This window comes from Barbus barbus, assembly GCF_936440315.1.
Source record: "Barbus barbus genome assembly, chromosome: 1".
Taxonomy (NCBI): Eukaryota; Metazoa; Chordata; class Actinopteri; order Cypriniformes; family Cyprinidae; genus Barbus; species Barbus barbus.
This window is the reverse complement of record NC_136729.1, coordinates 10,917,608-11,052,500: the sequence shown is the minus strand read 5'-3', so window position 1 is coordinate 11,052,500 and position 134,893 is coordinate 10,917,608. Positions and strand designations below refer to the sequence as shown.

Genomic DNA, 134,893 nt, shown 5'->3' with positions numbered 1-134,893 from the left:
TGCAGTGCCGCTGTCATTATTTTTCTCTGTGGGAAATAACACTGATTAGAGATGATGTCTCATATGCCACTGTAACTGCAAAGCATAAAACTTCAATGGCTGGAAACTCTTCCATCATCGTGTCCCTCATTACACTGTCATCAGACAGGCGGCAAATACCGTGAAATGCAGTGCTTCAGTTCCTGGAGATAAACTGTCTTCACAGACTATGAATCTATTAAGATCTATGGAAATATGCACTCAGCAAGAGCACCTTCATTATCGACAGCACTGTCTCCTCCACCCCTTCAATATCACGACCATCTGTTTATGAGACCAGAGTGAACACAAGCGTTTTTTGCTTTTTTTTGAAAAAATAAACTGTGAATCAAAAACACCACACAATAGGAGGCAATATTTCAAACTTAATGGGAAAGTTAGAGGACAACTGAAAAGAAATGAAAACATACTTAAAATTATCTGAATGCCATGGCATTAGATACAACATATCAAACGTGGCTTCTGCAAACAAATGGTATATGGCCTTTTCTCAGAATTAACAATTACCTTTAAAGTTCACCCAAAAATGAAAATTTTATGAAAATGTACTCACCTCCACGTCATCAAAGATGTAGATGAGTTTATTTCTTTAGAAATGGATTCTTGGCAGTGAATGGGTACCTTGTGGATTGTTGTGATGTTTTATCAGCTTGAGTTTGGATTCTCATTTTGACGCACCCATTCACTGCAGAGGATCCATTGGTGAGAAAGTGATGTAATGCTAAATTTCTCCAAATCTGTTCTGAAGAAGAACCAAACTCATCTACATTCTCAGATGGCCTTAAAGTGGCCTCTCAAGCTCTGTCAGGTTGGATGGGGACATATGCATATTTTTCGGTTTCTCCAGAAATGTTTGATTGGGTATAAGTCCAGGCTGTGGCTGGACCACTTAAGGACATTCACAGAGTTGTCTATAAGCCACTCTTGCTGTGTGCTTATAGGTTCTGAATGCTCTGGACTAGATTTTCATCTCAATATTTTAGTACTTTGAACTTTTATTCTACTCTGACGAGTCCCTCCGTCACTGCCACTGAAAAACAGCCCCACAGCATGAGGCTGCTAACCAGCGCACTTTACTTTTGGGATGGTACACTGCACGTGATAAGCAGAGCTGGTTTCCTTCAAACATGATGAGGTTCATCAGACCAGCGAATCTTCTTTCTCACAGTCTGAGGATCCTTTAGGTGCTTTTATGCTATTTCTAAGTGTGTTTTCATGTGTCTTCCCTGAGGAGAGGATTGAGTCTGGCCACACCGCCATAAAGCCCAGATCATTGGGTGTTGCAGTGATGTTTGTTCTTCTGTAGGTTTCTCTTATGTCCACATATGATCATGGAGCTCTACTAGAGTGACCATCAAGTTCTTGGTCACCACTCTAACCAATGCCCTTCTCCATCAATTGCTCAGTTTGGCCAGGAGGCCAGATATAATATTTTCTTCTGCTGCAAAATCCTCACTTATTATAAACATGTTGTTAAAGAACTAAAAAAAACTTTTTAGTTTTAGTTACTTATTCTTATTTGTAAGTCGCTTTGGACAAAAGCGTCTGCTAAATGACAAAAGTAAAAAGTAAAGAGTGTAAAGACCATCAACTCTACCGTGCGACTCCACCGGGCAGGGACACTGGCAAGGGATAGAAGTATCGCTTTTTATTTGAGTTTTTTCATTTATATGTTTATTATTGAAATGTTGTTATATGCATGTGTCAATTTTATTTAATTTCTTTATTTTCTTAAATATGTGGGTAAATAGTATTTATAGAGTTGTAACTTTTAATTTTAGTTACTTTTTCTTATTTGTAAGTCGCTTTGGACAAAAACGTCTGCTAAATGACAAAAGTAAAACTAAAGTAAAAGTAAAGACTTTCACATTAAGTGCTCTTCTGCAAAAGTATATAAAAAAATAACTCGAAGTTTATTTACCAGACGCCTGTGAGTTTAACAATTGTAATGTCCTTCACAGCTGAGCGGATCCTCTCTGAAGTCAGACCTCCACCCTAGAGACACGTTTGCTGAAAGGTCAATGCAGGACAACCCTTCAGCCTTCACTGCCTCCTTCTACAACCACTGCATGAACCGTTCAATCAATAAGGTCCTTCCTTGCAAAGAGTTTCGAGAAAATTGCATACAAAGTGCAGACTAACTCCAAAGTGCAGAAACTCAATATTGAGTAAAAGTGAAGGTAATTCTAAAACGCTCTCAAACGGTTACTGCAGAAAAATATAATTAGTCAGTTTGCATGAAACCTTGCGTTTAGCCTCTGCTTCCCTTGGAATGCATCTATAAAGTTATAATAATCTGATTACAAATGAGAGACTGAGACCAAGAAAGCAAGAAAATGTAAGATATGACCAGATGGTGTATAAACCTGGTGAAAGACATTTGGTGCTGAATTCCTGTTTTGAATAGTTTTACTGTTAAAGTGATCAAGAGGTTTCTAAGATGGCTGCATTAGATGAATTTTCTGAAAAATCATTCCTTTCTGGGTCTTATTAATTTTCCAATATATACCAATGAAAGAACTGAAGGATTGTGACAAGTAATCCTGTCATATGCCCAGCACTTTTTACAATAAGGGCCAGGTGTGATATTTACATACATGAAATGACATGCATTCTCGTGTGATGAATAGCATCACAAAAAAGAATATGAATGCGCCAAATGCCCCTTTCTGTGCAATTATCAGAAATGTATTCATTGCTGCCAAAATGTTGAATAATGCATCTGACAATTTCACCACTTACAGCATTTTGCCATATAGTCCAAACGTGCTGCGATTTCCAAAGCGATTTATATAATGCAACTTACGTTAAGCATGCAAAACATGGGCAAAGAAATGCTCTGCATCTCGGACCAAAATAAAGATGCGCTTCGTCCACGACAATACCTATTTGTGCACGCTTTCTAAAAATACATCTCGTTCAGTAAAACTGTGTTGTTGCTTTGAGCAAACTTTGAAAAAAATGGTCAAAAACTCCTCAAAATTGGATCAGAAATAACCAAGCACATATCTAGGGACCAGAATATAATAGGCCCTGTCCCCAATGCCTCCTCAGAGTCCACATTATGGTGACGTAATGCTACATTTACAAATAATAGTCCATTGTGAAAGCAAATTGTGAAGAACATCAAGTACACTATTTAGGACAGTTCCATAGGCACAGGTTCTTTTGACTTCAACTACCTAGCAACAAAACCAATGTGCAATCACTACTCTTCTACCTGAACAAAGACAAACAAATGAAAACTTACCAAATAAATCCACTGAAGCCAGAAAACCTTGATGTTTGTTCATCTATCCAAATTAATCATTACCAGTTCCTTCCCTGCAGGGCACCTGCAGAGTTTTCTTCACCCAACAGGTCGATATTCAAGATTCAAGATTTTTTATTCGTCACATACACAATTACACAGAGTATAACCAGCAGTGAAATGTAAGTCAGGTCCGCTCCAAGGACAGTGCAATTATAAAGTATACAAATATTTAGAAAAATAAAAGTAGAAAAAAATAAAAGAATAAAATCAAATCAAATAAAAAGATAAAAAATGAGTATGTCAGTATGTTGTTGACTTAAATAGTAATATAAGAGGAATGTGCAAAAGAATGTGCAAAAAAAGTTGTACAGGGTATTTAAATAGCAGCAATATGAGGTAGAAAAAAATTATGAATAGCTTATTGATATAGTGATATATACATGGAGTCAAGTGATGTCATACTCATAACACAGAGTTAGAGTTTAGGAGCCTGATGGCCTGGGGGGAAGAAGCTCCTCCTAAGTCTCTCAGTCTTTGCCATCAGGCTACGGAAGCGCTTACCAGATGGTAGCAAAGTGAATAGATGGTTACCAGGGTGATTTGAGTCCTTGATGATTTTGACAGCTCTACTTTTGTAGTGTTTGAGGTAGATGTCCTGCAGAGAGGGGAGAGCAGACCCTGAGATGCGCTCAGCTAAGCACAGAACTCTCTGTAGTGCTTTGCAGTCCTGATTTGAGCTGTTTCCATACCACACTGAGATGCACTGAGTCAATACACTTTCTATGGTCCCTGAATAGAAAGTTTTCAGGATTGCTGGTGAGACCCTGAATTTCCTCAGCTGTCGCAGGTGGTACAGTCTTTGCCTGGCTTTCTTAACCTGTGTTTGGATGTGTGTAGTCCAAGTCAGGTTCTCGGAGATGTTTACACCGAGGTACTTGAAGCTCACCCTCTCCACAGGGGTCCCACTGATCATAAGAGGACTGTAGGGCCGCTGCTGTTTCTTCCTAAAGTCCATGATCAGCTCTTTAGTTTTGCTCACATTCAGAGAGAGACAGTTGTCCTGGCACCATGATGTGAGTCTCTCTACCTCATCCAAGTAAGCGGTCTCATTGTTGTTGGAGATGTTATCTCTCAAGATGGCGCCGAGCATGGCTGCTGTGGTGTGGAACGCTCCCGTACTTTTGTTTTTGTTTGTTTGTTCTGTGTTTAGTCATTCTCCTACTGTCAGTTTTACCAGAGACGAACTACTGGACATAAGGCAACACACACCGGACAATTTTTTTCCGGTTTTTGATTATTCAGACGCTTTGTTGGATGTTTTGGTCGGAGGGGCAGCGGTCCTAGTCAAACGCGCGCTCAGACGGAAAAGAGGGAAGCGCGCCGGCGCGCTGGTTAAACTCCGCGAACGCGGTTTCCGAACTGCGCTCCCAAGCATTCATCTAGCGAATCTCTGATCCCTTCCTAACAAAATGGATGAACTACTTCTCACCCACACAAATAAGGACTTTTCAAACTCTGCTGCATTGTGCTTCACTGAAACCTGGAAAACATCCCGGATAACATGCTTCATTTGCCGGGATATCAGCTGTTCAGATCAGACCGCATCACGGAGCTAACGGGGAAAACGAGAGGTGGTGGACTATGTTTCTACATAAATGAAGGTTGGTGTTCAGATGTAACAACTCTGAAGAAGATGTGTTCTCCTAATTTGGAGGCCTTCTTCATAAACTGTAAGCCGTTCTATTCGCCCCGAGAGTTTTCCTCCTTCATTCTCGTGAATGTGTACGTGCCTCCGGACGCGTGCGTGAGCGCCGCGATGCAACAGCTGGCTGAACAAATATCTGAAACAGAGCAAAGGTACCCGGACTCTTTTTTAATCATTCTTGGAGATTTTAATAAAGCAAATCTCTCCCGCGAACTGCCAAAATACAGACAGCACGTTACATGTCCCACCAGAGACAGTAATATATTGGATCATTGTTACACAATAATTAAGGATGCATATCACTCTGTCCCACGGGCAGCTCTGGGGCTCTCTGATCACTGTTTGGTTCATCTCATACCGACCTATAGGCAAAAACTCAAATCTTCTAAGCCAGTATTAAGAACTGTTAAAAGATGGACTAATGAAGCAGAGCAAGATTTAAAAGCTTGTTTTGACCTCACTGATTGGACTGTTTTTGAAGCCGCTGCCACCGATCTTGATGAACTCACAGAGACTGTAACATCATATATCAGTTTCTGTGAGGATATATGCATCCCCACCAGGACATTCTTATCATTCAATAATGATAAACCGTGGTTTACTGGGAAACTCAAACAGCTTCGTCAGGCCAAAGAGGACGCTTACAGAAGTGGGGATAAAATCTTGTATAACCAGGCCAGGAACAGACTAACAAAGGAGATCAGAGTGGCTAAAAAGAACTACTCTGAGAAGTTGAAAAAAGAACTTTCAGCCAACGATCCAGCGTCGGTATGGACTGGTCTGAGGAACATCATGTACAAGTCACCACCCCCACAGTCTGCAGAGAATCAACAACTGGCTGACGATCTCAATGTGTTTTACTGCAGATTTGAAAAGGCCAGACTGACACCCAGCACCCGCTCTGATCTGCACTTCACACATTCACCTTCCCCCCCTGCAACCCCCCTTACTCCCTCCCCCACCATTCTACCTGCGTTTAAAGTCTGTGTAGAGGATGTGAACCGGGTCTTCAGAAAACAGAAATCTAGGAAAGCTTCAGGACCAGACGGTATTTCACCTGCCTGTCTAAAAGTCTGTGCTGACCAATTGGCCCCCATCTTTACACAAATCTTCAACAGATCTCTGGAGCTGTGTGAAGTTCCCCGCTGCTTCAAACGCTCCACCATCATTCCCGTCCCCAAAAAGCCCAAAATCACTGGACTTAATGACTACAGACCTGTCGCACTCACGTCTGTGGTCATGAAGTCACTTGAGAGACTGGTCCTGGCCTACCTGAAGGACAACACTAGACCCTTGCTGGATCCTCTTCAGTTTGCCTATAGAGCAAACAGGTCTGTGGATGACGCTGTCAATATGGGACTGCATTACATCCTGCAACACCTCGACAAACCTGGGAATTATGCAAGGATCTTATTTGTGGACTTCAGCTCGGCCTTCAATACCATCATACCTGACCTTCTCTCAGACAAACTGAGACAGCTCTCTGTGCCCTCCTCCATCTGTCAGTGGATCACCAGCTTCCTGACAGACAGGCAGCAACTAGTGAGGCTGGGCAAACTCACATCCAGGACTCTCACCATCAGCACTGGCGCCCCTCAGGGTTGCGTTCTCTCCCCACTGCTCTTCTCCCTCTACACGAATGACTGCACATCAAAGGACCCCTCTGTCAAGCTCCTGAAGTTTGCGGACGACACTACAGTCATAGGCCTCATCAAGGACGGTGACGAGTCTGCTTACAGACAGGAAGTTGAGCAGCTGGCTGTCTGGTGCAGTCTTAACAACCTGGAGCTGAACACGCTCAAAACTGTGGAGATGATAGTGGACTTCAGGAGAAACCCCACTGCTCTCCCCCCACTCACCATCATGAACAGCACTGTGACTTCAGTAGAGTCATTCAGATTCCTGGGCACCACCATCTCTCAGGACCTGAAGTGGGACAATCACATTGACTCTATTGCGAAAAAGGCCCAGCAGAGGCTGTATTTCCTCCGCCAGCTAAGGAAGTTCAACCTGCCTCAGGAGCTGCTGAAACAGTTCTACTCTGCAATCATCGAGTCTGTCCTATGTTCTTCTATAACTGTTTGGTTTGGTTCAGCTACCAAAACAGACATCAGAAGACTACAACGGACAGTTAGGACTGCTGAGAGAATTATCGGTGCCCCTCTGCCCACCCTCCAAGAACTTTACACCTCCAGAATGAGGAAAAGGGCTAAGAAAGTCACTCTGGACCCCTCACACCCAGCTCACTCTCTCTTTGTACTGTTGCCCTCTGGCCGGCGCTACAGATCACTGAGCACCAGAACAGCCAGACACAAGAACAGTTTTTTCCCCCAGGCCGTATCCCACCTGAACAACACATAACACACCCCGGTACTGTACATCTGTAAATAACCCATCAAACCTTCATCTGTACATAGGACACATGCACATTCACAGTTCTGTCTATGGTCAAGTCTCTTTTCTGTATATTTTTATTTTTATTACTATTGTTATTCTTAATTATTGTATATTCTCTTCATTAGTGTTCTTTATCACCTTAATTATATGTTGTCTGCACTATGTTTGTACTTTCTGTACTGGTAGCTCATAACACCAAGACAAATTCATTGTGTGTGCAAACACACTTGGCAATAAAGCTCTTTCTGATTCTGATTCTGAGATGAGGCCCAGAACCACAGTATCATCAGCGAATTTGATAATAGATGTGGAGCTGTGAGAGGATAAGCAGTCATGCGTGTAGAGAGAGTAGAGCAGGGGACTCAACTTTCACCACTTGAGGTCTGTCGGTGAGGAAGTCTTGAATCCAGTCACAGAGTGAGGAGTTTAGGCCAAGGTCTGTGAGTTTAGAAGCCAGCTTGATGGGGACTAGTGTTGAAAGCTGAGCTATAGTCAATGAATAGCAGCCTTACATATTTCCCATTGTTGCTGTCCATGTGTGTGAGGGAAGAGTGGAGGACGTGAGAGATGGCATCGTCAGTGGATCTATTGGGGCGATAGGCAAACTGAAGAGGGTCCAAAGTAACAGGTATGGAGGAGCAAATGTGGCTCTTTACAAGTCTCTCAAAAACCTTCATGACTATAGATGTGAGGGCAACTGGGCGACAGTCATTCAGGCAAGAGGGTTTATTGTTCTTTGGCACAGGGATAATGACAGATTTTTTAAATGAGGTGGGAACCACGGCGGTAGCAAGGGACTCATTGAAGATGGAAGTGAACAAACCAGCGAGCTGATCAGCGCAGGACCTCAGAACAGGCACAGATGGTCCTCAGTCCCTGCCACATCCGTCGAGAGTCATTGAGCTGGAAATGAGACTCAATTCTCTCTCTGTATCGGTGTTTGGCGGCTCTTATTGCGCATCGGAGAGCATAGCACGATGCTTTGTACTCGCTCATATTCCCGGTCAGAAGAGCCTCATTGTAAGCGGCAGTGCGTGTGTTAACCGCAGCACGCATTGTTCTGTCCACCCACGGTTTCTGATTGGAGAATGTCCTTATAGTTATTGTTTCTGTAGCTTGCTCGGTTAGCGTGTTTACAAAGCTTAATGCTATATCCGTGAACTCGCTGACGTCAGAACTCCTCACCCGGAACATGTCCCAGTCAACGTCATCAAGAGCCGACTGTAGCATAGCTTCTGATTGGGAGGACCAGCGCGTCACTACTCTCTGCACCGGAGGATCCTGAACGAGCCTTTGTTTATATTCCGGTGTGAGGAAAATGGTCCGATTTGCCAAAAGCCGGTAGTGAGCGGGCTTTGTAGACATTCTTGAACTGAGTGTAGCAATGATCCAGTGTATTTGGTCCTCTAGTTGGACAGGATACATGTTGATGAATGTTCGGCATGACCTGCCTGAGGCTAGCTTTGTTAAAGTCTCCCACGATGATAAAGGCAGCGTCAGGATGTTTGTTAATGTAGCCGCTGAGCACATCGTGAAGCTTAGACAAAGCCAAGCCAAAGCCAAGTCTGCCTGTGGTGGAATGTACACAGCAGTAACAATGATCGATGAAAACTCCCGGGGCAGATAAAATGGGCGACAAGTAATGGAAAGATGTTCCAGATGAGGCGAGCAGGAACGCGACAGAATGGAGATATTCCTGGGATCACACCAATTCTTGTTAATCATGAAACACACTCCTCCACCCCTGGATTTACCGGCCTCTGCTGTTCTGTCCATCCGAAAAACAGAGAAGTTATCACTTGGCATTACAGCAGTGTCCGGGACCGAGGACGAAAGCCATGTTTCAGACAAACAAAGGATATTACAGTCCCTTATGTCCCGTTGGAAACTAAAGTAAAGTAAAAAAGTAAAGTCGTGACGTATTGTCAAGTGTGGTGAACCATACTCGAAATTGGTGCTCTGCGTTTAACCCATCCAAGTGCACACACACAGCAGTGAGTAGTGAACAAATACACACACACCGTGAACACACACCCGGAGCAGTGGGCAGCCATTTATGCTGCGGCGCCCGGGGAGCAGTTGGGGGTTCGGTGTCTTGCTCAAGGGCACCTCAGTCGTGGTATTGAGGGTGGAGAGAGCGCTGGACATTCACTCCCCCCACCTACAATCCCTGCCGGCCGGGGACTCGAACCCGCAACCTTTCGATTACGAGTCCAAATCAAAACCATTAGGCCACGACTTCCCCTAATCCTGGCTCTAAGATCGTCCATCTTATTCTCCAAGGATTGGACATTTGCGAGCAGAATGCTCGGAAGAGGAGGACTGTGAGCCCTTTTCCTGAGTCTGTCTCGAATCCCAGTGCGTTTCCCACGGTGTTTCTTGATCCGTCGCCTTGGGGGGGGGGTTATTGTTTATCTCCGCGTTCCGAAGAATCTCCAGTGACCACGATGGATTTGTGGATAAAGTGTCCTGGAACAGGTTAGTGTAGCGGTTTCCAATGTACAAAAGTGTTTCTTTGTTATAGGTAATCAGTGCCAACGTGAAATGTGTAAAAAGAAAGTAAAAGGAAGTAAAAAAGTAAATAAAAGCAAAATCTAAGCGGAGCGATTACTGCGATAACAAACACTGCGTTCTTCGGTTCATTTGCTTGCATTGATATTTCATGTCAACAATGCGCTCTCCCCAGGTTAAATCAAGCATGGAAAAAGCAAAAACAGCTTTACTCATCAATATAAGCACCAACTTTCATTTGTATTTTATTAATATTTGACAAAGCTTTTATGAGAATTCATGCAATAGATGGAGTTTTACTTTTAATTAATGCAGTTTTCACAGCTCTCCATTCAAAAGCTTGGACCAAGCTTTAGAAAAAGACGCATACTCAAAAGAGATTGAAAAGAGACTGACAAAAAGACAGCAAAGCATAATAGTGCTTTGACATACATAACAGTCAAACCATGGAAAATATGTCTTTGTTGCAAAAGACCAGACTGGGTTGGATCCATTTGCAGTTTTTATTAAGAATGGTCAAATGGGCAGAGTAAATCACCAGCAAACTTCGAGAAATAGGCAGAAGGTCAAGGCAGGCAGCGATAATCAAGAGTCCAGTAAACAAATCCAAGTCGAGGCAGGCAGAGAACAATCAGCAACGTTAAACAGTCCAAGGGTCGAGAGGTACAAAACAATCACGGGTAAATAACGCTCAGAAATGACTAGGGCTGGGTATCGAGTTCGATACTTTTTAGGCACCGACCGAATTGCCTCGATACCACAGAGTATCGAAAAACGTCTTGTCGTTCGGTACCAAATTTCGATACCTAAAGGGTTAATCTCATCACCGTCAGTGAGCCAATAATCCTGCAGCACTAGGTGTTTGACTAGAAGCGGCAACGCGCAGATTGATCAGTGTTTGACCTCCGCGAGAGCGTTTCTAAAGCGCACGAAGCAGCCCGCTCTTTAAATCGCGCGGTTTGTTTATTATACACAGACTGAAGCACGCGTGACGCTCGCGGTCATTTCAGCGTCTGCCGCCTCACTAAATGAGGACATAAATACATAAACAACATCTGCTCTGAAAGTCACTTCGTGAGCATTTTACCGTTTGATTTGAGTAAAACTAGCGTCATATCATATACACACAGAACTGTAAAGGTATTCCCGGAAACCCGTCAAAATAAAAGTTCGGATTAACTTGGAAGACAGCGGACAGTACATACTGCTACTACTAGGCTACTATTAAATTTATTAAAACTTTTTTTTTTTTTTTAGTAATGATCACATAACAGTTATTCCATGTTTTAATAGTAACCCCCCTTTGTTTGCCAAAATAAATAAACTTTGATTTTCAATAATTTAAAGATAAATTAAATTAATGTTTTATGTCTTCATTTGAAAACCAGATACATAACACAGAATTTCTGAGGAAAAATAAAACCTTTCATTAGGCTATTTTAAGAATAAATTTAAATAAACCAAGTTGTTTTTATGCATTCAAATAATTGGACATACTACACCAGAATTTAATAATAATAAAACATATGGTGAAAGAAAATAAAACACCCACTTATGAAAGTGGATGAAGATTTTGAAGATTTTTGAAGTCTTTAACAACCTAGAAATGATGATTCTGTCTGAGCTGTGTTTTAAAATGAACACGCACTAATGTAAACGTAGCCTAACAGATGTGTAAACTGAAAACTACATGAACTTTATTAAAATTATTTATGTATTGTGTTGGATATATTTAGTTCCTTTGTGCAGTGGCTCAGGAGATGAGGCTTTGAGTCTGTATAAATATCAACAAGCTAAAAAAAATAGTTTTTTGAGATAATGTAATCTTATTAAAACTGATATCGAAAAAAGTATCGTTCAGGAACCGGTATCGAACTCAAGGTATCGGTATCGATATCGAAAAGTTTTGAACGATACCCAGCCCTAGAAATGACAGCCGGGGCAAATCAAGACTTCGCAGTGTGCTGTGTGTGAATGGCTTATATGTGTGTGTGTGTAAATGAGGTGCAGGTGTGGAGTGCAATCAGTCCCAGGTATGAGGCATGATGGGAAATGGAGTTCATGAGGTATTCGGGCGACGGCTCCCTCTGGTCAAAAGTTTTGGGGCAGTTTATTAAGAAATGAATTCATTCAGCTATGATGCATTAAATTGATACAATTACAATGAAATACAGCCTTTTATAATATTACAAAAATATTTATAGTTCTTTTTAAACTTTCTAGTAGAAACCAAAATGTATCATGGTTTCTACAAAATAAACTAAGCAGAACAAATGTTTTAAACACTTCAATAAAATCCAATTCATCATCCTATTATAATGAGTTCTGAAGGACTCTGAAGACTGGATTAATGATGCTGAAAATTCAGCTGTCATCACAGGAATAAACTAAGATATATTACAATAGAAACATTACTTTTAAAATTGTAATAGTATTACCGTTTTTACTGTATTTTTGTGATCAAATAAATGCATCTCTTGTGAGCATAAGAGACATTAAATTATACTCTTACCAACCCCATTTTCAGATGTTGAGTAAACCTGTATGAAGCAAATTACTCATCACAGATGAGGCAACATAAATTTAGTGTTAACTGTTATCCATACACCCACTTGTGAAGAATGCCAGGCCTGCATAGAATAATTCTATAAATCCAACCTTCAAAACATGACACATTCACATTCAAACAAATCTAAAAGAGGGAGGCAAATAGAGACATGCCTTGACATCTCTCCTGACATCAATGCTACTGTCAGTCTCCAAGTGTTTTGGCCCAGTTATGTCAACGCTCAAAAAATGTCAGAAGATGAGCTGTCACTTGTACTGAAATGAAAAAACATTAGGGTGGAACAGGAAAGAATTTTTAATACAAACATATCAAATATATGCCTAAATGTAAAATTGTTATTATAACATCTCTCCCTGGTGGTCAAACACTGGTAACACAATTCTGAACAAAAGAAAATAAACGGCGCTTAAATTATATTTTGTAGACACAAATTCAGTTTCTACATAGCAAACCTATTTCTGAGCCTCCATTATTAAAATATCACTTAAAGCTGAAGTGTTCAACTTCTACAATGGCAACAAACTTTCTGGCATCCAAGTTTAACATGCAAGTCAACATAAATCATTCAGGGTCGATTTACCCTTAAAATGTGCACACACTAATGCTTTAAAAACACTGCATTTGCCTGAGTTATCCATCAGCTTTAGACTCAACCAACCAGTTTCAAGCAGGATTACCTGTTTGTCCAAAGAACTGCAGAAGAGTTTTGAGAAACCATTATGTCTGATGGTGCAGAAATTACGCACATCACCATCTGAAAAGAACAGAACACAAAACACAAAAACAGAACACAACTCCAAGTGAGGTGTTTAAAAACCTTTAATTTACAAACGGCAGACTTTTGCAGAGTGGATTAAAAGACCCCCAGAAAGATTGTCATAAAACTTTTTCCATCAGTGAATTACAGAAAATTGCATTGCACATTTGTCAAAAACAACTAGCATGCACATTATTCTCTGAATCACCAAAATAGATTTCATTACAAAATATAGCTCTCAGTATAAACATCAGACTTGTTTGTAATGAACAACCAGTCTATACAATTCATCGGTGTAGAGTTTCTCAAATACTTAAAATTTTTAAGATGATGTTTCAATGAGCTAAATCAGCGCTCAGCTACTTTTCACATTTGCAAAAATAGATTTGAACGTCTATTGCTCCTCCTTACTGTAAATATGACGTTCAAAGCATCTAAAACTCAACCCCTGGTGCAAATGTTTTGCTTGCAAACAACCAGATAAAAAAAGAACACTGTGAACTCAAGCAGGGGATGAAAGACATGTCTAAGGAAAAAAAAAAACAGAAGTCGAAACTCTTTTGTAAAATAAAAGAATGCAGTGACTTCACAAATTAAGAAATTGAGAATGAGAATATGGGACTGTGACAACTAAAAAGCTCCTAACACATTCACTACAAACATTCTCCAACTAAAAGTTACACCAGTCATCAATCACAGCACTGTCCTCGCCAGAGCACCTGTGCATTCAGCTAAACCCTAAACAAATCAAGATTCAACATGGCATCCAATCCAAACATCCCATAGTGCAGCTCAAATCTAGAACAATGAGTGAATTTCCAAAGATGCGCAAAAAAAGAAAAAATAAATTTACCTTCTTCCACAGGTTCTTTGCGTATCAGGGTATAATTTAATTATCTAATAACAGGATTAAATATGCAAAGCAATATGGATAAAGTTTCTTAATAAACAAGGGGGTGACTGCTTCTTAATCAAGACAACAATGAAAAGACACAAACACAAATATGGTCCTCTGGCACCCTCTGTTGACCACAACCTAAAAGCAACTAAACTAAAGCAGCATTCCGTGTAGCCGGTCACAGTTAAACAGTGCTTGCATACAGCATCCTCCTTGGGTAAATGCATCAGTACAGTCATATACACTATGGCACACTTGAGACAAGTAAACCAGATCCCTGTAGTAATTTGGACAAGTTGCGATAAATTCCTACTATAACTTTGGCTGTTCAAAGTGATGTTATAGATATCACTGTTTTCTTTGTAGCGAGCCAAATAAGAAATTATTTTGGGAACAAATAAAAGAAACACCCAAAACAAGAAGATGGAAGCACTAGATGGAAATCCCTGATTTGATCCTGTTTGTGAGACTATTGCTTAAAAGGTTTACTTTGGATGGTCTCTCAAAACACAGAAAAGACTACAAATAACCCTATGATACACACATAATAAATGTGAGGGCAAGCCATGCCAATATATTAATCAACAAATTACAAGCAATAAAGTAAATGATATGTCTATATATACTCTCTATACACTCTGCTTTCACAATTAATGAGAACTGAAACCAAATACAACAAAACAACATTAAAAACCACACTTGCTAAAGGGACAGTTCACACAAAATGTAAAAAATTTACTTGCACTCATTTCTTTCTTTCTTTCTTGGAACACACGCGAAATGTTATGCATTTTAGGATGAGCATAATATATGCATAGTCAAATCACACAAATTAGTGGAATATAGCACTTAAGTCATACAGACTACAATACATTTTAGAATTTAGCTTCCGTTCACCGTTCATTATATGGAAAAAAGCAGCATGAACATTCTGTCTAATATCTCCTTTTGTGGTTTTTAGAAGTAATGACATAAGAGTGGGTAAATGATGGCAGAGATTTAATTTTTTGGGTCAACTATTCCTAGAAGCTGTTAGGAGTTGTATTTGGTGTGTTTCTATATCAATCATCATTCAAATGTCACCAGTGTAGCAGCATGCAGATCAGTGGTATGAGTTTTCACTAACACTCCATGGTGAAGGAACCTGCATAAAAATTCATGAGGCCGTTACTATGTCGTTTTTAATATATAAAAGGTTTATAATAAGCTTAGCACTTAGATTTAGACCGTAAAACATATCGGTCAAAGAACACAAAGTGTAATTCTGATATAGGTAGTTTCAATGTTGTTGCAGGTGGTTTATGACTATAAGACACTAGTCATAAAAAGAAAGTGTTGGAATTTCCACCATTACTAAAGCAGAAGTCTAGAATTGAACTCAACATCCCCCAGTGCTACCATACTACATTTACAAGATTCCTATGCTGATGTAAAAAAAGAATGTCTTTAGCTCTGCATTAAATACAAATGAAATACCATTGGTCAAAATCTATTAATGAATATCCACTATACAATATAAACAGTAATTGGCGTTTCCTCTTTTCTAATTAGCAAACAGCCAAGGCAAGACTGATCAATGCTTTAAAAAGACCTCATATTTGAAATGCATGAGGCCACAATTCTATTTAGACCAACACATTAAGCTGTGTGTTCAGGCCAGGGCAATTAAACTTCTGATACACACTCACTACATTTTATTACTCTTATAGGTCTGTCTATTGCTCCAAAAGCGTACCTAAAGACATTTTTTTAAAATTTAAGATGACTTGATGACCTACCGACTTGAGTGACATGATATTTAGACAATAAAAATCAAGAGTAAAACAAAATAAGTCTGTAAAAATGAATGTCGTCTTCAAGTAAGGGCACCAGAGCAAACAAGGTACAAAATTCTAATATCACAACAAAAAATAGGGAATCTGGCATTTTAGCAATGCCCGTTTCAGCATACAAATCCTCCTAGGAAACCCGTAATAGTGTTTAATCTTTATCCCCAGCACCAATCTCATGATAAACACTGAAATATTGTCATATAAACATGCAAACGCACATAATTAACTTGTCTTCATCAAACATAGGCCTGTAGCTGAAATCACTTGATAATGCAACGTCGGCTGAATGGTGAAAAGAACGGCCAGTGCAACCTGAGGATGTTTTGCATCCACGGAGTTCTTCCACACACCACCTCACAGAGGCTGTGAATTTTCATACCTGTTCTCCTGCAGTTCCTCGCTCTCCTGGTGAAACCAGCAGCAAAACAGCCATTCCTTTTCAAATGGCTGGAGAGAAGGAATGGATGAAATGCGGGATGGAGGTATGGATGGATCAGGAGCAGATGGATCCAGGTGTGGAGGTCAGGGTGCAGACGGGTGTGGGAAAACCGTAGAAGAACGGGTCGGTCATGGGGAAGATGAGGAGGAAGAAGAGAACGACCCCCAGCATGTAGAAGGAGAGAATCGTGAGGCGGTGCGGGTGGTCCAGGGCCGTGCTGAGAGCTGGAAAACCCATGTAGTTGCAGAAGGAGTGGCAAAGCACAGGACCCACCAAATGACCTACAGACACATACACAGGAAGAGATAGTTGCAGTTATTTCTTTGTATGCCGTTACAGTTTGTTTGCTACAAATCTAGTTGAATCAGAACTACAATGAACATAGTCTCTGAGAGTTTCAGGTCTGTCAGTACAATTTCCTGCTCACATTTCAGAACAAAAGACAAAAAAAATAAGAAATGTATTTTACACAAAGAAATCAAAGAATTTTTGTTGAATTGTGATATTTTCATGAGTTCAGCTTAATTCCCTCCCTAATTATCATTACTGTCTGCAATACAGACTAAAAATAACTCAAAAATCCCACAGACTTACATTTAACGTAAAGCTTTTAAAATGACTAAGAACTTAATCTTCAAACATCAAGCTTTTCAAACTACTTCAACCTTTGTTGTTAAGCTTTAAGCAAACATCTAGTTTGTTTGAATTATGAATCATAATTATATATCGACACAATGATATTTTTAATAAAAGTCACAAAGGCAAAAGCACAAATACTGTTCAATACAAAAAATACAATACAATTTAAATATTATTTTGTGCATTGCAGTCATGAGCCAGATTTCTTTTTTTTTTTGCATTACGGAAATATGAACTGAGAAGTCAGTGTGCTCAATTGTCAAGAAAATAGTCACAATACAAAAATTATCTTAGTGGTTACTATTAATATTTTTAAAGCAAAACTTTTTTATTTTAGAATTTTTTAGTCCTCTTGTGGAGTAGTGTATGCATCAGTAGTATTAAAGATAATAGGATACACCTGTCCTGATGAATATAAAGGCTGTATAAGCTCCAAATACTGCAGTGTAGGAGAACTGGAACACTGAAAAATACACAAACAAACAAAGACATGAGTAATTATGTGTCACAGGCGGCACTCCTCACACTAAAGATGACAGTAAACTAATGACTCGATTACCTGCAGAGAGGAAAATCCCTGAGACAGTGCCCTGTCTGAATCGCAGGAGCTCAATTACATGGTGAAAATGAGCTGCAGTCACATGCAAACAGAGAGAGAGAGAGATAGAGAGAGAGAAGAAAAGGTTACCACAACAATAATGGTCTACAAAGCAATGCAAATTAAATTAAAACGGTCTTTCCTGAGCAAGTCAGTGATCAGTCATTCAAACACATCAATACAGAGGGGATATTTTGTGTCAAATAAGACTTGAGTAGGTTGATTTCCAGCTATTTTCAGAGAACCGCATGAAATACTTGGGTTACCAATTACCAGATATCTAGGTAGTGCCAAGTATCAACAATTACCCTGGAGAGTATCCCAAGAGTTCTTTCAAATCTGTTTTTAATATTTGCTTTAATACAAACAAGATGGCGCCGTGCATGGCAGTCATTGTTCTTGGCTCTCCAGTTGTTTTAGTGTTTTTGTTCGTTTTTCCTGTTTTTTGTTTGTCTAACACGATCAGTTTCCCAAGGAAGAACTGCTGGACATTCGGCAGAACACACCACAAAATCTCCAACCGGTTTTCGATTATTCGGATGTTTTGCTGAACATTGTAGTCGGCGGAGCTGCAACGCCCTTTAGACGCTTTAGGAGACTCAGACGGGGGAAGAGAGCCAGCGCGCTCGTGAATTGACAGCGTGAATTTCGAACGGCGTTGTCTAGCATCCATCTGGCGAATCTCCGCTCTCTACCCAACAAAACGGACGAACTCCTTCTGCTTTCCCGGTTTAACAAGGACTTTTCTAACTCTGCTGCTCTGTGTTTCACGGAAACCTGGCTGAACGACACCATTCCAGACAGCGCGTTACATCTGCCTAATTTCACGCTGATCAGAGCAGATCGCAACGCGGAATCAACGGGGAAATCGCACGGCGGCGGGACATGCTTCTACATCAATGAGAGGTGGTGTACAGATGTAACTGTGTTAAAGGTCCCATGGCATGAAAATTTCACTTTATGAGGTTTTTTAACATTAATATGAGTTCCCCTCGCCTGACTATGGTCCCCCAGTGGCTAGAAATGGCGATAGGTGTAAACCGAGCCCTGGGTATCCTGCTTCGCCTTTAAAAAAATGAAAGCTCAGATGGCCCGATCTGGAATCTTCCCCTTATGTCATACGGGGAAAGGTTACCTCCCCTTTCTCTGCTTTGCCCGCCCATGAGAAAATGAGCTACGACTATATAAGGTTTTTTTTATTTATTTATTTTTTTAAGTCACTAGGTTTGTTAGTATGTACCCGTTATGGGAAAAAAGCCGCCAAAAGGGTCTGAAAGTTACTAAATATTGTTCTAAAGTCGCGCTCGTGTGTGTGTGTGTGTGAGACGCGGGAGCTGATGGCAGCGGGTGGTGGATATTGTTGCGGTCCGCCCAGGTAAAGTCTATGTGTGTGAAACACTGACCGTATCCAGACACAATATTTTAACCTAACCATTCGGAGACGTCCTGCTGTAGCCGCTGAGTTGCAACTTCTTCATCCGGTGCTTCTCCATCTGGATGAGATTCTGGGTCAAACTGAAAAGCTTGAAGGACTGCGTGTCTACGAGCCATTGCGATACATCCACTGTCAACATTAGCGCATGGTACCGTGGCAGCAAGCTGCAGGACACACACGCACCCTCCACCTTGCCCCGCCTCTCTCCTCATCATTAGCATTTAAAGCTACAGACACAGAAATGGCTTGTCCTAAGGAAAGCCCATTTTGGGACTGGCTCGTAGTGACAAATTCTGCACCAGGGCTGAATTTCGGGAACGAGACTTCAGATACAGTACTAGGGACCACTAAGGCCTATATAAAAGCATCCAAAAAACAGCATGTCATGGGACCTTTAAAGAAGATGTGCTGTTCAGATCTAGAAACGTTTTTCATCAACTGTAAACCTTTCTATTCGCAGCGGGAGTTCTACATTCCACCGCAAGCGCACATGAGCTCAGCTTTACTGAAACTCGCTGATATGATCACAGACACAGAACAACAACACCCAGAATCAGTTTAAATCATTCTAGGGGACTTTAATAAAGCAAATCTCTCCCGCGAACTGCCAAAATACAGACAGCACATCACATGTCCCACCAGAGACAGTAATATATTGGATCACGGTTACACGGCGATAAAGGACGCATATCACTCTGTTCCACGGGCAGCTTTAGGACTCTCTGATCACTGTTTGTTCCATCTTATTCAAACCTACAGGCAGAAACTTAAATCTGTTAAACCTGTATTAAGGACTGTAAAGAGATGGACTAATGAAACAGAGCGGGTTTTACAAGCCTGTCTCAACCTTACTGATTGGAGTGTTTTTGAAGCTGATGATGATCTGGACGAGCTCACAGAGACTGTAACATCTTATATCAGTTTCTGTGAGGATATGTGCATTCCTACCAGGACTCATCTAACTTATAACAACGACAAACCGTGGTTCACTGCAAAACTTAGACAGCTCCGCCAAAGAAGATGCTTACAGGAATGGGGACAGAGTCTTGTATAAACAGGCCAAATACACACTTGAAAAGGAGATCAGAGTGGCAAAGAGGAATTATTCCGATAAGCTAAGGATCCAATTCTCATCCAGTGACACGGCTTCAGAGTGGAAAGGTCTGAAAGACATCACCAATTACAAGACACCATCCACCAGCATTGTGGAGAATCAACAACTGGCAGACAATCTTAAAGAGCTCTACTGCAGGTTTGAAAAAACACCATTCACACCACCTGCAACCCCCCTCTCCCCCACACCTGAACTGCAGATAAGTGAAGATGACGTGCGCCAGGTCTTCAAAAAGAACAAGAGAAGGAAGGCCCCAGGCCCAGACAGTGTGACACCAGCCTGTCTGAAATCCTGTGCTGACCAGCTGGCCCCCATCTTCACACAGATCTTCAACAGATCACTGGAGCTGTGCAAAGTCCCCTCATGCTTCAAACACTCCACCATCATCCCCGTCCCAAAGAAACTCAAGATAACAGGACTTAACGACTACAGACCTGTGGCTCTAACATCTGTGGTCATGAAGTCATTTGAAAAACTGGTTTTGGCTTATCTGAAGGATATCGCTGGACCCTTACTGGACCCCTTGCAGTTTGCCTACAGAGCAAACAGGTCTGTGGATGATGCAGTCAACATGGGACTGCATTACACACTGCAACACCTGGACAGACCAGGGACTTATGGGAGGATCCTGTTTGTGGACTTCAGCTCGGCCTTTAACACTATCATTCCAGACCTCCTCCTGCCCAAACTAACTCAACTTTCCGTGCCCACCTCTGTCTGTCAGTGGATCAACAGCTTCCTGACAGACAGGCAGCAGCTATTGAGGCTGGGAAAATACACATCCAGCACCCACACCATCAGCACTGGAGCTCCTCAGGGCTGCGTTCTCTCCCCACTGCTCTTCTCCCTCTACACGAACGACTGCACCTCTAAAGACCCCTCTGTCAAGCTCCTGAAACTTGCAGACGACACCACACTGATTGGCCTCATTCAGGACGGTGACGAGTCTGCTTACAGACAGGAGGTTAAGGAGCTGGCTGTCTGGTGCAGTCTTAACAACCTGGAGCTCAACACACTCAAAACTGTGGAGATGATTGTGGACTTCAGGAGAAAACCCCATGCACTCCCCCCACTCATCATCATGAACAGCACTGTGACTGCAGTGGAGTCATTTGGGTTCCTGGGCACCACTATTTCTCAGGACCTGAAGTGGGACATTCACATTGACTATTATGAAAAAGGCCCAGCAGAGGTTGTACTTCCTTCGCCAGCTGAGGAAGTCCCGCCACAGGACTTGCTGAAACAATTCTACTCTGCCATCACTGAATCCATCCTCTGCACTTCAATAACTGTCTTGTTCAGCTCAGCTACCAAATCTGGCCTCAGAAGACTACAGAGGGTAGTCCGGACTGCTGAGCGAATCATTGGTACAACCCTCCCCGCTCTCCAAGAACTGTACTTATTTAGAGTGGCCAAAAGGACTGGTAATATCACTCTGGACCCCTCACATCCAGCACACTCCCTCTTTGAACCGTTACCGCCTGATTGATGCTACAGAGCTCTGTGTACCAGAACAACCAGACACAGAAACAGTTTCTTCCCTCAGGCAATCCATCTCATGAACACTTGCACTCTTAACATACATGAAACACACAACACTTTCATACTTTTTTTATTTAGATTTTACACACATAATTACATTTCAAATTTTCACCTAACATACCTGTACATACCGAATTGTCTATTTTGTATATTGTGTTTGTGCTATTTGGCACATTGTCCATTTTTGTATATTTGTCCATTTATTTTTATTTTTTATTTTTATTATCTGTATCCTGTCCTGTTGCTGTCATTCTGTCGCACTGTGGAGCTACTGTCACTAAAACAAATTCCTCGTATGCGCAAACATACCTGGCAATAAAGCTCATTCTGATTCTGATATTTGCTATTATCAAAGTAACCTTTATTACATTAGCTGCCATGAAATTAAAATTCAATCTATCTAGTAAATGCATGTTATAGATGTTATTGTGAATGATTCATCCATGCATGCATGTATAAAATGTTTAATCAAAATGTCATAACTCAACCTTTTAGGAAAAGTTACGTATATGGAAGAAAATATCTATCACTACTACCATTTCATCGCAACTTTGAATTAGATTGGAAGACAGCAGAAAAGTGTTCTTAAATACGAACAATCCACAGAATTATTATTCAATGAAACCGAATGTATACGGCAATACTTTTTCATCTTTTGGATGACTGCGATCTTTACACGCCACCACAGGGTGTGAAGGGGAGACAGAACCAGGTGGAGAACGACCAGCCAGGACAAAACGAGGAGCTCGTTCCTAAATGAGGGACTAAATCTATAGCATGGACACACGTTTTTAAGCACTGCAGTTTTAAAACAACCGATTTTAAGCCATTGAAACACAAACAACAGAGCTATATGCGTGCGCCATTTCTGTTTCTGTGTGAGAGGAGCGCACTTTTTTTACCACTTTATAGGCTTTGAATGATTACATAAACACACTTATATGCGTCAGAAATCCCCGTCTTTGCATGTATCCTCATAAACACAGTGATTTAGGTCTTAAGAGAGAGTAAACGGCTGAAAAAGAAAGCGCATATGTAACTATAGCTATATTGGATCCGGACTTCGGTCTTAAAGGGGAAGCTGTCCAATATTCATCCTGTCTGCCATTCATATTAATCAAACAGTGAGAGAAAATCTCTTACTGCTCGACTAAATAATTTTTGTAACTTTAATAAGAAGAAAATAAAAAATAACAGCCTAATAATGATATATTATATATATATATATATATATAGACCCTTTTTCTGTTAGTAAACATTGTGACGTTTTTCTGTGGGCGGAGCTTAGCTGGAGGCAGAAAGATTCCACTGACCGCTTCACTAACGCTAGATATGAAGTTTGTTAGCTTGTTTTTTAACAATAACTGGAGAAAATCCGATTTCACCCATATGTATGGTCACGCACTGTCCAGGACCGCGATTGTTATTTGAAAAGGTTAACTTTAATGGACGAAACCAAATCGGCCGGCCGCCGACCCGCACACGCTTTTCCTCGAAGCATGGACGATCTGACCGGATTCCCTCCGGTTGACTGACTCACATCTAACCTGTGTAGTTAAGACAGACTCACAGTGTCTATCTAGTCATGAAGATGTATTTTCAATTTCAGCAGGCAACTATTTTTACAGAAACATTATTATTCCAACTTCCAAGCCACAATTACTCATAACAATACAATTACAAATGATTAAGCTTATAAGTTTGTTGTTTTACACACATGCACACAGACATTATTTCATACACAACATAATCGTGAGATGCATAAGAAATCTATAGACACACTCATAACAACAAAAGACAATACTTTATTGAACCTTTTCTGACAAGAAGTGTGCGTTGCAAACGCGAGCATTTTGACGGTCGTTTCTGTCCAGTCCTCTGGTTTTATCGCGTTTTAATCACAGTCGTCCGTTTTTGTCTGGCAGTGGCAGCAGGTAAGCGATAAAATTTCAAATCAGAGCCTTTACTATGTCGATTCTGGCACCCAACATCACAACAAGACTATATTTAAAGCTCCTTATGTTGCTAAATCTGCGCTGGTTTGAATGGGCCGCCTCCTTGTTTTGCCTCCAGCTTGTGCTGTGACGTAATCGTGACGTCGACTCAAAAAGGGTCTATATATATATATATATATATAAGGGATGTGCAGCAGAGCCATTATTTGTATCTGTGACAATCTCAAAATTATTTATATCTGTATTCGGATGGATCCGGAAGTGGGCGTGGCTTAAACTGGAAGTCCTTCAAATTACGTGAAAATACTATTTTAAATGCAAATCTGTTCGATTCGTAGTTTTCATTTAACAAATATGCCTTGTATAACTAAAGAAATTATTATTTTTATTATAATTATAACTTTGCAAATATTTTCAGTTTAAAACTACAGAAAATGTTGATCAAAAAAGAAAAATAACTTTATTCTCCTTGTTTTCCAGTGAAACTGTGTACAAATTTGTCAAGAGACAAGCATCCACAATCTTAAATAAGAGCATTAGTAGAAAAAAAATAAATGGAAAGAAAGTGTTCAGTACTCATAGCAGAATGACAATAAAGCTCGCTTGAACTTGAAGTAACTTGGAGATCATGTATTGCTGGAGTCTGTGATCATTTACGAGTATTTTATCAACAGAGCACAACAAATCATTTGGACCCTCCAAAAGCCTTGATCAAACCTCGCTTTTCTTTGTCTTGTATAATTAAATGTAATGCCATTCACAAAAAAAGGCTAATGTAATGCGTTTTTACAGTTGGATTTCGAAAAGGTTTGAAGTTAGGACCGTTTTTAGGATATTTTTGTGAGTTAGTTGATATAACTCCAGACAAAGCTCTGATTTCTGAGAGACGCGCATAGACCCCAACACGGCTATTGATTTGCGCTCATTTTATTCATATAGGCTAGTTTACACTCATTCACTTTACATATCCAGGCCCATAGCCAGCTATGAGGTCCAGACCTCCGTAAATGTTTCATGTTCAAAAATAAAATTTGAAAACATGAAAAATTATTTAAAATCATGTCGCTGAATAAATTCATGCGGCTGACTTGCAGCAGCTGAGTGAACGAGCTTGGCGCAAATGCAGTCTCCGCTCCGCTCCGCCATGTTGCCAGATCTAGTTATTAGCGTCGCTGGACTTGTTTTAATACTAAATGTAACAGAGTTAATAAAGTAATTAGGGCATTAATAAACTGGGAAGTTGAAGGTTGAGATTAGAGATTCTGTATCCTACATGTGATTGTGTCTGCCGAATATTTTTTTAGTTTTGAAGCCATTATCTGTGCCTTTCCGAATAAGGTATTCGGCTTAAGGCACATCCCTAATAAATATATATATATATATATATTACAAAATGTTTGTAGCATTTCTTATTTACAGTAGTTTTTGTCCTTTTGCTTGCAATTAGTTTCTTATCCTCATTTCATCACTGTGTATTTATCTTCAGTGAGCTTGTTTGTTTTTTTCACTTTTTAGCTTTGTATTTGTTTGATATTGACATTGGTGACAATGATTATGAAAATTCTATGGTATCAAAGATTTTAATATCACAAAAACCTTTTAAAAAGAAAAAAATTATTATATTGTGATGTATACCGTTATCGTGATTTTGGTCATATCGCCCACCCCTACTAACAAGACTATATTTTTGTTCTTTAGAATAACATGCACTGATGAATAGTTAACATTAAGATGTGTATCAGGAATGCAAATAGTCCATTTTGATTTCTTGTTGACTTCAAAGACTTAATTTAAAGAAGCAGGATGGAGTAAAAACAAATAATTTATGCATTTACCCCAACCTGTATCTAAGCAAATGGCACGTCACCACTCACCAACACCAAAGAAGAGTGGACATGTGAAGATAGCGGTGGAGGGGCCTGCACAGGGTACTAGCATGGGAAGCATGCATGCCCGAAAAACCAACTCCTCTGTCAATGGTGCCACAACCTGGTTCCTCAGCCAGCGCATGTCACTCAGACACAGCGACCAGAAGCAAGGGTCTGTAAAGACATAACAGACCATCACATTTACAACAACACTGACACTGAAGCCAATCTGATTCTTTTACAGCAACAAAGATCAATCTAGCTGATATATTTGGCATAATATGAAAATACAGATTCACCTCCCAAATTATTTGCCTAACTCTTATTGTTGCCTATAATAATTTAGCATAATGACAGCTCACTAACAGATTATTTAAATCCCAAAATAGCTTTGTAATTAGAAGGATTCACTGGAGAAATCACTAGAAGTGGAAAATGCTGCTTACCGACTACAACTTTCATCCCATCAATGAAACCCCAGGGGCAATCCATGGCTAGCTGGATCAGAGGACCCAGAAACAGCACCTGACAGAAAACAGAGTAATAAAATAATCAAATATAACACACAAAAACGTGCCAGATAAGCTGCCCAATAGAAAGACTCTTCTACAATCTGAAGTTTCTCAGAATATCAAATTTTGATAATGTGTTGCTTTAGGTTGAAGATAAACATTGTTTGTTTTCCATTATCTAAAAAAAAAAAAACCACCAAATACATATTTTTTCATTCACTAACCATGGTCAATAGCAGCGGTTGAATGATAGCAGGAATAAGACCCTCCAACCGGATCCCCATAAGGGCCAGTAATGAGGGGCCAGGCTATAGGACAAACAAATTTGAGTAAGTCTGGTGTTTCTCCATCAAATAAGGCTAAACACATTGGCAAACACAAATTGCAAAATGCTTCACAACAAAACTGTATGATGCAGTGAGATCTTGAACAACGTATCAAATAGAGCATGGTAAACACATACAGCAAACAACAGTAAGGACTAGACGTGTGTTGCAGTAAACTAACCTGGATGCCTGTGAAATCTTTCCATGCCCACACAAACACTGGAGACAGAGCGGATACAACCAGTACACTGGTGAAGCGCCTCTTTATCACTGCAGGATGATCCCTGTTAGTGCAAACAACCACACAAACAAACAATCATTGTTAAATGCATCATACAGTATTAAGTTTGCATCTTGCCACCAGTTTGTTACATTAAATAAGACAAATATATAAACAATGGGGGGGAGGTCAGGTCAGACAGGCTGACACTAGGGCTGCTAAAACAAAATATGAATAATGAATACAAATTATAAAATAAATAAATAAAATCCATAATATTTTGTCCTGATTGTTTACTTTAAGATGATTTATTATCGGGTTTTTTTTTTAGGATTTAATTATTAGTTTTTCATCAACTTACTAATATTTCTTGCACTTCATGTTGCTGATGTCAAAGAATGGAAACATTTTGTGCTGAAAAATAGTTCCAAACGCACCATTTGATCAACAGTTCGATTTGAAAAGCATTTTAAAACATTTGATTCGAATAGTATTTTATATTTTTTAATATTCCACTCAAGCAATGCCGGACGTTCGTCTCAAGCAGCATTAGAACATTCGACTCAAACGATATTTTACATTTTTAAAACAATACATTTAGTTCAGCATTCGCTTGAAACAATGTTTCTTCGAACATTAGATTTAAACAATATACTGTAAGCGTCGAATCTGTCGTTACAACGCTGTCTAGGTAGGGAGCTCACTGGGTTTTGTGACACAGCCAAAGACTATGAAAAATACCTTGGTAAATCGCTTTTCCAAACGTATAAACTTCCAACATAGGAGCACGCAAGCAGTAGACAGGAGAGAATTGACACCCAGCAAAGTCCATCAGGAACAGACGCCACATTAGCATAGAGTTGACCTAAATGAACACTTGCCATCAAATCATCGTCGTCGTTCATGGCGAGACCGACAGGGGCTAAAAACCACTAGACGCGCTAAAAAAAACTGCAGGTATAGGTGACACATTAAACACCACACAGGTAATTTTGTTTTCGTCCTAGATAAGTGTGTAGGTCCACAATGGAGGTACTCTGAAAAAGCTGAGAGGAGACTGTTTTGGCGCCACAGAATGACGCCATCAACGTGAGACGGTCCTGACACCGGCCCATATTTCCATTCACAGCTCATGACGTGTGTTGAATGGGGAGAATTTATGAAACACACGCTCTAACCATTACAATATGGTTGCATCTTATGGATACAATAAGTTCTCCCCACTGTGCAATAAATTGTATTTATAGCCTATTTATTTAACATATCCAACCCCATTTCTTATTTCCAATTCCTTGTTTAGACAGACAGACAGACAGACAGGCAGGCAGGCAGTAGATAGATAGATTTATATATTATCTATCTATCTATCTATCTATCTATCTATCTATCTATCTATCTATCTATCTATCTATCTATCTATCTATCCCGCATATCCATTGAACCATGCCTATTGCAGGCTTTTCATCTTAATTATTCATTAAAAGCACAAAATAATTTATGAAAAACTCTAAAATGTAACATCACACTATTAACGTTTTTTTGTATAGCTATTGATTGATGATGAAAATAATTTTCGAATTGGACAGAATTCACAATTATTTGAGATGTTTTGAACTCGGTGTTTGAAACCAACCAACCAAACCACAGCCACAGAATATATATATATTTGTGTGTTGATACACTTTTGATTCTTATAGCCCTTGTGACAAGTGGTCTCCCTAGCTATATATTTCCTGATTTCCATAAAGACTGAACTCGGGGTTAACAAGTGGCATGTATTTGCTATTTTATTTTGTTGTGAAAATATGATTAATTTCCTACAGTTGTGGAGTTTTATAAAACTGGCTGATTAGGTTAACCAGCACGCGCATCATCACGCAGATGGTCGTCTTAATTGAGAGGTGTTGATGAAAGTAACACTGCATATATTAGCGTACAGGTGTACAAGTGACTGATTCCACAGGTGTATTCCACAGACGGCCAGATCCCTCGCTCGAGCGTATATAACAGCAGTGGTGTGGTGCCAAGTTCATCCCCGCGAACACCACACTGAGACGAAATTACGAAACCTACGCTTAGCTCATGAATATTAATCAGGCGGAGAAATCCTCTAAAGGCCAAGCCTGGTTTCTGAATTTTAATAACCGATTCCTGACGTTGCGCTTTTACTGTCCAATGGCAAAGGCTTGGCTCGTGAATATTAATAAGCCCACTACCATATTAGGATTAGTACCTTGACATCCGGGGGCGGGGCTTACGCGTGTCGTGCACCCTGACCAACCGCAGAGGCGCATGACGTGGGCAAGGGCAAAACCCGTTCTCGACGGCGGAGAGCTGCGAGCGAGAGATGGGCGTGACAACGGAGTGTCAGGACTAGACAGAAAACACTCTTCTCCTGGATTAAGATCCGCGCTGTCTTCCGTGTAACTGATGACAACGGAGTGTGGCAATGCAAACCACACGACGTGATGCGTGTGCCATCCAGTTTAACACCGCGAGCGATGAATTAACAGCACGACGCACTATTTTAAGACCACACGGGGATTGACAAACCAAGGATATTCAAGGCAGGGGTCTGTAACATCATCAGGTGCGTATTTGGATAGGTTTTGCATGGCGTTCTTCTTCACCGAAATATTATCATATGCAATGTAGATGCGTGTGTTCTTCTTCTGGTTACTTATTTTCTGTGCAAATCATTTGTAATTTAGATTTTTTGCTAAATTTATCAAATTTATTTATGTGTAATAAATGAAATTATTAATTAATTAATTTTCCGTGAAATCCCTTGTGTAGCTTACTTCCCAGGCCTCATAGGCAGCGTGAGATTGCTTAGTATAAATAAGAGTATCGCAATTATATTGTTCCAGTGGGATACAATTGCAGTGATGATTCTGGTGAATACCAAATAGGTCAGGTTTTGGTATGATAACGTTATGCAATATGTCCATATGTAATGTGCATTTTGAACTGTCTTTATGGGAATGATACAAGTGTGACACTTACATCATGCTGACGATTTATAAATCAACTGTTAAAAAGTGTTGCTTGACTTTCATATTTCATTTATAGTAAACGTCTCGCGTGCGTGCGTGCGTGTATTTCCTGGGGGAATCGGTATTGTATGATTATGTCGCAAAATTCGAATTAGACCTCGAATTATAGAATTCGGATTTTAGAATTCGAATCTTTGCACTCAGCTGTTTTGTTGTTACTGAGACGCAATCCGCTGCAATCTGTCGTCTGAGAGCACGAGCTGGTCCACGGGTCATGCTGGCTCGAGTAAATGAGCAGAATACGAGCAATGCCATTACATAATCTTGCTTATAATGTTAGTTTCTGATATGTACAATAATCTCGGACGTTCATAGAACAGATCGTGAAAAAGGGACTTTCACAGGGCCTATTGTAAACCTAAATTGCTCAACAGTGTGAAGTTACATCACAAAATGTTGAGTGAACATTTTTTTTTATTTAGTTTATTATTTCTAAAATTAATTATTTGGATAGTTTGTTAACTAAGTTTTTCAAAATGAAGTTTTTCTTAATTGCTGAGCTAGTCCTGCTATCGTGTTTACAACTTGTTTGAATAACTACTAAATTAAAAAAGCATTAGTAACACATCAAATATGCACACCCTATATGATTTAAAAAACAATGAATAATAATCATGAATGGTTACAGTATGTTTGTCTTATAAACATTTAGTATTTGTTCATGTTGAGGTGAATGATCAATCTGAAGACTATCTTTCCATTTACTTGTCGTTAATTAATATATGTATTAAGAAAAGAGGCTGTGATTTAGATGTCTCCTTTGACTGCATGTGATGATGTGTATATGGATTGGGAGTAGTCATGCAGCAGCAAAAATAGAAGTCTTAATAATTATTTTGATTTTCTGTAAATATCTTTAAAACAATATACTGCAAGTTTACTGGAGAAGGATAATGACCCAAGAGGTTTCATTAAAATCTATGCATAATATATTTTGCTTGTCAAGGAAATCTATCTCGTTTTTTAGGAAAACAAGACAGTGATTAAGAAAATGATTGTTTTGCATTGTGAACAACGTCTGAGAGGAGGAATTTCTCAATTGTCTTTATATTAAGAGGGATGATTGTTCTTGTTGAACAAAACATAACATCATTTTAAAAACCAGTTCTGTCTTATTACTTATTAATGTCTTACAACAAGAAAAATATTTAAGTAAAAAAAATAATGCTTATTGGCAGATTCTCAGACGAACGAGGATTTATATTTAGAGAATGAGATGTTACTGAGGTTGAGAGTGCAATTTAGTTTTACATTATCTAAATTAGCTTGTGTTGTGGAATAATTACATGTCAGTTTATTGTGCACTGCTAATGTTTTTTTATAATAGTTTGAGTAATGCCATTATGCTTGAAGTTTACACATTTATAAATATTCCTGGTCATTCATCTTATTTATTTCTTCATTGCCGTGGTTTTCTTTATGTTCTGCATAGTATTTCCCCTTGTCAGTGTTAATTCAGGGTTCATTCTTGATCTGCATGCTGAAAAAACTTCATAATTATTTATTAAATCGAATTATAAACAAAATGTCTTTGCGATGTCACATAGGTGACCCTTATACTGGTTTGCTGACATGCATCTGTGAATGCTGATGTGCTGTTAAAACAGGAAGAGTGTGAATGATAGAGCTCTTGCGGAGGTCACTATCAAGTTTCACAATCACGATACCTCTAACAGGGAGACCATGTCAACGTGTTCTCGCACTTTCTCTCATTCCCTGCCTTTGCTGGCTGCAGCTCTTTCCACTGCTTGCCCAGACAGGAGCAGCGGGGTCAGACAGCACTGTAGGACACTCACTCCATCATGAGTCGTGCACACACACACACACACCTGCTGCAGACCACAGCTTCACTGCACACTGCAACAGACAACTGCCATGACGGCCATTCAACAAGCTGCAGCTGACTACAGACTTACACTGACAGAGATAATGACATTAAACGGTACAGTGAGCAACACTGTTATAGATGGTGTTTTTGCATTAATTATGCAATATGCACCATTGTTGCACTGTTTCAGACCGCAGTCTATGGCAGACCTTAGCTATACTCCGCTCACCAGAACAGATAGATGGTGTTATCCTGTTAAAAGAGAATATAATAGACAACATGATGCTAATGTAGAACATAGTGTACTGGTTACAAGAAATTTGCATCCTGGTTTAGTGAAAAAATATTACATTAATTTAGCCTAATGATTTACAAGGCAACAATCAACAGATTTGTAAAGTACTAAAAGATAGAAAATGCATTGCTTTTGTTAATGTTTTTAAAAGAAACACTTCTATTTAGCAATGATGCATTAAATTGATCAAAGGTGAAAGTAAAAACATTTATAAAGTTACAAAATATTTCTATTTTAACAACAACAACAACAAATGTTTCTTGAGGAGAAAATCAATATTTTAGAAGGATCATTTGACACTGAAGAGTGGAGTTTTGCTACCACAGGAGTAAACTACATTTGAAAATATATTTAAATAGAAAACAGTTATGTTAAAATCTATTATTATTTCACTATGCTACAGTTTTCACTGCATTTATGATTAAATAAATACAGCCTGGGTGGGCATTAAAGACTATTTAGCAGAAGTACAGATATAAAACAATGACCAGCAGTAACTCTGCAGACATTTTAAACAATATCTAATAGTTATTCCAAACTATAGCTAATACATAAGTAAATGTTAACATACAATGAGTCAGTCATTATTGCAAAATAAAAGATTGATGTGCTCAGAATGTACAAAAAGGAGTTTTGCAATAATAACATACTGACTGTAAACTAAGAAAATGTTAACCTAAAAATGTGTTTTATGTCGTAACATCTAAATGAATGATTTTATTAAAAGTCAAAATTATTATTTAACATCACTGACTCAACCTAAATACACAAGGTTACACAACAAACTTAAAGGATTAGCTCAGGTAAAAACAATTCCTTAAACTGAAAATGACAGGTTACCACTTTTTGCTGCTTTCCAAATATAGCCTACATAAAATCTTAATTTATGTTAAAACAATTTTATTACATGAGAAGAGAGATGGCTGAGAAACATCACACTAGCTGTGTAGGCAATTGCTTGTTATACAAATATATTTAACTTCAGATTGCTGCCATTGACCAGTCAGAAGCAAGTATTCCAGAGAGCCATGCAATCATAAACAATAACAGACCATTGTAGACACTATGAATACATAATAGTATATGATTGAATTTATGAGATGCCATCACTTTGAGCTGACTCCAGCTGACAATACAAACTACATTCTGCTACCAATACAAATTCACTTTGCTACAGGATGCCAAATGTGTGAAAGCATAACACCAATACTATTGTTTGCAGATAGAACAACAATGCAAACAGAAATTTTGCAGCCGTACGAGCATTCAAGATGTGCATTGCACAAAAATGCAGCTCTGACAAAACTGCGAAATAGCTAATGATCTGCTGAAAAGCAGATATAGATTTTGAAGAATTAAGTTTGGCAAGGCTGGACTCGAGTAAAGCCTCATAAGTTATTCGTGAGATCATTTCCTCGTGTGTGTATATTTAGAACCCACTTCATCTGGCTCCTGATAGAGATGGATGAGGAAGACTCGCTCTCTGTCTACCCCGCTCACACTTATACGCTCGGTCTCTCGCGCCGCACTCGCTCACCCTGCTGCAGAGGCAGCAGAGAGGATTGTGGGAATGAGGAGAGAAGGTGATGGGAGATGATAGAGTAACCAGGGAGGACATAAAATCAGAGAGAGGACGTGGTGATCCGAGAAGTGGAGATGATGGGAATAAAGAGGAAGATATTAGAGGTACCTACACTGTGGGACTCAAGTCTTTTAATAAAGGCACCAGAAGCCAATGAATTATTGATAAGCTGCCCAATAATGTGTGGAGAACACACTCTTAAAAATAAAGGTGCTTCAAAAGGTTCTTCAAGCGATGCCATAGAAGAACCATTTTTGGTTCCACAAAGAACCATTCAGTCAAAGGTTCTTTAAAGAACCATCTCTTCCTTACCTTTTTATAATCTGAAGAACCTTCTTTCACCACAAAGAACCTTTTGTGAAACATAAAGGTTCTTCAGATGTTAAAAGATTCTGTATGGAACCATTTAGACGAAAACTTTCTTCTATGGCATCATGAAGCACCTTTATTTTTGAAGGGGTCATAGGATGCCCATTTTCCACAAATTGATATGATTCTTTAGGGTCTTAATGAAAAGTCTATAACATACTTTGGTTAAAATTTCTCAATGGTAGTGTACCCTGTCAAAATCAGCTCTGTTTTGAGCATGCCATTTTTTTAGTCCATGTTGCTTTAAATGCTAATGAGCTTTGCTGATCCGCCCCTCTCTTCCTTGAGGTGACAAGCAGTACTGTTTACTTTAGCAGCGAAACTGGCTACCTAGCACATTATTAGGAAAGGCGATTTGCAAAGATTCTTAAAAAACCGTTATACTCACTTCAAAACAAAATTCACGTTAATCTTCTGCGTCTTCAGCGGCTCAGATGTCGGGAGTAAATGACGACTGCTTTATTCATTATTATATCCAACAACAAAACACCTCAATCACTTAATGGGAGACATCTTGTCTTCCCCTGCAACGGAGTGACACAGCTCACAGTTCACTCAGGGCGGGTCTAAGGTTAGACAAATATTATACAATAAGCCACTATACACTAATGGTGCTTTTCCACTGCATGGTACGACACTGCTCTGCACGGTTCAGAACGGCACGGTACGGCTCGGCTCGGTTTGCGTTTCCACTGCAGTTTAGTAACATTACATGTCACATTTTGGTAACGTATGGTTCGCTTGGAACCTCGGCCGGGGTGGTACTAAAAAAAGTACCAGGTACTGTACCCAATGGAAAACCCCCCAAAAGTGAGCTGTACTGAACCATACCGTGCCATACCATGCAGTGGAACAGCGCCATAAGGCTGTAGTGTCTAGAAAGATCTCAGTCCATGATGTGCTTCTTGTCCTCACCACCCCTCCATATTTCTGCATTCCTGTTGATCTTCCTTTCCCATATCGCTCTCATTCCCTCGTTCCTCCCCCAGGTTGTGGGCTGATTAGAAAGTGTGTGGCACAAAGCAGGCAATCCATCACCTTGCCAAATCTCAGCACACACACACACACACACACTCTTCGTAACAGTGCTTGTTCATCCCTAGTAATCTTCTGATATCTACAATCTGCTGTTTTGTTAACACTCTATATGTATTACACCTCTACATACCCTTCTCCATCCTGCTGGCCCTCCCTGCTCCTCTCATCTCCCCTCCTCTCTTAATTTCCCTCCCTCTCCTTACTCAGCCTCCAGTCCACCTCTCACCATTGCACACCCACAGTCATGCAGTGCTATAATAGCGCAGCGATTGGCTTATCTGAGCTGTCCATCATCTCTAAACCAGTCAGCTTCCTGTGGGTTTGCACTCGGTTCAGATTAATTTGCTGCATAAGGGAGCCTGGAAGAAGTAAATCGAGATATAACCAGTTGCTGCTAATGTTTTTGCACTACAAAGGTTTTACATATATTTTTTAACATTGTGTTAAATGGCTGCCCACTGCATCAGGGTGTGTGTGTGTGTGTGTGTGTGTGTGTGTGTGTGTTTGTTCACTACTCACTGCTGTCTGTGTGCACTTGGATGGGTTAAATGCAGAGCACAAATGGGTCATCATACTTGGCCACATGTCACGTCCTTTCCTTTAATTAAGTTGCAAAATTTCAGAATATGCAAGATGCTTATAATTTTAAAGTCACTCAGTGTGTTTAGTGAACTGTAGAGGAAGATTCGATTCATAACAGATCATAACAGATATTTTCCACAAGACAAAATAATAGAAATTAGAAATATATATATTAGATAGAAAGGTATACGTAACTGAAATAAAATTAAATATACATATTGGATGAAAAGTAAGTTAAGTATTAAATTACTAAAACTAAAATAAAAATAAATTAAATCTAAACAGTACAGTAACCAGGGATAAATAATAAGTGTTATAATAGTATGTACATAATACTGAAATAACACATCATAGAGGATGGATGGATGGACATATAGACAGAATACTAGAAAGAATGATAGAAGATAGACGGATGATCTGATGGACAGACAGAGGTACACAGAGAGGCAGGAGAGAGACAGACAGACAGATAGATAGATAGACAGACAGATAGATAGATTTTCCCCTAAATAACACACATTAAGTACTCTGACAGTCAGTATCGAATCTTTGAAATGCCACTGCTGTGACTGTGTTCCATTAAGTCTGTATGAAAAACAACAATGAAGTCCTTTCCATTGGAGCACTTGACTGCGTGTTTGCAGAGAGTTTGTTATTCTCCTGGGATTGGTTAAATCTCCTGTTCTCGACAGGTTGTCAATTGATGGTTGGCTGCTTGTTGATTTCAAAACACTGCAGAGACAGCCACACTCTCTCAGGCTGTTCTCACAGGATCAGCTGTTATATAAATACATAACAGCTGATCTGTGATACGTCTCTTATTGTTTTTACAGGTGGAGTAACCGCTGGGGGGGGTTGGGATACAGATAAGAATCATACTGCTTTTCCATTTCCTTTCCCTGTAGCACTTATTAAATAAAGTTATCATTTCACTGTGAGAAAACAAGTAAATGTGCTGATCAACAATATCAAGCTCACATTCTTCCTCTCACTCTCTCTCTTATAGCTGTGAGTCGTTTTTCTGGATATGGTTTTGGAAGGGAGCTCCGAAGCTCTTTGCCCTCCTCCGTCCCTGGAGCTGCGTCCATCGTGCAACAAGAACCAGCCGTCTCCTCCTCTGGGCTCAGGATCTCAGTCCCATGATGCTCTCTGCCCTGAGGACAAGGAGCCCATCAAGTATGGGGAGCTGATTGTACTTGGGTAAGAATACGTCCAACCCTGAGGGAATAATATTAATATTAAAAGGATGAAATTAAGGTTAAGATCCTTACATTTCTATAGTTCAGATTAACTATTTATTTCATAATAGCACAACAGAATTTACAGAATAGTTCACAAAAACTTCATATATATTTACACTCACCGGTCACAAATTGCTAACCAGCCAATCACATGGCAGCAACTCAATGCATTTAGGCATCTAGATGTGGTGAAGATGACTTGCTGAAGTTCAAACCGAGCATCAGAATGGGGAAGAAAGGGGATTTAAGTGACTTTGAACGTGGAATGGTTGTTGGTGCCAGACGGGCTGGTCTGAGTATTTCAAAAACTGCTGATCTACTGGGAATCTCTAGGGTTTACAGAGAATGGTCAGAAAAAAAAATATCCAGTGGTCGGCAGTTGTGTGGACGAAAATGCCTTGTTGATGTCAGAGGTCAGAGGAGAATGGGCAGACTGGTTAGAGATGATAGAAAGGCAACAGTAACTCAAATAGCCACTCGTTACAACCAAGATATCCAGAATACCATATCTGAACGCACAACACGTCAAACTCTGAAGCAGATGGGCTACAGCAGCAGAAGACTACACTGGGTGTCGCTCCTGCCAGCTAAGAACAGGAAACGGAGGCTACAATTCGCATAGGCTCACCAAAATTGGACAATAGAAGATTGGAAAAACATTGCCTGGTGTGATGAGTCTCGATTTCTGCTGCGACATTCAGACGGTAAGGTCAGAATTTGGTGTAAAGAACATGAAAGCATGGATCCATCCTGCCTTGTCTCAATGGTTCAGGCTGGTGGTGATGGTGTAATGGTGTGGGGAATATTTTCTTGGCACACTTTGGGCCCCTTAGTACCAACTGAGTATCGTTTAAATGCCACAGCCTACCTGAGTATTGTTGCTGACCATGTCCATCCCTTTATGACTACAGTGTACCCATCTTCTGATGGCTACTTCCAGCAGGATAATGCACCATGTCACAAAGCTCAAATCATCTCAGACTGGTTTCTTGAACATGACAATGAGTTCACTTTACTCAAATGGCCTCCACAGTCACTAGATCTCAATCCAATAGAGCACCTTTGGGATGTGGTGGAACAGGAGATTCGCATCATGGATGTGCAGCCGACAAATCTGCAGCAAATGCGTGATACTATCATGTCAATATGGACCAAAATCTCTGAGGAATGTTTCCAACAACGTGTTGAATCTATGCCACGAAGAATTAAGGCAGTTCTGAAAGCAAAAGGGGGTCCAACTTGGTACTAGCAAGGTACCTAATAAAGTGGCCAGTATGTGTGTGTGTGTGTGTGTGTGTGTGTTTATGTGGTTTATGAGGACACAAATTTGTATAATGACATGGGTATGACAGAGGTATTACAATATGAAGGTGGTTTATGAGGACACTGCCTATGTCCCCGTAATTCAAAAGGCTTAAAAAACATACTAAATGGTGTTTTTTTGAAAATCTAAAAATGCACAAAGTCTCCTGTGAGGGCTAAGTTTAGGTGTAGGGTTGGTGTAGGGCAATAGCACACACAGTTTGTTCAGTATAAAAACCATTACGCCTATGGAGAGTCCCCATAAACCACAAAAACCAACATGTGTGTGTAATATATATATATATTACACATACACACACACACACACACACACACACACACACACATATATATATATATATATATATATGTGTGTGTGTGTATATATACAAATAAAAATAAATACAAATACATTTCTATACAGTAAATATAGGAAAAAAAAAAGATAATATAGGAAAAAAAATACAATTTAAAATGTTTTTTCTATTTTAATATATTTTAAAATATAATTTATTTTTGTGATACAAAGGTGCATTTTCACTCTAGTCTTCAGTGTCACATGATCCTTCAGAAATCATTCTAGTATACTGATGCTCAAGAAACCTCTTATTATCACTATTATCAGTGTTGAAAATAAATGTGCTGCTATTTTTGTATTAAGTATCTTTGCAAAAAAGTCAGTAAAGAGATTGTGCATTTTAATATTTATTGCACTTTGTTAGTAGTACAGCCACAATGTATTATTTAAAAAGAATTAATAACCAATCATTATTACATCATGATCTGTAAAGCCAGTAAACTTTGTAACTTTGATGATATGCACAAGGATAAGGGACAAAAAGTGGTTTAGATAATTCACATACTACCATTTTTTAATTTAAGTGCTTTACCAAAAATACAAAACTCTCTGGAATGTCTTGCCTTAGACTTCCACTGTAAGTGCATTAAAATCCTAATCAATATTATTAATATTATGCCAAAAATGTTAATAAAGCTTGTATTAAGCCTAGAACATTCATGGTTGCAAAGAAAGGAAATCATAAAATTAAAAGAGATGTCACAAATTATTAAGTATTTAATGGATTGAATCTGAACATATTTAGTTATGAATAAACAAAACCTTTGACATCAGCAGCACTGAGTTTATCATCATTCAGCTTTAACTGTTCCTACACACAATGGTACACATTGGAACTGTAAGATATTGTCTCCGACTCGTAAAAACCCATTTATCTAAATTACAGCTCCTCCACTCAGCCAGCGTTTTACTGAATGCAGGAGTTCACTGGGAGTTCAAGGGTAAAATTACCCTCAAATAAATAACACTTCAAAGAACATCTTTTCTTGTAGATGAATGAATACCACGTCATCTGGGCCAATTGGCTCCCCTGGTGTACCTGCGGCTGGTTTTCCTGACTTATCATTAGATTTCAGCTGCAAAACACTTCATTTGACTGCCAACAAAGATGTCATTCAAATCACACAGTCATGGAGCAGAGCAGAGCGATGAGTGTTTCCAGTGCCAGGAGGGGAAGAGGGCTTAACCCTTGAAGTGGAAAAGAGAAAGCACATAATGGTGTTTGTGTCATTCACAAAAGTGTTCATTTCTTTTTGCATTTCGCACTACTATTAAAGAATAAAATCACATATATGTTAAATATAATAATGTCTTATGTTAACTAAATCTTTTTTTGCTTTGTCAACAGATTCAATTCTCATTAAAGGCTTACAAAAAAAATTCCATTCTTATTAATATATTTACTGTATTTTTAGGTCAACAGTAAATGCTGTTCTTTTAAGCTTTCTATATATCAAAGAATCCTTAAAAAAATATCACATTTTCACATAATACGCAGCACAACTGTTTTCAGCATTGATGATAATAAATGTTAACTTGAGCACCAAATTAGAATGATATTTGAATGATCATGGTACACTGATTAATTGGTGGCTTAAAATTACATCAGACTATACCCAAAAACACAAACATAATATGAGAACTTGCATTTGCACAGACAATTAAGTGAATTAGTCTGTGACACATTGATATTATTGTGTTATTTTGCACATTATCAGCAATTAAAAAGATGTTTTGGTGACTAAAGGCCGGATTTACTGAACAGGGCAAATTAGCGTAAGACTACAATCCCACAAAAGTGGCAATGGAAGTGGAAAATTCAATGGGTGATCTACTGTGCGCAAAATTAATCTTCACAGACACAGCCAGATGATTTCCATAACGAACAATGCAATCTATAAATCTTTGCAAATTAGTGCACAGTCACAAACAAACTGAACTCATGATAACAACACAGGCTCACGACTTGGGTTACGACTTGCTTTTTTGGGTGTAAAATAATGGTAATACCAGTAAACAGACTACTGCAAACCCTAGCAAATCACCTTGCATGATTCATTTAAATACTCTCCTCCCATAAATCTTTGCTTCTGAAAGGGAAACACCTGCAAATGCATATGCAATAGGTTTAGCCGCAGAAATAACATTCCACGCCTTTAAATCACTATTTTTCACTGCATGTTTTTAGTAAATCCTGACAGTAGTTCTTTAATGCCAAAAAAGGTTTTATGTTGGCACAAGCTGTTAGTAAATCTAGCTCAAAGTATTCTAGTTCAGAGTAAAATAGACAAAAATTAACTAATTTAAAGGACGTTTTCCTCACTACATGCTACAACTGAAATAAAAAACGGTAAAAATTAAGACTGCCTCACAGTGAGATGAAAGGAGATAGAGAGAGCTCATTTAAGTGTCTGGACTATTGATCGTTGTCTAGATGAATTATAAGATGGCTTCGCCTCCTCATTGACAGGCTCTGAGAGGCCTGCATCAGCCATTTTATGGACGGCTCATGACTCCTGTCATAGTATCGACAGAGAGATAGATTAATGCCATTTAATTATTTTTAAGTACACACCAATGCTCTTAAGTGAAAACAAGTATTGCCTAGTTTTTGTCATCCCCAAGACAATAGTCTGTGCTCAATCTGTCAGCTCTATCAAAATCAGTCAGCGGGTGAGGTGCTGCTTCTAAATTAAGCACAGAATGTGTTTATGATTAATTCATTCTTTATTGTTCAAAGCATTCACTAAGCTCAGATTGGACAGTTGTGGTTTTGTTACACGCAGGCATAATGGTTCGCTGGCTAGCGGGGACAAGGGCCGCAGGAGAAGTCGGCTGGCCCTTTACAAACGGCCCAAAGCCAACGGCGTCAAACCTGATGTCATCCACAACGTCTCCACGCCTCTGGTGTCTAAGGTGACAGCATTTGCTTAAATTCCTTACAATTTCCATGTCTAGTTGAAAATATAAACGCTAATGTCTTAATGCTAATGCTTGATAGGACCAGATACATTCTCTAAACCATTTTTTTTCATGGCTTCCAAAAGATGTGAAATCTGTTCCAACATAAGTGTCCTCTTAACCCACCCACTAAATTCTGCAAGAGTCGTTGCATAACATCGCAGAGTGTTTTGCCAATCTATTGCATAAGGTTAGGGAACCTGAAAGTACTTTATGTTCCTCTGACTTGTTAAGTAAGGGATGAATGATGCAACAAAGGCTATTAATCAAAGAGGTGTGTGTGTGTGTGTGTGTTTGCAGGCCCTAAGCAACAAAAGCCAGCACAGCATATCCTACACACTGTCACGGAGTCATTCTGTTATAGTGGAATATACACATGACCCCAACACCGACATGTTTCAGGTGAGCAAAGCATCATATAGAAGTAGAGAGGATTCATTCATTTAAATGCCTGTTTAAATCTTATTGAGTTCATTAAACATGCAAATGAATTTAAATTTATTTAGTATCCTGTCTTAAGGCCCAGATATACTTCAAACCAAGTTCGTTTTCGTTCTTCGTTTGGGGGCAAAAAGAACTTCGAAAAGGCTGAGCGATGGTATACTGTTTTCGAACATTCTGCACCCCCGTATAATGTAAACATGTGTCGCGATGCTCACGCGTCTGCCCTAAACACAACAGATGGTGTATCTAGGCCGTTTATTAAACTGGATAAATTATTACATGTTTTTATATTTTATGCGCTGTCACAATTTGATAAAAACAAAGCTTTATTATTGTATGTTCTTTTGCCATTTCATTTATTGTATCCCTTTAAATTCGCTTATTGAAAGAACCACAGCAGCAGCACCAGTATGGTGTGACATTTATTCGTATTTGGTACTTGTTACCTTATATGTTTACTCTTTCATTTCATTCTTTTCGTGGCTTTGGAAAACTTGCATCTGACGTTTCTCTACATCGCTTTTTGCATAACTCCGGGTCGTCGACACCAAGCTTCGTTGCAATTTCTTTCTAGGAATTAAATGCTTTCTCTGAAACTTTAAAGTCTCTCCGCAAGCGATCGTACAGGTGCGAATATATTTGTGACAGTTCTTCGACACAGTGTATTATGTGTCTTCCTCGACACAGGTGGGAAGTTGTGGCCTAATGGTTAGAGAGTCAGACTCGTAATCCAAAGGTTGCGGGTTCGAGTCTCGGGCCGGCAGGGATTGAAGGTGGGGGGAGTGAATGTCCAGCGCTCTCTCCACCCTCAATACCACGACTGAGGTGCCCTTGAGCAAGGCACCGAACCCCCAACTGCTCCCTGGGCGCCGCAGCATAAATGGCTGCCCACTGCTCCGGGTGTGTGTTCACGGTGTGTGTGTGTGTGTGTGTTCACTGCTGTGTGTGTGTACACGTTTGATGGGTTAAATGCAGAGCACAAATTCCGAGTATGGGTCACCATACTTGGCAGTATGTCACTTCACTTATGTTGCTAGTGACTTGGATATGTTGTTCTCCTGCCTGATCTTTGTTGAATGATGTGAAAATTGCGCGTCAAAGAAGGTGGAGCTCCAGAACCCACCCACCGATTGCGTAATCGCCACGGACCAATGGTAGCTCAAGGTGTTTAGGAGCCAAAACGAACTTCCCCAGAAAGTTCGCTTTGGTGAGCTGTTTCGAACTGCCAAAACAAAGTCAAAACGAACTTTGTTTCAGCCTGATTTTGTTCGAAATGATGTCATATCAGTTCGTTCTTCGATTTCCTTTGAAGTATATCGGAGCCTTTAGTGGTTAATGTCTTTACCTATATTTTTTGGCCTCAATTATGTAAAATATATGATAATTTCACCAACAAATGAATATTTTGTCATTTACTCATCCTCATGCCATTCTAAACCTAAATAACTTTCTTTCTTCCTTCCTTGAAACACAAAAGAAGACATTTTTCGCATTAGTTAGTAATGCATCAGTGATAACAATAAGCTGGTAATTTATGGCTAATACAATAAGTGGTTGATATTAAAATTATACATTAGTATGTCTTTAAATAAATAACTATATAAATAAATAACAAACCTCCCCAAAACAATCAATATTTATTTAGGCATCAAAACATTATAGAGCATGAAAGATGGATATTAATAAATGAGATTTGCTGAATATTATGTTTAACTTTGTTACTGAATTATTAGCAGTAATAAATATTACATTTAAGTAAGCATTATGATGGCTAAAGTATCAGTAATCAAAGTTTAAAAATAGGTGTGAAATATGAAATGAGCATGCACTATTAAATAAAATATTGATTGATACCAATAAATACCAAAAAAGAAAAAAAAAAGATTATAGTCAATATGGTATAAACACTACCATTCAAAAGTTTAGGGTTAGTATAAATCTCTCCCCAAGTCTGCATTTATTTAATCAAAAATACAATAAAAACAGTAATATTGTAAAATATTATGTATTTAAATATTTTACAATGTAATTTACAATGCTGTTGAAAATCTTAAACAGCTTTTTAGCATTCTTTGGTGAATAGAAAGTTGAAAAGAACCACATTTATTTGAAATAGTAATATTTTGCAATATTATAAATGTCACTTTTGATCAATTTAATGTATCATTTCTGAATAAACATTTTAACATCTTTCAAAACAAAAAAACCTACTGACTCCAAACTTTTGAACAGTACTGTATGTACTGTACATCCATGGAATTACAGTGAGAAACCAGTACATATTAAAAACATATTTTGTTTGTTTTCATGGAAGAATGAAAGTCATATGGGTTTAAAACGACATGAGGAGGCGTAATTAATAAAAACGATCACTTTTGACTGAACTTATCCTTGAATATCTCACTTACTCTGGTTGTTAATGTGTCTTTAGATCGGCCGTTCCACAGAGAGCATGATAGACTTTGTGGTGACAGACACAGCAAGCAGCGGCAGTGGAGGACAGGGGCAGGGGGGCGCAAATGGAGAGGGAGGACAGTCGGCCCAGAGCACCATCTCCCGCTACGCTTGCCGCATCATGTGTGAGCGTAGTGCTCCCTACACAGCACGAATATATGCAGCGGGCTTTGACTCTTCCAAAAACATCTTCCTCGGGGTGAGTCATAACAGGCTATTGAGTCACAGCCGCGTTTACTAATGCAGAATCTTTGCCAAAGTACAGAAGAAGACAACACAGCGCAATAGGATTATTTACACTGACATCAAAAAATCAACACAGTAAAAGGGGACACATTATTTTCGTTAAAGTTTGTTTGTGTTGCCTTAACAGGCAAAAAGAATCATACAAAATTTCAGCCTACTGGTTTGTTTATTGGATATTGTTTGTTGTGAATTAGGGAAAGATGAACAAGTTTGAGGAATGTCATGAGCCAGATTTGAACTTGCATTGCCCAATAAGCACCAAGGCTTTACTCCCTAACGTGCAGTAACACTGTATGCAGCGGCTCCATTCTAAATAGGTGGATTTAATTATATAAAAAAACCAGAATCTAATTAGATTTTTACATTTTCTTTCCTGTGAAGAAGTTACAGATACTGTAAAACAGATATAAAACCTGGGAATATCAATAAAAAAAAGTTAATATATTAAATAGAATTCAATAAAATGAATAAGAAGAGGAATTATTAATAATTGAGCACCATTAATAATTAAGCACAAAATCAGCATATTGATATAATGATTTCTGAAGGATCATGTGACACTGAAGACTGGACTAATATCTGCTAAAAATTCAGCTTTGCCATCACATGAATAAATTACATTTGAAAATATATTTGAATAGAAAACACTTACGTTAAATTGTAATAATATTTACAGTATTATTAAAAAAATTCAGTATTATTATTTTACTGTAGTTTTCAAATGTAGATCAAATATATACAGCCTTGGTGAGCATAAGAGACTTCTTTGATAAAACATTTAAAAAATACACTTTTACACAAAATACACTTTTAACATTTTGATTTGTAGACCTGGAAAGTTATGGAAATAAGTAAATATCTTAAGAAGTTATTGAAAAATCATGGACATTTCTGTAGTGAATATACATTTTTCTAGTTTTCAGTCTGTTCAGAGACATGTTTGATTGCTTTGAAAAGTATAGCAACCTCTCCTCAGCAGGCATGATTTGAATATCATTGCTGTTTACAGTACAAATAGCGTTTGATGAGTTACTTAGTGTAAAGGGTTTGCTTATACAAGTTTGTTGCCTTGGCAAACACCACTAATTATTTACAGTAGATCTATATTTACAACATTAATAAATACAGTGTAGCTCACTCTGACATGAGCTATGCAAAATATTTTCAGGGGGACAAAGGTTTTGCTTGTTCATTCAGAAGCAAAAAGTGAATGCAGATAAGACCATCCATCATTCAATGAAACGAGAACATAAAATATGTTGAACTAGAGATGCATATCATTCATAACAAACAGCAGGCACATTACAGAGCTTTAATCTTCGTGCTGTCACCGACTGAGATGCTTAAGATCAAAATGACTCATTTCACATCGCTACTCACATTTCATGCGCTTGATTAAATTATCAACAGTTTCAAATCATGTGCATTTAACTTAGTTCACTCAAAAATTTTAATTCTATAATTATTTACTTACCTTCATGTTGTTCTAAATTTTTATGACAGTCTTTTTCTTTGCAGAACTTTTTTTTGTCCATAATATTAATAGTCTAATGTGTTTTTGAGTCCACTGACATTCACTGTATGGAAATGAGGGTGAGTAAATGGTGACAGTTTTCATTTTTGCGTGAACTATCCCTTTAATTGTTGAAGAGATATGGATTTCTGCCCCTTTCATACACTAAGTAATGGAAGTAGACTTTGAATGGAACACTACTATTTGTATTCTTTTATTCCAAACCTTATTATATAATAACTTTAATATTTGCTTTGACCTTGACAGTAGCTTACTCAATAGTGGAGATCTATGCTTCTCAAAAAAACACAGACACCTGGAGGACAGTAATGGTCCAGTAGCTGGCAGTGATGCATGACAAATCAACACACGGCTACGGCCTCATACAAATGTCCTTGACAGGCTCTCTGCCCACTGCTTCTCTGTGGAGTTGGAAAGAGAACGAGAGAGAGAGAATGGATACTGTATTCTAGTTGGGTAGAAATATTTTAGACTCCCACTGTATAATGCAGCTCCAAGTAGTAGGTGTGTTGTGTAAGAGCTAGTAGCTATAAACGGAAAATCCTACAGTGTCTGCCTGTGCATTATAATCCTCTAAGCTCAGTTAGTCAGTGATTTATTATATAACACACTACATACGTGTACATTAAAAGAGAACCGATATGAATCTGACAGTAAGCCACGTCACATTTTGATTTTGCTTTGAGTTCTTGATACTGTAGAGATTAGTAAAATCCTCTTGATGTGCTTGATTTCCAGGAGCGAGCTGCTAAATGGAGGACCTCAGATGGTTTGATGGATGGACTAACAACCAATGGGGTGCTGGTGATGCACCCAGCAGGGGAGTTTGTATCTGAACCCGCTCCAGGGGTGTGGAGGGAGATCTCGGTATGTGGGAATGTTTTTGCTCTCCGAGAGACACGGTCCGCCCAGCAGAGAGGAAAACTGGTGAGAATTTGCTTTAATCTCAGTAATGAACCGCCAGGAAAAATGTTTTAAAGGTACACTGCAGAATTCTGGCTTCTCTATGGACATCTGCAGTTGAAACACAAAATTGCTAATTTCTTCACTGGCCGCATCGCACAGGAAATTGAATTTAGTGAATTATATTTCACAGAAGTTCAACACAGATAGTGTTCTACCACCATGGTTGAGAAAAGTGAATTCATTAAATATGATCAAATATACTACTGTTCAAAAGTTGTGGGTCAGAAAGTTTTTTTTAAAGAATTTTTTATTTAGCAGGGAAGCATAAAATTGATCAACAGTGGCAATAAAGATGTTTATAATATTATAAAACATTTGTTTCAAATAAATGCTGTTTTTTCTTTTTTATATTCATGAAAAAATATATCATGGCTTCCACAAAAATATTAAGCAGCACAACTGCACAAATGATTCCATTTTTTTGGAATCTTTTCCATCACATGAATAAATTACATATATTAAAATGGAAAAACTGGTTTCATTGTAATAATATTTCAAAATATTACTGTTTTTGCTGTATTTTTAATCACATCAATGTAAATAACTTTTCTTTTTTTTTTAAAGGGCCAAAAAAAGTCTTGACAAAATTTGCTTTTCTAGTTAAGTCAGTCAACTTATTATAGTTCTACTTTTTTTCATTAAAAAAAAATCAGACTGCAGCATTCACTACCTAAATTCAAATGCAAAAACAAAAAAATTATAATTTGAATTTTAACATTTTCGATTAAGATCTATTAAATTTAAGAAATTTATTTGACTAGCAGTGTCTGAAATAACATGTGACTTTATCATCTGCTAAGTGGCACAAATTGTGAAATTAGTTGGATATTATGGCAAGTTTCAGGCTTAAAAGGTCAGTTCACCCACAAATGTAATTTCTGTCATTATTTATTCACCTTCATATCAATCCAAACCTACAAGACTTTCTATTTTCTGTGGAACCCAACAGAAGACATATTGCAGAATGTCCTGAGTGATTTCATGTGTGTCTTTTACCTGATAGGTAGAGAACGAGTCAAACATGCTGCAGGATGGCTCTCTCATCGACCTCTGCGGGGCCACTCTGCTTTGGCGGACCCCTCGTGGTCTTCGTCACACCCCGACTCTCAAACAACTCGAGTCTCTACGCCAGGAACTAAACGCCGCCCGTCCCCAGTGTCCCGTGGGTTTCAACACACTTGCCTTTCCCAGCCTGGCACAGCGTGCCACCATCGACAAGAAACAGCCCTGGGTCTATATGAACTGTGGCCATGTGCACGGCTACCACAATTGGGGGTTTCGTAAAGAGAAAGTGGGATCGTCTGCTGTGGCCATAACCGGGGGTGGAGGCACAGCTCCGGCTACCACAGGAGATCGAGAGTGTCCCATGTGCAGAGGAGTGGGCCCCTACGTGCCCCTCTGGCTCGGGTGCGAAGGGGGCCTGTATCTGGACGCGGGGCCCCCCACACATGCGTTCTGCCCCTGCGGTCACGTGTGCTCGGAAAAGACTGTGCAAGGCTGGAGTCAGATCCCACTGCCGCACGGAACGCATGCCTTCCACGCTGCTTGTCCTTTCTGTGGAACGTGGCTGACTGGAGAACAAGGCCACATCAAACTCATCTTCCAAGGGCCCGTCGACTGAGAGGAACAGCTGCCGTGTGGAAAGTGTGATGTTGAGACTGAATAACAGAAACGGAGAGACTTTATTAAAAAGGACACAAAATTAAGAGCTTGTGAATAAGGCAAGGATGACGTAAAAAGGGAATATACTTTGCTATGTGATGCTGAATGTGTAAATAAAAGTGATGAAATAAAAGTTGAAAACATGAGCGTTGTGTGTAAGAAGAAGCGAATGGAAATTGCATACATTTGCATTTGTAAGATATTCATGCAAGGCCTTCATTTACATGTGTAATGTTGACAAAACAACTGCAGTCAGCTTTCGACAATGGAGTAAAATGCATTTGAGTCACATTTCACCACTAAAGCGCAGAAAAAAATTAAACTTTTTGCATTGTGTATTTAAAAAATTAGATAAAGCACATTTTCTCTTTAATTCTTCATTACCATAATGAGTCCAGACATTTAAATGAACTCATTATTCTCACTAAGAATTTTGGTTAAAGGCCCGTTCACACCAAGAAGCATAGTAGCATCCACACCAATGGACAATACAGTCTACCGCTTCAGCAGGATGCATTCTGATTGGCTGCCGATGTTTTATTGTTCAGCTGAGAAAAAAAATAAAGTTTTTAAAGTGATTCCAACAATATCTTTATAGCTGTGGTGTGGATTCTGCTATTATTCTAAATTTAGAAACATTTTTAAAACTATATCTGTATCGTTAACATTAAAGTTATTCTTGGTGTGAATGTAATTGTCCTTATTGCAATAGGCCTACAATTGTTTTTTAACAATTTAAAACTGGGGGGGAAAAAATCAAGAAAAAACAAAAAGGCGACAACTATCTATCTCTTATAAAAAACTATAATGATATTTTCATGAGAATGGGGGGAATTTTCTTGTAAAATAATCCTAGAAAATAGGCATATCCCTGTTTCTTTCTTTTGATTTTAGTGTGAAATTTGACCGGACGTGTATTTGACAGTGAGATTCACCTAATCAGCAATGCAAAATTCTGTGCTAGAGAAAATATTGAAAAGCAAAAAGACGAAGATGAAATTATCAACCAGCTCTCAGACAGAAAAACAACAAGAGTTTAAATTTAGCATCCACATGCGTGCGTGAACTACACAGGAATGCTCAGATCTCTTTACATTTTCAGGGTCTCAGTTTAGTGATTCTGATGAGCTGGCACAATGAGAAATTAGAGAGAGATGCTGCATCCGCTCTTATCTCCTCTTCTCTCTCTATCTCAGGGGAGTCTGAGCAGAACGGTACGATCCTGCATACTGACTGCAGCTACTCTGACTGGCTATAAATATCTCAAGGTCATTGGCTCAGCTCTACTACACATGCACGCACCTCCAAATATGTCTGTTTGGAGACAAAAACAAGCACATGAGATATATTAAATCAACAGGTCAAATATGGTATCAAATGGTTTCTATTAATGGTGTTTATAGTCAGTAATCTGATAAGAGAAAGAGTAAAAGAAAACAGATAAAGGCATATATTGCTTCAGACAGTACTACTGGACAGTCACTGATTTTCATACAAAATGTACATCAATGTATTACCCCACCATATCCTTAATGTAAAATATGCATTATCATTTGTTAGGATGCTAACGGCACTAGGTGCAGACCAATAGGCACATTTGGAAAAGGAGGATTCATGTGACCTTCACTCTGCTATCACATGCTAGATAGTAGGGTAAATACCTACCTTTTGGTTTTCTTATATCTAAAGTAACTTTAAGAATAAAATGGAGGTCATAGGTCTGTCTGAAACACTGTTTTTATTTTTTTATTAAAATATAAAAAATATCCAGAAATGAAAAAAAAAAATTTTAGTTGAAAAAACTAATTCAGTTATCAAGTAACTGTAAATGTTTTAAGTTGCTAAAGTAACAAATAAAGTTAAATATATCAATATATATAAACAATAAGAATGAAAAAGCACATTAAAAAAATGTTAAAACATTTTTAATATTTAAAAATCTCTCTCTCTCTCTACACATATATACATATTTAAAAATGCTTATATAAATAAGTATATAAATAATATTAATACTGGTCTGGAAAGTCACATTATTTAATTATTTAGCTTAATGGCTAAATCTTACAAATATACGTCCAGGTCATATTTCACCCAAAACCAAGATAAAATATATTTTTGTAAAACGAAACCGTTTTTTTGCATAATGACATTATTTTCATGACAACCAGCCACATTTCATTCACCAATTCCCATTACTATAATGCATCCAGATGTTTTACTGTTGAGTTTGTCTGTAATTCAAATTTGATTCTCATTACATTCTACATTATACTGTAAGAGTAATCAGAATCCTCCAGTCCAGACAAAATGATTTTTATTATTAAAAATGACATATTTTGTAATTGCCACAGACATGTTCCTGACAGGTTTTATGCGATTCAACTTTCAAAATGATAAGTCATCAAATTTCCAACTATCCCAGGAAGTGACACTTACTTCACCACCCTCGCAATATTTCACTCGACACAACAGAAGGAAGCAGCAAAAGTCATCTTTAAGTCTCATGTTGATCATTTTATTATATATATTTATAATATGTACAGAGAAGAGAAAACAAGATCAAACCCAGCAATGAAACAGCACCGGGTGAGCAAGCAAAGAGGGATAGAGAAAGAGCGTGTATATTAGACCGGGAAAACTACTAAAGAGGTGCTTGCCATTTTACCATCGCCGTGTCTTAATTAAAAAAAAATGAGATGTGCAAATGACATGGGTAAAAAGTAAAAAGACGAAAAGCATAAGAACGCTCCATCACATTCGTAAGTAACCCCCTCCCCCCCCCCCCCCCCCCCCCCCCCACCGTATACCCTTCATCTTTCCGATAACCCCACACATTACCACAAAATTCATAGATCAAAAGAAAGCAGACGTTCTGAGAAAACAATGACCCTTCCGAACGCATCCCAAACAAGCACTTGTTTAGTATGTGAATGAGTGCAGGTTTAAATGAGACTTGATTTTCATACAGATGTAATGCGGGATCCATGACGGACCGGTTTTAAAATCAAAGGAATGTTCCCAAACGCAGTTGCCCCTTGCCCGTCCCTCCTTCCCAGCCATTGCACACATATCCCCATATCCCTGCTACTGCTCCCTCCATCCCGACGCTACCAGTTCACTTACAATATAGTACAAGCAAATCCAGCACACAATATTAGTGACGAGAATGTGCGGTTACGTTAGCATCAGATGTTAGTGGTGTAAAAACTAGATTACACTGGCTCAGTGAGCGAAAGTGATCTAATATCACGATGGTGCGACTAGTTAGGATCAAGCGATGCACTAATACTAATGATGTTCACAAACTCTACGTTTTCTAGATCCACGTTGTACATAAAACAGCCAGGTCAAAAACACTGTCATCAGACCAATCATTTGCAGTTTTTTTGTTTGAAAATGCTGAGAGGATTGAGTTGTAATCATGTGGAGAAGAGTGGAGGATCCATTTAAACCTTTTTGGTCACTGAAGGCAACATCTAAATGAGCTTCTAGACCTTTAAAGATCCATCTGTAGGTAGATTATAAGTTTCCGAATATTTCTCATTAAAGGACATGGGAGGTCATATCCGGTCTCCTGCGCTGGACCAGTCAATCCCAATATTCCTAGATGTAATACACAATATTCCCACACAAACACACAGCACACTGAACCAGATCCATGGAACTACCAGGCTTTCATCGGTGGCGAAATTAAGGCCCTTTACAAATATGTAAATATATTTACCGCATGTAAATAAATACAAAGCTCACACACAATGCATGATGGACCGTTTTTGGCAGCAGCGTCGACTATGGATTGGAAGTCTGGCATAATAAAATGGTAAAACGACACCAAATTATAGATCTGAGGTTTAAAACCAAAGCCACAAAAGTGCTGACCACAGGAAGATACAACCTCAACGTGTCAAGGTGTTTGTGCATTCATTTTGAACTTGCGATGGCCGAACACTCAAAAGTAGCAGAGGTCATTGAGGTAATAGAGGGAACAGTAGCTTTCATCGACCAGCCTAAAGCCTAGACCCCCAAAATCCAGATTACGAACAAAAAGCCTCCCTATCCGCCCCATCCCTGACCAGACTATATCAATGGCAGCAGTAAGCCTTTGTACAAGCCTTCATTAGAAAAACTAAAACCTACAGAAAAAACAAACAAGACACAAATCAGTCTTAAAAATCACCATAATAACAATAATATACTAGTAGGATGAGAACAAGTATAGAATATTGCTGACTTTGTATGCAGTTGACTTCCTGTCGATTCAGCCTCAGAAGCCATGCTTTCACCCACAAAATCTCATTCAAATGACGACGTGTGAGAGAATTAGAAATACTAGAGAGATGGGTTAACGTTCTTAACGCAACCTCGCAAGTTGTTTAAAAGGAGGATTTGAGAATCTCCCCTAGATCTGCTCTCATTTGTTTCTATACATGGACATATGACTGTACTAAAGCTCCATCCTGGACTTTAAGTACAGAGGGCGGGGTTATTAATGTGCACAGGGAGGAAAAATGGGTGAGGTGTCTTACACAAGAGGAAAGGCTAAGGAGAATAAAAACAAGACTATGGTGTCATAAATGAAGCCGCAAGGCTGTTAGACGTTGGCTCTTAATGCAGTGGTTCATCCCGTGAGAATGCTTTTTATTTTTTTTTGGTGTGTGTGAGAAAATGTGTTTGCGAGGGAAAGGGATGGTTGTGTGTATGTGTGTGTACACGCTCAGGCTCTTCAACAGCAGCCACCGCCAGACTGCCGCACAGGAGTGCTCTCGATCTTCAGGTTGGGCTTGTCTCCTCCGGTTGTCGCTCCAGGACCCATACGCTTCTTGATCTCAGCAGCCATAGTCATGAAGGCCTGCTCCACATTCGTAGCATTCTTAGCGCTCGTCTCAAGGAAGGGGATTGCTAAAGAGTCAGCAAATTCCTTTAAGGTAAAAAGAAATCAAAGTGAGGCACTTTTTAAATTTTGCCCAACCTTGTGCTTGGCACTCGTGTATAATAAGTGTCAAAAAGTTTTATCAACTGATTTCAAGACTATTAGTAACTGTAATGGGTAATTTTCTTGCACAATTGCACATTAATATAGTTTTTTTGTTCTGAAAAAAAAAAAAAAAAGTCAGATGTTATACCTGTTCAAAATTTCACATCATAAAGATATGATCACAATTACAGTTGTTCTGTGAATTTTTGAAGGTGAAATCCAGTTATCCATGCAAACAGGACTTTTGCGTGAGGGAGAAAGATTTCGCATTGGATTCAAGATTTTCACGCAAATTCACTGTATTGACCAACGGAAAACTGTCACTTTGAAAGTGATTTTGTGCTTTATGCATCACTAAACTATTAACAAAGGACCTCTTTTGCCTATGATTTTTTGATAAAATTTCACTAAAGTGACTAGTGTTGTAAGTGACTACAGTCAAAATGAGCTCAAACCCAAGTATGATATTCCAGTCTCTTGCAATCAAAGCACTTAGAGCAAGCTGCACCTTTTGATGTATCATTCATGTCCAGAAAACAAATGGTGCAAGGCCGACTAAACACTGAGTTGAGGTTTATTCAAATCTCTAACCCTTAGCATGAGCAGCAGTATTAGTAGGGGTAAGCACATTATTATGCTACCAATGCAACAAAAATGGGAAGCAATTGGGCTTGAAAAGCCCACTAGTTTTGATAAAAAAGGGAACAGAGATTTCAAATCAGAAACTTATACAGATTAGATGTGTCTATTTTGACAAATCAATACCTTGGCTGTTGTGTAGTCCACTACTTTCTTGGTGGTAAGATCACATTTGTTCCCCACCAGCAGCTTGTTCACATTCTCGCTTGCGTAGCGGTCTATTTCCTGTAGCCACTGTTTCACATTGTTATATGATTCCTTTAGAGAAAGCAGGGAAGAAGAAAAAAAAAAACTCTTCATTTCAACCTTTCATGTGATAAATGAAACCGTGTTATCCAGGATTGTTATTATAAACTAAAACTATAAAAATCATTTTCAGTAAAAGCAATTAACTATTTTAACTTCAATTTAATAAGTACTAAAATTGCTGAAACTAAAATTTAAATAAAAAAATAAAGCTAATTAGAAATACAAAAAAGACAAAAGGACCTAAGAAAAAACAAAGATTAAAATGAAAATACAAAAAAATGCTAATTCAAAATATTAATATGCAATATTAATTAATTAATTTCAATGCACCTAAAGGCAAATTTGGCAAGCAGGTGATCAGCACAGTCTACACAGCATCACAACTACAGAAAAATGTGGTAAATGTCTGTCAGACTTATTGACAACGATTCATTATCAATTCAAATCGTTCCTCGTTAAATTAAGGCCAAACAAGAGACGAGAATTTCTGATGAAGTCTCACCTGATCCGTGACATCATAAACCACAATGATACCATGAGCCCCTCGATAGTAACTGGAGGTGATGGTTCGAAATCTTTCTTGCCCTGCAGTGTCCCACTATGAGAAAGAAAGAAAGAAAAAACTTCAAGTAATGTCAAACTTTGCATGTTTCTACTAAAGGTTTGGCCCCATTTTCACATGTACAAAGTAATGAGTTACTAGATTCATCTACTGACCCAAGAAAGCAGGTCGCCATCATCATGTACTCGTGTGCATACAAGAGACTGTCATGCTATCATAGAACGTGTGAAAAATGAGTGTTATGAGGGAGGACGTATAGACTTACAATCTGTAGTTTAATGGTTTTGCCATCAAGTTCAATGGTGCGGATCTTGAAGTCCACGCCTATGGTGCTGATGTAGCTCTCAGTGTATGTGTCATCCTGCAGGAGCAAAGACAAACAGAAAAGAGAATGAAAACATTTACATTTGTGGATATACCACATCTACTACAAAATACATTCAGGCAGTTCTATATAATTTGCAGACTGCATGTTTTCAGTTGATTTTTAATGAATGTTTGGCAGCAAAAGCTGACAAAACAACCCATCTGTGCCTGTACTCACAGCAAATCTCAACAGCAGACACGACTTCCCGACTCCAGAGTCACCGATTAGGAGCAGTTTGAACAGGTAGTCACTAAAATTAAGAAAAACAACAGTAATACAATAAATACACACCGTTTTGAAGATCAATTTAAATTTTATATCTTACGACATTTAACAAGTCAAATGGGTTACTATAACATTTTTAATACCTAAAGATGTATCACTCCATACAGTGTCAATTTAGGGTATTATACTAATATTTTGAATTACCTTTATGTTATATTTTCAGTTTTCATTTTCATTTTAGTTTGTTTTCATAATTCTGTCATGCTTTTTTTTACTAAAACAAACACAACAGCAATACATTAAAATACAAATTATATTTCAGTTTTGAATATAAATTAAAACTTTGTATCTTAGTCTAATGGTTTATTAAAATAGTATAATACCTCAAGTTTTATTTTATTATCCCATACAGCATTATGTTAGTATTATTAATATACTACTTCAGTATTTATTATTATTCTTATTATTTCTATTTACTTCAACTTATTTCAATACATTTAGTTTCATTTCTAGTTTTTGTTTACATTTTTTAAGTCTTTCGTCTAATATTTATTTACTTTAGCCAAGCTTTTAACAAAAACTTTGTTTTAATACTTTTACCCCCGGTTTCACAGACTAGGGTTAAGCCTAGTCCTAGACTAAAATGTAAGTCTTAGCTGTTTCAACTGAAAGAAACTTGCACTGACTGATCTTAAAATATATCAGTGCCTTTGTTTTGTCTCAAGATGCACACCAGTGATGTTTTTTTCTAAGCATATTTATAAAAATTACTTAAATGTCCTAATTGAACTATAGCCTAATCCTGGTTTAGTCTAAGCCCTGTCTGTGAAACCAGACCTTAGTTTTCATTAACAATGACAACAACACTGCTACAGTAGTTACATTAGTGAAGACAAGCATACAATATGGCAGAATTAACAGGTAGCATATGGTAAATCATGTGGTCTGAAGTAGTTTGGCTCATGTGAACATAATTCTCTCTTTGTACAGCAAAGATGCTTGGGCTGTAAAGAGTTGTGCGTGTATATTGACTTGTAGGAATGGTGTTTGTCACAGGAATCTGGTTCACATTGATGGTGAAGTAGGTTAAAAACTAAATCAGCATAAACAAAGTATCCCCTGCCACCAGCTCAAAATACAGCTGAGCCAATATGATTCCAGCGATGACTGTTTCTGAATTCAAGTACTAACATTAGACAGGCTGAGAAATGTTGCATCACACAACAGTTGTGAAGCAATCATGACTCTCAGCATGCTAATGACACACAGAGCGCTTGCATGTATCAAGAGAAAAACAAGAGGTGTTATACCCACAAACAAGCAAAGCATTTCAGTGTTCAGTTCTCTGTTTTAACAAGTGCATTTCAGTCAAACACTTTCTGCAATAAAAACAACACCATAAATTGGATATAAGTGGTCAATCGCCAATGCTGATACAACTATATTTTAATTCATTTGAAAGTGTACAACTTCGCCATTTACAACAGAGAAAGGAAGTGACATCTGTTTGTTTGAGCATCCTGACCAGGACTGACATATCAACATTGGCTCAATGTCACGAGTTTGGGGTGGGACTACCTGTTTAACTGACCAATGGCAAACAGGGGAGTGTTTGCAACATGTTTGTGTTCATTGTTGCTAGTGAAATAGATAGACTTGTAATATAGCATGGATATTCATGCAATATTCATAAATATTCAACTAAAGACGTCTGTATGTATGCAGACTTGTAAGCTGACCGCATGCTATTAAGAAAACACAATAAATAAAACACAATCCCCCCCTCACGACCTCTTCCAGATGTAAAACTGACTTTCAATTCACAAGCCTAATAAAAACCTCGCAATGACAAGCTCGTGCATGATTCAAAACACCGTGTGCGCGCATTTAAAGGGCATATGCGCTCATATGCAAGATCCATTTTGACAGCTGGATTTTTTTTTTTGACATCTGGATTCAGCCCGGCGTCAGTAAACTCATGACGTCACTCCGTCGCAACGAAAACCAACCAAGATGACGTCACGCAATACAGCAAATGCTAAAAGGACGTGCTATAAACACTAAACAACGACCGTTTTAGATTTTAAACGTGCAATAGCAACGATACTGCTCGTTAGAGTAAGAATCCGTCTAAATAAAAGTCTGAATTAGCAAATATCCTTTGAATTGGCCGTTCTGGACGTTGTTAGCCGTTGAGGCTAGACAAAGCTAACTCACACTGACGCTTCGAGATTACACAAACACTGATATCCGCCGTCAAATACTCACTATTCTGGATTCATGGTGTGTTTGTCGTCGGGTTCAGCAGGAGATCGGACTCGTTTCTCTGCGAGCTGAGGCGATAATGATGAAGAGGAAAACTTGTAACGTTAGGTCTGGAATCCCGTTCACACCGCGACACTGTCTTCTCGTTGGATTCAGTCACTTGACGGACATTACTGACCGTATAATGCAAAACACTGTTATTTTGTTCTGCTTTTCTTCCTTCCTCCCGATCTGCCCCTCGCTCGAAGCACAAGATGGCTGCGCAGGTGCGGCAGTGACATCAGATGACGTGGCATCACGGACTGATCTGACAGAAACAACCAAAAGATTCCAGATATTCGATTATATGTATATCCGAGATATCCGAACTTATAATGTATATATATATATATATAAATGGAAAACTGGTTCATGGACATTTTACTCACATATTGTATAAAGCAAAATGGTATATCAAATAATCGTTATATCTTTCTTAACGTAGTTGAGAATCATCTTTATTCAAAGTTTGGAATAAAAAAAAATTGGCAATTAAAAAATGCTTTTTCGTGTCTATTCATGTCTTTATTTCTTTATTTTTTTAAAAAACTGAGTCCTGGTGTCCTCTACAAAGGATTTCATAACATATTAATAATATAATTTTTCTAAAAATCTTTATTTATTGTTATTTATTTACTTGTACTTTTTTGTCTGATGCTCTAAACAAAGTAATGAAATGAAAAAAAAAACTAAATTGATAACTTTTTTTTCTGATAGTCATAAGACTTGTGGTTCTGAAGTGGCTTGGTAGCCCTTTTCCTGAAGACGTCTGAGCGTGGTGACTCTTGATGCACTGACTCCAGCTTCAGTCCACTCCTTGTGAATCTCTCCCAAGTGTTTGAATCAGCTTTGCTTGACAGTATTCTCACGCTTGCGGTCATCCCTGTTGCTTGTGCACCTTTTCCTACCCAAATTCTTCCTTCCAGTCAACTTTGCATTTAATATGCTTTGATACAGCACTCTGTAAACAGCCACACCTTTCAGTAATGACCCTCTGTGACTTACCCTCTTTGTGGAGGGCGTCAATGTTCGACTTCTGGATCATTGCCAAGTCAGCAGTCTTCCCCATTATTGTGGTTTCAAAGAACAAGAGGTACCCGGAATTTATACTGTAGAGATGGTCATTTATTGAAGCTCAAATGTAAATATTCTAATATTTTGAGATACTGATTTTTGACTTTCATGAGCTGTAAGCTCTAATCATCAAAATTAAAACAAAAAAAACTTTTGAAATGTTTTACTTTACATGTAATAAATCTAAAATATATGAAAGTTTCACTTTTTGAAATAAGTTACAAGAAAAAATGAACTTTTTCACGATATTCAAATTTTTTTACATGCACCTGTATATATGCGTGTATGTGTGTGTGTGTGTTTTATTCTAATTTATATTTTTTAAACCTACAGATTTTAGAATAATTTTCCCCATGTCATTATAGTGTTTGGAGCATGAGAATCACATGACATGACAATCAAATAGTCACACGTATATCCATATTTTATTGTGCTTAGATATTAGAAAGGCAAGACACTACATGCAAAACTGATGTACAATAAAATATAAAACATAAATGTGTGTGTGTATATATATATATATATAAATAATTGTAATAAGTGTATTAAACGATAAGAGTATTAAAAAAATCTCATATTACTAATTTTAAAAAAAATTATTAGCTATAAAAGGAATGTCTTAGAGAGGCAGAGTCATATATACACACAGTATATTTATGTATAGGCTACAGTGTAGAAAAAAGTAGAAAAATAAAAAATATTATGTTTTGAGAAATATGTATAATATGCTTTGATAAATATGAATTCTCTCATGTACTTCTAGCAATGTGTACTTTTATGTCATTTGTGAAACCGAGATCTCCTCATAATACTTAAAATATGTATTAATAAATGCATAGACAAGTGTGGATTACATTCTCATATTAAATTGTAATGCACAGCAGGTCTTCCTCCTCATCCTTTTTCTTCTCTTCCCTCACAGGTCTGGAATAGAACAAAGCCGCCCACAGGTTTAGGCAGGTATATGTCGTTTACATCATCCTCTCTACCTCAGGCTCCAGGGTCCCTGCGCTGTCCTGGTGATCACTGGCTGCCTTCAGACCCAGGTTGATGTAGTGGGCCTCAATGCTGGCCTCCAGGGGTGGAAGCTCAGACAGAAGTGCTTTGAGGCTCTGGCCCAGTTCTCCAAATCCTGGCCTCTGAGAGGGATTTCTGTGCCAGCAGCTCAACATAAGCTCATACCTGACAGAGGAAGAGTCAAAGGAAAATGGAGAGCAGCAAAGAGAGAACACAAAAAGCACTAGACCGAATCATCTTCCAGACCTGCAGTTTAAAAACCCCTCTTGCCATTTACAGTATGCTTCTAAAACATGCACAATAGATTATCATATCCAATGATTTACAATCCAGCTGCATATGCACATTACCACCGTGACTCATGAGGATTCTTAAAACAGACCTAAACTTTTGCTACTAGGACTGATTTCATTAGTCTTGCAATAGACAGTTTTTGATAAAGGCTTAGTCACAGATTCCTGATAAACAGAATTGTCTATAAATAATAATTAATTTTTTTCAGTGCTACTTTTTGTGATGTTTTGATGAAAATGTGCTTACAATTTACTGTCATTGTCCCCTTGTTTGAGACGGTGTCCATTTTCCAGGAAGTCCAGGAGCTCATGACCAGAGATACCCGGATAAGGTATCTTCCCTCTGGATGTGATCTCCCACATGGTTATTCCAAAAGACCACTGTGAGACATAAGGTATAAATATTAAATTTTTTTAGAGTTTGTTGGTGGGTAAATCTCAATTTAAAAACGTATCCAGGTCATATTTTTCCCCACAGACAAAAAAACAAAAAACAACATATATATATAAAGAAACGCTCCGGTTACTCACATAACCTCGGTTCCCTGAGATAAGGGAACGAGCATTGTGTGGTCATATTTCATTGACGACTGCTATGGGGGAAACTCCTGTTTACTCTTTTACTGAAGCCAGATTGGTTAACGTTTGTGTATTGCACAAACCAATGGCGCTCAAACCCACCAGAAGGGGCGGAGCCGACTGCTACACGAGTCGGCTCAGCGCACCATTTCATCAGAATCAACGGCTGAAGCGACAGCCATCGATTCGCGTGCAGCTATAGCACGGCCAGTTACGCAACGCTCGTTCCCTTATCTCAGGGAACCGAGGTTACGTGAGTAACCGGAGCATTCCCTATTGAAAGGGAACTCCCGTTGCGTCGTCATATTTCATTGACGACTCCTATGGGGAGCGCATCCAGTAGCGCCGTGCTATAAGCAGAAGCAGAACTAAGCCTGCTCAGCGAGCTCAGCTCAGGCACACTCAGAGTGGGCCTCATGAGTCCAAGCTATAAGAGACCCGAGAAGTATCTAGGGTCTGCATGCCATAAGCCTCGTCCACCCGAAGGGAGAAAAGAGCACTAAGCTGATAACACCCGTGCCTGCAGGGCAGGGATGCCCAAACTGTAGGATCTAATAGGGTTGACGGCGACAACCATCCGGCGGCCGCACAATCTCCCCAAATGAGATTCCGTTGGACCACGCCCAGGAAGAGGCCATTCCTCTCGTGGAGTGTGCCCTCACACCTATAGGGCACTGTACGCCCGCTGAGGTATAGGCCAGGGTGATAGCCTCTACTATCCAATGAGATGGCCTTTGCTTTGTGACCGGCAGCCCCTTAGAGCAACCTCCAAAGCACACAAAGAACTGTTCGGACTGTCTAAACGACTTAGAATGCTCAAAGTACACCCGCATTGCCCAGACCGGGCATAGTAAGTTAGGTCCCTGCTCACTGTCTGATGCGGGGAGTGCTAGAAGGGAGATAACCTGGGCTCTGTGTCTCTTTGGTACATAGCTGCTGCGTGGCCGGAGAACGACCTTACAGTCATTGGGTCGCCTCTAAGGAACTTAACAACCAACCCATTTATGCCAATAGTCCGGCCTGCCTCGGGAGAATGATTCGCCTCAATTCGTTGATCAACCTCCCATCGAGCGGCCAGACATGAAGGCTCCACAGTTCTACGGTGACCACGGTGCTGCCGCCAGCAGCTGGATCATCTCTGGGAACCAGGCTCGGTTCCTCCCGAGGGGAGCCACGAGGAGGAGAGAGCATTTTGTTTCTCTGATTCGCCTGATAACCTGGGGTAGCAGGGCAATCGGAGGAAAGGCATACAGACGGGTGTTGGGCCAATCGTGGGCCAGAGCATCCCACTGCTTTTAAAAAATAAGTTGGGCAGTAACAGTTGTCTCCGGAGGTGAAGAGGTCTACCTCTGCCTTGCCAAAAACTGACCAAATCATCTGAACCATCTAGGTAGATTCCATTCCCCTGGAGCTACATTGCTCCTTGACAGCATATCCATTATTCCTTGGTTCAGTCTGCCTGGCACATGAACCGCTCATAGTGAGAGGAGTTCTTTCTGTGCCCAAAGCAGGAGACGACGAGTCATCCTGTGAAGGGGACATGACCTGAGGCCGCCTTGGAGGATGATGTAGGCCACCACCGATGTGTTGTCCGATCGGACTAGGATGTGATGCCCTTTTAAGGCTGGCAGGAAGGTCTTTAGGGCCAGACAAACAGCCATCATTTCGAGGCAGTTGATATGCAGGCATAGCTCGTAGGTCGACCAGGAGCCGTACGCCGGGTTTGCCCTCGTACAGAGCAGCCCAGCCTGAGCTGGAGGCATCTGTCATGATCACCTTCCTTCTGGAGGTCGTCCCCAACTGTATGCCTGATTGAAACAGGCGAGGAGTTGTCCAAAGGGCCACAGCTTTGAGGCAGCGATGGGTTACCTAGATATAAGCGCGGCCCAGGCACCATGCGTGGGAGAAACGCCGGCTTTTAGCCAATATTGAAGGGGCAGTCTGTGTAGCAGGCCCAGGGGAATAACTGAGGAGGCTGCAGCCATGATTTCGAGGCAGTGATATGCAAGCGTCGCTCGTGGGTCGACCAGCAGCCATACACAGGGTTGCCCTCATACAGAGCGCCCCAGCCTGAGCTGGAGGCAGCCATGAGGCCGAGTATCCTCTGAAAAGCTTTGAGGGGAAGCAAAGCCCCCAGCTTGAAAGACGCCGCCGCTCGTTGGATAGTCAGGGAGTGTTCCGGTGTTATCCAAGCTCGCATTTCAACCCCAAACGCTCTAGGTGGTTGAGCAACAACGACCTGTGAGCGATCAATTGCCGTTCTGAGTCAGTTAGCATTAGCCAGTCGTCAAGGTAGTTCAGTATGTGGATTCCCATCGGTCTCAGAGGGGAAAGAGCCACGTCTACGCACTTCATAAAAGTGCGTGGGCCAGAGACAGTCCAATGGAAGGACCATGTATTGATAGACCACTCCCTCGAAAGCGAATCTCAAAAACGGTCTGTGATGGGGCACTATTCGGATATGAAAGTAAGCGTCTTTCAGATCCACAGACAGAAACCAGTCCTCGGGCTGAATTTGCGCAAGGATCTGTTTCAAAGTTAACATTCTGAACGGCCATCACATGAGATCCCGATTCAGACGTCTGAGATCGAGAATTGGTCTGCCGTCGTCTTTCCTGGGAACAAGGAAGTATCGGCTGTAAAATCCTGACTCGCTGTTCATTAAGGGGACTGTTTCCATGGCACCATTGCAAGCAGTGTATGTACTCCGGACCGAAGAACATGCGTTGTCCGGTACTGAAGTGTGAATAATACCTCTGAGCGAAGTGACCTGCGAGCGAACTGGAGCAAGTAACCTCGTTCCATGGATTTTTAGAATCCATTTTTAGAATGGATTTCCAAGCCAAAAGCCAGGCAGCAAGCGGCTACTTTCCTACTAATGGCAGTTCACGGCACGGGGCGGGGAACTGGCATTCATAGTGTGAGGAGAGGAGAATTGCTCTAGCGGGTCCACTATCACAGTGGTAGATTGCTTGGGCGCATGCTGAATGAGAAGGACATGCCCAGCTTGAATAGAATTTCCATCCGCTCAGTGTTGAACGGAGGGATGGAGAGCGAGCGTGAACTTACTTCGATGAAGTTCCGGCCTCAGCGAGAACTTATCCTTTCCTTTTCCTCTCAAAAGTTTGCTTCACTAGACTCATTGCTCTCAGCCAGCCCCCGTGAGCGCAGCGTCAGAGTGGGCGTGGTCCAGATAAAAAACGAGAAGAGTGAGACTCATGTCCTCTGTGAGAGCATTCCGTCTCAATGAGCATACAGTCTCTGCATGGGGCTGTCCAGGTGACGCACTCACTGCCCTTCTGCATCGTGCAGGACTCCTTGCACGAGCCACACTCACGACATTCGCAAAAAACGTTGCAGAGAAACGTACAGGAATTGCTCTTACCAGCCGAATAGCCACAGGGGAAGGCTTCTCGCTTCTTCCGCTGCCGGGGGCTTGTTTCTATGGCGTGAGCTACAAGCTATACTTCTGCTTTTGGCTTCTTAATTGCAGAGTCAGCGAAGAGATGGTCTCGTCACTGAAGGAGAAGATGCTGATGAAATGGCACGCTGGGCCCACTCCTGTAGCAGTCGGCTCCGCCCCTTCTGGCGGGCTTGAGTGCCTTTGGTTTGTGCAGTACACAACCAATCCTAATGGATAGAGAGTTGGACTTGTAACCTGAAGGTCGTGGGTTCGAGTCTCAGGTCCGGCAAGGATTGTAGGTGGGGGCAGTGAATAACCAACACTCTCTCCATCCTCAATACCTTGACTGAGGTGAGACCCTTGAGCAAGGCTCCGAACCCCCAACTGCTCCCTGGGCGCCGCAATATTGGCTGCCCACTGCTCCGGGTGTATGTTCACTACTGTGTGTACACTTGGATGGGTTAAATGCAGAGCACAAATTCCGAGTATGGGTCACCATACTTGGCAACACACCACTTCCCTTTCCCTTTTTTTCCCTTTCCCTTTCAGTAAAAGAGTAAACAGGAGTTTCCCCCCATAGCAGTCGTCAATGAAATATGGAGTTCCCTTTCGATAGGGAATGATTTTTAGGACCATTTCCACTCAAACTGTTTGCGTTTAACTGGATGTTTAAGAAAAAAAAAAAAAAGGAAAAAAAAAAATCTTATTATTCTGATTGATTATTCTAATTAAAGGAATAGTTCACCACCCAAAAAAATTACAAAAAATGAACATCCTCGTGATATTCAAAATGTACATGAGTTTGTTTCTCTATCAGATCAGATTTGGAGAAATGTATCATTGCATCACTTGCTAACCAGAGTCCAAACAGCTGTTAAAAACAATAATCCACAACCCATCTACACAACTCAAGTCCATCAATTAACATCTTGTGAATTGAAAAGCGGCATATTTGTAAAACATTTCTCTCCTGATTCAGATAAGACAACTTTTTACTAAAGAAAGCAGTATTACAGATAGAGAACTTGTATTTTAGACAGAACCAATGGTTTGAAGTTAAAAATATCTCAATGATTTGTTTCTTACAAACATGCTGCTTTCCACTCCATAGGATGTTAGTTGATGGATTGGAGTGGTGTGGATTATTGTGATGTTTGTATCAGCTGTTTGGACTCTCATTCTGACGGCACCCATTCACTGTAGAGCATCCATTTGTTTTAATTTTTGAGTGAACTATTACTTCACTGCAAAACACTGCAATTAAATAAAAAAAAATTATTTATTCAGTTTTTATTATTATTTATTTTTCTGTAAGGTTATCAGAATTTGAGGTCAGAAATGTCCTCAATGTTCTAGACTAACATTTCTTCTGATTGACAGGTTTCACAAGATGTTCAGTTTGTAATATGACACAAAGAACCTATTTCACTCATTTCTACATTAGACACAAAAAACAGTGATCAGTTTTAAAACAAAGCACTGTATTAATAAATAGGACTGACCACATCACTCTTTGTGGTGTATAAGAAGTCAGACAGACTCTCTATAGACATCCACCTTACAGGCATGCTAACATCCATATTCTTCTGCCTATAGTAGTTACTGGAATAGATGTTCTTAGACAGGCCAAAGTCAGCCACACAGACATGCAGATCATCCCCCAACCTGTGAAAGTCCAGCACTGGGTAAGTATGGGGAAAACCATTTTGTTCATCATTAAGCATGGCTTCTTCTCAAGACAATGCAAGTATTAACAGGACATTATTGTGTAATGTGCTCTTTGTTGCCCTCCTGTGGACTCACATGCAATTGCGGGCTGCCAGGTCTCTGTGTAAGAAACCCTGAAGGCTGAGATACTCCATTCCTGCAGCAATGTCAATCATGAAACCCAGAAGACTCTGATAAGGCACAAACTGGAGAGAAGAGACCAGTTTAAACGACTTAATGTGTATAATCAGCTATGTGGTTATTTTTACCCCTAACCCTTTATATAAAATAACAGTAAAAAGAAGGAGAAGTCCAAAAGCAGGTGTTGTAAATGTGTGAGACTGACCATGGGAACATCACCGTAACGGGTCGCTTTGAGGAAGCTGTGTAGATCTCCATGCTTCATGAACGGAAGGATAACAAGCGGTACATGGATGGAGGACTCCGGATCCCGCTCTAGTGCGACCCCTGGTGGACATAAATAACCTTATCTGTCAGTAGCATTCATCTCTAGAGAAAATGTTCAATTTAATTATAATACTGTCTCATCCACTTTATCTTGCAACGCGGAAGTAAACTGTTTTAATAAATTAAAATAATATAGTAACAATTACCAACCTGCAATATCAAGCAGAATAGACAAGTGAAATAAATGGAAGCGATGACACCGGAAGTCTCGCACATTTTTTTCTTTCTTTTTTTTATGGTTCTTACGTTAAAATGAATGTGTATATGTCTACCTCAACCAAAAAATATACTTTCAGTCATTATTTACCCATCCTTATTATTCTGGAAACCGTGCAATTATTTTCCCCCCCATAAAACACAACAGGAGCATTTGAAGAATCTTCTATGTAGTAGGTAGGCTATATAATGAATAATTAACTATAAGGTATACAATAAATCTCTATCAATCATTTCCATTTTAGCTGCACTGCTTCTTTAAAGCAATTACTACATACTTCATGACCTTGAATAGCTGCTGAACATCATAGTATTGGACAGACGCCAATTACATTATTGCACATTACAGTTGCTATGATCCATTTAGTTCTTACAATGGAACAGCCCCCTCCCATCCCCCACCCACCCATAATTCTGCAGGTCAAAGACAAGCAGGAGGTAAAAGTCAAGCGTATCCCACTGTTAATGTGCAGCTACAGGCATCACCAGAGGAACTTATGGAAGTTCACACTTTGCCCTTGGATGGGCCTATACAGGCCACAGATGACCAGTTGCCATGGAAACCTCTGTGCTCTTTGAAATCAGGTCATCCAAAATATTCCCCTCCAGTTAGACATAAATTATACATTTTAGCCTAGATTTCAAACATGAAATAATAATTTCATTCAGGAGAGACATACATACCAAGCAATTTAACTACATTCACATGATCAAAATGCTTCATAATTTCTGCCTCCTTGAGGATGGACTCCAGATCTTCTTTACTGTGGACTGCACCTGATTTGACAGGAATGTTTAGTGACATGACAGCAAGAAAGAGGCTGATTTAATTACTTAAAATTAAATTGCATTGTCTCAAGCTTGTACTTAATTCTAAATTAAGATCATACTTTTTAACTCATTATCAGAATCTCATATTTTACTGTTACTTGCTCTCTGCATTATACACTATACCTTTCAAGGTTTTCACTGCCACTCTGATATCTCGTCCCTTTTGCGGGGAAAATATGCCCTCGTAGACTGCCCCAAATTCTCCTGAAGATGGAGAAGTTCCAGTATAAGAATCCATTTTCAGAATACAAAATGACAAACAAAATACTGTTTTCAGTCAAATTATTCCTTAAATAAATTATTATTTTTTAAAATACAACCCCAATTCCAAAAAAAGTTGGGATGTTTTGTAAAATGCAATAAAAATCAAGAAAATGTGATTTGTTGATTCTCTTTAACCTTTATTTAATTGACAAAAGTGCAAAGAAAATATTTCCAATGTTTTCACTGACCAACTTAATTGTGTTTTGTAAACATAAACAAATTTTGATTTGATTTTGGGGTTAAAACAGTTATTAAATTTTCACTTCATTTTATTTTATATATGGGTAGCATATGCATTACATTTACCAATTAAGGTTAGGTTAAAATATTGAAATGAATCACTATTAAATAATTGAAGAAAAATATACAAATGCATGTTTATATACATCTATATAAAAATGTCCATTTATTATAAAAATAAATATAAAATACACGATTTTGTCTAAAACTTATTTGAATGTACTGTGTATGGGAAAGTGTACACTATCAATCAAAAATTTAGATCGGTACAATCTTTTATTTTCTTATTATTATTATTAGTTTTCTATTTTAATGTATGTTTTAATTTTATTCTATAATATTTAAAAACAATATAGCATGTTAAATATATTGCATAAAATTAAAACATACATTAAAATAGAAAACTAATAATAATAAGAAGAAAATAAAAGATTGTACCGATCTAAATATATTTTACTATCTAAATATTTTTACTTTATATATATATATATATATATATATATATATATACAGCCGTGGACAAAAATAGCTGCACCCTTGGTAAATATGATCAAAGAAGGCTGTGAAAATTAATCTGCATTGTTAATACTTTTGATCCTTTATTTAAAAAATAAGAATTTAAAATGGGGGGAAATATCATTATGAAATAAATGTTTTCTCTAATACACATTGGCCACAATTAACGACACCCTTTTATTCAATACTTTTTGAAACCTCCATTTGCCAGTTGAACAGCTCTAAATGTTCTCCTATAATGCCTGATGAGGTTAGAGAACACCTGACAAGAGATCAGAGACCATTCCTTCATCCAGAATCACTCCAGATCCTTTAGATTCCCAGCTCCATGTTGGTGCTTCTTCTCTTCAGTTCACCTCACTCATTTTCTACAGGATTCAGGTCAGAGGACTGGAATGGCCAGCAGAAGCTTGTTTTTATGCTCAGTGACCCATTTTTGTGTTGTTTTTGAGGTTTGTGTTTGGATTATTGTACGGTTGGAAGATCCAAACATGGCCCATTATAAGATTTCTAACAGAGTCAGTCACTTATTGATTTTTTTTATCTGTTGGTATTTGATAGAATCTATGATGCCATGTGTCTGAACAAGATGTCCAGGACCTCCAGCAGAAATATAGGCCCACAACATCAAAAATACAGCAGTATATTTCATTGTACACATGGGCTACTTTTTATCCCTGTGTTCACCAAACCCATCTTGAGTGTTTGCTGCTAAAAATATAATTTTTTTAGTTTCATCTGACCATAGAAGCCAGTCCCATTTGAAGCTCCAGTCGTGTCTGACAACTGAATATGCTGGAGTTTGTTTTTGGATGAGGGAGGAGAACTTTTCTTGAAACCCTCCCAAACAACATGTGGGGATATAGGGGCTGTTGGACAAATTTTTTTTTTAAGGTTTTCTGACCCCGAGACTCAACTATTTTCTGCAATTCTCCAGCTTTGGTCCTCCTTGGAGAGTCTTTAGCCACTCAAACTCTCCTCCTCACCGTGCATTAGGACGATATAGACACACGTCCTCTTCCAGGCAGATTCGTAGCATTTTATATTGATTGGAAATTCTTAATTATTGCCCTGATGGTGGAAATGGGAATTTTCACTGCTCTTGCTCTTTTCTTAAAGCCACTTCACTAATTTGCGAAGCTCAATTATCTTTTGCTGCACATCAGAAATATATTGTTTGGTTTTTCTCATTGTGATGGATGATTAAGTGAATTTAGACTTTGTTTTTCCTCCTATATATATTTCTGTGAAACAGGAAGCCTGGAGTGCTCAAAATTGTGAATATGAATGGGAATACACTTCAGAGATATTTTACTCATAAGAAGTTCTAGGGGTGTCCAACGTGTATTTGAGAAAAACATATATTTCATAATGATATTTCCCCCCATTTTAAATTCTTATTATCCAATGAAAGGTTAGATTTTTGTGTTTTTTGTAAAATAAAAGATCAAAAGGATTAACAATGCAGATTCGTTTTCACAGCCTTCTTTGATCATATTTACCAAGGGTACCGATATTTTTTTGGCCATGGCTGTATATATATATAATGTATGTAATTTATTCATGTGATGGCAAAGTTTCAGCATCATTACTCAAGTCTTCAGTGTCACATGATCCTTCAGAAATCATTCTAATATTCTGATTTGTTGCTCAAGAAACATTTCTTACTATTATCAATGTAGATTTTTTTTTGCGTAAACTGGATACATTTTTTTACACAGGACTCTCCGATAAATAATAATGGATGCATTTTAACCATTTCAAAAGTATATTTTTATAACTGTGCAGACACATTTGCAAGACCCAGAAAAAAAGATCAGGGTGAGAGTTTGTTTATACCTTTCCCAAGCTTTTGGCCCATTGTCAGCTTTGTACGCTCCACCATCACGTCTCTAAGATCACACAGCAGCCTATCACTCATCCCTTCCAACATCTCAACTGATCCTGACACAGAAAGACAGAGACACAGGAAAAATGGAGAATGAAAGATGAGAATAATGTCTAAGTTATACATAACCAATAAGTTACTTTTCAAGCAACGAAAAATTTAAAATTAACTAAAATATTTCAAAATGTCTTCAGACTAGCCAAAGTCTTCTATCAGAAGTCAGAATAATTCTCACCAAATTAATACATTAACATTCTTTTTTTTTTTTTTTTTTGGTTTTATATTCTTATTGAATGAAAATTGGGTAGAGATTACAACATTTCAACTACACTGTAAAAAAAAAATGTTGAGCCATCTTAAAAGTTTAAGGCTACCAGCTTCAGCAGATTTTTGAGTTTTCTGAACTTGTTGTTTTAAGTTTATACAACAAAAAGTTGAGAATCTCCTACAAAAATAAGTTGAGAGAACTAAAAAATCTGCTGAAGCTGGTTGCCTTAAAATTTTAAGTTGGCTCAACTTTTCTTTTTTTTTTACAGTGTATTTGAATAACAGTGGGAAATCAAATTTCAAGTTTTTCTAAACCACTTTTTTTTAAAAAGCATATGCATTTTGAGTCTATTTTAATGCTTTTATTGAGTATTATGATTGTTGGTAACACACTTGGTATGAGTCAGAGTTGTTGGAAATTATATAGATGACAGGAATGAATTGCAAAACTGACTTCTCACTCAAACCTACTTGTGGATTCTAGCTGAGCTCGGTCAGTATGCAGCTGCTCATATCCATAATCACACTGAGACATTTCCTCTCCAAGTGTTGTACTTCTAGGAGGATAAGGACTACATTCACCACTCTGATCACAGCTGCTCATCCTGCAAGCTGAATGAAAATCATCATTTTAACTGTGTATACAGGACTGGACAGTGATCTCAAATTCTTTATGAGCTTTCATAGGGATTTGCAAGACTCCAGATTATAAATTAATCTATCCACATTCATTTTATGGCTTTATAGTCCACTCTTAATGAATGTTAAAATCTATTTTTGTGAATAGAATTGTTTTTATTTATACTTCTATATGACATATAGGAGAAAATATAGAAGCCTGTTTCCACAACATGCCAAAATGATTAAAATGGTGATCTCACAATAAGGCTTTTCTGAGTGAGTATATCTAATAATTCTGATTTATTTTCTAGCAAAAAAAAAAAATGTGAGATATAAACTCAGAATTGTGAGAGTTTAAATAATGCATTTCTGAGAAGAAAAGCATGAACTCTGAGATATAAACTCACAATTGGAATGAAAATTTTCACATGGTGAAAATAGAAGTAGACTCACTGTTGATTATCTCCGGTTGAGCAGTGTGAACTTGTTCTTGACGACGTCGATATCGAGTTACATTAAACCTGGATATGAGCTCTGTTTCTTGACCTCCACTGAACACATGCACACAAAGCAGCAAACAATATATTTTATGCAATACAGATATATTCACTTGCCCTAAACAAGCAAAAAAAACTATTGCCATGCTAAAAGTTTATAAAAATTTAAATTAAATTTTTATGCACTGACCATTATTCCAGAGATTTTGAAGGACCAAGACTTGTTTATGTTAGACAAGCATGCAAATGCATAAAAAATTGCATTTTCAAATACAATATGTTTACCTGAGCTTGCGATGCCTTACAAAGATGAACACCACAGCAATGAGAATGAGAAGAACCAGAACAGAACACACTAGACCAGCAGGTAGGACAGGAGAGAGACTGGAATCAGCAATGGAGTCAGAATCGGACATCAGGCTACCTGGAGGTCTTACTGAAACACACAACATACTGTCTTATGTCATACAGCATAAGACATATATTACAGTATATCATATTATATTATATAAGCAATGTTTAAGTTGAAAATCAAGCATTTTGCTTTATCAAGGGTGCAATTTCAAATGCTTTAGGGATTCTAAGGATTTTACCACTTTTTTACCTTTCAAAAAATGCTTTCTCTGCGAAGATTGTGTAAAATTTATGCTTTGTTGGCATAAGAATTCTAAACATATTTCTTTTTTCTGTCTCTCTTGATTCTACTTAGATTGTCAAAAATAACATTGTCTCACCTTCTGAACAGTTTCTCTCTGTCTGGTATCCTGTGTCACAGACACATAACCCCTGTGGTGGACCCCACGTCCCATTTGTTTGACACTCTATCTTTGGGGTGCTGATCTCCACAGAACCGTTCACACACGCTCCTCTCCCCTGCCGTCCTGCTGCTGTTTCCTCAAATTCCATTTGGTTCCAAACAAGTGTTGGGCATTTCAGGAAGAACAACTGGATAGAAGCAATAAAAGTGCAATTGCCGCTGTAGCTAAATCCCAGGTAAAAACCCTTCTGAGAGATCTTTCCCAATTTAAGGCCCTTAGCATGGCTCAGGTGCTCATCCTGAGGAACAGAATCAGGAAATGGATGCTGGACTGTGATCTGGAGGAGAGGTGGTCTTTGTGGTTTTCTAAAGTACTGAGTCTGCGTTTGGCTCGATTCTCGGATATAGATATAAAGAGGCTGCTGGTCCGCTTGGGCAAAACTTAGGTCCAGAAAAAGTTCATGGGCATCTTGTTTGGGGATCCAGTTGGTCCATAGTGTTTTGGGATCCTTATTCAAGTCTCGGTTACAAGCTTGATAGACAGAGTGTGTATAGTCCTTTCCAAGCTGCATTTGTGTTTCCTTCCACTTACATTGACCAAAAGAAAAGCAAATCATTATAATGATTCCTTATTCAATTTTTAATGGTTACAAATTGACCAGTATTAAACAATACATCTGTTATATTTGTTTATTATCTGTATATAAAATAAATTATCTGTATAAATCATTTTTTTAGGCTAGTGTAGCCTATTTTATTCTGGAAGAAAATAACATTAAAAACATATAAAACATGATAAGATTTTGCTGTACATAAATGCTGTTCTTTTGAACATTATGTTCATCAAAGAATCGTGAAAAATGTATCACGGTTTCCACAATAATATTAAGCAGCACAACTGTTCAACATTGATAATAATAATATTTCTTGAGCAGTAAATCAGCATATTAGAATGATTTCTGAAGAATCATGTGACACTGAAGCTAAAAATTCAGCTTTGCCATCACAGTACTAAATTACATTTTAAAATCTTAATTAAAAAATTAAATTTCAGTTTTTCAAACAATATCACTTTTAACATTATTTGTAAGAGACTTCCTTCAAAAACGGTTGAACAATATATATTTATATAAAATAAAAATTTATAAAAATGTAGCCTATTTATGAAAACCGGTAATTCCGGGATATGGAGGAATATTTATATTGGGAATATAGTATATTGTCTGTATGAGGAACACAAAACCCAGACCTCTGTGGAATTACCAAAATAGCCTACAAAGAAACTGTCACTTACAGCTTTTGATGGTGAGAATGTCCATTGTAGTCTGTGCTGTTTGCTTGAATCAAATATTTCTTCTGAAAAGAAATGCACTTTTTTAGCGGTTGATTACATTTACATAATATCCCATGATGTGAATCCTCAGTCAGTCTTACCTCTGATTGGTGTTAGCTGTGCGGACACATCAGCAGAGACAATCCATGAAATGAATATTAAAAAATAAAACATATTGAAAAAAGATTCCTTTATCCCGACAAAGATAAAAGTTTTCACTATTACTTCCGAATACAGTTCAAACTTCTTTAGCGATAGTTTCAGTTCAGCGAACCGGTTCTTTTTAAAGATTCGCAAAGAAAGGGTTATAGTCACTCGACGTGAAGAACCCCTATATATTAAACGCCCATAGAACTTAATATTACTAATAATGTTTTAGATTTCTTTCTTTGATTGCAGTCCAGCGCCCAGCGGAATATCCAACTCGAAACCTTTTTCGTGAACAAATCCCTGATTTATAAGAACTTTAAAATGTTTATTTCAGGTATTCAGTCAGTGACTGCCAGAAAGAAAAAGAAAGAAAGAAAACCCCTCACACTTTAATGATGCAGTTTTTGTTCCATTACACTGTCGAGGTAGATGATTAAGCAGTGCTTCTTTTGTAATGTTGTGCAAGACTGTGGTATATATGGAATTTTAGAGAAATGGTTATATGCTGATGTTTCCATTTAATAGGGAAGTGAACCATGCAACCCTCAATAAACTAAATTATATCTAACAATTAGCCTTTTTAGAAAAACTGGCCAGACTGTCCATTTTCAAATATTTTCAGAACATATTAGGCATTATAAAACTACATTGAATGCAGCACGCTCTTCCTATATTTCCGACATCATCAATAAAACTAGGCCAAAAACGTTGTTTAGCATGGTTAACAAATTAGTCCAGCCACCCATAGTCAATACGAATGTGATGATTTGTGTGACTCTTTCCTGCACCACTTTCAAACAAAACTGGACGCTCATACGAGTCTCTTGGCACTGAACCAACCACTTACTTGTGAGCAAGCTCAATCTATTCAACTGTTAAAGAATTTTACCTTGACAAATCCAACCTTAATTGCTGAGATAATACGGAACTCTAATTCTTCCTCGTATCAGGCAGATCCTGCACCCACATTCCTTCTGAAACACTGTACTTCTGTCATTTCTGCTCCTGTCTCACACTTAGTAAATATGTCCTTTATCTCTGCCACTGTTCCAATTTCACTGAAAACTGCCGCTGTTCTTTAAAAAAACAAACTCAAACTTGTCTGTCACAAGTTATTACTCTCCTGCCTTTCTGACATAGGTGTCTCAGGTGCTGCACTATCCTGGTTCCCTTCCTATCTCACTGATAGACAATACTACATCACTATGCATAATCATAAATCTCCCACTACTTTACTCAGTCAGGGTGTTCCCCAGGGCTCTGTTCCCGGGCCACTACAATTTATTACTTACATCATGCCTCTTGGACATATTGTCCGTCGTCATGGTTTTCATTATCACTGTTATGCTGATGATATTCAGATTTATACTGCTTGCAGACCAGACTCTATTCACCAGACCACATCACTATCGACCTGGGTTAATGAGCTAAAGGCCTGGCTAAATTCTAATTTTCTCAGTTTGAATTTGAGCAAAACTGAAATTTTAATTACTGGCCCCCCTTCACTAACAAAAAATATAATAAATGCTCCCAGTTTCAACCTTGATGCTACAGCAATTTTTCCATCTGCTACTGTCAGAAATTTAGGCATTACTCTTAATCCTGCACTGACTCTGGATGCTTACATTAGTAAACAATCCAAAGCTGCATTTTTCCAGCTTCGTCGTTTAGCCCAACTTCGATCATATGTTGAATCATTAGTGCATGCTTTTATTACATCACACCTCGACTACTGTATTGCTCTTTTTGCCGGATTACCATTGCACTCTATTTCTCATTTACAATATATTCAAAATTCTGCTGCAAGAATATTAACCCATAGTAAACGATCTGCTCATATTACCCATATCTTATTTAAACTCCATTGGCTCCATCTCACATTACTTACACAATTCTTCTGCTTACTTTTAAATCACTGTGGACTTGCTCCTCCTTATCTCTCTGATATACTGTCTTCTTATGTTCCACCTCGATCACTTCGATCTTCAGGATGTGAACTTCTTACTGCACCTAGATTTCGTCTGTTTTCTGTATATAATTGTACCATGATATGCAACTGCAAACATGTCTATCCCCGGACTGGGCAAATGTCTACTGTCCACTTAACTGATTAATTGATTGTGAAAGGATTGTTTACAATTATGTGACTCAACTGTCTATTGTGTTTCTGCTTTTGTACAGCGTCCTTGAGCTTGGGAAAGGCACTATATAAATGAAACATATTTATTATTTGATAAAAATGTTTTACAGCAATTTACAGAAAATAGGCTAAGTTTCTATATAAACACTTCTATGGACATTTCTTTTAATTTACATTTACATTTATGCATTTAGCAGACGCTTTTATCAATAAAACAAAGTTTGTTTGTTATTAATAAAACAAACAAACAAAAATTATCATGCTTGGAGTCATGGAGTGCAGTGACGTTAGGACCCTTTGCACATACTGACGATGACCACATATTTCCTTTAAAACAAAACTGCACAATGCTTGTAAACACACTATTGTATTTGTTTCTGTCCAACAACCACCAGGTTAGAAGCAATACAGAATTTTAAAACAATTTTTATTTCCCAAAGAAGTGTCAGCTGACATCAGGACTTTTCAAAAACAATTCACTGTCAAATAATGACATTTCAAACAGTGTAAACAGGGCCAAAGATAATATCAAAGAGCTGAGAGTCTATAAACAACCAGTCACTCAAAAAAGCTATCACACACTCACTCTTTAAAGGAGAAATTCTTCTGAATTGCTGAGGGTACATTTGCTTTTGCATTCTGTACCATACATGGAGGAAAAATGATATATAAATGTTATATACTGTAAATACAATCTCTATTTTTTTTTCATTCAAATATTTTAAAACAAAATGCTAACACTCAAAGTTCATGCACATTTTTTTGACTGTTTGTATTTTCTATATCCTGTGATGTTAGGTTCTTCAAATATAACAGACAACCATTGTAACAGTATTTGGAGAGGCATCATTAAGATCATATTGTTCAAATGATATCCATAACTAATGGGGTACCTTAATGGAGAAATTTTGTGCAAAATGTTCATTTTCTCCCATGCTTTTGTGCTGTTTTGTCTATTTGTTAGGTTAGTTAAATGTATGACTTGCATAACAGAAGGTAATCTCTTTGTAACACAGCAGTGTCTTTTAAAACTGCCTAATCCTTTTTTCATACTTGTACTGTACTATTTTACATAGCTTTGAGATACCATAAAATCACTGCAGCAATCGACTTATACAAACAAGTTAAATAAGGTAATAACACTGCAAAGGTCACATGTATATTATTTTTACTGAAAATGTAAAACAAGAACTGCTGTCAGAAGACTATGGACCATTAATGTCTATTTCACGTTTTCAGACAATATTCTGAGACTAAAAATGTCTCTAAAAGAAAACATCTACCCTGAAATGAGCATTCATGCTGCTCAAACTCTTCAACACGAGGACTGAGAATTCATCTAGTCACAATTTCCTTGTAATTTTTTGCGATATGGTCCACACACACACCTCACTAGTCCATCAGCACAGTGTTTAACGGGGGACGCTCCTGTATAAAAGCAGGTGCACAGAATCCCTCACTGTAACACACACTTCTCTTTCCGACTTCCATATTTCCTGCGCCTTATTTCTAGTCCTCTCTCCAGCCTCTCATCCTCTTCAAGAGCCCTTGAGAATGAGGAGACAGAGAAAGAGTAAGAAAAAGAGAAATGCTCAAAAAGCAAAAAATAAAGTAAAAACACAAATTTCTGTTTTAATATATTTTAAAATGTAATTTTACTCCATTGATGGCAATGGAATAAATTACATTTACTTCAGTCTTTGCTACACAAGAAACATTTCAATTCTGGTCTAAAAAAGTATTTGAGTATATTTTGAATGAATCTCACCCTCTCTCTTTGGCGTCTATATCATGCACAAGCTCATCTCTCTGGTTGACTAATGATACCAGCTCCTGCAACAACAGCTGCTCTCTGGTTTTATGGGCCTGGGTTTTCTTCCATTCTTCAGTTTTACAAAACAAGCAAGACACAATGAGAGATGCCACATGCCACAACTGATAAAACTACCTGATGAGTGCCAAAATGTCTTTAATATGTAAAAACACATCATATGTGCACATTTTCTTTAATTCTTAGCGATACAGTTCTCCATTTCACATATATTTATGTAAGAACAATTGTACCTTCCACAGCCATTAAATCTTGTAGCTCTTTCTTTAGCAGCTCAAACTTCCTCTCCAAATCTTGCTCTTCTTGTCTGTCACACAAAAGGAATGATAATTATTAGCAATATATATTAAATCAGCCTCTGTTCAAATGAAGCTTTAGAGAGGTCATTATCTAAATAAGTATAGTGAAACAAAATTGGAATAAGTCTGGAAAGACATACAGTAACTGCAGATGGTCTTGTCTCCTGATCAAAGCATTCTTCTTGTTGACCAGGGTAAACCACTCCTGAATCAGAGTCTCTTCTTCAGCACGATCACTACCTGTAAGTGTATCATAAGAGAACAACTTCATCAAGCCACACTAAACAAATGTATTGTCATTTGCTTAGCACAATGCATCATAATCTATCATTATCTAAAATTATTTAATAATACTCTGGAGGTGTGTGTAAATTATACGTTTATACGTGTATATAATACATATACTGTGTGTGTGTGTGTGTGTGTGTGTATATATATATATATATATATATATATATATATACACAGTCATGGCCAAAAATATTGGCACCCTTGGTAAATATGATCAAAGGGAGTTGTGAAAGTGTATCTGCATTGTTAATCCTTTTGATCTTTTATTTTAAAAAAATCACAAAAATCTAACCTTTCATTGGATAATAAGAATTTAAAATGGGGGGAAATATCATTATGAAATAAATGTTTTCTCTAATACACATTGGCCACAATTAACAGCACCCTTTTATTCAATACTTTTTGAAACCTCCATTTGCCAGTTGAACAGCTCTAAATGTTCTCCTATAATGCCTGATGAGGTTAGAGAACACCTGACAAGAGATCAGAGACCATTCCTTGCTCAGTGACCCATTTTTGTGTTGTTTTTGAGGTTTGTGTTTGGATTATTGTACGGTTGGAAGATCCAAACATGGCCCATTATAAGATTTCTAACAGAGTCAGTCACTTATTGATTTTTTTATCTGTTGGTATTTGATAGAATCCATGATGCCATGTGTCTAAACAAGATGTCCAGGACCTCCAGCAGAAATATAGGCCCACAACATAAAAAATACAGCAATATATTTCATTGTACACATGGGGTACTTTTTATCCCTGTGTTCACCAAACCCTTCTTGAGTGTTTGCTGCTAAAAAGCTCATTTTTTAGTTTCATCTGACCATAGAAGCCAGTCTTATTTGTTCCAGTCGTGTCTGATAACTGAATATGCTGGAGTTTGGTTTTGGATGAGTGAGGAGAATTTTTCTTGAAACCCTCCCAAACAACATGTGGTGATGTAGGGGCTGTTTGATAATTTTTTAAAGGTTAAACGAGACTCAACTATTTTCTGCAATTCTCCAGCTGTGGTCCTTGAAGAGTCTTTAGCCACTCAAACTCTCCTCCTCACCGTGCATTAGGACGATATAGACACACGTCCTCTTCCAGGCAGTTTCGTAACAATTTATATTGATTGGAAATTCTTAATTATTGCCCTGATGGTGGAAATGGGAATTTTCACTGCTCTAGCTCTTTTCTTAAAGCCACTTCACTAATTTGCGAAGCTCAATTATCTTTTGCTGCACATCAGAAATATATTGTTTGGTTTTTCTCATTGTGATGGATGATTAAGGGAATTTGCATTTACATTTACATTTAGTCATTTGGCAGACGCTTTTATCCAAAGCGACTTACAATTGGGGATTTGGACTTTGTTTTTCCTCCTATTTATATTTTTGTGAAACAGGAAGCCATGGCTGGATAATTTCATGTTCATAATCACCCTGGAGTGCTCAAAATTGTGAATATGAATGGGAATATACTTCAGAGATATTTTACTCATAAGAATTTCTAGGGGTGCCAATAATTGTGTCCAACGTGTATTTGAGAAAAACATTTATTTCATAATGATATTTCCCCCCATTTTAAATTCTTACTATCCGATCCAATTTAATTTTTTTAATAAAAGATCAAAAGGATTAACAATGCAGATTAATTTTCACAGCCTTCTTTGATAATATTTTCCAAGGGTGCCGATATTTTTGGCCATGACTGTATGTATATATATATATATATATATATATATATATATCTATATAAATATATACAAACAAGCACACAAACATACGTATGTGGGGTATATTTCTTTATTTGAGAATTGTTTTATTTGTTATTTGTTGCTTGGTAAAAATAGGCTCTCAAACTACTTTAATCAGTGACTTACCAGATTCCATAAGTCTTCTCAGTTCCCTCTCCACAATGTCTGCTCTACGATCTATCTGCTTCTGTTCAGCCTCCAGCGCCTGCATCTCACTAAGTACATATTGACTGACATCCTGCAAATACATAAAAACATCATGAACACACATGCAAACACTCACACCCATGTATACGCATTTTACAGCCCTTTCACATATTGGTTTGGAGTTAGTTTACAATACAATACTATTACATATAAGCCAAACTATGAAAGACTTTTTATATTTAGCCAATATTTCAAAGTTTTAGTTGAATGAAAATCGTCAAATGACCTGATTATCCCCTGCAGTGGTTTCTTCAACATTCCCTACATTTTGTACACAAACAAGACAGAAGAACAAAACATCTTAATCAGATTGTTTAAATGCATGCAATAGGTCATTTAATTTACATGTTACAATAGTATACAACTCAAAAAGCTTATAAATATGAAAATATTTTCAGCATAAGCTATGGATGTCAGTGTCTTTGAACATGAAGTCTGAAAAGTGTGTTTTGAGTTAAATCTGACGTGACTTTGAACCTCCTTTGGATGCTTCACTTTCTGCTTGGAGTGATGCAGCCTGGGTACAAAAACATAATGCACAGCAGCTCAGTAATACACTACTGTTTATAAAGATATCTCAATTATAAGAAAATTTGAAAATAATCACCCTCACAAAGGAGACAAAAATACAGTGCTATACAACCCAGTTCCAAAAACAATACTTTTCTCATGAAGCAACATGAATCATGTGTTCAAAAACTTAAACAGAGCGCACACTATAAACAAGAGCCATCACAACACATCTATACAGACAGTCACACGGTGAGTCCTGTATAATGATCCTGAAGTATATGTTGGTTAAAATAAATTTCATGAAAAATGCATGAAACTGCTAAGTACACAGATCATTTACAAACCTCATTTTACTTAAAACATTTAGCTTTTAGCTTTTATGCATTATAGTTAATATGAACAATTTTGTGTACGTGTTTCAAACTCATCTTCAAGCACTGACCATACTATTAAATTTAAGACAAATAACATATAAATATAACATTACTGGTCAAAATAATCATTTGAATAATTTTTGATGTTTTTAAAAGAAGTATCTTTCAAAAACACCAAGGTTTGCTCACTAAGGCTACATTTAATAATTCGAAAATACAGTAAAAACACTAATATTGTGAAATATTATTACAATAAAAAACTATTGTTTTCTATTATAAAATGTAACTTATGATTTTGAAGGATCATGTGACAAGACTTTAGTAATGGCTGCTGAAAATTCAGCTTTGCCATCACAGGAATAAATTATATATTCAATTATATATTATAGCCTTGGTGAGCATAAGAGACTTAAAAAAAAATTTTTTGGGAATAATTTCAAACATTTGACCAGTAAAGTATAGATGAAATGTTTTACCTCTGTACTGCTCTGCTGTTCGTGGGGTTCAGGCTCATCCAGTGACTCTCCCCGTATCTTCGATCTGCTCTTTTTAACAAGATCTGCATCCTTGAGATGAGAAAAAGCCTTTGAGGTGTGAGTTCTTGGTGGTGCCACCGGAGGCTGAGGGGCCCCTGATCCTCCAGCCTGGCTCGGGCCCTGCGTTCGCTTCGTTCTTGGAGGTGGCACCAAAACACCAGCACCTTCCTTGACCTCCTTTTCAGGGAAGCTTCCATTGGTCTCTAAAGTAATGCCGCTGCCCTGGAGCCTTTCTGTGCAGTAGCGAACAGCAGCTTCAGGGTCTGCTTCCTCCCTCTTCTCACCAACAGCGTAACTGGACTCACTGCTGTTCTTCTCGATCTGTATCACACTGAGCTCCTGGCCCGTGAAATAGGTGCGGATCTGGTTGAGATACGTCATCACGATGAGCATGTCGGGCACTGCCAGCAGTACCATGTCAGAGGACTCTATCAACCTACAGATGCCCAGTTCAGCAAAGCCATCAAACGCCTATGAATACACAAGGAAATCTTCATTTTTGCCATTTGCTGATCACAGAATTATAATCATTAAGATAAGTGCACAGCAAAAATGGCCTTGTAATTTGTTATGTACAGTAAAACCTGGAACATACAGTTTTAACTTAAAATATAACAACATTAAATAGGGTCAGTCAATTAGATCACAGTCAAAGGAAATTAAAAAAAGAAAAAAGTCATTATCTAATTTGAAAATGGGTGGATCACCTTCTTGTTGTTGCGCTTAATGTCATATGGATCCAGCATTTCATAATTTCTAAAGAAAACAGAATAACAAACAAATAAACAAAATATTGAGTAAAACTGGGTTTACAAAAAATACATAACCCATGTAACATTTATGAAATGAGCTTAATGCCTTCTTCCACAAAAAAACACCCACACTTTATCTGGATGGAAGTGATGCAGGATGGCACAGAAAGCGAGGCCGTTTCTCCATGAGGTGCTGAAGTTTGTGATCCGGATGCCCTTGTAACCTTGTGTGACCTTTTGGCACCATTCCAGAAGAGACTGACTTGAATTCACCAAGGTCGCAATCTAGAATTGAAGGCAAAAACAAATTAACCACCTGCTTATTGATGTCACTATGGAAATATGATCAACGTAATTGCAAAGCAGCAGATTTAACAACCTCTGTTTTACTTGTTGGTGATGTGTGAGCTGTGGAACTTCCCTGAAGGTCTATGGCATCTGCTGCAGCTCTTCGTTTATTACGACCAGGCACTGTCAGCGCATTATAGGCCTTTTCTGAAACCTCATGTTGATTGGCTGATGAGGAACTGGGAATGGAGACGTCTTCTGGGAAAGAGGCACTTAAACATTTCTTCACACGAGGCATTGGCACAGGATGATTGGAGGAGTCTTCAGCTACTTCTTGTCTGGATTAAAGAAAGAAAAGAAATATTAAACCCAAATGATTTCTACATTTAGATAAACTAGTATTGCAAAATCTATTCAACTCATGTAGATATATCTCTGAAGCCTAAATAGAAATTCAGATTTAGTTTTGTGTAAACAACGTATGCATAACAACAAAATTAAACAAGCACCAAAGTCTTCACCTTTATCAAACAATCATTTATTTTTATATACATTATGTACATTTTTCATAAAGACAAACAGTTCAACTGAAAGGTCAAACCCATAATGAATAAATTAATCTTAAACCCATTGTTTTTGAAAACCCAACATCAAAGAAACAAGTTTCAGAGAACTTGAAAAGTCAGTTAGAGCACCAGTTAAGAGAGCAATTACTGCACTTTTGTCAAAAATTGGCATTTGTAATGTCTATAAATGTTGCAACTGTTAATCCTATGAAACTTACCTAAATACATCTATGATAACACCTGTGTCATCTACAGTGTCCATGCTCAAATCAACCTTATCATCTCCAGAATGTACAGCATCTTTTTCTTCCTCAACACTTTTATCTTTTTCAATTTGTTGGTCTGTCTCCCCTTTGTCCTTACAATGTTCACCAAGTGGAGAACCAGTCTTAGGTTTTTCACTGATAACTGTTACATCAGGTACTAACTGGCCAACAGGTTCTAAACCAGACTCCTCCAGGCCTTTTCTGTTTAGCTCTACTTCATTGGCACTTGAGGTGGTGGAATCCTCAAGGCTCTCAATCTCTGCTCCTGCCCTCACCTGCATGTCCACTTCAACAGAACATTGTTTGTTTTCTGAGAGATGAAGCTTGCCTTCTTCTTCTTGAGGGAAGCTTGGAAGGTTCTCATCAGAGAACTTATCATCGAGTTTCTCTGAGTGGGGAATTGGGATGGGCATGCTTGCATCACTTGGTACTCCTTCAAGGACTCCTATGTTAAGTAAATCTACAGGAGGTGGACAACTCGAGGGAACAGTGAGATCATCTGGAAAGAAGCCACTGAGACGTTTCTTCCCACTTGGCACTGGGACTGGAAGACTTGAATCTTGATGATCTTCTTTTTGGGGAGCAATGCTATCTGAACCTGCTTGCGATGAAAAGGAGGATGAAGGGGCTAGAAGATCATCTGGAAAAGCACCACTGAGACATTTCTTCACACGTGGAACTGGGACTGGAAGACTTGAACCTTGATGGTCTTCTGTTTGGAGAACAATGTTACCTTGATCTGCTTCAGATAAAGGAGTGGATAAAGGGGCTGGAAGATCATCTGCAAAAGATCTACTGAGACATTTCTTCACACGTGGCACTGGGACTGGAAGACTTGAATCTTGATGGTCTTCTGTATAGAGAAAAATATAGTCTGAATCTGCTTGAGATGAAGGGGTGGATGAAGGGGCTGGACGATCATCTGTATAAGAACCACTGAAACATTTCTTCACACGTGGGACCGGAACTGGCAGATTTGAATCTTGCTGGTCTTCTCTATTGTGAACAATTTGGTCTGAATCTGCTTGAGATGAAGTGGTTGATGAAGGGACTGGAAGATCATCTGGAAAAGAACCACTGAGACGTTTCTTCAAACTTGGCACTGGGACTGGAAGACTTGAATCTTGATGGTCTTCATTTTGGGGAGCAATGCTATCTGAACCTGCTTGCGATGAAAAGGAGGATGAAGGGGCTAGAAGATCATCTGGAAAAGCACCACTGAGACATTTCTTCACACGTGGAACTGGGACTGGAAGACCTGAAACTTGATGGTCTTCTGTTTGGAGAACAATGTTACCTTGATCTGCTTCAGATAAAGGAGTGGATAAAGGGGCTGGAAGATCATCTGCAAAAGATCTACTGAGACATTTCTTCACACGTGGCACTGGGACTGGAAGACTTGAATCTTGATGGTCTTCTGTATAGAGAAAAATATAGTCTGAATCTGCTTGAGATGAAGGGGTGGATGAAGGGGCTGGACGATCATCTGTATAAGAACCAGTGAAACATTTCTTCACACGTGGGACCGGAACTGGCAGATTTGAATCTTGCTGGTCTTCTCTATTGTGAACAATTTTGTCTGAATCTGCTTGAGATGAAGGGGTTGATGAAGGGATTGGAAGATCATCTGGAAAAGAACCACTGAGACGTTTCTTCACACGTGGCACTGGGACTGGAAGACTTGAATCTTGATGGTCTTCTGTATTGAGAAAAATATAGTCTGAATCTGCTTGAGATGAAAGGGTGGATGAAGGGGCTGGACGATCATCTGTATAAGAACCACTGAAATGTTTTTTTGAACATGGCACTGGGACAGGAAGACTTGAATCTTGATAGTCTTCTGTTTGGAGAACAATGTTACCTGGATCTGCTTCAGATAAAGGGGTGGATGAAGGAGAAGGAAGATAATCTGCAAAAGATCCACTGAGACATTTCTTTAAATGTGGCACTGGGACTGGAAGATCAGTGCATTTGATTCGCATTTTTACTTCCGACACCTCAGGAACATTCAAATCCAGTTGTACCTGGTCTTTCATGCTAAATTCATCACCAGCATGGGTCTTTCGTTTGTATTCAGACTGAGACATACTGGTGATGAGAGAAGACAATGTACTCTTTTCTTCAAACTCTCCACCAGCTTCGTCAACATTGCTGGTTTGAGCTTTATTCTTCCGCCTCTGAGGAGTACATAATTGTTTGACAGTGTCTTCTGCAGGCACTAGGGGAACATTTTCTTTGCTGTTGCTATGACATGATGCTATAATCTCTTTGGGTGTGGGCTTCTCTTTGAGTTCTAGTGAAGAAATCTCAATTTTGGATACTTTTACTACATTTTCTATCACAGAGGTCCCATCAGGAAAAGAAGCGCTTGTCAGTGGGACAGGTACATCCGTCAAGCGATCCGTTTCTAAAGATGTACCCTCATCTACCACAGCTGTAGAACTGTGGATGGTGGTGAGTGGGGTGTCTGGCTGTACAATTTGTGATGTACTCTGAGAATAATGATCAGTTTGTTTTATGACACAGATGTTGTCACTCTGAGCAGTTGGCTCAGCTGGATTGAAAACTGGTGTTGATGACGGAAATGTCTCTTGAAGAATGTCTTGCTTCTTAGTCCTTCTTGGTGGAACAGGTTCTTTTGAAGCTGAAACAGTCTGTTCTGTGACAGTCCTTGGGTTATAAGAATTTATTGAAGACAGTAAGGATATAGGTGGTTTCTCTTCATCCAGCAATTCATCCTTAGTCCGTTGGATGGAAAGAGAGACTTCTTGAACAAAATGATGTTGTGGCCTTAAGAACAAAAATACAGTATCACTACTTTATTTTCTGTTGAGATAATGAATGCACTGACTGTACCACGGCACACTTAGAAATCACAACCAAACACCCTGTTTAGCAAGCATTTGTACCACTGCATGAAATGCTGTCTTCAGAAATTGCACATACCTTTGCATCATGCAACGAGTAAATTAAAGTCACAACAAAGGTGGATTTGGTAATAAAAGCACAGAAGATCACAGCTTACAATCTTAGCTGAACAAATAAATGTCTTTCAAGGTGAAGTGTGTAAATTCTATGTTTTAAAACAATTTCTCTTCCCGGTTTCATTTGAAGATACAATACAGTGGAGTTTTCAAAATCGTTTTAGCCTGCTTAAACATTTCAATGGCCTTATTTGGACAAACAATGGAAGAAGGGGCTAAAATGAAAGGGCAGTAGGTGTGTTGCATATCTGGACACAATTAATATTTCTGCAATTCCATTAGGTGCCACTAGGAGCACTGAAATTACACACTGCACCTCAGAGCAAAAAGCTAAATTAGACACATGGACATATTATTTAGAGAAAAACAAAACGAAATAAAAGCCATTTCAGTGCAAAATGTGTGCAGATGTGAGTTGGAAAACACTTTTTAAAAAAACGAATATAGCCGTGCTGCCGTTTACAGGACTTGCAGGTTGGGTTTGAATGCAACACTCCTGAGGAACTCACCCCTTCTTTGGAAATAGTGTGGTTGACAACTCATCCTTCAACATTTTACTTTTTGTCACAATCTCATCATTACCAGTTTCCTCTTGAATCGAATTTGTACACTCCTGTATCAACAAGTCAACATCTGTTTTGTCTTCCTCCTCTTTGGTTATCTCATGAAGGTCAGCCTCTGTTAAAGGGGGCCACTTCCTCATTAGGCAAAATTCTTCACCTTCAATGAACCAGCTTTCAGTCTCTTTTGATGACAGTGATGTTTCTGAACAACCACCAACCAAACGCCACATGTAGGATTCAGCAGAATCAAAGACCTGAGACTCTGCTGCCTGTACGAGCGCCTCCAATGAATGATCACATTCAGTGGCGCTGTCCTCGGGATCCACAAAGGATGAAAGACTGTCGAGAGGATCTAAAGTGTCCGTGTCTGTGATTGACCCAGAGCTAGAGGGCTGTAATATTGCAGCAACTGTCTCATAACTAAAAGAAAGCAACACGAGATGTAAAAAAAAAAAAAGTTTCCAGAACAATACACGTAAAAATATGATACTAATGAAAATGAATTACTTTCACAAAAGAACACATTTGAATATGGGTATGAGTAGTTTTCTTAATTTCTTAGGATATTTATATGAATCTAACTAAAAAATTAAACAGGTCTACATATTTTGCAAGTGTTTTTCAAATAAAATCAAAGTAAACATGCTCAGTGATTTCACCCAGTTATGTTATTTGAACTTACCCTCTGTGAAAGACATCAACTATAGTCCTAACAAGACCAGAAGATCCTTCTTTTTCAGTGGAATTATCATCTGCCTCCAAAACTTCCCATCCTAATGCTATAGCAGTCTCTCCAGGCTCTGCAGTATCATGAGTTTTACTAGCAGACTGCTCCCCAACATCTTGCTCTTCCAGAAAAAACTTCACCTCATGGTGTTCAATACTGATAAAGAATAGTTCAATAGTCAACATGGTCCATGATGCAATTCACATGCACCATGCGTCTCTCTCATGTACATGCACCAAAGGTGTTTTTAGGCACAACATACAGTCAGGTGATATAACAAAGTTAGTGAAGAAAAAGTCAGATATTAATCGGGTCAAAACAAATCACGTTGAGCCATGTTTTATTGGATTTTGAATGACACAATGGGTGTTGTCTGTACATGAACAGGCTTGCATAAACCTCCCATTAAGCCTCAACAATGTCAAGAAATAATTTGCATGTAAAACAATTACAATAAAATAAATGTGGCCTCAATTAATGTACAAAACATCTCAAACGATGTCAAAACAATATACTGCACATGCAACAAAAGAACACAAATGTACTTCTAAAATGTTTTCAACCGCCACACACAAAGCATGCTATGTAACTCACCCTTCAGCCAAGAGCATTTCATAAGAACTTCCTATTTCTTTAGGATTTTCTTTAAAAAAAGAGTAAAATAAAAGTCTATAGAATTCTGAGAATACATGTAGCTCAATGTTCAAGCCACACTCTAAAAATAGGTCTCTTACCAGGCCCCGTTATATCCAGTGCTTGATTTCTTTCAGATTCTATGTATTGGGTAAATTCTATGTATTCTATGTATTTGGCTTCAAATTTGGTGTGTTCTTGGGTTGGACTCGATGGAGAAATTGCATATGTAGAAGCATCTGAGAAATCAGGAAGCCTTGTTTCAACTAGGGAACATGGCATTTCAGGGAACAGGTGACTAAAATCTGTTTCATTGGTTACAGAGAATGGAGCCTCTGGAGAAGCTGGGAAGGCAGTTGTCACTGGAGCCTCTACTTTTTTAAGCCTCTCTGAGCATGGAAAACCATCATTTCTGGCCTTATCGGGGCATGTAGGGGCAAGCAAGAACATGGTTTTTGAATACTCTTCATTATCCTTTGTATAACTTAAAGACCAAAACAGTTTTTCTTTAAGAGGTTTAACCAATATGGGCTTCTGAGTGGACCATATGCTTTCTTGAGACTCTTCTATGGGCACAGATTTTACTGTAGGAACACCAACAATAAAAGAAAACATTGGGCAAGAATGCAAAAGGCTGACTGCATCTGGTTCTTTATTGAGATAGAAAGCCTCCGCTTTAGCCTGAGGTAGAGAAGAGAAACCAGGTATGCATGCGTTTCTTGGGCATGTGGGTACTAGTGCAAACATCCTCTGCAAAATATTTTTGTCAATTTCTTTATATGGAGTTGCGAAATTAAACTGGACAAGCAGCTCTGACCATGTTCTCAGTGGCCTCTCCAACAAGGGCGTTTCATTCTCAAACCATGTTCCTGCGTTTATTCCCTCACTTGATGAGAATCCCATGACTCTTGACTTCTTTGGAACACAATGATGTAGATCAACCATACTGGGGGAAAGTGAAGCTTTGCACTTAGGTGCATATGGGAATCCTGGTATTCTTGCCTTTGATGGACAGGTTGGAGCCAATGCAAACATTATTATGGTTAATTCACTAAGCCAATCACCTCTGTCATTAAAAACAACAGGTTTCTTTTTAAAAGATACATTGTACAATGTTTTCTTGTCAACAAACCAATCTAAATGCTCCTTCTTAGAAGAAAACCCTATAACATTAGACTTCTCCGGACAAGTGGGAAGCATGTGCAGCATTACTGCCTCGGGCACAGATGGAAAACCTGGAACACAGACCAGTGATGGACATGTAGGTGCCAAAGCAAACATTCTATGACCATTTTCTTTGCATATCTTGTCCATGTCCAAAACAACAGGGGGTTTCTTTAATGTATTTGAACACAAAATAACTGTAGTCAAAGGCCAATTAGACATCTTAGGGTTCTGGATGCTTGGACAACCAGCTATATGCGAAATCTCTGGGCAAGAGGGACAAATGTTTTGCATGTTCAGCTCCATCTGTGATTTACGATGTGGTCTAGATGGAAAGCCTGGAATACACGATGCTTTTGGGCATGTTGGTGCCAGAGCTATAATCTGGGAGTCTTTTTCATCTTTAATGAGATCAAAAATACCAGTCTGTCTATCTTTTAATAAATTGCAAAAGATTACTGCTTGATCACTAATGCACTCCATGCCTTCAAGGACCCTTAGAGAAGGACATCCAGAGATTCTAGAAAGCACCGGACAGGATGGAAGGAGCTCCAACATATTTGGCTCTGCTTGGGTTTCAGGGATAGAATCTGGCAATTGTGCAGCATTTTCAGACACAAAGGTTAATTTCTCATTTGCAGGCTTGGAATCATCCCTCAGTTCTGACTCAGCAATTGTAGACTCTTGAAGAATTAATTCTTCACATGATTGAATAAGCATTTCTTCACTCTTTGGAGAAGATGTGAAATCAAGTTTTGAAGATGGAACTGTATCCACCATCATTGTAGTCGTCTCTGAATACTCAACTGGGCTTTCGATGTGTAAAATTGGCTTTACTTCAGGATGCTCTTCCAATAATGATGTTTCCATGCTCACCCACTCCTCATGATGCTTTTCCTCTGGAATTGGGGTCTGTGAAGATGTGTCAACAACAATGAATGTTTCTGGAAAAGACATACATGAGGCCTCTGTGGGTCTCTTAGCAGATGGAAAGCCAGGAATTCTTGCTTCAGTTGGACATGTGCATGTCAGGGACACCATATTTGCCTCATAGGGGGATTTTTCCAAGTTTGGTTTTAAAATATTTTTTGGTGAGTTACGTGGCTCATCCCAAATGATACTTAAATCAGTAGGCCAGTTGATTATGTCTGTTTTACATATGCTAGATAGCGCTGTTGATGGACATCCAAAAACTCTTGAGAACAGTGGACATGATGGAAGAAGATCTACCATGTTTGGGACACACTCTTGTTGCAGTCCTGTAGGCTGATCTTCAGCTGTTGAAGGTACCATTCTATTATGATCTTTTGTAGTCTCTTCTAACTTAAAACCTTCAGCAAACTGTTCTAGGCTGTCTTGCAATGTCCATAATACACCTTGATCTTCGTCATCGTTTATAACCAAAGTGTCTCTGTAATTTTCAGAAGGCGGAATCTGAGCACTTATGCGTAGACATCTGAGAAAAATAAGCATATAATCAGATGTCAGATGCGAGGTTGCAAGTAGATTTGACTGCATGCATCATTTTGTTTACTGGCAGCCATTCAGATTCAGTATACCTGATGCAGGCCTAAATTGTCTCTGTTACAACTCACAAGCTGTACTTAGTTTTCACACCTTTATGCATTTATGATATTAAAGGCACTGGTGACCCAAATTATAATTCTGTCATCATTTACTTATCTTTATGTTGTTCTAAACTTGTGGTATTTTTCAAAATATGTTCATTTGTGTCAACAGAAGAAAGAAATGCATATAGGTTTGGAACAACAAAAAGGTGAGTGAATGATGACAGATTTTTCATTTTGGGTTGAACTATGCCTTTAAGAGAGCAGAGGATATAAATGTTATATGCAGGTGGAAAAAAATCTGATGCAGTTGCGGCAAGGCAAAGCAAAAAATTCTCTATTTTATGTTTCCTTGCCAAACTCACCTCTCCTCAACAGTCAGTAATAGTGGCATGTCTGGTATGGAGTGCCACATTCTGCAATGCATTTTCCTAGAAACAATTGTCAAAGTATTTAATGCACTATCCACTGCCTGCAGGATGTGCAATACAAAATGTCTTCTTTGTGACACTTGGGCAATTCTGAACTTACCCCCTCTCCAGAATTCCCTTTTGTCCTTCCTCACATCTTGCCCAAAAGTTCTCATTCTCCTTGGTCTTCTCTAATGTAAAACTACTGTCAGAATTGTTTGCACTGGACAGGTCTATCTCAGTATCTACTGGACTAAGCACAGTTGAAGTTTCTTGTTTATGGCCAACATCTTCTGGTGACACTTGGGTATTTTTTGCATGATTAAGCATATGTGGAGATTCTGAATATGTGGATGGAAAACCAGGGATATTGGATTGCTTTGCACAGGATGGCATAATCATAGCCATGTCGTCTGTGTGGAAATTCAGATGGTCTTCATATGTTTGATTCAACGAAGAACAAATTATATCGGACTCATCCTTTGAGGTTCTCTTGTATGGCTGCTTTGCATCCAGAGGCCATGCACTTGAATCTATTGCTTCACTTCCCAAGTCAACAGACGGCCAACCTAATACCTTTGTAAAATGTGGACAAGATGGCACGAGGGAGAACATATCTGGTGCTTTCTTCTCGGTTATTTTTCTTGGAGCAGATGGGAAGCCAGGCAATTTATCACTGATTGCACAAGTTGGGTGCAAAGCTACCATATGCTTAATGAGGGCTTTATCCTTTATTTCTCTGCACTGAGGAGGAACAGCATGTATGGACTGAACCATTCTGCTTAATTGTTTTACCCATAATGGCCTTTCATTTAAAGGCCACTGTAATTCCACTTCAGATATTATGCTTGATAGCATCCCAGGCACATTTGAGACTGTTGGGCAGGACTGGAGAAGATAAACCATTAATTTGGGCTTTGGTGTAGATGGAAAGCCAGGGACACTTGTTTTCACTGGACAACTTGGCAAAATAGCACACATTCCTTTAAAACTCTCTTTGTCCTGATAAGCAATATCTAGCTTGTCAAACGTGTACACTGGCAGACACCGCATACAAAAAGCTTTTTCCTCAAAAAAACAATTATTTACCAAAGTCTTATCAACTTTGCTTTGGACTAAAGAGGGAAAGCCTGGTGTTTTAGCTGTCTGTGGGCATGTTGATAGAGTACCAGACATTATTTGTGTTTCAGGGATGAGCCACGGTGCAGAAGGAAATCCAGGTGTTCTTGCTTTTCTTGGGCAAGATGTTATCAATGACAGCATATTGCTTTCTGTAACTTCATACTGAGTTGGACATGGACAGATTAAATGACACGGCTGAGATGCTAGTGTCTTCATCCAAAATGGCTTAATGTCCTTTGGCCACTCCTTAAATGAATCTGAAGTGCTTGTAAGAATTTGTATAGCTGATATTCCAGTGACACAAGAGGTTGTTGGACATAGAGGTGTGAGTTTTGACATACAGAATGCAATGTCTTGTTTTCGTTTTGGTGCAGATGGAAAACCAGAACTCCTTGCTTTTCTTGGGCAAGATGGTACTAAGTTCATCATCTCTGTTAACTGGTCCTCTTTCAGTATGTTTAGAACTTGAGGCAAACTGGACTGGTTCCTTTGTGGTATTATCACAGATGATTTATTGTTGGGTGGCCACTGTTGGAAGACATTTTGACTGGCAAGTTCTTTTGCAGATGTACAAGAAATCTTTGGACAACATGGTGAAATCCTGACCATACTTGGTGCAACTGGTTTTGGAGCAGATGGAAATCCTGGAGTCTTGGTTGCTGCTGAGCAAGATGATCTCAATGCAACCATCTTTCTTGCAGTTTCAAAATCCACCTTCATTGAGGATTTTGGCAAAATCTGTTGCTTGTTTTTCCTAAAATAAAATAGCCAGGTTTCATCTGTGCAAATGACTGGATATCTTGAAGATAAACCTGGAACTACAGAGACATCTGGACATAATGGAAGGAGACTGGCCATACAAAATGGCACAGATGGCAATCCTGGGATGCTGGCTGCTCTTGTACAAGTTAACTGTAGGGATACCATATTTTCCACAGTGCTTTGGTCATACAATGAGCAATCCATATATTGAATAATTTTTGCTGATTTCTCCTTTTGAATGTGCTCTTTCAGTATCTTCACAGACTCATCCCAAGGCCACTTTGTGTCTTGAAAGGTTATAGATGGCATCCCAGGTGCAAAAGCAGTTCTCGGACAGGCTGGAAGAAGATATATCATACTGGGAACAGATGGAGAACTGTCGACATTAGGCTCTTCTCCTTCATGTGCTTTCTTGACTTCCTGGTTCATCTTAGGTAGTCGGTCTACAAACAAGTCTCCTTTTTGATTCTCAGCTATGTCATCAGCTAATATGGATGGTGAACAAGGAGAATGGGACTCTTTTGGGCAAGAGGGCAGAAAAGCGGCCATGCTTTTGGTGCTGATGGACAGGGACATTAGAACAGAGATCAGAGGGAGGATATAAAATGGATTTAAGAATAATAATAAGCGAATGGACCATGCACAAAGCATTTGCATTTTATATTAATATAGCATAAGCTTCAAATGCAACACAGAAGCTATGCTGGCAAATTTGACAGACTTCACACTTCACGTGCATCATTCCACACTTACCCCTCATTAATGTGATCTGACTGGGACATTTCTGTATTTGAGAGCAGCTGCAGCACAGATTCTGGGCTGGCCTCTTGCGCTTGTATTTCTGCTAGTTGAACGCTACTTTGAAAGGGCTCTGTCTTGTCTTTATGAGGAATCATCTCATCTTCTGTCTGCTCATGTGCAGCTGAGTGTAAAACAGCCAGCTCAGCAGAGCTCTGTGAATTCTCTGACTGATTAATCTGGACCTCAGTTAATGGACTGGTGAATGCAGGGACAGCAGCAGGTTCTGCAACATTTTCGAGGGCTGCATGGGGGTGTACTCTATCTGTTTCATACAGCTCTGATTTTGGCAGCTCAAAATATGTGACATCAGTGATAGAATGTGACTTTTGGTCACTGGGCAGCAGAGAGGTCATACTCTCTGGTCTAGGAAGAAAACACATCAGAACTGATTAAGTGTGCTGGGAAGACAGCAAGAACTAAAAAAGTCTAAATTATACTGCATTGCATCACCTTGAAACAATGTGAATTACCTTTCTCTGAAATGAATAAAGTGTTAATGAAAGACCATGCTGTTACAGAAGAAAGACATAAGCAGAGGGAAGTTCAGGCTAGTTTATTGAATCACCAGTATGAGACAGTGGGAATCGCAGGTGAGTAATGAACTTGACGTCTAGACCAGTTTATCTGGTATTGAACTTGCGTCTTGTCCTTTCAATTGCAGGTTTGATGGCTGACACGGGAATAGCAGCGAACATACACATGCCGCCGACCTGGAGCAGAACCACGGAGACTCGGGAGTAGACTGGGAGCAGGATCCTAGGAGCATAGAAGGTAAGCGAACAGAGAAACAGGTAAGTATCTTCCACGAGATAATGACTAAGGCTTGTGGAAGCTTTAGCAGTCCTTCTTCGCAGGAACGAGACCAGACATCGAGAGCTGGGTGGTGTGTGGCTTTATGGGACGCTGTGATGAGGGACGTGATGAGGAGCAGGTGAGCGTGATCAGAATTCAGGTGAGAGTGATCGCTGTGATTGGGAGGTGGCAGAGCCTGGCAGGTCTGTAACACATGCTCTAATACAATGTAATTTTTAAACAATTATTTCATGCTCCTGGCATCTGTATGAACATAACATGCTCATAAATATTTTTCCCTTCGTTCATTACCAACTTGTGTTTTAAGATACAAACTAATACAAAAAAGCAAATTAAGTGACTTTAACCCTGAATTTAAATCAAAGAAACTCAATAGCCTCAAAATGTCAGTAACCATTTCTAAAACGTAAAATTCAAAACTCTTTTGTTGCTTTTGTGACCTTGGGGTCAGTTGCCTAATTGGATTAAATTTATATCATAACAAAGTTAAATTTTGGTTTTGGAGCAGGGTTAAAGTCCTCACAATTGTAAGTGATTATTAGCATTTATAAACACACCAAACAACATTCAGTTTGATTCAACATAGTATAATACAATACAAACACACACAAAAAATTCAATTAAATACAATTAAATAAAAAATAATAATTTAAATAAAATAATAAAATAAAATACATTAGGCTATTATTGTTTCATCAAAGATTTTCCAAAAAAGTCACCCATAGTAGTAAATGCAACACTGAAGTATTCCAGATATTGAAATCAAATTGTCAGTGCTTTGTTCACTCCAATGCAGAGATGGGCACTCGAGTTAGTGACTCGGACTTGAGTCGCATTCGAGCCGCATTTTTATAGACTCCAGACTTGACTTCAGACTCGACCTGAAATGACTCCAGACTTGAGTCGACTCGAGGAAAAGGACTCGTGAATATTTTAAAAACAACTTGAATCTTTTATCCATAAATACTTATATAACTGATATTCAAAAGACGGACGGGATTAGCGCGTCAAAACAGCGGAGCTGATCACATAACAAGCTCTCAGGTTCGTTTATGGCAAATATCTTTCAGCGCTATATCCTCTAGTCTAGTATTTGTATCTATAGTAGATAATGCTTTTAAGCAAAATATTAAAATAGTATAGATTTCAGGAGGAAAAACATGAACATGGCTTCGTATGTATCTAAATGTAAAACTGTGATACAATTTTATTTATTTTTTTTTGCCTGGACCTCTGCTTAGAGGAAAATATAGAGGCCGTGCCTCTTGGAACTTTAATTGAATACCCCTGACTTATATCATAAAGAAATACTTTATTTTTATGGTTTTGTAATATCTGTGTCACATATTTCCTTATGTGTCATGGTAGATCGGACTCTTATATCATTTGAGAAAAATAATAAAATAATAAACAAATAAACTGTAATAAAAGTAATAAAATAATAAAAGAATAAACTGTAATCTGTAAACTGTTTTGAACATGGTAATGGATTAAACCATAAGTAACAGGCTGGATGTACATTAACCTTTGTAATCTTTTTTACAAAGCAGATCATAGATCATATATTTTGTCTATACTCTATAGCCCAGCTTCGTAAATAGGAAGATTTCAATACATGAGAATTCTGAATTGGATTTTTTTTAGCGAGCCATTAAATGACTTGAGACTCGACTCGGACTCGTGACCAAAGACTCGAGACTTGACTCAGACTCCAGCGACACAGACTTCAGACTTGACTCAGACTCCAGCGACACAGACTTCAGACTTGACTCGGACTCCAAGTTAAAGACTTGTGAACATCTCTGCTCCAATGCACTTGTTATTAAAATCAACCAATCAGCAAAACTCAGTTTTCCACATATGACTCACCCTTTTGCAGGCCGCACAACCGCAAGTCCAAAAACAGGCCGTTGCTTGTCCATACTGCTGTTTGGTTTTTGGTTGGCTTTACTGATGACTCCGGCTCTGCGAGGGTGAGGTTCATGGTTTGGATGAACATCTGTGGGCTTAGCGTCTGCATCCTCATCAGCTGTAGAAATATGCCCAGACACCACACAAGAATTACAAATAAGTCAAAGAAAACAATCAAATTTATATACAGTACAATGAGGTTATCTGTTAAAGCAGCTGTAGTGTATACTCACTAGAAGACACTGTATTGGGATATTCCTCCTCTGCTAATACACTTAATTGTCTGTGTTGCTCTGAAACAGAAATGTAAAATATGTCATAATAATATAATATAGTATACTGTATCTATAGCAAAATATTAAGCACTAAAGCAGCATTCCAGCATTCCACTGAGGCATTATTAAAAATCTTTATCCATCTGTTGCAGTTAACACAGGATAAAATATGGAATAGAAGTTCAAGACTCCTACGTGTTTGTTAAGGTACAGATCTGCTTTTAAGATCAGTATTTAATCAAATTCATGCAAATCATACAAGCAACTTATCAATCTATCATCCATGTCTCTGTTGTACGTTATAAAAAAAAAACATCATACACTAGTTTAGTTTTTAACGAAATTAATACTTTTATTTAGCAAAAAAACGTGAATTTGATCAAAAGACACTAAATACATTTTCATTTTTTTCAAACCATTTCAATTTCAAATAAACACTGTTCTTTTTATCTTTCTATTAATAAAAAATTATTTAAAAAGGTATCACTGTTTCTAAAAAAAAACTGTTTTCAGAATTGATAATGATAAGAAATGTTTATTGAGCAGCAAAATAAATACAAAAATAAATAATTACCAAGCTCAATTGTTTAAACAATAGTATATTTTATATTTACTGTTTGTTTTTACCAAGTAGTTTCATTCATGCGTCCTCCAGGGGGCGTAACATCATGCAATATATGATTTACAAAATAATTTGCAAATAATGTGTTTTCTGACTGCTGTTGATAATCTCCAAATTCTGTTTTCTTTTACAAAAGCTTGTCTTGTTGAAACATTTGTGTGTTTATGGAAAAAGTAACAATTCAATACACTACATTAAAACTTCAATATTGTTTAAGGTAATGCTGTCTTTGTCACGGTTCATAGAATCACTGTCTCAGCCTGCTTGTCTGTTTTGGTGTGTGTGGTTGAGTGGGTGTGGCCAGCTCGTGATTACGGGCTGAGCGGCTCCAGCTGTTACTCATCACTGGGGACTATTTAAGATCAGCTAACGCATCTCTCACTGTCAGATCCTCAGAGTTTCTATGTGTTCCTGTGCTGCCTCTTGTTTGTTTCCTGGAGTGTTTCCTGTCTCTGCCCTGACTTCGGAGGATTCTACAGTCCTGTCTCCGCTCTGACTTCGGAGGATTCTACAGTCCTGTCTCCGCTCTGACTTCGGAGGATTCTACAGTCCTGTCTCCGCTCTGACTTCGGAGGATTCTACAGTCGGATCTGGCTGCTTATTGCGTCCCTGCGTCCGTCCAATCAACGCTGTGCACAAGCTCAGTTGCCACTTGTGACTCTGTTTGCTTGATAATAAACTGTGATTATCTGCTATTGAATCCTTATCTTGATTTCATACCAGTCTTAAGACAATATATAAAAAAACTGTGAGTCAGAAATACTGAACAGTTTTATAGTTATGATGGATCGGTCCACAGGGAAGAATGGAATGTTTGGCCTTCCGGTACTGTCCTGTTATGCAAGAAATGTTCGAGTGTAATCTAAAACAGATCACACTAGCTCAAAACATTTAAAATCAGTTCTCTGTTATCTATTCAATGTACAACATACATATTCACAGCAAACAAATAGAATGAGAATAAAGCACAGATAAAGGTTCAGGCCAGCATATGTACCTGTGAGTGAGTCAGTGGAAGGCACTGAAATGGAGGTGATAACTGGGGCTACAGTGGACATTTGGGCATAAATGTGGGGGTCAGGGATCATGGATGAGGGTGAAGGAAGAATGAAAGGAGAGGTAGGGGTATTAGCAGGAAGAGGGGCTACTGGTCTGCGCACATTAGGTCTAACCACTGTGGGCACAACCTGATGCCTCCATTCGGACGTCTGGACCTCTGAGAGAGGCTCTGAGTTTGCCATTAACCAGATGAGAATGGAAGATGACAGAAAAAGGAGAGAATGATTACAAAAGAATAATGAATGATGAGGAGATGAGTGCACAGAGGAAACAATTTAAAGGGTTTAGGTTCACCCAAAAATGACGATTCTTTTAAGTTTATTCAGGTTCTTATGGAAGTAAACAGTAATGTATGTGCAACATATCCACTGAATTTACAAATACAGAAAGTAAAATAAAATGACTGAAAATTGTCTGTTGAAAATTATAGGAGGAATATATTTTTTTTTTAAATAATATTTTGGAAATTAACTTTGGAATGTGAATACCGATTGCTGAATTTTTAATAATAAAATTGCATGTGAAATTTGTCTGTTCAAAATCTGTACACGGCTTAAAGGAATAGTTCTCCTAAAAAAAGAAAATTAGCTGAAAATGTAATCACCTCAGTCCATCCATGATGTAGATTAGTTTGTTTCTTTCTTCATCAGAACAGATTTGGAGAAATTTAACATTACATCACTTGCTCACCAATGGATCCTCTGCAGTGAATGAGAGTCCAAACAGCTGATAAAAACATTACAATAATCCACAAGCAATCCACAAGACTCCAGTCCATCAAATAACATCGTTAAGTGAAAATGTTTGTTTGCAAGAAACAAATCCATTATTAAGACGATTTAACTTCAAACTGTTATTTCTGGCTAAAATACGAGTCTATTCATAATATTGCTTTCTCCAGTGAAAATGTCTGAATCTTGTCTGAATCAGAAGAGAAATATGCACAGATCAAGCACCGTTTACAAGTGAAAACAGTTCTAAACAAATATGTCGGTGGATTTTGATGTGAAAAGACAGCAGTGGATTTCACTGGAAGAAGTGTTATGGATTTTGACCAGAAGCAATGGTTTAAAGTTAAAACATCTTAAGTATGGATTTGTTTCTTACAAGCATGCACCTTTTTGCTTAAAGGCATTTAATTGGTTGACTGGAATCATATGGATTGCTTGTGGATTATTGTAATGTTTTTATCAGCTGTTTGGACTCTCATTCACTGCAGAGGATCCATTGGTGAGCAAGTGATGTAATGTTAAATTTCTCCAAATCTGTTCTGATGAAGAAAGAAACAAACTAATCTACATCATGGATGGTTTGAGGGTGAGTAAATATTCAAATTTTCCTTTTTGGGTGAACTATTCCTTTTAAAATGCATTTAATTTAAATTACATTTATTTAAATGGCGCTTTATACAATACAGATTGTTTCAAAGCAGCTTAATACTAATTGTAATGTAACATTTCAGTGTTGCTTTAATTCTGTTCAATAACATGAGTTGATGAACAGTGACATTTATCATTATTTTACTTCCAAATGCTATTTTCAAAAGCCAGTAGTTTTGGAACATCATGAGGGCGAGTAAAGCCCTGTTCACACCAAACACGATAACTATAAAGATGACGATAAAGACAGAGTTCTAAAAATCATTCTCAATATTAAAGAATAGCAACTATAACAATAAAGGCACTAGAAACGATATAGTTGGAATCATTTTCAGAACGATTGTTTTCCAGCTAATGAACGATGCAAACATTGACAGCCAATCAGAATCGATTCTGCTATAACAAGCAGGAGAATTTAAAGCGACAGAAGCACATGCGCTTATAATAAACAGACGATATAGTTCACTGGTGTAGACGTTAATATCTTTATCTTTATAGATATGTTTATAGTTATCGTTCTTGGTGTGAACGTGGCTTAAATTATGACAATTTTCATTTTTGAAGGAATTATCCCTTTAAAAATGAGGTATGGTTGATTCAGACAACGAGGATTAGAAATTTCACAATATTCATGCTCCAATGAAGGGCATCCAAAACCCTATAAAAATGCGGATGGATTTTTTTCATCTTGAACTCAACAGATGAAAACTAATCATTTCATTAGTTTAACACATGCAAACAGGTTTAGAATACAGTTATCCTAGAGTGTTTGTTCTCTACCTGACTCTGCAACAACAGGTGCAGTGACCATAGGACCAACATCGGGAGTGGAACTTAGAGGAGCATCGGAAAGAGTGGGATGAGGAGATGACAAGAGAGTAGAACCACATATATATGGGGTGGACTGAGAACTAGATGAAGCAGCAGGAGCAATGGAGGGAGGAACCAGTGATGTTGGAGCAGGAGAGAGGATGACAGCTGACAGGGTTTGAGAGCAAGAAGTAGAGACTGACTTAACACTGGGCATCTCAGAAGAAGGAGCCACAGCGGGAGATGTTACAGCAGGACTGGGAGTAATGGTAGAGCAGTCCATTGGTTGAGGAAGCACATAGGATGAAGACGTTGCAGGAAGGGGGGCATACATTAGGGGAGGGGTTTGTGCAGGAGGAGAGGAGGTCACTGAGGCTGGATGACACTGTTGGTTAATGTGTTCTGGAGAGGTAAGGGGAGCAGGACAGGGTGCTGCAGGGTGCAGCTTGGGAGGCCTCCACTCTTTTTGCCAAGATGCTGGAGTTTACCATAGTAAATAATGACAGAGTGCAGGTATGATAAGTAGACAGTATTTACAGGGGGAAGAAAGAAGAAGAAAAAAAATGGTATGATTAGCATAGATCTGCAAATATGTTTGAAAAAAATGTAAAAAGAGAACAAGGGAATTCAAATCTTATGTCACAGCCATTTACTACTTGCTATTGTTAATTAGAGGAAGATGGATTTTATAATTTACATTATATGTTACATATTATTCTAGAGAGTCACCAATGTTTTGGTTAATCTTTCCATAACATACAAATTACACATTTTATTACAAAAGTTTGGGGTTAGAAAGATTTTTTTATTTAAGAAATGAATACCTTCATTCATAAAAGTGAATATAAATTTATCAAACTTGACAGTAGTTTTTTACAAAAAAAAATAATTCCTGTTCTATTGAACTTTCTATTCATAAAAGTATCCTGAAAAAAAAATATCCCGATGTCCAAAAAAAATTAAATAAATAAATTAAGCAGCACAATGGTTTTCAACATTGATATTAATGTTTCTTTAGCAGCAAATCAGCATATTTAAAATATTTCTGATATTATATAATATTATTTTATATATATATATATATATATATATATATATATAACAATAATATTATTTCACAATATTACTGTTATTAATTTATTGTATTTTTGATCAAATAAATGCAGCCTTGGCGATAATAGTATAATAGTCGACTTATTTAAAAACAAACAAATCTTACCAATGCCAACCTTTTGAACAGCATTGTATTTGGTCAACTTTTAGGAGTGCGCAAGTATATAAACAGACTCAAAGCTAACAAGCATGGACTAAAACATAAAACTCTTTCATAGGGTCTTTCACAGTGACTTTATAGCTCTATGACCTCGAAATAATTTTCAGAAAGCTGGGTACTGAACATGAAATTTGGTTCAAATTAAATTTAAATTAAAATGGCATCAAATTTAAAAATGTGTTAAATATGAACATCTGGCCCATGTACCTGTCTCAGTGGCAGAGGGCATGCGTGCAGGCTTTGTAAGGGCGGAGCCTGGCTCAGCCAATGAGGCGCGATAGATTTTTGGGGGCCGTGGTGCAGGTAAAGTCATTGTGCTATGAGGGGAGGAGCCAAACTCAAAAGAGGAGGGGTCGAAATCAGAAGGGGAGGAGTGTGAAGAGGGAAAACACTTAGGTCTCCAGGTCTTGCTACGAGCAACAGAATGGGTGGCTAAATCAAGGGAGAAAACAATGAGATAGAAAAGAGGAGAATGAAGAAAAGACCGAATATAAGCAAGGTGAAGCAGCAACAGGACAAGTAAAAATGAAAAACATGCAAATATCAAATAAGCAAAAACACATTACACACTTAATGCAAGCTACAATACAACTATTTGCAAGCTATATCTTTACTGACTTATTACCTTTCTGGGTTATATCAGGTAGAGGAGTTTGCTGATGGGACGAGGAGGATTGAGCAGAGGAAAGAGAGGAAGGTGTGCTAATCCCAGGAAGAAAAGAGAGAGGCCTTTTGGGAGGAACTGCACCGCCCTCAGCAGAGCGACTGCTTTCCAATAACTCAGACCAAGCAAGACTTTCAGACGCCATTTGAGTGACATTTACAGCAACTTAAGGGGAGAAGAAAAAATTATAGCATGATGAGAGGTGGAGAGGAAAAAAAGCTGAAAATAGAAAGTAAAGCTACAGCTTTTTGTAAATTTGTTGATGTGTGTGTTTAAAAGGAGGCAAAAACACTCATTAGATTGAGGTAAATAAGGTTCATTAGATCACGTTGTGACAGGGCAAGAATGGTCAAAGTCAGGGGCTGGATATATAGCTGTTTGATGAACAAATTCACAGGGTGCTACAGCAGTTACTATGGTGTTCAGGCTGTTATTTCCTCATCTGTTGTTTTTAACAGACAGTTTTTCAGAAGTCAATTAAGATTCCTTTTAATGAATCTAGGAGTGAAGTTTGTACAAAGAAAAAATAATTTTACAAAATTGCCAGAAACAATTTCTAATTAATTTCTTGATTATATCTCTTAAACTACATTATTTAAAAATAGCTGTTAGAATTTCATGCAAAGGAGTGAATGTCCAGCGCTCTCTCCACCCTCAATACCACGACTGAGGTGCTCTTGAGCAAGGCACCGAACCCCCAACTGCTCCCCGGGCGCTGCAGCATAAAATGGCTGCCCACTGCTCTGGGTGTATGTTCACGGTGTGTGTGTGTTCACTGCTGTGTGTGTGCACGATGGATGGGTTAAATGCAGAGCACGAATTCCGAGTATGGGTCACCATACTTGGCTGAATGTCACTTCACTTCACTTTGCAATTGCAAGACACATAATCAGTTTATGTAATACACTACTGTTCAAAAGTTTGGGGTCACTTTACTTAAAGCCTTTATGCATTATAAAGGGTTATTAAAGGGTATAATGCATTATAATTATTCATAATGTGCTGTGTAATACATTATTGTCACAAATCCTGGCCATGAACCTCCATTTGTTCACCACCAGAGGTCACCCGCTCACCACATGGACTTTCACACTACACAGCACATTGGACTCCATTTCCCATCATCCATTGCACTGACGACACACACACAGCTGATTACACTAATCACACTCACAGCTGAGAACTATCACCCAATCACACACGCTTTATAAGCCTTGGACTTCCTCTCTGTCACGGCCGAGTATTGTATAGCGCATATCCTAGTGATAGCCACTCTACGGAGCCAACTCAGTTGTTCTAGTCTAGTCTAGTCTTGCCTTGCCTGTTTCCTTGTGTTTTGATATCTGCCTGTGTCTCCTGGATTAACCCTTTGCCTTGCCGTTCGGACTCTGTTTGCCCCTCGTCGGAAAACTTAAGATGGCGCCGGTGAGATCGGCTGCCGTCACGACTGCTCCGACCAAACTTTGTCTTTTTTTGTTATTTTTTCGTATTGTTAACTATAAACACCGGTTTCTTTTTGTAAGATGGCCATTCTTACATACGACAGGGCCACTCTTATTTCTATTGGTGCACAATGCACTAACCTTTCGCCGATTTTGAACCCGGACCCATCCTGGCCAAGCGAGATCCTGAGGAGGAACAAAGGACCCGACCCGTACCGGCGTCCTCGAGGGAAACGAGCCGGCGTCAGGAACAGGCTGAGGGCTCGCGCACACCGCGCTCCCTTACCAAGTGTCCTGCTCGCCAATGTCCAGTCGCTGGATAACAAACTCGATGACCTCAGGGCAAGAGTCAGGTTCCAGAGGGACATTCGGGACTGCAACCTTCTCTGCTTCACCGAGACATGGCTGAACCCAGCGGTACCAGACCACGCCATCCAGCCGGCCGAGTTCTTCTCGGTTTACCGCATGGACAGAACGCTGGACTCGGGGAAGACTAGGGGAGGTGGAGTATGTCTGATGGTGAACAAACACTGGTGTGACGGCGCGAGCATTGTTCCCCTCTCACGCTCCTGCACACCGAATCTTGAACTTCTGACCATCAAATGTCGCCCTTTTTATCTCCCTCGGGAATTTAGCTCGGTCATCGTCAGTGCCGTTTATATTCCACCTCAAGCGGACACGGACACTGCGATATGGGATTTACATGAAACACTACACCTTCACCAGACACAGCACCGGGACGCCGCATTCATTGTTTTGGGAGATTTCAACAGTGCCAACCTCAAGCGTGCACTGCCGAACTTCCATCAGCACATCAGCTGCCCCACCAGGGGCGAAAGGACATTAGATCACTGTTACACCCCATACAAGAACAGCTACAAGGCACAGTCACAACCACCGTTTGGGAAATCGGACCACGCCGCCATCTTCCTCATGCCTGTTTACAAACAGAGGCTGAAACAGGAAGCCCCGGTGCAGAGGGAGGTCCAACGCTGGACGGACCAATCGGTGGCCGCTCTGCAGGACGCGCTAGATGACGCAGACTGGGACATGTTCCGGCGCAGCTCTGATGACGTCAGCTTGTTTACGGAAGCGGTTGTGGGATTTATAGAGAAACTAATGGATGATACGGTGCAGAAAACCATCATCAGGACGTTTCCCAACCAGAAGCCGTGGGTGGATAAAACCATCCGCGACGCCCTGAGATCCCGCTCCGCTGCCTACAACACAGGGCTCATCACCGGGAACATGGATGATTACAAGGCTGCATCTTACAGCGTGCGCAGATCGGTGAAGGAGGCGAAGCAGCGCTACGGGAGGAAACTAGAGTCGCAATTCCAACATGGCGACTCTAGGAGCCTGTGGCAGGGACTTAGAACCATCACGGACTATAAAACACCACCCTCCAGATCGGGGAATGCGGACGCCTCTCTGGCTGACGAGCTGAACACTTTTTATGCTCGCTTCGAGGCTGCAGCTAATCACGCTAACGGCGCTAGCAGTGCTAACTGCATGCACGCTGAGGAAGCCGGTGAGGACAACGTATTCACCATCACGGAGCATGACGTGAGGAGGGCATTCAAGAGAGTGAACATCAGGAAGGCAGCAGGACCAGATGGCATCACAGGTCGGGTTCTGAAGGCCTGCGCTGACCAGCTAGCACCGGTGTTCACCGAGATCTTCAACCTCTCCCTGGAACAGTCCATAGTCCCCTCATGCTTTAAGCAGTCCACCATTGTTCCTGTCCCCAAGAAACCGCAGCCCACCTGCCTAAACGACTATCGCCCTGTAGCCCTCACATCAGTGGTGATGAAGTGCTTTGAGAGACTGGTCAGAGACTTCATCATTGCATCACTACCAGACACACTGGATCCACTACAGTTTGCATACAGACATAACCGCTCCACGGAGGATGCCATCTCACACCTCCTCCACACCACAACAAGTCACCTGGACTGCAGAAAAGGGAATTATGTAAAAATGCTGTTTGTGGACTACAGTTCAGCGTTTAACACCATAATTCCCTCCACACTCACCTCCAAGTTGGAGGTCCTTGGTCTCAGCACATCCTTGTGCCAATGGATCTCCAGCTTCCTGAAGGACAGACAGCAAGCCGTACGGATGGGTAAACACACCTCATCCTCCATCACCCTAAGCACTGGAGCCCCTCAAGGTTGTGTTCTGAGCCCCCTGCTGTACTCACTGTACACTTATGACTGTGTGGCCACTTCCAACTCCACCACCATCATTAAGTTTGCTGATGACACTGTTGTGTTGGGCCTGATCTCAGACAACGACGAGACGGCCTACATACAGGAGATTAAGAACCTGGAGAGTTGGTGCCAGGTGAATAGTCTACACCTGAACATCAGCAAAACTAAGGAGCTGATAGTGGACTTCAGTACGAAGCAGGAGCGGTCGTACCAGCCGATCACGATCAGCGGGACTCCAGTGGAGAGAGTGGACAGCTTCAGATACCTGGGTGTTCACATCACGCAGGACTTGACTTGGTCCTGTCATACCAGCACCCTGGTGAAGAAGGCCAGGCAGCGTCTGTACCATCTGAGACGCTTAAAGGACTTTAGACTTCCCTCTCGGGTGCTTAAGACTTTTTACACCTGCACCATCGAGAGCGTCCTGACGGGCAGCATCACTTCCTGGTTCGGGAACTGCACTATGCAGGACAGACGAGCCCTCCAGAGGGTGGTGCGTTCAGCGGAACGTACCATTCACACCGAGCTCCCTAACCTGCAGGACATCTACAGCAAGCGGTGCCTGACCAGGGCCAGGAAGATAGTGAAGGACCTCAGCCATCCCAACAATGGACTCTTTTCTCTGCTGCGTTCAGGGAGACGCTTCCGCTCCATGAAGGCGAACACAGAGAGAATGAGGAGGAGCTTCTTCCCGCAGGCCATTCGGAGTCTAAACCACTCTCCACTCTAATCACATCACCCCACACTTCCACTTTGCACATTTTTCAAGTACAATCTGCACTAATTTGTAGAAGGTACGGAAGGATAAATGAGTGGGACTTACATACCATTTGTCTTTGTCTTTAGTATCCTTTTACTCACTTATACACTTTACTGCACTGCACAGCACAGCACACGGACACTTTATCACTGACATACACTTTACTTTTTATAGAATCTATATAGAATCATATTCTATTTTTTATTCTCATATCTATTTGTTATTTTATTTTATTGCTAGTTTATTCTGTATATATGGTTACTGTACTTTTTCTATTTGTATTTTTGTAAACTTGAGGTTTTTCTAATTTTGTTGGACAATTTGTTGGACAGTCGTACAATACATTTCACTACATGTCGTACTACGTATGTATATGTATGTGACAAATAAAATTTGAATTTGATTTTTGAATTTGTTTGGATCTTTGCTTGTGTACCTGATTATCTCTCTGCCTTGCCCTACTGGATATTGTTCACCGATCGTCGACCCACGCTTGCCCTAGGATTACTCTTGTGTCTTGCCCATGCCATACCTGTCTGCCGTCGTTTGACCCTGCCTGTGAATTGACTATGTTTATAAATAAAAGATTGCATATGGATCCGCACGTCTCACGTCTTGTTCGCCCCGTAACAATTATATCTTGACGTAAATAATTAAAACCCAATTTAAAATGCATGGTGTAACAATGAATTGATAAGTGTTATAATGTCTTAACTGTGGTTACAATTATTCATGAGACTGTACAATGCATTATAAGGTGCATTACAAGGCATTACCTTAATTTTTTTTTTCTTCTTTCAGCTAGGGCATTATATTGATAAAAAGTGACATGCTATTTCAGAAATCATTCTAATATGCTGATTTGGTGCTTATGAAACATTTCTTATTATAATTATAACAGAAATATTTTGTAGCATTATAAATGTATTTATTAAATGTGAATTAATTTATGTTACAAAATATTTCTATTTTTAACATTCTATTCATCAAAGATGCTTGAATCCTTTAATTTATAATAAGAAGAAATGTTAAATTGAAAACTGCTGAAAATTCAGCAATGGAATAATGGAATAAATTACATTTTAAAATATATTTTAAAAAATTTTAATTTGAATGTTTCATAGTATCTTACAGTTTTTAATCAAAAATAACAAATGTAGCCTTGAGCATAAGTCTTCTTTAAAAAATATATATATAATTTTATATATATAGACCCCCCTCCCAAATTTATTTATTTTTAATCATATTTTTTTATAATAATTAATAATAATAATTTTGCTTTTTTTTTGTTAGGCAAAAAAATGGGTTTTCATAGTACTATTACTTCACCTTTAAAGCACACCAAATCTTCTAAAAACATAAATGATAAAAACATGTACTGTAATTAATAACACAGAAGAGTGAGTTTGTGGATGATCTATGAGGTATGGACATGTACACAGTGCAGCGGACGGAGACCAGCACAACTCAGTGGTGATCTGCTGCATTGCACCGGGTGGATGAGTGTTTGTACCTGAGCCGGTCGGCGGCTGGAAGATTTTGGGCAGGGCAGGCGGATGAGCACGCACAAATGCAGGTATAGTGAAGGCATACGGGGAGGGGCGTGTCTGTGGAACGCTGCCGGCAGCACAGGGGAGTTGGATACAGGAAGTGGAGAGGGGCGGGGCAGAGGGGTCAAGAGCAGTGTATGACAAGGGGTGGTACTGGAGAGGAACGTTAGGTGTAATGAAGGAACAGCTCATCCGCTCCAGTTCAGAATGAGCTGAGAGAAATGATGATGATCATGGAGAGGAACAGACAAAAACAGAGGAAGTTAGAGTGGATGTGCATTTACTAAAGAAGAGTTGACAGGTAGCAGACAAAAAATGCAGAGAGATAAAAAGGAACTCAAGTGAGCAGGAAATAATTCACAAGAGAAGAAAATGAGTGAAATCAGGAAGCGATGCAGATCTCAGATAAACTCTCGCACACACAAACTTATGACCACTGGTATGCTGAGGTCATGGGAATGCATTATGCAATTTCACCCACTTTCTGACAGATACAAAACATTCCAAAGAATCCAGTCTATCCAAATACAGTGTAGCAACACGAGTTAGAAAGTGCATTATTTATGACCTTATTTCTAGTATGAAGAAGTGAAACAATTAAATATTCTATATATATATATATGTGTGTGTGTGTGTGTGTGTGTGTGTGTATATGTGTGTGTGTGTGTGTGTGTGTGTGTGTGTGTGTGTATGTGTGTGTGTGTGTGTGTGTGTGTGTGTGTGTGTGTGTGTGTGTGAAAATGTTTTTTTGTGATATTCATGATCTCTACTAATAAATTTCTGGTTTTGGGTTTTAGATGTTTCCACAAGTTTAAGTAGTAACATTATGTTCAATTTGCACAAAAAACAAAAACAAACTTCCTCTGCCCGTCACGCTGCTCATCAACGCCCAGTCCCTAAGAGCGAAAACCGATGAGCTGACTGCAAATATCCGCCACCTGCACGAGTATCGGAGTGCCTGTGTCATGGCTATCACAGAGACATGGTTGGACAACAACATCTTGTCCAGCGAGGTGAGACCTCTCGGCTTCTCTGTCTTTAGGACTGACCGGGACCCTACAATTACCAGGAAGACCCGGGGGGGCGGTGTCTGTCTACTCATTCGGGGCGAGTGGTGTCATACAGTGGTGGTGAGAGAGAGTTTGTGTACCCCTGACATTGAACTGTTGTGTGTTTCCCTTCGGCCCTCTTACCTGCCCAGGGAGTTCCCCCAGATATTTTTAACCGTTGTATACATACACCCAAAGGCAAATTTTGATAGGGCACTTGATATTATTTTTAATCTCTCCCACAAGCTAGAGTCACTGTCTCCTGATGCCCCTAAATTTATTTTAGGAGATTTTAATAATTGCCCTGTGAAAAAGTACTTACGCACATATTATCAATACGTGGATTGTCCCTCAAGGAAAAAAAAGTTTCTAGACTTATGTTATGGAACTGTCAAAGACGCCTATTCCTCATCATTGCTCCCACCTCTAGGGGCATCTGACCACAATGTTGTTTATCTCCGACCCATATACCAAAGGCTCTTGCAGAGGGAGAAGCCCCAAGAACGTTCAGTTAAAGTATGGAACAATGACAGTATTATGGCCCTGCAAGGTTGTTTTGACTGCACAAACTGGGATATTTTTAAATGCCCTGATATAGACGAACATGTAGAAACAATATCTGACTACATACATTTTTGTGTAGACACAGTCATACCCATAAAAACCATTAAAACTTTTCCAAACGACAAGCCCTGGATCTCTAACAAATTAAAGCATCTTATAATTGAAAAGAAAAAAGCATACTGGAATCAGGATGACACAGCCAAAAGGGACATACAGAGACAGATTAAAAGACAAATACAGTTGGACAAGTACAGTTATAGACAGAAGATTGAGGCAACCCTGGCGTCGGGCAACCCCCGTGAGGTATGGCAGGGGATTAAGACCATGACCAATGTCCCACATAAGGGCAGAGGGAAACCTCCTCTGATCCAGCCCGGAGGTGAGGGACTGGAAAGGGCAAACCAGCTAAACAGCTTCTTCTGTCGCTTTGAGAGTGGCAGCCATGCCGGGCAGGCATTGTGCTGCCCTCTCCATCTCCTGTATCTGTCTTAAACATCAGTCAATCGGATGTCTTTCATCTTTTTAGTCGCTGTAATCCACGGAAAAGCCCTGGCCCTGACAAAATCTGTGGTAATATCCTCAAGTACTGTACAGAACAGTTAGCTCCTGTGTTTACTGATATTTTTAACTCCTCTCTTAATCTTTGTAAAGTCCCTATCCTGTGGAAAACATCTACAATTGTACCTGTGCCAAAACTGTCAAGACCCAAAGAGCCAAATGACTTCCGGCCAATAGCACTGACATCCCTGGTTATGAAGTGCTTGGAGCGTCTGGTAAAGAGGCACATTGTATTCCAAACCCACCATCTTATGGACCCCCTTCAATTTGCCTATCAGGTCTCCAGGGGGGTGGATGATGCAATCTTGACATTAATGCACCTTTTGCACACTCATCTTGAGAAACCAAAAACTCATGCTAAGATTTTATTTGTGGACTTTTCATCTGATTTTAACACTATGCAACCTGAGACTCTTGGAGAGATTTTAGCCAATGACTTCCATCTTAACACAGGGATTATTCATTGGATCATGGACTTTCTTACCAGTAGAGTCCAGCGGGTCAGAGTGGGCTCAGTTCTGTCTGATGCGATGACAATTTCCACAGGCTCTCCACAAGGATGTGTTTTATCTCCTTTATTATTTATTTTATATACAAATTCATGCACTAGTACTTTTCAAAATAGGCACTTTATTAAATATGCAGATGACACAGCCCTAGTGAGTCTGCTACAAGATGGGGAGGTAGATCATGGGCCAGTTTTAGACTTTTTTTTAGAATGGTGCAATAAGTCACATTTAATTTTAAATACTAACAAGACTAAAGAAATGTCCATAAATTTTAGAAAATCACAGCAATCTACCAACACTTTTATTAATGGGGAAACTATTCAGGTTGTCACAAATTACAAATACCTTGGCATTGTACTGGATAACAAGCTTAAATGGGATTTATGGACTGACCTTTTGCACACGAAGGCACAGAAAAGAATGTACTTTTTAAAGAAACTGCTTGTTTTTAATGTTAATAACAAAATGCTTCAAATGTTTTATACTGCTTTTATTGAAAGTGTTTTAACTTGCTGTATTACTTGCTGGTTTGGAAATGCTATTGAGTCACAGAAAAAGACAATCAGAAAAACAGTTACAACTACCAGCAAATTACTTGGGATAACACTACCGAGCATGGAACACATTTATAAAAATAGACTGGTGAAAAAGGCAAATAACATTATATGTGACTATACTCATCCTCTAGCATCTCACTTTAAACCACTGCCATCTGGGCGTCGTTTTTGTCTACCCTTCCTGACTAAGAACAGATCTAAATTCTGTTTTATACCACAAGCCATAAAAGCTTTAAATCAGTCAATAAGCTAGATGTCTAGCTGGCTGTATAGTGTAATGTAGGGTGTGATGCATGTTCTTTATGTCTGTCTGTGTCTGATGTATGGACTAATTGTTTGGTGTTATATGTTTGATGTCCTGTCATAAAGTGCCTATGCGACTGTGCTGCAAACCTAACTTCCCCACGGGGATAATAAATTTATCTACTACTACTACTACAACTAAAGTAATTTACACTTGAGGGCATAATAACAGTAATAATAATAATATTTACATGGGTGAAATAGTGCCAGTACAAACACCAAATTTATACCAAAATACCCATGGTTTATGTATAAAATAATATTAATATAAAATATACACAATAAGAAATATATAAAACAAAAAATATGTATTTTTAAAGTATATGTATACACACACACACATACAGTGCCCTCCATAAGTATTGGAACGGACAAAATTGCTCTGTTGGCTGTGGAGTCAAGACATTTGCAAATATGATTAAAAAGATGAATATGAGACAAAACTACAGAATGTCACATTTTATTATTAGCCGTTTCAGCACATATATGTTTTACCAGCTAAGAAGTTCAGCACTTTTAAAGTTCATCCCACTCATTGATGTGAGCATAAGTATTGGGACAGTTGAACATAAGGCAGATATAAAAGATTAAAAGCTATTATTTAGATGCAGATCCCTTGCACACAATCGCAGCAGTGAGTCTGTGACCCATAGACATCACCAGATTCTTGGTCTCATCCTTTGAAATGCTTTTCCCAGCCTTTAATGCGGCCAATTCCAATTGTTGCTTGTTTAGGGGAGTTTCTGCCTTTACTCTCCTCTTCAGCTGGCGAAATTCATGTTCATTTGGATTTAAATCTGGAGATTGACTTGGGCAATCTAAGACTTTCCATTTCTTTGCCCTTATAAATTCCTTGACTGAACTGGCAGGGTGTTTTGGGTCATTGTCCTGATGCAATATGAAGTACTTCCCAATGAATCTGGTGGCATTTTCTTGAATATTGGTAGGCAAGATGGTTTTGTACCCTTCCAAATCCATTATGCTACTGTCATCATGCATTAAGTCATCAGTAAAGTTGAGAGGGCCTGTTCCAGAGGCAGCCATGCATGCCCATGCCATGACACCACCTCCACCATGCTTTACAGATGAGGCTGTATGCTTGGGATCATTTGCAGTTCCCTTTTTTTCTCCACATTTTTGCTTTCCCATCACTTAGATAAAGGTTCATCTTTGTCTCATCGGTCCATAAACACCGTTCCAAAACTCTTCTGGCTCACCTTTGTGCTTTTTTGCAAACTCTAATCTTGCCTTTCTATTTTTGGTGCTGGTCAGAGGTTTGTATCTTGCTGTGTAGCATCTGTAATTCTGTGTCAAAGCCTCCTGAGGACAGTAAATTGTCAGAGCATCACCCCAGCTTTCAGGAAGTTGTTGGTGATTTTACAGACACGTATTTTAAGATTCATTTTCACAGCTTTTATGATTTGTCTGTCATCAACTACTGTTGTTTTCTCAGCCGATCAGGTCGTAGTTGGTTGCTGGTGTCGCTGGTGGTTTCCAAACTCTTGATTTCTCCATGCCCTTTTGTTTTTGCTAGAGCTCTAATTGACTTCCTCTTTTCTTTTAGCATCCAAATTGCTTGCTTTTCTCTCAAAGTCAGCTCCCTCGTCTTTATCCTGGTTTGTGTGTCATCATCGAATGCAAGATTCAGAATACAGAAGTAATGGATATAACTGATACGACACATTCCCTGCTTTTAATATCTGAAGAATTAATGCAACAAGACACAGCTGATCACTTAGAAAGACCTGTGAGGCAACTGTTCCAATACTTATGCTCACATCAGATGAGGGATGAAACTCGAAAAGTGCTGAACTTTTTAGCTAGTAAAACATCTATGTGTTGAATCACCCAATAATAAAATGTGACATTCTGTAGTTTTGTCTCATATTCATCTTTTAATCATATTTGTAAATGTCTTGAAAAGCCAACAGAGCAATTTTGTCTTTACTGTTCCAATACTTTTGGAGGGCACTGTATACACAGTGCCCTCCAAAAGTATTGGAACAGTACGGCCAATTCCTTTATTTTTGCTGTAGACTGTAAACATTTGGGTTTGACATTAAAAGATGAATATGCGATGAGAGATTAACATTTCATCTTTTATTTACAGGTATTTTCATCTGGATCTGATACACAACTTAGAAGATAGCACCTTTTGTTTGAACCCACCCATTTTTCATGTTACCAAAAGTATTGGAACAGATAGAATTAACATAGATTAAAGTGAAAAAGACTTAATATTTAGTTGCAAATCCTTTGCTTTCAATAACTGCATCAAGCCTGTGACCCATTGACATCACCAAACTTTTGCATTCTTCTTTTGTAATGCTTTTCCAGGCTTTCACCGCAGCCTCTTTCAGTTTTGGGGGGTTACTCCCTTCAGTCTCTTCTTTAGCAGGTAAAATGCATACTCTACAGGGTTTAAGTGTGGAGATTGACTTGGCCAGTCTAAAACCTTCCACTTCTTGCCCCTGATGAACTCCTTTGTTGTTTTTGGCACTATGTTTTGGGTCATTATCTTGCTGCATGATGAAGGATCTCCCGATCAGTTTGGGTGCATCTTTCTGTAAATTGTCAGACAAAATATTTCTGTAGACTTCGGAGTTAATTTGGCTGCTGCCATCATGTGTTACATCATTAATGAAGGAGCCTGTAACACATGATGGAGCCTGTCCCAGAAGAAGCGATGAAAGCCCAAGCCATTACATTACTTGTGTAATGTGTACTATAATGTATACCTGTGTACACTGTGTTTAAGATGAGCTTGTATGTTTGGGATCATGAGCAGATCTTTCTTTCTCCAAACTTTAGCCTTTCCATCACTTTGGTCCATAAAATCATTTTTGAGGCTCGTCTCCTATTCTTCTTGCTAATGAGTGGTTTGCATCTTCTGGTGTAGCCTCTGTACTTTTGTTCATGAAGTCTTCTGCGAACAGTAGATTGTGATACCTTCACTCTGGAGGTTGTTGCTGATGTCACTAACAGTTGTTTTAGGGTCTTTCTTTACAGCTGTCATAATGTTTCTGTCATCAACTGCAGATGTTTTCCTTGATCTACCCGTTTGAGGTGTGTTACTTAGTACACCAGTGGTTTCTTTCTTCCTCAGGAGATTCCATATGGTTGTACTTGCTATTGCCAGTGTTTGTGCAATGGTTTGATTGATTTTTCATCTTCTCTCAGCTTCACAATTGCTTGTTTTTCACCCATAGACACCTCTCAGGTTTTCATGTTGATTGCACGTCTAACTAACTATAAATGCAGTCTGCACGGATCTGAAACTGAGCGCAGACATTCAGTGCTATTTATTGTTTGAATAATCAATTAATAGGACACACCAGGGCAACAAAACACACCTCAGTCACATGTTCCAATACTTTTGGTAACATGAAAAATGGGTGGGCTCAAACAAAAGGTGCTATCTTCTAAGTTGTGTATCAGATCCAGATGAAAATACCTGTAAATAAAAGCTGAAATGTTAATCTCTCATCTCATATTCATCTTTTGATGTCAAACCCAAATGTTTACAGTCTACAGCAAAAATAAAGGAATTGGCCGTACTGTTCCAATACTTTTGGAGGGCACTGTATATATATATATATGTATATATATATATATATATATATATATATATATATATATATATATATATATATATATATATATTTATTTTTCTATAATTATATTTATTTTTTATTATATATAAATAATTTAATAATGTGTAAGCATGCGAAATATCATCTTAATGCATACAGTATGCGGTTTATAGTATGCATTAAAATTTAGAATATACAAAAATAGATAAATTAATATAATCTTATATATTAAAGGTTACTGTTAGTGTTAATGCCCTCTGTTAATGTCCAAATGCATTATTTATGCATTGGTACATTTTGCTATTGCATAAGACTTAAAAAAGGGGAACACTGAACAGCAAATAATGCAAATGAATAAATATCAGCCAATCGCAGTGTCACATTTTCAGTTAGCACTATCAAAATTTGTTAAGTGTCCCACAATTGTGATGCAAGTATTTACCAACCTAAAACTGTCATGATACAAATTGAGCAGTATACAAACTGTAACACGCCAACCCCATAATACTTTTGGAATACAAATACATTTGAATATTATCATACCAAAAAATAAAACGTTAATTCCAGTGTAAAGGGAAGAAAGAGAGTGGAAAAAGAAGCCAGCGCATTCCGTAATCTACCTGTGTCAGAGGGACCTGTGTCTACAGCAGGTCTCCAGGCTTTGTTTTGTATTCTCCTAGCAGGAGGAAGAGGTGCTGACCACAGACAGGAAGAATAGAACCACAGACAAAGAATGAAAAAGAAAGATAGCAGCTGAGAAATATAACCAAAAATAAATAAATAAATAAATCTACAACGTGAATGAGAGATAATATTGTCAGATTCTGTGTTTGTCATGACTAACCACATGGAAGCTACCTTTAAATCTGAAATACAGCATTAAACTGGGGCAAACATTAAATAAACTCAATACAACCAAACAATTAAAAACAGCAAACAATCAACAAGTTATCTACATTGACATCAATTTTCATAAAACCAGGAGACAACACAACACCAGGGGGGAAAAAGTCAAATACCTTTTCAGAACAGGTAAAGCCTGTTTCTAAACTTGTTTCTGGTTTCAGCTTCCAGTTTTATAGTATGTGTACTTAAGACTGAGAGTGTATGTAAGTATTACCTATTACTGCTGTGGCCATTTTCACTGCTGCACTCATTCTTCTGTCCTCCTCTTCATCGCTGTCATTGAAGTCATCCAGGTTCCCAATGTCGGACTGCTTCAAACTCATCAGACTCGCCAGACTTTGCATGTCTTCGTCACTGAATACACAAAACAGAATACAGCACTAGTGAAGAGCCTTTACAAAAAAGAAGTTTATTCAAGTGTGCTATTAGTATAATTCTTTTAAACTAAAAATAGGAAAGTATACGTTTAGTCTACTTTTTATGTACTTCTCAGAAATATACTTAAAATGACAGTATATTTCAGTATACTTGACTTATACTTAGAAAAAGTCTAAATACATTTGAGCTATACTTGTGCTTCCAGAGTTTGTGTTTTCATTGTTATATGGTCGGTGGCGCTAGTACACATCTTCTGTACAGAATTTCCACACAAAAAAAAAAAAAACCCACACAAGTGAAGAAGAATCCAAAACAGCAGATGCTTCCACATATAATCAAACACGATCATCAGTTATAAAACAGCATCGAAACTGTGTAACCTTATGGAATACAATGTCGACCAATGAAGAGGTAATAATGACTGTCAAGCATTGGGGTCTTGATCAACTCCATCTACGTTTTGATTATCATTCTTTTTTCAGCCTGCTATTTTAAAAATGTTGTTTATTTGTTTATTTATGAAACTTACCCACATTCAAGTGTTTAAAAAAAGAATGCATGAAAATATAATAAAATATTTTTTGTTTACAAGAAGATACCCTTTTCTCTTTTGATGTTTTGTATGTTCAGATATTCATACATGAAAATGTATACAAATTAATACCTAAATAGGGACATAGTAGTATACTTAAAATACGATGTTAAGTTCACTTAAAGAAAAATTACGAGTATACTTGCAGTATAAAACTACTAAACTAGTAGTTTACTGTGACTATACTTCAAAGTGTACTAAAAATGCTACTACAAGTATTAGTAAACTATCAGCATACCTTTAATTTCACTTTTAGTATAGTTGCAGTACAAGCTAAAAACTTTTATGTAAACTAGTTGTGTACTCAAAGTTTACAACTGTTATACTTAAAGTATACTTAAAAGTATACATTTATATACTAGAAAGTGAGCCAATTTAGTCCCAAGGAGTATTGAAATAGTACACTTACAAGTATACTACTAGTACACTGATATTTGTATACTTACTACATAAAGTATACTTAAAAATATACTTGAACTTTACTTAAGTATACTTAAATAAACTTGAAGTATACTACTTTTTGGTTAGGGAGACCTTCTGAAACAGACTATAGATCAGTCAAGTACACAATAAGCGCTATATAAATGCATCATTCATTCATTCAAGTAAATAAAATGTAGTTGATACTGTATGTGTCGTTTGCTTGGACTGATGCTTCTACATCACTACACAGATCTAGAGAAACACATCTAGATGAAAACATCTGAACTCACGTAGCTTTGCCCTCCTTCAGGAAGATGCAGGACAGGGTGAGTTTAAGTGTGGCATCCAACACTTTCACAGACAGAGGCTTTAGTGTAAGCACCAGGTCAAACTGAGCCGGGGTTGCGCTTGCGTACTTCTTCATGTTCACATCCACTGATGCTAAAACTTTTCGGTGGCCCTTTGTTTCCTGTGGATGTTAGAGGACAGTTCTTTCAAACCGTAGTGTACTGCCAAATCGTTGAAGCCATCACAACATAATTTAGGACATGCTTTTTCAAAAACGCTGTCTTTTGATAACAAAATAATGCAAAAGAGCAATAACAATACATAAAATGTTCCAACAACTTGACCCATTTCTGTGAGAGCCCTTTATTAAATGCAGAAAAAGAGTCAGGGAGCGGCCCATACTTTTTAACCAAAACAGAAATGCTTTTGTGGCTGAGTTTAGCAAACAGCTAAAATTGCTATACAGCACATTTAATAAACATGCTGAGATGTGGCTCACATTCTCTATGATGAAGGTCCAGTCTTTGTCCTCAAATTCATCTGCATTTGGATCCTAAAGGGAAAGTGAAAATTGTTGATGCGGACATGGAGTACAGGTACTTAAATAATATTTATATAACATAAATGTCAAAATTCATGTTTACAACTTCTTCTTAGTTTATTATTTGTATATTTAAGCACCGTATCACAAATTCTCTGCTACCATTCAAAAGTTTGGGGTTGGATAAGATTTTTAATCTTTTTGAAAGAAGTCTTTATATGCTTACCGAGGCTGCATTTATTTAATTAAAAATACAGTAAAAACAGTAATATTGTGAAATGTTTTTACATTCTAAAATAACTATTTTCTATTTTATAATATTTTTTAAAACATAATTTACTCCTGTGATGGTAAAGCTGAATTTTCAGCATCATCACTCCAGTCTTCAGTGTGTACATGATGCTTCAAAAAAACTTTGTAATACGCTGATTTGGTGCTTAATGTTGAAAACAGTTGTGCTGTTTAAAATTTTTCTGAAAAATATTTTTTTTCAGGATTGTCTGGTGAATAGGAAATTCAAAGGATCAGCACTTATCAATATGAAATATGATTTTTCTTTTGGAACAATATAAAAGATTTAATCATTTAAATCATAACTGCTGAATAAAACTATTAAATTCTTTCAAAAATAAAAATAAAATCTTACTAACGTTTAAATTGTATTGTACATGGAATTCGTTTTATATCATAAATTCACCTTAAAAAGAGTGACAGTGATGTGCACGCTCTCAGGAACCTGCCAAACCACAGTCCCCCTGTATGGGTTCTTGATACCTGGTTGCCAGCCATGAAGCTAATAAAGATGACAAAGAAAAAACAAACCTGAATGATGATTGTGCATGTTCCTTCATTAAAAAAAACAATAAAAACACTAATAATAATGTATAAAGGAATTAGGCTTCATCTGATTAATGCAATAATCTCACTGTTTTTGTGAACTATGTGTGTTGAAATTACAAACCCGATTCCAAAAAAGTTGGGACACTGTACAAATTGTGAATAAAAACAGAATGCAATGATGTGGAAGTTTCAAATTTCAATATTTTATTCAGAATACAACATAGATGACATATCAAATGTTTAAACTGAGAAAATGTATAATTTCTCAAAAAAGTTGGGACAAGGCCATGTTTACCACTGTGTGGCATCCCCTCTTCTTTTTATAACAGTCTGCAAACGTCTGGGGACTGAGGAGACAAGTTGCTCAAGTTTAGTAATAGGAATGTTGTCCCATTCTTGTCTAATACAGGCTTCTAGTTGCTCAACTGTCTTAGGTCTTCTTTGTCGCATCTTCCTCTTTATGATGCGCCAAATGTTTTCTATGGGTGAAAGATCTGGACTGCAGGCTGGCCATTTCAGTACCCGGATCCTCCTTCTACGCAGCCATGATGTTGTAATTGATGCAGTATGTGGTCTGGCATTGTCATGTTGGAAAATGCAAGGTCTTCCCTGAAAGAGACAACGTCTGGATGGGAGCATATGTTGTTCTAGAACTTGGATATACCTTTCAGCATTGATGGTGCCTTTCCAGATGTGTAAGCTGCCCATGCCACATGCACTCATGCAACCCCATACCATCAGAGATGCGGGCTTCTGAACTGAGCGCTGATAACAACTTGGGTTGTCCTTGTCCTCTTTAGTCCGGATGACATGGCGTCCCAATTGTCCAAAAAGGACTTCAAATTTTGATTCGTCTGACCACAGAACAGTTTTCCACTTTGCCACAGTCCATTTTAAATAAGCCTTGTCCCAGAGAAAACGCCTGCGCTTCTGGATCATGTTTAGATATGGCTTATTTTTTTACCTATAGAGTTTTAGCCGGCAACGGCGAATGGCACGGTGGATTGTGTTCACCGACAATGTTTTCTGGAAGTATTCCTGAGCCCATGTTGTGATTTCCATTACAGTAGCATTCCTGTATGTGATGCAGTGCCGTCTAAGGGCCCGAAGATCACGGGCATCCAGTATGGTTTTCCGGCCTTGACCCTTACGCACAGAGATTGTTCCAGATTCTCTGAATCTTTGGATGATATTATGCACTGTAGATGATGATAACTTCAAACTCTTTGCAATTTTTCTCTGAGAAACTCCTTTCTGATATTGCTCCACTATTTTTTGCCGCAGCATTGGGGGAATTGGTGATCCTCTTGCCATCTTGACTTCTGAGAGACACTGCCACTCTGAGAGGCTCTTTTTATACCCAATCATGTTGCCAATTGACCTAATAAGTTGCAAATTGGTCCAGCTGTTCCTTATATGTATATTTAACTTTTCCGGCCTCTTATTGCTACCTGTCCCAACTTTTTTGGAATGTGTAGCTCTCATGAAACATGTCCTGATTTAACAGCAAAACGCTATCCAATTATAACCTTAAACGATAAAAAAAACTATTATGTGTTGTTCTGCACTTACAGCTTTACTTAACTTTAATAACTTTACTATTCCAGTAGCTATTAAAACATCTGCAATTCTATATGAATAAGATGAGCAATTCTAGATAAGTAAAAGTCAAGGTAACCTAATCACAGCTGCATCTTCAAATATTATTTGAAAGCTATAAATGTGTGAACAGTAACACTAAAAACCCACATCCTCCTTTACCTTGCTGCAGATGCGTCTGTTTCGTCTGGTCCAAACCACTCGCAGATTGTCTGGCTGCCTGTGAATGACAAATAACATACAACAACACATTACAATAAAAAACATCATAGTTCCTGTTCCACACTGAAAGTACATATACAATTATTTAGTTTGTTTAGTGAGCATGTAACATTACATGAAGCTGTATTTCTCTTAAAAAAGTACTGAATTTTGAAATGATTCATGAAACTCAGAAAACATAACTAGGTCTTTCACTTAAAATTCCCTAGGGAACTGCTTTAAGGAGGTTAGTCTCCATCAGCATGAAGAAGGGGACTACTCTCATGCGCACTCAGTTTGGTTATTAGGTTACTCATCTGACACACATGCAGGAAAGCAATAGCTGGCTTCATTGCATGGAATGCTGGAGCTTCTTTAAGATTTATGATTTGTTCCTGTTCTAACAGGCTAACATTGTGCATAATTTGAGCAATCGCAGAACAAAATATGTTTCTGCTATTTAAAAAAGTAACTGAGAGACTCGTCATGAGGTGCAGATGGGTCAATATCCAACACATGTGACACATCTTAAAATATGTCCATGCTAACATTCTGGAGAAGCACAGCATATACACTGTATTTTTTAAGGCAACCAGCTTTTTTAAAGCAATCAGCAGATTTTTGAGTTTTCTCAACTTGATGTTTTAAGTTTATACAACAAAAAATTGAGAATCTCCTACAAAAATAAGTTGAGAGAACTCAAAAATCTGCTGAAACTGGTTGCCTTAAAATTTTGAGTTAAAAAAAAAACATTAGATTAAAGGGGTCACATCATGAGGAATCATTTGAGAAAAAATAATTCATTGTACTATGAAAACATACTACCATTCTACATTCTATACTTGCAGTGAAATTATTTTTACCTAATTTTACATAAAATGGACCTCAGGTAAAACATATAAAATTACAGTAATAGCAAATACATTACACAAACAATGAAAAATATTAGTGTTAATAAGTAGGCCTAGTGCAACAAGTCAACTTTAAGCTTAAGTAACTGAGTATTAACAGAGTGGGGTGTGATAAGGGTTTCCCTTAAGTGTGGTTGAAATATAACCTGAGCCTTGCTCTCCTTTTCCCAGTGTGTTTACTTCAAACTGATCTCTCTTCTCTCAATGGAGGGTGTGGACTCTCCTTACAATAACATTGTCAGATCAGCTGTTTGACTTACATACACTGTGCCACCTCTTCATGGAAGTATTTTTGCCTCAAATCTCTCATTTTTGACCACTTTTTCTGTTTGCCAATTACCTTTATGCTAATTCTGAACAGCAATGCTTCAACAGTTGTTTTGAACACATTGAACGCAAAAGTGGCAATGTCTGCACTACTTAAAATGTTCATAATTTTACCTGTTGATTGGTTAATGGTAAGTTCCCTTAGTGTATACAGTGAAAAACTGTAATATATATATATTTGTGATGTGTTTTATATTTGTGTGTATGACATGGTGTGCAGCTTGTGGAAAAGCTTCTTGTGATGAACTTTGATTCTGCATGTGCATGGCTTTCTCATTACCTCCTGTGTTTTTAGATGGTTGTCAGTGTATTATAAAGGCACAAAACAGATTTTTTAGTATTTCAGTAAGTTGGTAGTTTAACATTATACCCGGTAATGAACAATCTGTAAAACCTCAAATGTTACTTCCATATTTGTGGTATTTCTGGCAACCACAGCTGTCATTTATTATCATAAATTACACACTTTACTGTGTAATAACACAAAAGTACAAAAAACACACTATTATTTATACATGCAGATGACTATGAAATTATGCAACTCTCATATCATGCAGGTCGTTCCTATAATCTTAGGACATAAACTACATGCTTTGCCTTTCCAGGCATCCCATGCAACCCACCTGTAACATCTATCACTCAATAGTACACCTGGAAAAGTGCTGATCAGTCAAATAAATGAGACATGAAGTGCTTCTATAAAATAATTTCCTCAAACTGATGAAAAACCAAATGACTGCAGTAGATGATGTCTACACATGTTAACGTGACATTTGAGTCATAATAAAGGAAAGGAAAGCTGGAGAGAGAGAATCGTGGGCCTCTGGGTCTCGTATTGCAGGTCAGTGTCAGCAGCAGCTGCGTGAATGGATGCAAGAGGCCAAGCGACGTGGTGACAGAGTCATGGGGTCCACAGAAATAGACTGGGAAATGGCACACGCTTTGATATAAAGCAGCTGAAACACTGTGCTACATTTATTAAACTGCATAAGAGAAGCAAATGTTATGCTTTGAAACAGCTATTTAGATTTTAGATGGTGCAATGTTTAAACTGAAAAGTAAATGTTACACATGTTTTATATATATATATATATATATATATATATTATGTAAAATAATAACCCAGTTCAAACACTACGATCAGATTCTAAATGTTTCACTTGTAGACAGTCTTGTAACACTGACCACATTTCACATTCAAGAACTAGCTGAGTCATTTAACTGACAGAATCAAACAGCTGTTCTGAGGTCAGACATTATTAAGTCATGTGACTACACAAGACACACTGTCAATGGACCATAGAGAGGGCTGCAGCGGCCACAGAAGTCAGATGACATCATCACAGCATCAGCTAATATTACTGAATGTTCCATGAAATACACCACTGTTCAAAGCTTTGGGGTCAGTAATACTTCCGAAAGAAACTAATACCTGTATTCAGCACGGATGCATTAAATTAATCAAAATTTTACAAAAGAATTCTATTTCAAATAAACACTGTTCTAGATTTCTGAAAAGGTGTCATGGTTTTGGTCATGGTCAAATTTTTAGTGGCACAACTGTTTTAAACATTGATAATAATAATAATAAATAAATAATAGTAAATCAGCATATGATTTCTGAAGGATCATGTGACACTGAAGATTGGAGTAATGATGCTGAGACTCCAGCTATCATGGGAATAAATTACGCATTCAGATATATTAAAATACAAAACAACTAACTATTTTAAATATTTCCAATACTGTTTTTATTGTATTTTTGATTAAATAAATGCAGCCTTGGTGAGCAAGAGAGTTCAAAAACTATATCAACCAACTCTAAACTTTTAAACAATAGTGTATAAAAGGCTAACCATGTAGTGTTGTCAAAGTGAACAGCAATCTAGTGTCTAAGTGAACATGTTTCAGGCAATAAATAAAGTCATGTCTACAACATAGGATGTAATAGTTCTGTCTGCTTTTTAGGCTTGATGCCTAAATAAATAAAAGAAAAGAAAAATAAGCTATTCTACACACTACAAATTCTTCTGAGCTATCCATGTTTCTCTTAACTGTCTACGATAAAGACAAAGAGATCCTTATTATCCTTCTACTAACATTGTTTTGATGGAATATCGATTACCACAAAAATCCAGTGTCACGTAATGCTAATGCACATTATGATTTTGACTGTCAGGAAAATAATGCATTTTCAAGTTTGACAGCCTACAATGCAGAAGCATTTATTTGCTAAAAGGGATTCTGGAGATAACTGCATTGAAATTAATTCAGATTTAGATGACTGAACTCAGCTAATAACTAAGCAAATAAAGGACACCAGAACTCTATATATGAAACACATCCTCAACATATTAATATGTATGTATAGTCAAGAGGGTTAGCTGTGAATAGGTTTATAACTGTTTTTTTATATTACTGTTGTTGCATGTTTAATTATTATGTAGCACCGTGGTCCTTCGAGACATGACATTTCATTCCACTATATGTCAACATATACACTTGCAAAGCCTTGACTTGACTTGAAACTGTGCTTAACGAACGAGTTGGACAGTAAAATAAAGGACAACCAAGTGCATCCCAGAATGCACCTCCTGCACTTTAGAAAATGAGTGTGCATTGCTGCAATCTAGATAAACGCTAGCAAATATGTTTTTGAAATAGTGAAATACATAGCCTATAATAAAAGACTATGTGCATGACTCAATGGAAATAAATGTCTATGGTTAGTAGCTTCGTTTATCAGAATGTCTAAGACCCTCCCATCAGCATCAAAGAGTATGACATAAACAGGGCTTAATGAAGTTGGTCTGTTGCTGCTAATGAAAGTGTCCTTGAAGATGGAAGCATTAAGGTGAATGTGTTCTGGAGAACTGAAAGTAAAACGTAAGTATAAGCGGTAATAACAAAACAGAAATGTGAAAGCCCTCATATAATGTCCGTTCATGAACCACAACACACTGACAGTAAACTACACCATCACACTGCAACCACACAAGTTTAGTTGTTTATAATGAGCGCGTTGCGCTCTAACTTTAAAGCGTCGCGTCGCTTTCTAGACTAGTGTTACTGTAGCTACGTCAAACTTAAAAGAAACCTTAAACATATACGATAGCGTGTACTAACAATACATGACAAACAAGGCCGTAACCAGGGTTTGAAAATTAGTGAGGTCCGAAGTAAGGTGTTAAGAATTGTGCTATAATAACACCCACAAATGTACTACATATAGCCTAAACTTCAAAATAGACAGACATGTAGATGATTGTGAAATATTTTTTATTCAATATAATGTTTTACATGTTACAAACTATTTACAGGCTATTTGCTATAGTGTTTCTCTGTGTGTGTGTGTGTGTGCGCGTGTTTGTGTGTGTGTGTGTGTGTGTGTGTGTGTCTTTCAATTTAGGCTTTTTTTTAAGAAATACATCTAATGTATTTTGCCGGAACCTTTTTGCCATTCTACACTCTCTCTGTTCTGTCTGTTTTGGAGGATAAACATTGTTAAATTAGACCTTCTTTATTGCATCACAATGGGTTATGTAACAATACTGATTACTGTAATAGATTTCCATAATAAACATTGCTATATGGATAAGTAATAATAACTTTGGCTGTGCTCTAATGCAGTGGTTGTCAACTGGTTAGGCCATTGAACCCACATTTTACCATGGACATTAAGCTGCGACCCTTTTTTTTTGGAAATTGACATATATATATATATATATATATATGCCGTCTGAAAATTTCTTCTAGAATGATCATTTTTATCAAGCTCGTATATTTAAGTTCAGTAATTTCACTTAAATTACAATTAAAATGACCTATTAATTGACATTTAAGTGAAATTACTGAACTTAAATATACGAGCTTGATAAAAATGTCCATTCTAGAAGAAATTTTCAGATGGCACTTAGAGGCTTTTGCATATATATATATATATATATATATATATGTATATAAATGTACACACATACACACTGTATATAAGAAAATGCACATACTGATGAGAATGAGGTATAAGGTAACAGGTAAAGGTAAGGTAGCAGTTCCAAAACAGTTTTTGTTAATAAGTTGGTATGTGATGAGACCACAGTCATTTAGAAATACATTACAAAAAAACACAGTGAAAAAAAAGTGGCATTTTGAGGGTTAAGGTCTGTTACCATGGTAAATTTGCGGTGTAATGGAAGAGTGCGCGCAACCAGCACAGTATGACTGACAGGACTGGAAAGTTCTTTTTTTTTTTTTTTTTTTTAGGTGAGGGAATTTTTATTTTATAACAAGTTATAAAAATAACGTTAGAATAATGACACCGACATAAAACTTGACAACATCTCATTTGACCGTAGATACTGAATGAGGAAAAAGCGTTTTTCTCAGGTAGGCCTACTTTTAGAAGAGTCAGCCGCTTTCAAGCACGTCTTTCAAAATAATAGTCTAGTGTCAGAAAAAACAGAATTACGTTTGTTGTTTCTTTGACTGCACACTCCGCGACCCACTCAAAACGTTTTTGCGACCCACCAGTTGAGAAACACTGCTTTAATTAATGTTTTTTGATGACTTAAGGTTAACTAAAGAGCATGAGACGTCTGCTGGCCAGTAACGTTAACGTTATTTGGCATAGTAGCCCATTTCATTCTGTTACAAACAGATTTGTATTATGCTATTGTTTTTGATAGTGTTATACATTTCTTTCAGATATTAACGATGATCACTGCGTTTGTCTTACCGATTGTGGTATCTTCCTGTCAGCAATTAAATTACAGATTGTCTATAAGCTTTTTTTATGAATGTACAATGTTGCCAGATATTGCTACGAAAAACAAGCAATTACAAAAAGAAAGAAAAAGATATCCGAAATAAGTTCAAAGCTTGTGTTTTGTAAATAAGAATATATCACTAACACTAACGTTCAACTTTCCACTTTATAAACGTCCCAAAGTGTCACAATAAATTGGAAAAACGAGTCACAAAACACGTATAATAGGTGGATCTGGCAACAAACGGAGACTGCACCCGCGCTCTCACTCAACGCGCTCTCAAGCCCCGTTCACTGCGCTAGCTTCTCGCAGCAACATGAATTGCAAACACTCATGTGATATGAGGTGGTTTAAACGGCTAAATAATCATTCAGAGAGCTTGACATTTTATTTTTGAATATAAAAAATGACCGAGGTCCGGACCTCGGTGACCTCATAGCTGGCTACGGCCGTGATGACAAATCGCATTTCTTACCACTTCTTAGTGCACTCTACGGTGAGTTCTTGAAAGGACGCGGCAAACTGAAACTTCGACGCTCTTTTGCCAGCGCGCTGAAGTCTCTTCCAAACCGATGTCATGATGACTGCACTTACATTACACAATTCCTCACAGAAGAGACTGGTGAATTAAAAGTGCATGGTGGGAACTGCTGTGTCACTTCGCCTGGCCCGATGTTTCAGGGACGCGCCTTCACACATGCTCCAGATATCAAAGTGAAGATAAGCGCAGACAGATCAGAGGAAACATACAACCACTTGGTTGATATATCCTGCACAGCACCCCCTTGCAATAACCCAGAAAACAGAAATGCAGGGTTTTTATATATTTTATATATTTATATAGCCAATGTTATAAGACAATAAAGTGTTATAGGAAATATAGCCTTATTTTCCTCTTTATAATAATATTGTAGCCATTTGGATATAGCCACATTTATGTAATAGGGCTTAGGTTTTGATTAAAAAGTCCACAGATGTGTGTTTACTTACTAGTTTTAAGCTTTCAGACATCAGATCTAGAGAATTCTGTCCTGCAAATTAAAAATCTATTATAAATAGAAACATCATTTAAAAAAACAAATCCAAATGTTTTATTGTATTAGTTGCAACTTATTTATATTACAGTGTATATAATATATATACATTTATATCATACAAATATATACATATTGATTATTAATAACAATATTATATAAGCTGTAAACTTATTTTTCTTAAGTTGTAAATAATTATTATGTGTACATTTTCTACTTACAATTTCACATTTAGTTCAATGTATTACTTGCTGTTTCTTTATAACAGTAAAATTTACTAGCAATTTCTATGTGAAAATTGTTTCTACACCATTAATATTTTTTTATGTTGACGAATTCATTCACATTCATAAATCGTTTTGTGCTTAATGATCATTTTACCGTTTAACAGACTAAAAAGACAAAGTCTGTTTATTGACAAATTACAATGTGACAACATGCCCCACCATTGTCAGTGTGTAAAATGAACTGTAAAAATATTATCAGGAACAAATAAAATGTGATATATAGTACAGATCTTTCCTTCTGGGTAAGGCAAAGTAACATTTCTTACCTTGCCGTGGGAAGCAGTTTGTCTTGTTGAAGTGAATGCAGGTGGTCAGGGCTATTCAAAGAACTCTGAAAGGTTAAAGGTCACCATTACCTCATTTGCAAGCAGTTTTTCCCCCACTGTGCTTTAAACAATAGAATGGAACCAATGACTAGTGTCAACAAGAGTGGGATATTACTTTGGATTGCTTCTATAGTTGTTAGTTCTTGCTCAGTACAGTCATATTTGCAGTCAAGTTTAGGTGTGGCTAAAATAGCAGGTAGCTTGTGCAGCAGATAGCCTGATGTTATGTTATGTTTTTATGACCTGAGACCAGTTTTGTAGACATCATAGCATCATTTTGATCCTAATATGTGCACCTAGAGCTGATTCTAGATCAGTGTGAGTGGGACAGGCTGAAACTTGCCCCTGCTGATGAGAGTTTAGATTAGCTTTGGCAGGTGTGGCAAGTCCAAAACCACAGCTGAAGTTCTGCACACAAAGCAAGATAAAAATCTCTGAAGCTCTGCTTTGTTGTAGTCTTTAGAAAGGGTGACAAGATACAAAATAAATCCACCGAGATCCTCTACCCAAATACGCCCAATCTAGCATGCCAAAATATGGTTCCTAAAAGATCATGTTTTGGTGCGGTAAACTTGTTTCAAGCTGCTTTTGTCTTTTATTACAGCTATTTCTCTTCTGAAGTCCTCTCTGGAATATGACAACAGATTAATTTAACTAGTTTAATTGAACTAGTTGGGTCATTTTAATTTGTTCATCAAGCCAAGAATAACAGAATACTGATTACTGGGAAAGGGAATAGAGAGAGAGAGAGAGAGACATAATATAAATTTACGGATCACGAATAAGGTTCCCGCTCAGAGCCGTACACTTCCTGTTAGTTGAGCTTGTCGTGGTCTCGGTACTTCCTGTGGCATTGACCTCCTCAAGTACCAACTACAGGACAAGGCTAAACAAATCTGAGTGCCATTGGTACATTTCTTAGTTTAATCTCTAAGCTATTTCAGCCATAAAGATTACTGCTTACAAAATAGACACTGCTATTCAAGGTTAATTAAACTGATCAGAAGTGACAGGAAACACTTTCACATTGTTACCAACAATTTCTATTTCAAATAAATGCTAACACTTTCTGTTTATTAAAGAATCCTTACAAAAAAGTGTCATGGTTTCTACAAAAATATGAAGCAACACAACGGTTTTCAGCATTGATAACAATAAGAAATGTTTCTTGAGCAGCAAAGCAGCATATTAGAATGATTTCTGAAGGATCATGTGACACTGAAGAATGGAGTAATGATGATGAACATTCAGCTTTGCATTCGAGGAATAAATTACATTTCATTTTAAAATATGTTCAAATAACAGTTCTCTTTTAATAACATTTCACAATATTACTGTTCTTACTGTATTTCTGACCAAAAAATGCAGCCTTGGAGAGTCAAATAAAAAAAAATATAGACAAATTATATAATCAGCATAAAAAGTGGGGGGAAATGAAAAAAAAATTAATTTCTCAGCAGGTTTGCCCCCCTTTTGATGAATGAAATGACCTTTAATAAAAGCATCAACTGAACTGGCATGAACTTGATCAAACATTTATTAAGACCTGATGTTCTCCAGCATGATTTGAGAATGATCCAAAGAGCATCTTGTGCTTCAGTGGAAGCAAGAACATCTGACATTCTGAACAACAGAATTCATATGATCAGTGTCACAGATTTACTTACATTTGACTAATTACCTATGAATAGTACAGAAACAGTACATTTAAAAAAAAAAAGTTAAATCAAATTAAATTAGATTTTGAGGAACTTTTAATGGATCTTCATGTGGTCCCAGATTTTTTAAACTCACTTTATTTAGGGAAATTGTAATTATATTTTTTATATTCACTGTAGTTTTTAAATGTTTTTAGCAATTCTAAAAGTGGATAGATCAACCAAAGTAACTGATTTAAACAATTATCACCAAATAGTTTCCTCAAACCTAGATTCCATATGTCCAATCTATCATCTCTCTATATAACATTCTTTAAGAGCACAGTATGAACAATAAACAATATGAACTTAATTTCACAGGAAGATGACATTTCATGACCACACATCGCTTTCTAGTGTGGAAAACTACATTGTGTCAATGTTACCCCATCTGTTCGCGATCAGAGATAACAAATATAGACATGCATGTAACACCTGCTAACTGTCAATCTGAATGAAAGAGCAGTTGACAGTGTGAAAGCATTAAGCACTAACTAGATTATATGAATATACCACATGCATTCGGTCAAAAATGGCTTGAATATATTTAAAATGTTATTTAATGTGTTAGAGCCAACAAAATGTTAAATGTTTGATTTAATGAGCTCTGTACTGACCTGCTGAGGATTTAAAAGTTTAAGGCCAGCAGGTTTTGGAAAAATGTTGTTTATGCTTCATGGTCCTCACAGTAAACGAGTGGGGAACCCCCTATAATTTCTTCAACTCCTCTGGGAAGTTCACGTCACGCTTCTTTTGGTCAAGGACTCGTTTGTTAACAGATGTCAGCATGTTCTGCCATTAGGATAATTTGAGGGGAAACAATCTTACTTATTTCCTATTTGTATCCTATCCGTTTGCTATTTTTAATCCTATGCTGTTGTTTTTTTCGGCAGCTTATTAAACTGCTGTTATACTAAAATTGGGTTGAGGTTTTGTTACTCAGCACTGCACCAACTTTTGGGGTCCAACTTTACTTCAGTCCTGACCTACATACAACTCCTCTAAACATATCAACAGATATGTTGATATGTTTTTATTTCATCACATCACAATACATTTTTATTTCATCACATCACTTCAAAATCTGGTTTTCAAAATCTATGTAATATTCTCTGTTCATACTTGGGGACAAAATTTATTGGGCTTATATTTTCTTTAAAAGCTAAAAATTTTGAAAGAGCAAAACAGTGTAATACAGTAAACATGATGGTATTTTCAATTAAAGGGAAACATTTTGTCACACACAAAAAAAACTAACTTTGCATTAAAAGTAATTAATTGATCATAAATGCACCCTCTGCTTCAGCACAACTAGGCAACAGCAGAATTGGACTGTAAAAGACTGAAGACCATAATAGAAGAATATGACTTTATTGCAAAGGAAGAGGTGGAGCCAGTAAAGTGTGTTTATGCCAGACTGGCAGAGCCGTCAGCGCTGGGCAGATTCTGAGTCACCGTCCCACACACACACACAGGCACAGACACACACACACACAGACACACCTGCTCCCTTCCCTGCTGCAACTGTGAAGAACAACATGTGAAACATGAGCATCTCAATTTGAGTATTTTTATTGTAATAGGCTGCATATGGAAAAATACATATTTTATTTAAAAACCTTGATCATCAAATGCATTTTGAATCATTAAAGGTGCCATAGAATGCATTGATACAGTATTTTAAATTGTTCTCTGATATCTACACAGAAGGTATGTGGCTTAGGTAAGGGCAGAAAATCTCCAGAAACCATTTTACATGTCCATTTACAACCCTAGGATTTCTCCCTAGAATGAAACGGTCTGTTATTGGCTTATTTGGCAGGGACATGAATAATAATGAGCTCTGCTCTGATTGGCTGTTTCACAGTACAGCTCATCAGCAAGAAGGAAGCACAGGGAGGAAAATATATATTTAAATACTTTCTCTCGCAGTTATATCGTCGGGTAATTATACTGTATATAAAACGCGGGCATCAGGGAGCCGTTATTAATATGCGAGGCATTGAAACTGCTTTTGAACGATCCATCGATCGCGTTATAGTTTCACTTTCAAGAGACGCGATCACACAAACTATGTTTACATTATGGAGCAACAGTACTTACCACACATTTCACAAGATCAGATGCTTGTCAGTGGTGCTCAGGATCTGTAAATCTCCATCATCCTCATCTCTCCTTACTGAGAGTGAAATCTTATGTACTGTAACAGGCTACCGCTAGCAAGGAGCTAACCATGTCCCTTTAGTGGCTCGCGTTATTTGCTTTCTGTGCCTTTCTGAATACAGACACCAACCCATCCCTGCACTTCACACCCCCTGCACGGCCTGGAACATAACATTTATTTTGTTATTTTCGCTGTTGTCCGCGCTTGTTTATTTACAATACCTGCAGAGCTTCTGATGGTTCGGCCGGCTTAGAACAAGGGCGGGTTTATGCAAATGTTGGGGGCGTAGTGATCCCGACTGTTGCGTCACAGTCGGTGTTATGTTCTGATTCGCCTGTTTTTCAGTGGTCTTTTTTAATCACGAGATTTACATATGAAGGAGGAAACTATGGTGTTTGAGGCTCACTGTATGTCATTTCCATGTACAGAACTGTTATTATTTAAATATGCCAGGGTAAAGACAGTTTTTCATTCTATGGCACCTTTAAATGATTTTGAAAATAAACTGTGTCTATATTAAATTTTTGTATTTACTTTTTAAATTGATGAATTTTAGAAAAAGAAAAGAAAAAAAAGAGTGGGATATTTTACTCCCAGGATGCATCACATGCATTTGGTTGAGCTGTAATCTAGGGTGGCTACTAAAATATATGATAGTTTTGGTCATTTTTTTGCTCATTATACACTACTATTCAAAAGCTTGTGGTCAGTAATGCATTAAATTCGATCAAAAGTGACAGTAAACATTCTTTACATTCAGTTTAGCAGTACGGGAATAAAATACATTTCAAAGTATATTTTACAGTTAATTTAATTTTACAAATTTAAAATTAAACTATTATTAATAATAGTTCACAATATTACTATACTTTTGGTAAAATAAGTGCAGGCTTGCTGAGCATAAGAGACTTTTTGCAAAAACCTACCAACCCCAAACTTTTTTTGGTATTACCTTTACTATTAAAAGAAAAGAAAAAAAAGAACTATATATATGAGTCCAAACACTGAATACTTAGACAATATTGTTTCTTTTTTGAATCAGTATCAGTATCCAGTTTATAATATAATATAAAAATATATACATTTAATATGATAGACTGATAACTAACTAAATAAATAAATAAAGCTTTGTATTTGTATGTAATGTGTAGACTTAAATATTAGAATTGCAAAAAATGTAAAATACAAATATATCATGCATTTAATAAGTT

The 134,893-nt window shown here is 38.2% G+C and overlaps 6 protein-coding genes across 9 annotated transcripts; 1 reads left to right on the top strand and 5 right to left on the bottom strand.

Annotated features, from left to right (window-relative positions):
* Window positions 1-13,272: 13,272 nt before the first annotated feature.
* Window positions 13,273-27,695, bottom strand: LOC306860794 (CAAX prenyl protease 2-like). Its single transcript, XM_079402720.1, has 8 exons — window positions 27,351-27,695; window positions 26,571-26,673; window positions 26,288-26,371; window positions 25,998-26,076; window positions 25,558-25,725; window positions 17,599-17,670; window positions 17,440-17,502; window positions 13,273-16,681 (listed from the first exon to the last, which is right to left on the bottom strand). Exons 1-8 carry the CDS (start codon window positions 27,512-27,514, stop codon window positions 16,455-16,457), a joined length of 960 nt encoding a protein of 319 aa, XP_079258846.1. The 5' UTR covers window positions 27,515-27,695; the 3' UTR covers window positions 13,273-16,454.
* A 1,230-nt stretch (window positions 27,696-28,925) lies between these two features.
* Window positions 28,926-48,674, top strand: LOC306860580 (E3 ubiquitin-protein ligase pellino homolog 1-like). Its single transcript, XM_079402342.1, has 7 exons — window positions 28,926-29,199; window positions 36,366-36,559; window positions 41,047-41,176; window positions 41,522-41,623; window positions 44,097-44,318; window positions 46,638-46,826; window positions 47,869-48,674. Exons 2-7 carry the CDS (start codon window positions 36,387-36,389, stop codon window positions 48,484-48,486), a joined length of 1,434 nt encoding a protein of 477 aa, XP_079258468.1. The 5' UTR covers window positions 28,926-29,199; window positions 36,366-36,386; the 3' UTR covers window positions 48,487-48,674.
* Window positions 48,675-50,825: 2,151 nt separating this feature from the next.
* LOC306860868 (ras-related protein Rab-1B) lies at window positions 50,826-58,100 on the bottom strand. The gene is made up of 6 exons (XM_079402848.1): window positions 57,813-58,100; window positions 55,497-55,569; window positions 55,218-55,313; window positions 54,893-54,988; window positions 54,268-54,399; window positions 50,826-53,445 (listed from the first exon to the last, which is right to left on the bottom strand). Exons 1-6 carry the CDS (start codon window positions 57,824-57,826, stop codon window positions 53,251-53,253), a joined length of 606 nt encoding a protein of 201 aa, XP_079258974.1. The 5' UTR covers window positions 57,827-58,100; the 3' UTR covers window positions 50,826-53,250.
* Window positions 58,101-59,325: 1,225 nt separating this feature from the next.
* On the bottom strand, window positions 59,326-74,411 carry LOC306853493 (ephrin type-A receptor 5). The gene is made up of 14 exons (XM_079390961.1): window positions 73,921-74,411; window positions 73,781-73,842; window positions 72,464-73,073; window positions 72,015-72,165; window positions 71,686-71,783; window positions 71,083-71,223; window positions 70,296-70,400; window positions 67,560-67,640; window positions 67,290-67,382; window positions 66,268-66,389; window positions 66,018-66,127; window positions 65,717-65,879; window positions 60,480-60,613; window positions 59,326-60,104 (listed from the first exon to the last, which is right to left on the bottom strand). The coding sequence occupies exons 1-14, from the start codon at window positions 73,991-73,993 to the stop codon at window positions 59,894-59,896; spliced, it is 2,154 nt and encodes a 717-aa protein (XP_079247087.1). The 5' UTR covers window positions 73,994-74,411; the 3' UTR covers window positions 59,326-59,893.
* A 1,772-nt stretch (window positions 74,412-76,183) lies between these two features.
* Window positions 76,184-128,890, bottom strand: LOC306871242 (EH domain-binding protein 1-like). Of its 4 annotated transcripts, XM_079419033.1 has the most exons (23): window positions 128,650-128,882; window positions 122,135-122,192; window positions 120,231-120,326; window positions 119,492-119,545; window positions 118,995-119,173; window positions 117,526-117,665; window positions 117,026-117,100; window positions 103,269-103,472; window positions 102,851-103,075; window positions 101,341-101,847; window positions 97,459-97,518; window positions 97,184-97,343; window positions 83,027-83,273; window positions 82,778-82,932; window positions 82,603-82,651; window positions 81,836-82,366; window positions 80,950-80,989; window positions 80,699-80,733; window positions 80,392-80,503; window positions 78,380-78,479; window positions 78,174-78,247; window positions 77,878-77,992; window positions 76,184-77,656 (listed from the first exon to the last, which is right to left on the bottom strand). In XM_079419033.1, exons 1-23 carry the CDS (start codon window positions 128,751-128,753, stop codon window positions 77,566-77,568), a joined length of 3,411 nt encoding a protein of 1,136 aa, XP_079275159.1. In that variant the 5' UTR covers window positions 128,754-128,882; the 3' UTR covers window positions 76,184-77,565. The 4 variants fall into 4 exon arrangements, with proteins under 4 accessions (XP_079275159.1, XP_079275160.1, XP_079275161.1 ...); XM_079419034.1 differs by lacking the exons at window positions 101,341-101,847; window positions 102,851-103,075; XM_079419035.1 differs by lacking the exons at window positions 101,341-101,847; window positions 102,851-103,075; window positions 103,269-103,472.
* On the bottom strand, window positions 88,340-94,896 carry LOC306871266 (uncharacterized protein). The gene is made up of 3 exons (XM_079419070.1): window positions 94,454-94,896; window positions 91,772-91,837; window positions 88,340-91,294 (listed from the first exon to the last, which is right to left on the bottom strand). The coding sequence occupies exons 1-3, from the start codon at window positions 94,879-94,881 to the stop codon at window positions 88,738-88,740; spliced, it is 3,051 nt and encodes a 1,016-aa protein (XP_079275196.1). The 5' UTR covers window positions 94,882-94,896; the 3' UTR covers window positions 88,340-88,737.
* Window positions 128,891-134,893: the final 6,003 nt, after the last annotated feature.

Excerpts from the sequence above, each read along its gene's own strand:
- LOC306860794 (XM_079402720.1), bottom strand. The coding sequence starts at position 27,514 with ATGAACGACGACGATGATTTGATGGCAAGTGTTCATTTAGGTCAACTC. Across the intron at positions 26,372-26,570 it reads AAGATTTCACAGGCATCCAG|CCTGGCCCCTCATTACTGGC; the intron begins GTTAGTTTACTG and ends TTTGTCCTATAG. Across the intron at positions 26,077-26,287 it reads AACCGCTGCTATTGACCATG|GTGCTGTTTCTGGGTCCTCT; the intron begins GTTAGTGAATGA and ends GTTTTCTGTCAG.
- LOC306860580 (XM_079402342.1), top strand. The coding sequence starts at position 36,387 with ATGGTTTTGGAAGGGAGCTCCGAAGCTCTTTGCCCTCCTCCGTCCCTG. Across the intron at positions 36,560-41,046 it reads GGGGAGCTGATTGTACTTGG|GCATAATGGTTCGCTGGCTA; the intron begins GTAAGAATACGT and ends TGTTACACGCAG. Across the intron at positions 44,319-46,637 it reads CCAAAAACATCTTCCTCGGG|GAGCGAGCTGCTAAATGGAG; the intron begins GTGAGTCATAAC and ends CTTGATTTCCAG.
- LOC306860868 (XM_079402848.1), bottom strand. Across the intron at positions 54,400-54,892 it reads TTTATGATGTCACGGATCAG|GAATCATATAACAATGTGAA; the intron begins GTGAGACTTCAT and ends CTTTCTCTAAAG. Across the intron at positions 53,446-54,267 it reads TGGACTACACAACAGCCAAG|GAATTTGCTGACTCTTTAGC; the intron begins GTATTGATTTGT and ends TTTACCTTAAAG.
- LOC306853493 (XM_079390961.1), bottom strand. The coding sequence starts at position 73,993 with ATGTTTTATTTTTTAATATTCATTTCATGGATTGTCTCTGCTGATGTG. Across the intron at positions 67,383-67,559 it reads GGCAGTGAAAACCTTGAAAG|GTGCAGTCCACAGTAAAGAA; the intron begins GTATAGTGTATA and ends CTGTCAAATCAG. Across the intron at positions 60,614-65,716 it reads ACACCACAAAGAGTGATGTG|TGGTCTTTTGGAATAACCAT; the intron begins GTCAGTCCTATT and ends TATGTCTCACAG.
- LOC306871266 (XM_079419070.1), bottom strand. The coding sequence starts at position 94,881 with ATGTGTTTTCTTCCTAGACCAGAGAGTATGACCTCTCTGCTGCCCAGT. Across the intron at positions 91,838-94,453 it reads TCAGATCACATTAATGAGGG|GAAAATGCATTGCAGAATGT; the intron begins GTAAGTGTGGAA and ends AATTGTTTCTAG. Across the intron at positions 91,295-91,771 it reads TTACTGACTGTTGAGGAGAG|ATGTCTACGCATAAGTGCTC; the intron begins GTGAGTTTGGCA and ends TATTTTTCTCAG.
- LOC306871242 (XM_079419033.1), bottom strand. The coding sequence starts at position 128,753 with ATGACATCGGTTTGGAAGAGACTTCAGCGCGCTGGCAAAAGAGCGTCG. Across the intron at positions 119,546-120,230 it reads TCACTGTCACTCTTTTTAAG|GATCCAAATGCAGATGAATT; the intron begins GTGAATTTATGA and ends CTTTCCCTTTAG. Across the intron at positions 97,344-97,458 it reads TCCCAATACAGTGTCTTCTA|CTGATGAGGATGCAGACGCT; the intron begins GTGAGTATACAC and ends ATATTTCTACAG.